This window comes from Mustelus asterias, chromosome 13 (assembly GCF_964213995.1).
Source record: "Mustelus asterias chromosome 13, sMusAst1.hap1.1, whole genome shotgun sequence".
Lineage (NCBI taxonomy): Eukaryota > Metazoa > Chordata > Chondrichthyes > Carcharhiniformes > Triakidae > Mustelus > Mustelus asterias.
This window is the reverse complement of record NC_135813.1, coordinates 29,403,305-29,547,483: the sequence shown is the minus strand read 5'-3', so window position 1 is coordinate 29,547,483 and position 144,179 is coordinate 29,403,305. Positions and strand designations below refer to the sequence as shown.

The 144,179-nt window shown below is 42.7% G+C and overlaps 1 protein-coding gene across 3 annotated transcripts; it reads right to left on the bottom strand.

The window, feature by feature from the left end:
• Nucleotides 1-72,299: 72,299 nt before the first annotated feature.
• arrdc1b (arrestin domain containing 1b) lies at nucleotides 72,300-131,653 on the bottom strand. 3 transcript variants are annotated; one of them, XM_078226624.1, is made up of 8 exons: nucleotides 131,524-131,653; nucleotides 113,946-114,056; nucleotides 89,194-89,244; nucleotides 85,927-86,081; nucleotides 83,081-83,263; nucleotides 80,273-80,449; nucleotides 78,021-78,426; nucleotides 72,300-77,759 (listed from the first exon to the last, which is right to left on the bottom strand). In XM_078226624.1, the coding sequence occupies exons 1-8, from the start codon at nucleotides 131,639-131,641 to the stop codon at nucleotides 77,695-77,697; spliced, it is 1,266 nt and encodes a 421-aa protein (XP_078082750.1). In that variant the 5' UTR covers nucleotides 131,642-131,653; the 3' UTR covers nucleotides 72,300-77,694. The 3 variants fall into 3 exon arrangements, with proteins under 3 accessions (XP_078082750.1, XP_078082751.1, XP_078082752.1); XM_078226625.1 differs by lacking the exon at nucleotides 131,524-131,653 and adding an exon at nucleotides 128,904-129,029; XM_078226626.1 differs by lacking the exon at nucleotides 131,524-131,653 and adding an exon at nucleotides 123,726-123,814.
• Nucleotides 131,654-144,179: the final 12,526 nt, after the last annotated feature.

The following is a 144,179-nucleotide window of genomic DNA, read 5'->3' as shown; positions in this document are numbered from 1 at the left end:
CTAACCAACACAGTCTTTCGGACTGTGGAAGTAAACAGGAGCACCAGGACACGGGGAGAACGTGCAGACTTCGCACAGACAGTGACCCAAGCCGGGAATCGAACCTGGGTCCCTGGCGCCGTGAGGCAGCAGTGCTAACCACTGTGCCACCGTGCAACCCATCGATGTCTTTAGGTTCACTCTTCATTTCTTCAGTAACTGGAGGGAATCATTCCCAATGGTGAGAATTACTTTGAAGTCTGCTGCTCTGCAAATCAAATTGAAAATCCAGGAAATGGTCAGCAGATCTGACAGCACCTGTGGAGAGAGAAACAGAGTTGAAGGTTCAGGTTGATGAACTTTCGTCGGAACTCAGAGACAGGGGAGTTAATGTTTCAGGCCAATGCTCAGAACTGCCAGACCAGAGTAGTTTCATCATTTTCTGTTTTGATCTCACATTTCCAAAGACAATATTTTGCTTTGAAAATCAAAACTTGGTTCCACTAGGTTAACCGGATCTACTCAGTCCTCCTGACTATAAATATCGTTTCTAATCATAGAATCACAGAATCCCTACAGTGCAGGAGGAGGCCATTTGGTCGATCGAGCCTGCACCGACAACAATCCTACCCAGGCCCTATCCCTGTAACCCCACATATTTACCCTGCTAATCCCCCTGACACTAGGGTCAATTTAGCATGGACAATCAACCTAACCCGCACATTTTAGGGTGGTGGGAGGAAACCGGAGCATCTGGAAGGAAACCCCGGCAGATACAAGGACAATGTGCAAACTCCGCACAAACAGTCATCCAAGCTGGGAATTGAACCCAGGTCCCTGGCGCTGTGAGGCAGCAGTGCTAATCACTGTGCCACCGTGCCCCTTAATATTCCCTTGATTTTGACAGCCTTGCCACAATCCACGTAAGGGCCAAAAAACAACTTTTCTGCTAATGGATTGGGTCACCTGACATTACAAAATACCCGAGAGACTGGGAAAACTGATAACCAGGATTGCAATTACATATCTTAAAAAAAAAACAAGTTACTGGACATTTGGGAATGATCATAGCTGGTGAATGGGAGCATTAATCATAACAAAAGCATCGGTACAGTGTATGAACTTGTCAAGTTCATTCATGAAGAAATATCACATGCAAAAGATTAAATGTTGTAAGATCTTCTCAAAGCTCTGAAGACTTTAAGGTAAAGTTTTAGTTGATGATTTTATCAGAACTTCATAGAATAGAATCATAGAATCCCTCCAGTACAGAAGGAGAACATTCTGCGCATCAAGCCTGCATCGACAACAATCTCACCCAGGCCCTATGCCCGTAACCCCATGTATTTACCCAGCTAGTCCCTCTGACACCAAGTGTCAACTTAGCACGGCCAATCCACCTAACCCACACATCTTTGGAGTACGGGATGAAACCGGAGCACCCGGGGGAAACCCACGCAGACACCGCGGTGGACGCTGGGACAGTGAGTAAATTTAAGGAGGAGTTAGACAAATTTTTAATGGTAATGCATTGAAGGGTTATGGGGAGAAGGCAGGAAAATGGGGATGAGGCACATATCAGCCATGATTGAATGGCAGAGCAGACTCGATGGGCCAAATGGCCTAATTCTACTCCTATATCTTATGAACTTATGACACGGCGAGAACGTGCAAACACCACACAGACAGGGGCCTGAGGCTGGAACTGAATCCAGCTCCCTGGGGCTGAGGGGCAATAATGTGCCACCAACTTGCAATATGACATTTTATTCTCTTGACTAGTCGGTAAAATTATTTTATTTCTGGGGATATGTAAAATGAGCTCTCACAGGATAAAGGACTGCCGGTAAATATCATTTTTAAACTGTTGGCTTCCTTCTCTGCCAGCCTTTAATAGACTAACAAATACTCATGGATTATGCAGCTGTTGCCTGTGCATATGCACAATGTATTCTACCTGATTCAGAAATAGAATCACATTCAGCTGCCATGGAGATAGGGAAGCTTGAAATATAACATGTTCCTGCTGAACCCATAGTCTGATCAACCTTCCTGAAGAACCTGTTTACTCCGACACCAGTTTGGAGCAACTTGCACGAATAACATTCCTTCTTTTTTAATTTTAAAAAATGCGATTGGAAAATTAAAGTTTAAAGTTTATTTATTAGTGTCACAAGTAGGCTTACATTTACACTGCAATGAAGTTACTGTGAAAATCCCCTAGTCACCACACGCTGGCACCTGTTCGGGTACACCGAGGGGCAATTTAGCATGGTCAATGCACCTGACCAGCATATTTTTGGACTGTGGGAGGAAACCGGAACATCCGGAGGAAACACACACAGACACAGGGAGAATGCGCAAACTCTGCACAGACAGTGACCCATGCTGGGAATCGAACCTGGTCCCTGGCGCTGTGAGGAAGCAGTGCTAACCACTGTGCCACAAATAGCTGATTACAACGTATTGCCACAAACTGTGTTCAAGGACAAAACCTGCTCCTGAGATAGAGGTACTTCCTTAGAACTATAAACTCTACAGTACAGGAGGCTGCCATTTGGCCCATTGAACCTGCACTGACAATAATCCTATCCAAGCCCTATCCCCATGTATTTACCCAGCTAATCCCCTTGACATTAAGGGTCAATTTAGCATGGCCAATTCACCTAACTGCATAACTTTGGACTGTGGGAGGAAACTAGAGCACCTAGCGGAGACACACACACATACTGGGAGAATGTGCAAACTCCACACAGACAGTCACTTGAGGCCGGAATTGTACCTGGGTCCCTGGTGCTGTGCAAGCAATCTTGGCAGTGCTAACCACTGTGCTACCATGCCGCCCATCAAAACTGATGTCTGATCTCACCAGGACAAAAGTTGATGTTTATTATTGTCACAAGTAGGCTTACATCAACAATTCAATGTAGTTACTGTGAAAATCCCCTGGTTGCCACACTCCAGTGCCTGTTCAGGTACACCGAGGGAGAATTTAGCATGGCCAATGCACCGAACCCAACACGTAATTCGGACTGTGGGAGGAAACCGGAGCACCCGGAGGAAACCCACGCAGACATCAACTGTAGTCAAATGCCAGCAATAAATTCCTTGGAGTCTACCAATACTAATTTTAACCAGCTACATGATGGTGAGAAGGTGCCCAAGTTCTCAGATGTACACCCTCTCTCCCTCCTAAAGCTTTTAAAGTTTATTTATTAGTCACAAGTAAGGCTTACATTAACACTGCAGTGAAGTTACTGTGAAATTCCCCTAGTCACCACATTCCGGCGCCTGTTCGGGTCAATGCACCTAACCAGCATGTCTTTGAAACTGTGGAAGGAAACCGGAGCACCCGGAGGAAATCCACGCAGACACGGGGAGAATGTGCAAACTCCACACAGACAGTGACCCAAGCCGGGAATCGAACCCGGGTCCCTGGCGCCGTGAGGCAGCAGTGCTAACCTCTGTGCCGCCTGTGACATATACACATTCTGAGATTGTGTGCGCAGAGAATTGGAGCATCAATGCTATATCCTTCAGTTACAGTGTGTTCATCCCTTCATGATCTTGCCCCTCCCAAACAGTGTAACTTCCTGCAGCCCAACAATCCTTAAGAACTCTGCATTCACATTCTATGATGTAAGCCGTTATAAGGAGGTAGGGTAATAATGTATTGAATGTGTTCAACCCTGTGCAAATAACAATATTCCTGAGCTGCTTCCAACACATTTACCACAAATTGCAAATTATGCAAAATTAAACCAGGTTTTTACAGTCTGTAACTGCCCATTTAAACGTTAACTTGAAATTCCAAACCTAAAGTGGTTCCTTTATGAATAACATGCAGTTCTCACTCCCCATTCACCATTTATGTGTTCCCCTGACTCAACAGCAGCTTGGACTGTCACACAGCTGGATGAAGTAAAGACAGATTTACTGCCACCTCATGGGCTGATCACATACACAGATACCGACTGCGCAGTCATGAAGCCATTTCAACATAAAAGTCTTCCTTTACAAGCTAAGCCTCATACCTACATTTTTAAAAGCCTGATTGCTTACCATGTTGTCAATATTTTAATCCATTTCCTCCAGGAAGAAACGCTCTGATTATCTCGGAACTCAAAGGTATCATTATTCAGAGAAAGGGGTCATCATAATTAAGTGCTCGCCTGTCGATGGCTGGAGCTGCGAGGCCCAGTTAGCTGGGTGTTGTTCAATCAAAGGCCAAATAAAAATGGATGGCATTTCCTTGTGCAATTTCAATGCTTCTATCTTGCTCTCAGTCAGATTGTTTTTTGATGGAGAGGATGAGGAGCTGGGGGAGAGGGTGACTAAGTTCAGATTCAATGAATTGAGAGCTGCAGGTTACTCTCGTTTATTGCTTTATATACAACTAAACATTTAATTCCACACATTCTATCAGCTGCAACGTGCTTTACTCTGAAATTCAGTCCTCCACGTATATAGTGTTCCAGAAATATTGCACAACACTTGTCAAGGCTGAACCTGCAACAAATCATTAAAAACTCACAGTCATGTGAAAAGGCTTGACTGAGTCATGGAAGGACTTGGCTTTTCAGTCTTCCTATGAATGTCTGCAAATCACCCCTGATAGGATTTGCACTATTTCAGTGGCATGGATGAAATTTGGTGAAAAGAATTCTGATTTCACATCGACTTGCTATGTCGGAATTGTTACATTTTGGGCCAAGCTAGTTTACAAAGTTAAACCACAAAGTTAAGTCATGCTGCTCTCTCATTTGTGCATTGATCGCATTAAAGGTTACATACCCACTGAATACACTCAGATCATCTGTCTGATGGATTCAGTTACTGGCAAAATTGAGATAACTGGAAGGCAAGAATGTGAGAAGAACTGTCATTTTCTTATCCTAATCTTTCTCTGGTGGCATAATTACAAAATCACAAATGCAGGAGTCATACACGTTTAAAAGTAGCATCACGACTCTGTTAGATTAGATGTACTCATTCTCAAAATGTCAGTTCAACAATGCAAATTCACAGATTAACTGTCTTTGTCCAAATGAAAATTAAACTGATTAATATGGCAGTATATATACCTTTGGGAAGTTTGAAATGACAATACTGATAATGATAAGCTGACCAAGTTACCAAAGAGAAGACCATAAGACATAGGAGCGGAAGTAAGGCCATTCGGCCCATCGAGTCCACTCCACCATTCAATCATGGTTGATTTCAACTCCATTTACCCGCTCTCTCCCCATAGCCCTTAATTCCTCGAGAAATCAAGAATTTATCAATTTCTGTCTTGAAGACGCTCAACGTCTCGGCCTCCACAGCCCTCTGTGGCAATGAATTCCACAGACCCACCACTCTCTGGCTGAAGAAATTTCTCCTCATCTCTGTTCTAAAGTGACTCCCTTTTATTCTAAGGCTGTGCCCCCGCGTCCTAGTCTCCCCTGTTAATGGAAACAACTTCCCTACGTCCATCCTATCTAAGCCGTTCATTATCTTGTAAGTTTCTATCAGATCTCCCCTCAACCTCCTAAACTCCAATGAATATAATCCCACGATCCTCAGACGTTCATCGTATGTCAGGCCTACCATTCCTGGGATCATCCGTGTGAATCTCCGCTGGACCCGCTCCAGTGCCAGTATGTCCTTCCTGAGGTGTGGGGTCCAAAATTGCTCACAGTACTCCAAATGGGGCCTAACCAGTGCTTTATAAAGCCTCAGAAGTACATCCCTGCTTTTGTATTCCAAGCCTCTTGATATAAATGACAACATTACATTTGCCGGATGCCGGATTTGTAAAGGCGGTTACGTCACATCCATTTAGTCACATATAAAACGTGTAGTAAGGGGGAAAACTTTTGCGTCCCACCCGCCACGGGAATTGTAGCGTGGACCATGCGAAGGTCCATTGACCTCGAGTGGGATTTTTCCAGTTTTGGGGTGAGTGCGGCTGGAAATTCCCACCCTCATGTTTGAATCTTTTACTTTGTTAGTCCAGAAAATACAAATGATATTGAGTATCCCATTAAAACTGCTTATCCTGTACGTGGTGCACAGCCACATTGCAGAACGTTATCATAATGAGAGCAGTAACAGAAGAATTGGTGATGGATACACCAAGTATAAGGTCAAGTGAAAACTTCAAAGAAGAAAATTGAAAAATTTTCTTGACGACTACTGACATACTAAATGAAAGAGAATTTGGAGTGTATTATGGGCTGTAACATCCCCTTGAATGGTTAACTATTCATCAATCTTATGGCTTCTGATGTCTGAACCTTTCAATTGGGTTTTAAATTTGTAATGGCATTTTCCCCGTACTCAGACGTAGCACTCTCACCTCTTAAGATTATTCAAGACTTGAACTGAAGCATAAAGGGTCTTGGGAGTCCTGGTTCAGGACTTTCTTAAGGTTAACGTGCAGGTTCAGTTGGCAGTTAGGAAGGCAAATTCAATGTTAGCATTCATTTCCAGAGTGCTAGAATACAAGAGCAGGGATGTACTGCTGAGGCTGTATAAAGCTCTGGTCAGACCCCATTTGGAATATTGTGAGCAGTTTTGGGCCCCATATCTAAGGAAGGATGTGCTGGCCTTGGAGGAGGTCCAGAGGAGGTTCACATGATCGATCCCAGGAATGAAGGGTTTGTCATGAGAGGAGTGGTTGAGGAGTTTGGGTCCGTACACAATGGAGTTTAGAAGGATGAGGGGGGATCCAATTGAAACTTCCAGAATACTGAGAGGCCTAGATAGAGTGGAGAGGATGTTTCCACTCGTGGGAGAGACTAGAACTTGAAGGCATAACATCAGAGTGAAAGGATGCTCCTTTAGAACTGAGATGAGGAGGAATTTCTTCAGCCAGAGGGTGGTGAATCTGTGGAACTCATTGCCACAGAGGGCTGAGAGGCCAGGTCATTGAGTGTCTTTAAGACAGAGATGGATAGGTTCTTGATCAATAAGGGGATCAAGGGTTACAGGAAGAAAGCAGGAGAATGGAGATGAGAATCATATCAGCCATGATTGAATGGCAGGGCAGACTCGATGGGCCAAATAGCCTAATTCTGCTTTGAATCTTATGGTCTTAACTTCTGATTGAAGGGGTACTGTGCTGTTTGGAGTTGCCGAATTTCAGTTAAGACGATAAACTTAGGCCCTTCTACATTCTCTGGCGGGTGTAAACGATCTTAATACATTATTTGAAGAGAAAAGCAAGGGAATTCTCCTGGTGTCCAGGCCAACAATTATCTCTCATTCAACATCAATAAAGAAAAACTGACTCTCTGGTCATTATCGCATTGCTATTTGCATTGTCTTGCTGTGCGTAAATTAGTTGCTGCAAATTACAACAGTGGCACCACTTCATTAGCTGTGAAGCATTTTGGGTTGTCTTGTGTTTGTTATCGGCACCAAATAAAAGCAAGTCTTTCTTTTTTACAAAGAAGAAATCATTAAGCCCATGATTCATTGATCCAAAAACAACGCCTCACCCATCATGTTATCCAACTAAATCCTAAACTGCTTTTAAAAATTTGTTTCGGGGAGATGGGGCATCACTGGCTGGGGCAGCATTTATTGTCCGTCCCTAATTACCCTTGAACTGAGCAGCATTTTTAGAGTAGCCACATTACTGGAGTCACATATAGACCAGACCAACAGTCGGTTTGCTTCCCTAAAGGACATTCATGACCTAAAGTGTTACAACAATCAACAATGGTTTCATGGTCATCATTGGACTTCAGTTTCAGATTTTTAATGAAATCAAATTTCACCATCTGTTGGACCCTGGATCTCTGGATACTAGTCCAGCGACAATACCACGACATCACCATTTCCTCCACCACTCTCCCAGGAAGGCTATTCGAAGTGCTAATTCTGACTTTTTCCCATTAAAACCTCTGTGTGAGCTCCGAACAAAATTGCCCTTTCACCAGTTTTAGTTTCTGCCTTCTTGTCATACAGGCTTGACCTACCTGGAAGCAATGCTGTGGATTCACCTCATTTATCCCATTTAAAATCTTGTAATGAGATTAAATGAGTCAGTTCCTGAAACTAACTTTTGCTAAACAAAACATAATTCTTTTCCAAGTAATCCTTCAATGCATTTGCAAAAGTTTACGAGGGCAAGTTGTCTCCTGGCCAAGGTTGTCCAAATCTAATTGCACCTTTCAAGCTGTTCAAATCAAAAATGGAACAAATTTGACTCGGATATCACCACCCCTCCCAAATAACAAAAACTTCCCTTACCAGTTCCTTTTTGTTTTCCCTAATTTGATTATGCAAACATCCAACTGTTTCATAACAAAATAAACCCTTATACTTTGCCCTGTTATAAATTTGTCTCGGTAAGAAGTCTCACAACACCAGGTTAAAGTCAAAACCTGGTGTTGTGAGACTTCTTACCGTGTTCACCCCAGTCCAACGCCGGCATCTCCACATCATAAATTTGTCTGACAGGATAAAAAGAATATAAAATTAATTTAGGATCCAAGGAACTTGTTTTCAAGTCAACAAGTCTTGTGATTTTATTTTGAAGCCTTTGCACAGTTTAAAACTGCAGAATCCTTTCGCAGATATGTTATAATCTATAAATGATCATAAAGGGCAATATTTACATCTGCTTTCTTCTTACTTTTGACTGCTATGTACAATGTGGACAGTCACCAAATGGAGTTTTTCATAATGAAGTTGAAGCCCTTATGTCATTAAATAGGTAAGTAATACATGGAAGAGCCTTAGTTGTTGCCAGTGGTAACAGTATGCAAATTATGTCAGCTGCATAGTGAGCAAGTTGTTCAGCATGTCTCGAAGTCAACATGTTGCCTTCAAAGACTCAGCAATTGTCCCATTCCTAAGGGCTACGTCTGTCAATTTGCTAACGAGCCAGGAAGAGAATGAATGACACTGCAATGTTGTGGTGAACCATTGTTGGTTCCCACCAGGTAGTGCTGAGCCATGGTCTGGCCAGTACTATGAGTCTGTATATATGTTACTGTTGGGGTTAGGGTTGGGCTGTTCTACCTGTTAATATAGTCCTTATGGTACACCCCAGTTGGCTCCGCCTCCTGGGAGAGGTATAAAGGTCACTGCTCTGCCTGGTGACCCTTTAGTCTGGGATCGTATACTGTATATGGTAGCTCTGTTATTGTTGGCAATAAAAGCCTTTATTTCCCGAGTACATCCAGCCTCTCGTGTGTTATATCGCACATCAAATGTCAACCATACAAACTCTAGAAGGAGTGAAATTCCCCAGGTCTCCCCCACAGCCACCCGTTTTCTGTGAACTACTGACGTGATTGAATTGCACATTGCACCAAATTTTCAACAGTGGCCAAAGCTGACATTGTGTCATTTTATTTCAAGTTTTTGACCTTCCTGAATCCTCTGTGCTTTTTAAGACCATAAGATATAGGAGCAGAATCAGGCCGTTTGGCCAATTGGATCTGCTTCACCTTTTAATCATGGCTGATATGATTCTCATTCCCATTCTCCTGCCTTTTCCCCTTGATCCTCTTTTGATCAAGAACCTGATCTATCTCTGTCTTAAAGATACTCAATGACCTGGCCGCCACAGCCCTCTGTGGCAATGAGTTCCACAGATTCACCACCCTCTGGCTGAAGAAGTTCCTCCTCATCTCAGTTTTAAAGGAGCGTCTCTTTACTCTGAGGTTGTGCCCTCGAGTTCTGGTCTCTCCCACTAGTGGGAACATCCTCTCCATGCCCACTCTATCTAGGCCTCTCAGTATTCTCTAAGTTTCAATTAGATCCCCCCTCATCCTTCTAAATTCCATCGAGTATAGACCCAGACTCCTCAACTGCTCCTCGTATGACAAACCCTTCATTCCCGGGATCATTCTTGTGAACCTCCTCTGGACCCCCTCCAAGGCCAGCACATCCTTCCTTAGGTATGGGGCTCAAAACTGCTCATAATATTGTGTGTGTTTCTCAATAGTCATTGGACTACTTTTGCAAAAAGGTCCAGTCACTTGGGCTAGAAAGATGCATCGGAATACTTTTACATCAAGCCCAAAATGCAACCCCTTTTCCTATAACATTTTCATAACCTTTCAGGAAGCAAAAGTTGCCACACTAATATAGATATAGCTTGGAAGATGCATGGCTACATTTTCCGAGTTCTGATGAAATGTCATTGACCTAAAACATTGGTTGGGATTTTCCAGACCCGCTGCAAGGCGATTGCGGCAGACCAGCCAAAAGTCCATTCACTTTCGGCTGGACCAGCCTTTTCCAGGTGGGGCTGGAAAATCCCAGCCATTAATTCTGTTTCTCTCCCAATAGATACAGGGGAGAGTATTTCTTCAGAGTGTTTCCAGCATGTTCGGGGTTTTATATTTCAGATTTCTAGCATATGCAGTATTTTGCTTTTGTTTAATATTTCATACCAGATAACCGCTTCTAAATTCATTTTTTAAATTCATGTTGTCTTATCTATCATACAATGGCCACTTAATTTTTTAAACAATTAAAATGTTTTAATTGTTTAAATCAATTTTTTGTTTTATTTAAAACAATTTAAAACAAGGGTGCATTTGAGTTTTCTATCCCCAGGTCAATGTAGAGAGGCTTATTATATACATACATTTGGTAGCTTTGTGCAAAATGGAATGACTTGGAAATAAGATTATTATTTGCTCCATGCCAGTACAGTAGGGTAGTCCTGATGCTGGGACCAACTAATAGACAATAGCAGAGAAAACCGAAAGTTCTAATTACCAATTTGTGCAAATCTGCCAACAGGCTGATTTTGGACACAAACTGCAGAGGTCCTTCATGGTAGAGTCACAACTGTTTAGAATCATCATTTGACATGTTAAGCAATTAATATGTTGAGAATGTACGGAGATGTACAAAGTTTCACCAGAAGAAAACTCCTTTGTTCAAAACCTTGGGGATTTAGGAATGAAATATCTTGGACTATGACCCCTGTTAACTCTGAAAAAAATACGGCACTAGCTATAAAGAAATATATGTGTCCCATGAGACCGTAGCTATCATTTACATCAGCTATCACTCAAATCCTTTTACCTAAAACTTTCTGTCTCAGCTGGAAGTGACAAGAATATAATAAATTTAGATACTGCCAGCCTGATCTCCTTGACACCATATGCTATTTACATGCTCACAAAATAAAAGTATTTCATATTATCTAGAATATGGATGCTATCACACATTCAGAAGGGTGCGTGGACACATTCAGTGGAAGCCTAGATGCTGTAACAGTAACAGGCATCTGCATCTAGGAATATTAAAAAGTTAATAGAACCGAGCCATTTTTGGCAGCAATGCAAAATAACTTTGTTAACTGGATTATGCTTCAGCTGCCATTTGAAGGATGTAAGTGACATCAAAGACAAATACGGTAAGTATCTTCCCAGTCAGTGACAAGGCATGACTGGTATTCTTCTGCAACCTCTTCTGACTCAACACACTGATCAGCTGCTATTTACTTATGAAGTTCAAGTTTATCCACAGGCTAGAGGGGCCTGTGTGACACGTGTTCTTGGTTGAAGATGGCCCACAGCATAAAACTGTCCCTAATTACAAATTGGCAAACCCACTCAGAGAGACCACAGAGTGGCTGGATGAAGGAATAGAGAACTGGATATCCAAGTTCGCAGATGACACAAAGTTATACAAGAATAACAGGTTCCACGTACAGAGCCTTTGCCAGCTCCCATCTGAAGTGTTATATCCAGTTTTGGACACCACACCTGAAGAGATTTGTTGGCCTTGACGGAGGTGCAGTGCAGATTTACCAGAATTATACCAACATTTAGAGGTTTAAATGGAGAATAGCTTGCATTAACTTAGTTCGCATTCCCTCGTCTATGTAAGATTAAGTGCATTGTTCTCTAATAGAATCCCTACAGTGCAGGCGGCCATTCGGCCCATTGAGCCTGCACCAACAACAATCCCTCCCAAGCCCTATCCCCGTGACCCCACGTATTTACCTTTCTAATCTCCCTGACACTAAGGGGCAATTTGGCATGGCTAATCCACCTAACCTGCACATGTTTGGACTGTGGGAGCACCCGGAGGAAACCCATGCAGACACGGGGAGAACATGACACACAGTCACCCGAGGCTGGAATTGAACCCAGTCCTGGCACTGTGAGGCAGCAGTGTTAACCATTGTGCCACTGTGCCACCCACTGTCACTGTGCCGCCCACATTGAAGTGCTTAACATGATTAAAGGTTTTGACAGGGCGGTTAGAGAGTATTTTTTCTCCTTGATAGAGAATTCAGAACCTTAAAATTCATGATGGGCCATTTAGGAATAAAATCAGGAATCACCTTCTCATACAGAAAATAACTGGATACTGGATCTGTTGAGATCAATAGATTCTTGTCAAGAGTAGGAAGGGAAATGTGGAAGAAAAGCAAATACTTGAAGTTAAAGAATAGATCAGTCACAAACTCACTGAATAGTAGAATATGTTCAAGCATATTGCTCAAGATGACAAAGGGAAGAATGTCACATTGATGTAATAAAATTGTTCTCCCCATGTTGGTGCTTGGGTGAACACAGTAAGAGTTTTAACAACACCAGGTTAAAGTCCAACAGGTTTATTTGGTAGCAATTCCACTCCATCTGACGAAGGAGCAGCGCTCCGAAAGCTAATGGCATTTGCTACCAAATAAACCTGCTGGACCTTAACCTGGTGTTGTTAAAACTCTTACTGTGTTCACCCCAGTCCAACGCCGGCATCTCCACATCGTGCTTGGGTGGCACAGTGGTTAGCACAGCTGCCTCAGAGGACAAAGGACCCGAGTTCAATTCCGCCCTTGGATGTTTATGTGGAGTTTGCACGTTCTCCCCATGCCTGTGTGGGTTTCCTTTGGGTGTTCTGGTTTCCTCCCACGCAAATTGGCCACGCTAAATTGCCCCTTAATGTGAGAGTGACTATGCTTGATATGATGTGGTGCCCCCCAAGCTATAAGCCCCTGACTAGTGACCTGTTCCAGAAATAATTAGCTACTGAAACAGACGAAATTCTGAAATATGCACCGTCAGGGGGCAGAGAGGTTGAGAGATGTTAGTGATGGGATATATTTTCAGCCAATGTTATTATTGGCATTATTTCACATTTAACCAGTGATAGTCATCAATTTGAATTGAATCACGGCGCAAAAAAAAAGGAATTACTCATAATTTATTTCATTACAGGGTGCCTCGAGCAGAGCCTTTATTGTTTTACTCTCCTATAATAATGTCTCCAGAGTATTACAGGGTGGGAAAATTCCAACACAGAACAAAAGAGACAATTACTTGCAATATAAAATATGCAGTTGCACGCATTCTTGCTAAGAATGATTGGCAAACAAGGATAAGCACTGTGCTCTTCAACTTCAGAGAGAGGAACCCACAACCAATTCCTAATATTCATACCCAGGGATAGAAGCTACACACTTCTGAGTACTGCAGACATACTCCCACTCAAATACTTTTATCAACTTAATCTCAGAAGCAGCAAAACCCATTTATTCTTCTTCAATAAAGTTATAACTTTAGTTAGAATTCTCCTATTTTTGTTTCTTCTATAGAAAGTGCTGACAGCCGTAAATGAAATATTTTGAAAAATCACTTTCTAAACTTATATAAAGTGAACTGTGGTGGCACAGTGCCAGGGACTTGGGTTCGATTCCCAGCTTGGGTCACTGTCTGTGTGGAGTCTGCACGTCCTCCCCGTGCCTGCGTGGGTTTCCTCTGGGTGCTCCGGTTTCCTCCCACAGTCTGAAAGACGTGCTGGTTAGGTGCATTGGCTAAGTTCTCCCTCAGTGTACTCGAGCAGGCGCTGGAGTGTGGTGACTAATGGAGTTTCACAGTAACTTCATTGCGGTGTTTATGTAAGCCTACTTGTGACACTAAAGCAACTTTAAACTTAGCAATCTTTGAACTGCAGCTGGGCTAGATATCTTGTTTCTCTTATTTCCTAGAGTTCATAGAATATCACTAGTCAAGTATCTTAACGCGCAGCAGCAATCACAGAGTTTAAAATGCTCTTTGACAGTAACCAGAGTGTTAAGGATAGTACTCTGGAGGCATTATTATCGGAGAGCAAAACAATTTAGGCTCTGCTCGAGGCAGAGCAGAAAGTGACTGTTCTCCAGTGAGAGAGATGAAATGCTAGCTTGTGTGGTGAACCATCGTTGGTTCACCACTGGGGTTTGTTACCATGTTACTGTTGGGCTAGGGTGTTATTACTGTGGGGGTTGTACTATGTTGTTGGGTTAGGGTGTTTACCTGTTATGAGAGTTATCGTGGCACATTCCAGTGGGGTCCCGCCTCCGGTGGCAGGGTATAAGACCCCCTGCTCCGGCAGGACCCCTTCAGTCTGAACTGGTGTATTCGTGTTAGTAGTTCCCTTGTTACTTTATTAAAGCCTTCAATACCGAAGCCTTGATTCCATGTGCTTATTGACGCGCATCAATTTAATAAAGTAAACAGAAAACTCACAACTGTGCAACAAGAAGAAAAAGAAAAACAGAGTATGGACCAGATCCTAAAACCGGATCGTCTGACACTGGACCCACGTGCGGTCGGTGCAGCTAACACATTCGACCATTGGTGGAAGTGCTTTGAGGACTACCTGGCAGCCTCGGTAGCTATCACTACGGACAGTGATAGACTCCAGGTCCTCCACGCGAGGGTAAGCGACACGATTTACCTAGCCATTCGTGCAGCTCCCACTTACCAGGGTGCCGTCGAGCTCCTAAAGAATAGGTACATTATGCCACCCAACGAGATACATGCTCGTTACCTCCTCGCTACACGACGTCGGCAGTCGGGCGAAACCATAGAGGATTATGCCAATGAGCTCCTGCAGCTTGCCAGGGGTTGCGACTGTAAGGACGTCTCCGCCGAGCAGTATATGTACGACCTCGCCCGAGACGCGTTCGTAGCAGGGGTAGGGTCCTCGTACATCAGGCTTAAATTGCTAGAAAAGGGGAAACTCAACTTGACCCAGGCAATGGGGATGGCCGTGAGGTTGGAGGTGGCGTCGAAGAGCTTGGCGCTGTACCCCGAGGACCACGTGCAGTCAACGTGGTTGGAGCAAGCTCTGCTCCCTCCTCGCCCCGCGAACCCGCGCTCCCAGACCGATTCGACGACGGCGGCAGCTCCAGGTGGCCAGCGATGCTATTTTTGTGGAGGGGCCAAGCATCCACGGCAACAGTGTCCGGCAAGAACGGCAATCTGCAGCCAGTGCGGTAAAAAAGGCCACTACGGCAAAGTCTGCAGGTCCAAACCTAAAAACGGCAGTGCAGCTTGTAACCCTCCAGAACGGAGACCATCTCTTTCGGCGTCGCAGTACCCACGAGGTCCGACCACGTGCGATCTCAGGACGGCGCCATCGTGGCAGACAGAGGAGGAGGAAGACCACCAGGAGTCGCTGCGCTTGGCGCCCTCGCCCACGTGCGATTCATGGGGGCGGCCATCATGGTCCACGACGACTAGGAGCGACCAGCAGGGGTCCTCAGCATCCACATCGGCAGCATGCAGCAGCGACCAGCAGGGGTCCTCAGCATCCACATCGGCAGCATGCAGTGACGCCCAGGGGCCAACGGTGGCGTCGATCTCTCTGGATCAGACCAGGCATTACAGACTGGAACATTCTATGATGGAGGTAAAGGTTAGTGGCAGAACTGTGAATTGTCTGTTTGACAGTGGGAGCACCGAAAGTTTCATACACCCTGAAACTGCTAAAAGGTGTGGACTCCGGGTTCTCCCTGCCAAACAGACAATTTCCATGGCATCACAGTCCCGGTCTGTACCGATCCAAGGACGATGTATGGTAACTCTTGAGGTACAGGGCACAGTTTACGAGCAATACAGGCTCCTTGTGCTACCTCACCTTTGCGCGCCAATTCTCCTCGGACTAAACTTTATGGTCCACATGAAGAGTGTGATCCTACAGTACGGTGGGCCACTCCCTTCACTGGCAGTAGGGAATCAGCCGCAGCCTCCAAATTGCCCAAAGCGCCCCGCGTGCAATTTATCCACCCTGAAGATCACGACACCATCCCTTTTTAAAAATCTGGTACCTGGCTGCAAGCCCATCGCTACTAAAAGTAGGCGTTACAGCGCTGAGGACCGGATCTTTATTAGATCTGAGGTTCAGCGGCTCCTCAAGGAAGGGATCATACAGGCCAGTGCTAGTCCGTGGAGAGCGCAGGTCGTGGTAGTCAAAAGCGGGAACAAACCTCGGATGGTCATCGACTATAGTCAGACCATTAATAGATACACGCAGCTGGATGCGTATCCTCTCCCGCGCATTTCTGATATGGTCAATCAGATTGCGCAGTACCGAGTGTTTTCTACCATAGACCTTAAGTCCGCCTACCATCAACTCCCCATCCGCCCAGAGGACCGACAATATACGGCTTTTGAGGCGGATGGTCGTCTATACCAATTCCTCAGGGTTCCATTTGGTGTCACCAATGGGGTCTCGGTCTTCCAGCGTGCTATGGACCGAATGGTGGACCAGAACGGGTTGCGGGCTACCTTCCCGTACCTGGATAACGTCACCATCTGCGGCCATGACCAGCAGGACCACGACTCGAATCTCCAACACTTTCTGCGCACTGCATCTCGCCTGAATCTGACCTATAACAGGGAGAAGTGCGTATTCCGTACGCGTAGGTTAGCCATCCTCGGATACGTGGTGGAAAACGGGGTCATTGGCCCTGATCCAGACCGTATGCGCCCACTCACTGAACTTCCCTTGCCCGCTAGCACGAAGGCACTGAGGAGATGCCTCGGGTTCTTTTCATATTATGCACAGTGGGTCCCCAACTACGCGGACAAAGCTCGTCCGCTCATTAAGTCCACGACCTTCCCACTTACGCCGGAGGCCCAATTGGCCTTCAAGGTTTTGAAGAGCGACATCTCGAAAGCCACGATGCACGCGGTGGATGAATCCATCCCTTTCCAGGTGGAGAGTGATGCATCTGACTTCGCCCTAGCCGCCACACTAAACCAGGCAGGCAGGCCCGTCGCGTTCTTTTCCCGCACCCTTCAAGGCCCAGAAATTCGGCACTCAGCGGTGGAAAAGGAGGCTCAGGCCATTGTGGAGGCAGTCAGACACTGGCGCCATTACCTGGCAGGTAAGCGGTTCATCCTGATCACGGATCAACGATCCGTGGCGTTTATGTTCAGTAACACGCAGAGGGGCAAGATCAAGAACGATAAGATCTTGCGGTGGAGAATTGAGCTCTCCACCTATAATTACGATATTATGTATCGTCCAGGGAAGCTCAATGAGCCCTCGGATGCCCTCTCGCGCGGAACATGCGCCATCATGCAGGAGGACCGCTTGAAGGCTCTCCACAATGATCTGTGTCATCCTGGAGTCACCAGGCTCTACCACTTCATCAAAGCCCGCAACCTGCCCTACTCGGTGGAGGATGTCAGGTCAGTAACTAGAAGCTGTCGGATTTGCGCAGAATGCAAACCACACTTTTATCGACCAGACCGGGCACAATTGGTCAAGGCCACTCGCCCTTTTGAGAGGCTGAGTGTGGATTTTAAGGGCCCCCTTCCCTCAACGGACCGGAATGTCTATTTTCTCAATATAATAGACGAGTATTCCCGGTTTCCGTTTGTTTTCCCCTGTGCGGACACGTCAACTGCCACCGTCATCAAGGTTTTCAGTGAACTTTTTACCCTGTTCGGGTACCCCTGCTACATTCATAGCGACAGGGGCTCGTCGTTCATGAGCAACGACTTGAGGCAATTCCTGCTCTCATTCGGGATTGCCTCTAGTAGAACCACGAGCTACAACCCTAGGGGTAACGGACAGGTGGAAAGGGAGAATGCTACAGTCTGGAAGGCTGTCCTACTGGCACTGAAATCCAGGGGCCTTCCAGTCTCCCGTTGGCAGGAGGTCCTTCCAAATGCGCTCCATGCTATCCGCTCCCTCCTGTGTACGGCAACCAATGCTACTCCCCACGAGAGGATGTTCTCATTCCCTCGGAAGTCGTCCTCGGGGACCTCATTGCCAGCCTGGTTGACGTACCCAGGACCCGTCCTTCTGCGGCGCCATGTGAGGGCTCGCAAGTCCGATCCCTTGGTCGAACCGGTCCAACTCCTCCACGCCAACCCTCAGTATGCCTATGTGGCATATCCTGACGGGCGAGAGGACACTGTCTCCATTAGAGACCTGGCGCCCGCAGGGGACGTAGCAACCCCTGTCGCTCCTATTCCCCCAGTCACAAATCCACTACTCCTCATTACTTCCCCAGACGTGGCGCGGTCAGCACCGGGACCAGTGCATAACACTTTTACTCCCATGTACAGCTTGCCTGAGACTCGGAGATCGGCGCCACCATCATCACCACCACTACCACCAAACGTTCCAGGATCCCCTGCACCATCGCCTCACCAGGGCCGGCCGGCCCGGGAGTCCTTGAGGGGACAGCCAGACGTTACTTTAAGAGCGCCACCACAAGCACCTGCTCCGTTTTCGCAACCGGTGTTGAAGAGATCGGCACCTGCTCCGGTTTCGCAACCGGTGTTGAGGAGATCGCAGCGTCGGTGCGGTCCTCCAGACCGTCTGGACTTGTGAATCCTGTAACTTTTCTGTTATTGTCTGTTTATATGACCTGTTTTTCGTCCACCCCGCCACCTTTTGTTCTTAAAGGAGGGGTGAATGTGGTGAACCATCGTTGGTTCACCACTGGGGTTTGTTACCATGTTACTGTTGGGCTAGGGTGTTATTACTGTGGGGGTTGTACTATGTTGTTGGGTTAGGGTGTTTACCTGTTATGAGAGTTATCGTGGCACATTCCAGTGGGGTCCCGCCTCCGGTGGCAGGGTATAAGACCCCCTGCTCCGGCAGGACCCCTTCAGTCTGAACTGGTGTATTCGTGTTAGTAGTTCCCTTGTTACTTTATTAAAGCCTTCAATACCGAAGCCTTGATTCCATGTGCTTATTGACGCGTATCAGCTTGATCTTTGGAAAATGTTTAAGTTCAGGCAGCCAGTGTGAAAGTTCCATTTGAGATCTTTGGACTGTCAGTGTGTTAAAACATCCTAGTTTGGTGTTCCTCAAATCAATAACGTACAAAGGACAATGGTTCCCATCTAGAAATCCATCCCCCTTGTGCTTTAAAACGGATTAGCACTGGCCAGCTGGATCAATAATAAGTAGCACGATAATCATCTGATCTGCTTCCAGGAAATTTGCAGAGCTTGTGTAGAAAAACTTGCAATTTAACACGCAAATGTGCCAGCCTTTCATATGTGTAAAACATTGGAAGTAATTCTTTCAGTATAACGTTTTAAAATAATGCAGCAGAAGTTTCCCGAACACAACATAAAATGAATTCACACAGAACTCTTGGTATCACGATACATTTATTGCTCCATCCTGCTCTCCTTTCTTTCTCCCCTTAAGCTGCTCTGTGTATTGTGCGTTGTGCAATGCACTCTGCACTCCCATCTAACTGGCCAACCACACGCTATTGCAGAATTTGCTTTGAGTGTAGGGAGCTAGGGCTTGGCCAATAATTTTTTGCTCAAGGTTTGCATGTAAATGTTATGAAAAGAACGTTTCTAAAGTCATCCATGCAAATTTGTAATATCATACCTGCTAAATCTCATTTATTTACAAGCCACTGATTCGTTTTAAAATATTACCCACTAAAAACTCACTGCAATTCAAAAGGTGGGAGGTGATCTGCAACATAGCATTAATGTTCATAAAGTGATACTGGGGATCATATTCACATTCACCTCGTGCCTAAAAATAAAGATTGTGCCAAGTGATTAAATTGAGTTTACGATCAGGCTCACTCTTTGATCAAAAACCACGATCAAAACTCTCATTGAAATTGGTCATGGTTATGGAACCAGTGCCAACAAATTCTTACAAACCACTCTACACTAACTTTGTGATAATCACCATGATCTCCATGGGGAATCAATAATTGACCTCCCAGTTGGGCTTGTTGAATATGAGCTCCCTGGGGACTGGTAATTAGTCAACCAGGTGGAGCTCACATACCGAGCCCTGTATAAAGCAAGACCCTGAGAGGGTCCATTAACCTTTTTTGTCCTGGTTGGGACCTGTTGTGTTCACCACAGGCTTGTGGTTACGGTTTATTTTCATTTTGTGCAATAAAAGCACAGTTTCTTCACAGCTGACTCCTGGGGTTATTATACATTTTAAGTGGGCGGCACGGTGGCAAGCACTGCTGCCTCACAGCTCCAGGGACCTGAAGTCATTTATATTCACACCCATATTGTAAAATCTCAAGCCAGTCTTTCTCCAGCATTATTAAACATTATTAATCAAAACTTATATGGATTTCTTCCTTTTTTAAAAAAATGCAATCTTTACTGCACACATTTTACAAGTTGCCTGCTGCTTGGCTACTGTTCAAAGGTTTTGTGAGGCAGTGAATTCTTAACAATTCGATAGCCATTCAATTCTCTTAGGGTAAACATTCTCATAAAATTTGCCAATTGAACGATTTGTGGCTTTTTTTTTATTGCTATCTGAGCTCTAATACAATTCATCTTCCCTTTGGAATTTTTGAAACTGCCTCAAAGCTTTCTAAAAGAATAAAGTTAATTCAGAGAATTTTGGCCCTTTTTCAGTTTTTGAATATTTCGATTTTTTAACTTCTATTGATGGCTAGAAGCAATTGAACTTGCGCCACATATCCTTATTGTAAAACTGGCAGATATATGATTCCTACTTAAAGGGGCATTACCAAAACACTAAGGAATACTCTCGAATATTTAACCCTGCCACACTTCAATCCAAAAATTTTCCTTAAACTCCATCATCTTGTTCGATCAGGTAGATTTTTTGGAAATTTTGATTTGATTTATTGTCATGTATTAGTATACAGTGAAAAGTATTGTTTTCTTGCGCGCTATACAGACAAAGCATACCATTCATAGAGAAGGAAAGGAGAGAGTGCAGAATGTAGTGTTACTACAGCTAGGGTGAAGAGAAAGATCAACTTAATGCAAGGTAGGTCCATTCAAAAGTCTGATGGCAGCAGGGAAGAAGCTGTTCTTGAGTCAGTTGGTACGTGACCTCAGACTTTTGTATCTTTTTCCCGACGGAAGAAGGTGGAAAAAAGAATGTCCGGGGTGCATGGGGTCCTTAATTATGCTGGCTGCTTTTCCCGAGGCAGCGGGAAGTGTAGGCAGAGTCAATGGATGGGAGGCTGGTTTGCGTGATGGAGTGGGCTACATTCACAACCTGTTTCACTTTTGAAATTGAGGTTTTTGTGTTTCTAAGACTTTACTTAAATATTCTGTAAGATGCAATCAGTGACAGCATAACACAATTATCCAAGCATCTGTACAATCATACTTTTCTCTTTCGAAATGTGGTCAGGTTTTTAAAAACATTATATTGCCTGACAGAAATGGCCTGTCATTATGGACACCAACCCTATCCATTCTCTTCAATCAAAATGGTTCCATTCAAAGCTCTGCCAATTGAAATTGTGTCAAAAAAATCTTGTATGCTGTTTGATCAAAGTGGACTTGCTCAAACTACTGAATAGTTCAAATTTGCTTTGAGCAAGATTCAATTTCAAATTAGGAGTAACAATACACACATTATTTGGATCCCATTCTCTAAATTCGATTAGTAGTTCATCTTTGTTGCAGAATTACTTAAATTCATATCACATTATGAATATTTCATGGTCATTGAGTACAATACCAGTGATCAAGATTACTGACACACATGCGAAGCTGATGTATTAACACTTGACATTACTAATGTAGCCCTAGGTGATAAATTTACTCATTAACAACTGGCAATTATTGCACCCATGGGTTTTTACCACCCTTCATTCCCCTGAGATGTATATTATTTCCTGAATGATAAATTGCCCCTCACTCCTCTGCCTCTTCCAGTCTATCTTTTCACAAGAGAGTGCTGCAGGGTAGCTTGAGGTGATGCTTAGATTTCCTTGACTCTCTGTGGAAAATGCTCAGGGATCAGGAAGTCAATGGAAGTAATTTTAACTTTTGATGCCAGTGTGTCCCCGGCCAAATGTTGCTGGAAACTTGGCTAAGTAAAGAGAGACACTAAAGGCTGATGGGAAATGTGGCTAAGTTACAGAAGACACTTTCAGGAATCAAGGAATCTTCCACAGGATACCAGACAGCAGGAGGTACCTAGACTTCAAAATGTTAACAGTTTGAAATGCCAGAGGTAGGAAATGAACAAATGGTTGTAAACAATCACCCATCAATGGGAAGCCAGAGTTAGTTATTGTGATGGACGGGAATTCATTAACTGGACACCTGTCGTGATCTGAAGGAACAAAGAAATGCAAGTAGGCACACAGCCCCAAGATGTAAGTGTTGTCACAGACTTAGCTAAATCAGCGATCACCTATAGAAAAACCATCGTGGAAGAAGGTAGTCTCAAGCATTGGGCTTGAAGGAGGAGTTCTATCCCCGTTCCTGTCTGGCCAGTACAATGAGGTGGTGACATCTCATTGCCTTCTGCTGCCAATGACCTAAGCTCTGGAATGCCCTCCCTAATTATTTCCACCTCTCTCTATCCTTCTGAAAGATGTACCCTAAAAATCTAACCCTTTGAACAAGATTCTTACCACTTGCCCTAATATCTCCTTTGAGGCTCAATGTCAAATATTGTTTGGTAGCACAGAGGACCGTTTTGCTATGTTAAAAGTGCAATATAAATACAAGTTATTGTTGTTGTAGCACCATGTCATATGTCCCAGAAATGGCGCAAATCTATGTATCATGAATTTCTTGGGAGCACAGTCATTGTTGTTGAGTTTGATCTCTGATCTGTATCTAGTTAACTCATTTCAGGCGGGGCAACCACATAGACTCTACAATTAATCTCAGCCCTTCCTAACCTAGCAAGACTAAGTAACAGGGGTTTCCATTCTTGATCTCAGTTTAATAGCTCCAGTTGCAACGAGGTGGCCAACTCTAGTTGGATGTATTTGTGGAGGATTCATCATGTGGTCCCTTTGCTTCCAATTACCCCATCCAGTCAAACAGACTTGTGTTGTCGGATCTCGAATATTGAAATAGCTAATAAACTCAAATATACATAGGAAGAGAAAATTTGTTCAATACATAATTTGTTAAATGCCCCAAGGCATTCACTACAGGATTACTCCCCCAGGATTTAGGGCGGCACGGTGGCACAGAGGTTAGCGCGCTAGGGACCCAGGTTCAATTTGAGTCCTGGATGACTGTGTGGAGTTTGCATTTTCTCCCCGTGTCTGTGTGCGTTTCCTCCACATGCTCCAGTTTCCTCCCACAGTCCCAAAGATGTGCGGGTTAGATGGATTAGCTATGGTAAATGTGTGGGGTTATGGGGATAGGGCGGGGGAGAGGGTCTGGGTAAGATGCTCTTTCAGAGAGTCGGTGCAGACTCGATGGGCCAGATGCCTCTTTCTGCACTGTAGGGATTCTATGATCCTACTGTCAGCAATGTCCAGAAGAGTAAGCTTCATTCCCTAAGGCTCTAGGTCAGCCCTGGAGGGTTGGCAATACTAAACTGGAAGCACGGATATGGATATCATGAATGATGAGTTTGGGCTTAGTTGCAATAGTCTGTGTTTGAATAGCCGCCTGACATTTACTACTAAAGATCATTCCCAAATGCGCCAGTGGCCAATTAGCCCATTTGGATCTGTAGCCTACCGAAGAAATAAGAATCTTCAGTGAAACAGAGGAGAGGAAAGAAATTGGCAGAAAAAAACCTGTTTTATCCGATTATTTCCATGAAGTTTGTTATGGAGTAATTTAAGAATTGGAGGCGGCCATTTGGCCCTTCAGGTCTATGCCAGCTCTCCAGTCAGTTTCATTCCCACTTCTTCATGCTTCTGCCAAAATTAATCTCTTCACATTATCTATATTAAGTCCCATCTCACAGTTGTTTAGCCATTATGCAAGCCTATTGACGTCCTATCGCAGTTGATTAACATAGAATTAGTATCATTCTCACTGTGTACCACTCCTCAAAGTTTGGTAACATTGACAAATTTTGAAATTTTACTCTGTTTTCTAACAGCAAATAGCTCTAATAGCATATATAAATATTAAAAACATGGTGCTCACATTGACCAATGGAGAACACCATAATTCTCCATCCTCTAGTCTGGAAAATAATCATACAACATAATTTGCTGTTTTCTACCCTTAAGCCAATTTCAAAAATTTTAGTTAAATACTACCCTCCTATTTCATGAGCCACAATTTTGTTAACCAAAGTTTGTCAAAAGCTTCCTTAAATAAGGAGAGCCTAAATAAAGGCGGCATGGTGGCACAGTGGTTAGCACTGGTGTCTCACAGCACCAGGGATCCGGGTTCAATTCCTAGCTTGGGTCACTGTCTGTGTGGAGTTTGCACATTCTCCCTGTGTCTGCGTGGGTTTCCTCTGGATGCTCCGGTTTCCTCCCACAGTTCAAAGATGTGCGAGTTAGGCAGATTGGCCATGCTAAATTATCTATTAGTGTCAGGGGGATTAGCAGGGTCAATACATGGGGTTACAGGGATAGGACCTAGTGTCGGTGAAGGCTTGATGGGCTGAATGGCCTCCTTCTGCACTGTAGGGAGTCTATGATGAAATTCCGTGTAGACAGCATCCATTGCATTTCCTTCATCAACCTTCTCTGTTACTTCATTAATAAATTCAATTAGATTAGTCAAGCATGAACTGGCTTTTATAAATCCATATTGGCCATCCTTAATTAATTCTTCTTCTTGTATCACTGTGTTCCACACAGTCTCTGCCTTGAGAGTTGAAGACCTTCAGAGCCACATGGCTCTGGTGGTAAAGCACATTCTATGAGTCATTTCATAATTTGTGATGCCTTTCCATGGTCAGCTGACAAACTCCATTTGGCTGTATCCCCACTTCCGCACAATGAGCCACAAGCAGTTATCACGCAGGTGCAGCCCGTAACAAGGAGGGGAAATCAAATGTTGGCCTTTAGTGCCAAGGGAGTGTGTGGGGGGGGGGGTTTGAAGTAGGAAAGTCTTGCTACAGTTGTATAGAGTATTTGTAAGACCATGCCTCAAGTATTTGCATGTTCTTTGGCTTTCCTTATTTAAGGAGGCGTATATTTGCATTCAAAACGGTTCAGAGAAGGTTCATTCTTGTGATGAAGAGGTTGTCTTATGAGGAAAGTTTAAGCAGGTTGGGCCTATCGACATTGGAGTTTAGAAGAATGAGAGTGGATGACTTTTTTAAAATTTTTCATGGAATAGGGATATCACTGGAAAGACCAGAATTCATTGCCCACACTGAAACATAAGATCATGAGGAGGTTTAGCAAGGTAGATACTAAGAGGATATATCCACTTGTGAGGAAATGTGGAACTGAAGATGCAGTTTAAAAATATAGGATCTCCCATTTAAGATGGAGACGAGGAGGAATTTTTTCTCTCAGAGGGTCTTTAGTCTTTGGAATTCACATCGACAGAGCATTGGAGGCTGTGTCATTGAATATGTTCAAGGGTGAGTTAGGAAGGTTTTTGATCTACGAGGGAATCACAGGTTATGGGGGGGGGTTTGGCAGCAAAGTGGAGTTAAAGCCACAATCAAATTAGCTATGACCATATCAAATAGCACAATGGGTTCAATGGACCAAAGGACTTACTCCAGCTTCTGATTCTTATTATCTTATGAGTAAAGGAACAGCGTGAGGTGTAATTTCTTGGTAAGGATCATGTAAGGACCATGGAGAGGCATCACAAATGATGATCATCGGGGTGGCACAGTGGCTAGCACTGCTGCCTCACAGCTCCAGGAACCCGGGTTCGATTCCCGGCTCGGGTCACTGTCTGTGTGGAGTTTGTACGTTCTCCCTGTGTCTGCGTGGGTTTCCTCTGGGTGCTCCGGTTCCCTCCCACAGTCCAAAGACGTGCAGGTTAAGTGCATTGACCGTGCTAAATTCTCCCTTAATGGACCTGAATAGACATCGGAGTGTGGCGACTAGGGGATTTTCACAGTAACTTCATTACAGTGTGAATGTAAGCCTACTTGTGACTAATAAATAAACTTTAACTTTGAATAACATGGCCCTTTAAGGGTGGGGAGGCCCTTCTCAAGGGCCATGTGATCGGTGAGGACCCTATGGATCATCCCAGTGGGAAGCTGAACCTATCACCAGTTGTCAAGGGACTCGCAGTTGGAGCCAGGGAGTGGAACAGAGTAGTCGCATTTGTAATCTACTCAGACCTTGTTATATATTACTTCTGTTGGCAGTAAAGCCTTTTAATTTATTTATTAGTGTCACAAGAAGGCTTATATTAACACTGCAATGAAATTACTGTGAAAATCTCCGAGTCGCCACACTCCGGTGCCCATTCGGGTACACTGAGGGAGAATTTAACATGGCCAATCACCTAACCAGCATGTCTTTCAGACTGTGGGAGGAAACCGGTGCACCCAGAGGAAACCCTCACAGACACAAGGAGAATGTGCAAACTCCACATAGACAGTGACCCAAGCCAGGAATCGAACCTGGGCCCCTGGCGCTGTGAGGCAGCAGCACTAACCACTATGCCACCATGCCGCTCATTGTGAAAGCCAAAATGAATCACCCTCAATGTATTGCCAACCACATCACATCTGCGATGGTCTGGGTGAAGCAAGTGGTGGAGGGTACAGTCCAGTCAGGAGGCTTCATTAAGTGGGAAGGTCTCAGCCAGGGTTCTGTCAAGGCTGCAATCATCCACAACAAATTACTTGACTGCAAAGTATTTGTTCATGAGTGATTGCAATTCTGGAGGGAGATGTGGACGACATGGTGACACAGTGGTTAGCACTGCTGCCTCACAGCGCCAGGGACTGGGGTTCGATTCCCAGCTTGGTCACTGTCTGTGTGGAGTCTGCACATTCTCCCAGTGTCTGCGTGGGTTTTCTCCCACAGTCCAATGATGTGCGGGTTAGATGGATTGGCCATGCTAAATTGCCCCTTAGTGTCACGGGGACTAGTGGTCGGTGCAGACTCGATGGGCCAAATGGCCTCCTCCTGCACTGTAGGATTCTATGATTCTTTATTGCAAAGTATCGCACTGTGTAAATTTGCAATATCTGACTATCACACTACGGTTAGATTATCGGTGCAAACATACTACTGCTGATGCTTTTTCCTGGATAAATCAGTTACTGCATTTTACTGTGTTTTGGTCTTGATTGCTGACTGTTTAAACTTTCAAACTATTTTCAAAAGATTTAGGCTGGAATCTTATCACTGTTCACGTTGGCAGGATTGGCCGCCAAATTCTCCGACCTTGCTGCAACAGGAGTGAAGGGCAGGTGAGATCGTGCCTGAGTTTTTGTTTTATTAATATTCCATATATTTCTATTGTGACAAAAATGGTGTTGCTGTCAGAGCAGTATTTATTCCCCCTTCCTGGTTGCCCTTTACAAACGCATGCTAGAAAGCAGTTGATCATCTACATAGGTATGGAATAGAAGTCATAAACAGGACATGAGTGAAGCAGATGAGTTTTTAGAACAATAATGCATCCACTGGAGAATATAGCCTCAAACTGGGGCTAGAATCTTTGCAAATGAAAATAAAGGGCCTAACTTGTTTGCAGCCCCCACTGCAAGATTAGCGGGTCCTGAGGCAGCTGGCCACACCAATGAAAACCAGGTCTACATTTGGCCACAATCAACACATTCACAACTCTGAAGATGTGGTGCCAAGAGTAGGTGTATTCCTCCAGACCCTACTTTCCAAGAATATGGACAGTCACTGCTTTCCACCTCCCTACTCACACTGCCCTGGCCATATTATTATACATGGTGTGGAGATGCCAGCGTTGGACTGGGGTGAACACAGTAAGAAGTCTCACAACACCAGGTTAAAGTCCAACAGGTTTATTTGGTAACTCCTCCTTCGAAGGAGCAGCGCTCCGAAAGCTTATGGTATTTGCTACCAAATAAACCTGTTGGACTTTAACCTGGTGTTGTGAGACTTCTTACTATATTATTATATTACACAGCTTTGGACAGAGTGTGGACGTTTAGAGGGAAATTTTAAATATCTTTCTAAAAATCTAATATTGGCTGTATTTGTGCTTAACATTTAACTGCAAGTATTGTTTAACCTGTAAGTCTGCTGTTCTAAAAAGTTAAAGTTTATTTATCAGTGTCACAAGGAAGGCTTACATTAACACTGCCATGAAGTTACCGTGAAAATCCCCTAGCCGCACTCTGGCGCCTGTTCGGGTACACTGAGGGAGAATTCAGCATGGCCAATGCACCTAACCAACATATATTTCATACTATGGGAGGAAATCGGAGCACCTGGAGGAAACCCCACACACACAGATGAGAAACTCCGCACAGGCAGTGACCCGAGCTGGGAATCGAACCCAGCTGCCTGGCGCTGTGAGGCAGCAGTGCTAACCACTGTGCCACCATGCCACCCTACAGGGGAGAAGATGAACTGTTGTTGAGTATCTGGTGAATATCAATAAATGATATTTTCTGAAGGTTTAAATTTGTCCTGCAGTTTGTGGCAAGATTAATCAAAATCTAAAAGAAAATAAATAGTTGAATAAAATAATTAAGTAATTAATTAAATACAAGTATAGTAGGACAGATGATATGTCAGCATGTGGGAGTTCTTGGATACCAGTGTTATTCAGGGAAACACATCTGCAGTAAATGCCTGCGGCTTGAGGAGCTTCAGCTCAGAGTCACCGAGCTGGAGGCGGAACTGCAGACACTGTCACACATGAGGGAGGGAGGGAGTTACCTGGATGCTTTGTTTCTAGAGGTGGCATACCCCTTAGGATAAAATCTTCTGGTTTGGTAAATGATCAGGGACAGGAGAGTATGACTGCAGCTGACGCAGGTAAGGGGACCCAGAGGATAGGAGTGACAGGCACTGCAATCGTCCAATAGGTTTGTGGTAGTGTACCATGTAGGTACACTTCCCGCTGCCTCAGCAAAGCAGCCAGCATAATTAAGGACCCCACGTACCCCGGACATTCTCTCTTCCACCTTCTTCCTTCGGGAAAAAGATACAAAAGTCTGAGGTCACGTACCAATCGACTCAAGAACAGCTTCTTCCCTGCTGCTGTCAGACTTTTGAATGGACCTGACTGTAACATTGCATTCTGCACTGTCTCCTTTCCTTCTCTATGAACGGTATGCTTTGTCTGTATAGCGTGCAAGAAACAATACTTTTCACTGTATGCTAATACATGTGACAATAATAAATGAATTCAAATCAAATTCTCTCAGAGTGGGGGTTACAGGATGGATGAGCTGACTGGCCATGGCACAGTGCAATAGGAAGCCATTCAAGTGGGGGGAGCACATAAGAATACGTGGTAGTAGGGGACAGTATGGTGAAGGGGATTGACACTGTTCTCTGTAGCAAGAAGCAAGAGTTCAGACAGTGTGTTGCCTACCCAGCGCTAGGGTTGGGACATTAGCTCCAGGCTGGAGAAGAACTTGCAGTAGGAGGAGGTAGATCCCATTGTCGTGGTCCATGTGGGTACCAACGGCAGAGGTAGAAGGAGGAAAGAGTTTCAGCGTAGAGAGTTAGAAGAGCTGGGCACTAAATTAAACAATGGAACCGCCAAGGTTATAATTTCTGGATTATTACCTGAGCTGCGTGCAAATTGGTAATGCATACATAAAATTAGAGCAATGAATATGAGGCTCGAAGGCTGGTGTGGGAGAAGTGGGTTTCACCTTGTGGGGCACTGGCATCAGTACTGGGGAAAGTGGGGGCTGCACCTTTGGGATGGTCTACATTTGAACAGTGCTGGGACCAGTGTTCTTGCAAACCACATAACTCGGGAAGTGGAGAGGGCTTTAAACTAAATAGAGGGGGATGCTTTTGGAGAGGGGATATGTAGGCTTACAAAGCAAAAGGATATGGCTGCACTACAAGGCAACTATTTAGTTAATGATATCCAGAGCGTGACAAGAAGGGGCAGACTGTACAAACATTAAAAAAAAGGCAACAAAGCAGGTCAAATAGGGAAAAAATAGTAACAAGGCAAAATTAATGCACATAGTATTTGGCACAAAATAAATGATTTAACAGCACAAAGTGAGGTTAATGGGTATGATCTTATAGACGTTACAGAGACATGGATACAAGGAGATTGAAACTAATTATTCAGGCGTATGTGATTTTCATAAGGGTCGGCAGGAAGAAAAAGGTGGTGGGGTAATTTTGTTAGTATGAGATGGAATAAGTACGATAACAAGAAATGATCTTTGATTGGACAACTTAGAATCCATACGAATGGAGGTAAGAAATAACAAAGGGAAGACGACACTGGTGAGAGCAATCTATAGGCCCCCAACAGTAATTATACTGTATAATGGAGGATAAATCAGATGATAATGAGGGCATATAAAAAAGGCAGTACTTTAATCTTCATGTAGCTTGGGAAAATCAAATTGGCAGAGGTAGCCATGAGAGAGAATTCATGGAGTGTATTCGGGACTGTTTCCTCGAACAATATGTTGTGGATCTAACCAGAGATCAGTTTATTTTGGATCTGGTAATGTGTAATGAGGCAGGTTTAATAAATAATCTCAGAGTAAAAGATCCCTTCGGAAACAGTGACCATAACATCGTAGAATTTAGCATTCAGTTTGAAAGTGAGAAACTTGGGTGAGGAACAACTATGCTCCACTTAAATAAGGGTAATTATAAAGGAATGAGGGTAGAGTTGGCTGGAGTGGACTGGGAGATGAGTTTAGCAGGAAAGACGGTTGATCAGCAGGCATTCATGACTCACAACAAAGATATATCCCAGTGAGGAGGCAGGATTCTAGGAAGGGGATAAATCAACCAGGGTTAACCACAGAAGTTAAAGATAATATTAAACTGAAAGAAAATGACAAATCATCTGGCAAAAATTAGTGGTAAACCAGAGGACCAGGAAAGTTTTAAAAACCAACTAAAGATGTCAAAAACCATCAAGTGGGAGAAGATAAACTATGAGGGTAGACTAGCAAATAATACAAAAACAGACAGCAAGAGCTTCTTTAAATATATAAAGAGGAAAAGAGAGGGCAAAGTGAACATAGGCCCTTAGAGAATGAGACTGAGGAAACAATAATGGGGAACCAGGAAATGGCAGAAGAGTTAAACAAATACTTTGCATCAGTCTTCACAGTGGAAGACACTAATAACATTCCAAAAATACTAAATAATCAAGGGGCGGAGTGTGGAGGAGTGGGGGATGGGTTGCGAGGAAATAAATACAATAACAATCACTAGAGACAAAGTGCTAGGGAAACTAATGGGGCTAAAGACCGATAAGTCCCCTGGACCTGATGGGTTGAATCCCAGGACATTAAAGGAAATAACTACAGAGATAGTGGATGCACTGGTAGCAATCTTCCAAGAATCCTTAAATTCTGGAAAAGTCCCAGAGGATTGGAAAAATGCAAATGCAACACCTTTATTCAAAAAGGAAGGGAGACAAAAAAACAACAACTATAGGCCAGTTAACTTAACATCTGTCATTAGAATCCACTATAAAGGATATAATAGCTGAGCATTTAGAAATGCATAATACAATCAAGCAGAGTTAACATGTTTCATGAAGGGAACCCATGCCTGACAAATGAATTAGAATTCTTTGAGGTGGTAATGAGCAGGATAGACAAAGGGGAACCAGTAGATGTAATATACTTGGAAGACTGAAATTTTGGTTCCCTTATCTAAGGAAAGATATACTGGCATCGGAGGTAGCCCAAAGAATATTCACTAGGTTAATCCTGGGTACGGAGGGATTTTCTTATGAGGAGAGGTTGATTAGTTTAGAAGAATGAGAGATGACCTTATTGAGACGTATAGGATTCTCAGGGGCCTTGACAGAGTAGATGCAGGCTAGAGGTTGTTTTCCCTTGTGGGAGAGTCTAGGACCAGAGGGCATAATCTGGGAAAGGGGTTGTCCATTTAAGATAGAGATGAGGAGGAATTTCTTCTCTCAGAGGTTAGTGAATCTGTGGAATTCTTTATCGCAGAGGGCTGTAGAGGCTGGAGAAGTATGTCCAAGGCTGAGGTGGACAGTAAGGGAACCAAGGGTTATGGGGATAAGACAGGAAAGTGGAATTGAGGGTTATCACAGAGGATCGTACATGATCTCAAAGTGGCGGAGCAGACTCAATGGGCCGAATGGTCTATTTCTGTTCCTCTGTCTTGTGCCCTTATGATTTATATTATAGTAAAATTATTGTTGTAAAATTTTGTATTGAATTATAGTGTAAAAAAAATTTTCATTTTCAATTTAAATCTTCAAGCAAACGAAACAGGATTAATTATAGAAAATTTACTGTGTAAGCGAATAAAATCTCACCCAATCGCTGAGAAGAGGGCAAAACCTCCACAAGGTGGTGCTGTTGTAACAGATAAACAGTCTATCTGTTGACCATTTGTGGCCCGAGTATTGCTGTCAAAATAATAGTGAGGCGAATGACATGGGCAGTTACTGAAGTGCAAATGCTGTGGTAAAACTTAGATGAGAGTAGATGCCCAGTTAAATGTGTAAACCATGAAGTGGCTGTTGGAGATGGGCTGTTCTGCTTTTGGTTTTGCAAAAACAGCATCTTAATTCTAGCTCAGACAAAAACAGCAAATGCTGGAAAATCTCAGCAGGTCTGACAGTATCTGTGGAGAGAGAATAGAGCCAACGTTTCGAGTCTGGATGACCCTTCGTCAGAGCTGAGTTGAATCTGAATGACCCTTTGTCTAGCTCCTGCACTGAGGGAGTGAGGTTCCTGTACTTTCACGATAATATAAAATGAACTCTCTACAACATGTATTTCGGTCGGATTAACTACTCTATCATCGATGTGACAAGTGTCAATCATTGCCAGTCAACCTCTCTGATACTGATCACTATTGTAAGTGTGGGGTTTCATTCCTTCAAGTTTTAATTGTTGTTTGAGATTTTAAGACTTTTTAAAAAGAAACATTTCCTTGTTTCCTGATGCCAGGGGTCCATTGGGGCGGGTATTGGGTGAAGCACTCCTATTCCTTCTGACTCACAAGCAGTGCTGTGAAGATACTTTCTCCCTGAAACTCACCTCACCTCCCATTCAGCCACTGGGTTTGTTGAGGCCTGAGAAATCTGGCTTCCTCGGCGAAAACCTACAATTATCAGAGGCCTCTCGGGGGTGGATTGGCTGTTCACTCATTGGTGAGCCTCTGTAAAACTTGGAAAGGGTGGTTTTGGGTTAGGTTTCAGATTTTAAAATTTTAACATCTGACCTGAAACCAGCACACCTGGTTTTGAGTGCTTATATTCAGCCCACAGAGTCTGCAGCACAGAAAAAGGCCATGTTCCCCAGCCAAGAAAAACAAACCCTTCAGAATCTTGTGCTTTTTCAAACTAATTTATGGGATTGGAATGTGGGTGTAGCTGGCAAAGCTAGTATCTACTGCCTATCCCTAATTGCCCTCAAACTGAGCAGTTGGCTCAGCTATTTCAGAGGGCAATTAAGAGTCAATCGCATTGGGCCTGGAGTCACATGTAGGCCAGACCAGCAGATCTCCTTCCCTCAAGGGCATGAGCAAACTAGATGGGTTTTAGCAACAATTGACAACGGTTTCATGGCCATCATTAGGCTTTTCATTTCATATTTTTATCAAATTCAAATTCCACCATCTGCCATGGTGCGATTTGAACCCATGTCGCCGGAGCACTCCCCTGGCCTCTGGACTATTGGTCCACTATGCCACTGCTTCACCAATGTATGTTCCAACGAGACCACCTCTCGTTCACCCCCAGGATTACTCCCCCAGGATTGAGGGCGGCGCGGTGGCACAATGGTTAGCACTGTTGCCTCTCAGCACCAGGGACCCGTATTCAATTCCGGCCTCGGGTGACTATCTGTGTGGAGTTTGCACATTCTCCCTGGGTCTGCGTGGGTTTCCTCTGGTTTCCTCCCACAGTCCAAAGATGTGCAGGTTAGGTGGATTGATTATTCTAAATTGCCCCTTAGTGTCAGGGGGACTAGCAGGGTAGATACGTGGGGTTACGGGAATAGGCCTGGGTGGGAATGTTGCCGGTGCAAGCTCGATGGGCCGAAAGGCCTTCTTCTGCACTATAGGGGTTCTATGATTCTTCAAAACTCCAGAGGACTAATATACTAAGCCCCTCTACATAGGACAACCATCTCATCTCAGAGACCATCTCATCTCAAAGACCAATCTAGTGAACTTTCACTGTACTAATGCAGCTATAAATATGGAGACCAAAACTGCGCACAGTATTTCAGGTGTGAATAAATTAAATTCATCTTCCTTTACTTCAAGTTCTTTTTAGGCTATAGTGATACAAACAAAAACAGAATTGTTCAATCCTTATTCCTTGAAGGTGGCATTTGGGATTCACTATGTAAATACTCTAACTTGGACCAGATGGGAAATCGACAGTAGCACTGGGAATCTACATTTGTACTGGAGGGAAATATGATCCAAGTATTGGTTCAGTTCATATCATTGCAGAATGATATTAATGCTTTTATTTGTTAACCTTCCCTTGGGTCATTTAAATGGCAGTGGGAGATAATGATGATAATTAATTTCTGGAACTCTAGGACGCATCAGATTTGTCTCAATATTTTTGCTGCTCTCCACTTCCTGACAATCTCTGATTAGCCCCAAGATAGAAGATGCAGCCTCAGCCAGATTGGCAAGAAAACAACAAAACTGCCACTGACCTTAAGTGCTGCCACATTCTGGTCAATTTTATCTAACAGCAGAATGCCCGGCTTAACTCTCTTCACCTCTCGTACCCTCCTTAAAATCTGCCTCTTTGCCAAGTTAGACATATTAAGACAGGTGACCTATGTGGCTCAATATCAAATCTTGTTGGTGTGAAGCTCCTCTGAGACTTTACTAAGTTCAAGGTGCAACATAAATGCAAGTTGTGACTGTTGTAGTTAATTGTGCCACATCAAGAAAAGGGAATAGGTATCAGCTGTGTCTTGCACTGTTTTCACCAAGTATAAATTTGAGTGAAACTAATCGATCAAGCGGTGTTGGTGCACTTAGTTGGAAGCATTCTTGGCTGTGGATCAGAAAACAGCATGTCCTTGTCCCACTTTAGTCGTTGGGTACATATCAATGCTGATAGTCCCATGCAGGTGCAAAGGAGTGCTTCATTGCCAGAAATACTATCTATAGATAAAAAAATTGAACGGAGTTTTTGATGGTTTATAAGGGTGTTAATCAGCCCGTGGACTATTGGAACAGCTGTAATTAGCTGAACTAACATTTTCCTTCAACTATTTTTGATAGTTATTTTTATACTGGTATTGAAGGGCTGCAGAGGAGATTCACTAGGTTAATTCCAGAGTTGAGAGGGTTGGCTTATGAGGAGAGACTGAGTAGACGGGGACTATATTCGTTGGAATTCAGAAGAATGAGGGGAGACCTTGTAGAAACATATAAGATTATGAAGAGAATAGATAAGATAGAAGCAGGGAAGTTCTTTCCACTGGCGGGTGAAACTAGAACTAGGGGGGCATGACCTCAGATTTAGGAATGAGTTGAGAAGGAGCTTCTTCACCCAAAGGGTTGTGAATCTGTGGAATTCCCTGCCCAGTGAAGCAGTTGCGGCTACCTTGTTGAATGTTTTTAAGGCAAGGATAGATACATTTTTGAACAGTAAAGGAATTAAGGGTTATGGTGAGCGGGCAGGTAAGTGGAGCTGAATCCACAAAAAGATCAGCCATGATCTTATTGAATGGTGGAACAGGCTTGAGGGGCCAGATGGCCTACTCCTGCTCCTATTTCTTAAGTTCTTGATAGAGTTTTATGATAAACATTTTCTTACAGTCTTTGATTGCTACTGGTGTGTACAAGGTGCAGCTAAGAAGAATGGGAATCCTTTCAAACATACAAATTGCTGGCAAGACCAGACAGATTCTTGAATTTTTCAGTGTACCAGGGAACAGACTCACCTTTCCTCGTGAAAAGAATCAAACAAGGAAATTTGGCATGTCCGCTATGGCTCTCATCAACATTTACAGATGCACCACAGAAAGCATTCTTCCTGGTTGTATCACAGCTTGGTATGGCTCCTGCTGTGCCCAAGACCGCAAGAAACTACAAAGGGTCGTGAATGTAGCCCAATCCATCACTCAAACCAATCCTATCCATTGACACTGTCTGCACTTCCCACTGCCTTGGGATAATTAAGGACCCCACACACCCTGGACATTCTCTCTTCCACTTTCTTCCTTCGGGAAAAAGATACGAAAGTCTGAGGTCATGTACCGAACGACTCAAGAGCAACTTCTATCCTGCTGCTGTCAGATTTTTGAATGGACTTACCTTGCACTAAGCTGATCTTTCTCTACACCCTAGCTATGACTGTAACACTACATTCTGCACTCTCTCCTTTTCTTCTCTACGAACGGTATGCTTTGTCTGTATAGCGCGCACGAAACAATACTTTTCACCATATACCAATACACGTGACAATAATAAATCAAATCAAAATCAACAAGAGTGGAGACACTTTGAAAAGTAATTGATTGGCTGTCATTAGCTTTTGGACATCCTGGTGACCTCGTCTTTCTGCAGAGCACTGACTTTTTATCAGGGTTTCCAAGAGTGCAGTAAGGCATGGATGGTCAAGGCTTCTCCACAAACTAATCCAAACATCAGCACGAACAGAAAGGGTTCCACGGCATCGGATAGGTGACTGGCGGCCAAACGTCAATTGCCACGTCAGTGACAATTTCCCTGGGAGATCTCAAGATGCTTTCATTCCACAGGGGTTATACGAGAGGCTCCACATTCGGAATGTCAGCTTTTAGCAGACCAGATTTGCCTGTTTGCAACCTGGGCTGATACCACTACTCAGACACCATGTACCCAGCAGCCATGACGGTGTTATAATGGGGAGGCGATGGCCTAGTTGTATTATCACTGGACTATTAATCCAGAAACTCAGCTAACGTCCTGGGGACCCGGGTTCAAATCTCGTCACGACAGATGGAGGCATTTGAATTCAACAAAAAATATCTGGAATTAAGAATCTACTGATAACCATGAAACCATTGTGGATTGTCGGAAAAACCCATTTGGTTCACTAATGTCTATTAGGGGAAGGAAATCTGCCTTCTTTACCCGGTCTGGTCTACGTGACTCCAGAGCCACAGCAATGTGGTTGACTCTCAACTGCCCTCTGAACGAGGGCAACCAGGGATGAGCAATAAATGCTGGCCAGCCAGAGACGTCCGTGTCCCACAAATGAATTTTTAAAAACACAATCAGCGGGGAGCTGATTACGTCAAACAACTTTGTCCCGGAGATGCGTGGAGGCAGTTGAGAGTCAACCATAGTGCCCAGCGGGAAGTCTGCGAAACAGCCGCTGCTTATGTTTCCCAGCCCACTGCGCTACTCAAGCAGCACAGCATGCTGGGAGAATCGCAGGGAGAATGTGTGTGTCGACCGGCAAAGGCCAGTGAAATACGATGATCAATAACAATTCCCAGAAAGAGAAGCCTCCTGACATCGTCCAGCTGTGGTTATGCCATTAAAACAAACAAACAATCTGTAGTCTCCATGAACATGACAAACATTCACTTAAATCGGCTCTGTCCACTAATTCTGTCCTGTATCAGCATTGCCAAACTTTCTATAACTCCTCTCTAATAAACTGCATCCAGGCACACAACAAATAAAATGTCCTATCCGGTGATATTTATTAAAACACTTCACACATTCTTCCATGATAACCTTAAACGCTGCACTTAAAATTCTAAACTTAAAACTGTGGCCAAACGTTTTTCTTACCGAGGTAATAGGCTGCTGTGGATGTTCATAGCCTTCAACTTGTAGATGCTGATGCTCAGAGATGTTGAGATCCTTTGCCTCTCAATCTCAGGTTGGGTGTCATACCTCCTTCACTCTGGACCTTGGTGTCCATCACTTCCACCTTTAGGAGGAGCGTGTGGCTGAGGAGAAGCTAGCTGGCTATTGTTACCTCTGCAGCTCAGGAGCAGTTGGCAATTTTGTGGCTTTTGGTCTTGACTCTCATCAGAGGTGGAAGGCGCAGCTATATGGTAGACAGAGAAAAACAACTGCAAAAATGATTTTAATTACAATAATGACAATATTGTTTTAAAGGGCTACTCTGATAGAGTTAAGCATGCTGGGATTTTTGATCAACATATAATTAAAACTAGATGCAGGGGATAGAGCCTGAGTGGGATTGTGGTCGGCGCAGGCTCGATGGGCTAAATGGCCTCTTTCTGTACTGTAGGGATTCTATGATACACCAATTTGCTCAGGTAACAATCCAGAGATTATTCCTTTGATGCTCTGCCTTTAAATTTAGCCCCTAGCTCCTCATACTATCTAAGCAGAACTTCTTTCCTAGTCATACCCATGACATTATTTTATTTATTTTTATTAGTGTCACAAGTAGGCTTACATTAACACTGCAGATGAAGTTACTGTGAAAATCCCTTAGTCGCCACACTCTGGCGCCTGTTCAGGTACACTGAGGGAGAATGTAGCATGGCCAGTGCACCGAACAGCACATCTTTCAGACTGAGGGGGGAAACTGGAGCACCTGGAGGAAACCCACACAGACACGGGGAGAATGTGCAGACTCCATGCAGACAGTGACCCAAGCCGGGAATTGAACCTGGGTCTCTGGCGCTGAGAGGCTGCAGTGCTAACCACTGTGCCGCCACCCCCATTGGTACCAACTTAGATAATGACAACTGAATCCTCCCCCTCCCACAGCAAATGTCTTCACCAGTCCAAAGAAGACCTACCTGGCCACCAGGTAGGTAACACAGCCTTCTTGTCTCTTGCTCTCAGAAACAGAGAACTGTCTATTCCCCAACTATAATGTCCCCTACTGCCATTACATTCCTATTTACTCCCTTAGCTTGAATGACATCCTGTAGCATGGTGCCATGGTCAGTTCACTCACCATGCAGTCCCCCCCCCCCCCCCCACTTTCATCCGTACTGGTATCAAGCACATCAAACCTGTCGGACAGCTGCAAAGGCCGAGGCCCCTCCACTTCCACATTCTGTGTCGCCATACCTGCCTCACTCTCAGTCACACCCCTCCAGTCCTTGAACAAATCAGAAGACCCTATTCTGAAGGGGTGTGACTGCCTCCTTGTACAAAGTGTCCAGGTAACTTTGCCTCTCCCTGACATGTTGCAGTGTCTGCAGTTCGGCCTCCAGCTCAATGTCTCTGAGCTGAAGCCCAAGCTGCAGATACTTTCTACTGGTGTTTGTCCTGGATCATGCCAGCATCTAGGAACTCCCATATCCTGCAGTCACAACACATCATCTGCCCTGGCATCTTTATTATCTTCAATTAATTAGTTTAATAATTAGATTAATTTTCTTAATTTACAATTAATAAATTCTGCAACTACCAACAACTTTTGCTATTGCTGGCAAACCTTATAACCAATAAAGTCTTACAATTACTAATAAATTATGCATTTTGCAGAGAAATGAGCAACATATTGTCATTTTCATAAATGACCTGGATGAGGAAGCGGAGGGATGGGTTGATAAGTTTCTTGACGACACGAAGGTTGGTGGGGTTGTGGATAGTCTGGAGGGATGTCAGAAGTTACAGAGGGACATAGATAGGATGCAAGACTGGGCAGACAAGTGGCAGATGGACTTCCACCCAGATAAATGCGCCGTGGCCCATTTTGGTAGGTCAAATGGGATGAAGGAGTACAATATAAAGGGAAAGACTCTTCGTACTGTAGAGGATCAGAAGGATCTTGGGGTCCGGGTCCATAGGACTCTAAAATCGGCCCCGCAGGTGGAGGAGGTGGGTAAGAAGGCGTATGGTGTGCTGGCCTTCGAGGGATTGGGTTTAGGAGTCCGGGGATAATGATGCAGCTATATAAGACCCTCGTCAGACCCCACTTGGAGTACTGTGCTCAGTTCTGGTCGCCTCACTATAGGAAGGATGTGGAAAAGATTGAAAGGGTGCAGAGGAGACTTACAAGGATGTTGCCTGGATTGAGTGGCATGCCTTATGAGGATAGGCTGAGGGAGCTCGGTCTTTTCTCCTTGGAGAGACGAAGGATGAGAGGAGACCTAATAGAGGTGTATAAGATGTTGAGAGGCGTAGATCGGGTGGACTCTCAGAGGCTTTTTCCCAGGGTGGAAATGTCTGCTACGAGAGGACACAGGTTTAAGGTGCTGGGGGGTAGGTACAGGGGAGATGTTAGGGGTAAGTTTTTCACACAGAGGATGGTGGGCGAGTGAAATCGGCTGCCGTCAGTGGTGGTGGAGGCGAACTCAATAGGGTCTTTTAAGAGACTCCTGGATGAGTACATGGAGCTTAATAGGATGGAGGGTTATAGGTAGGTCAAGAAGGTAGGGATGTGTTCGGCACAACTTGTGGGCCGAAGGGTCTGTTTGTGCTGTAGCTTTTCTATGTGTTTCTATATTCACCACCCAATCACTTCTCTATTTTCCTGTGATGCTGCACTTTGCTTTCTCCAAAACCATGGCTGCTCTACTCTGGAGCTACAGACTGGACGGTATTGGATAGATGCTGGAGACTGCCTCCAAGTCCACCTTTCACCACTTCTCCCAATATTTCACAGAAAAAGGACAGTTGCTATTTGAGATGTAGAAAAACACAGCGGCATGGTGGCACAGTGGTTGGCACTGCTGCCTCACAGCGCCAGGGATCCGGGTTCGATTCCCGGATTGGGTCACTGTCTGTGTGGAGTTTGCACATTCTCCCTGTGTCTGTATGGGTTTCCTTCCACAGTCTGAAAGATGGGTTGTTTAGGTGCATTGGCCATGCTAAATTCTCCCTCGGTGTACCCAAACAGGCGCCGGAGTGTGGTGACTAGGGGATTTTCACAGTAACTTCATTGCAATGTTAATGTAAGCCTACTTGTGACACTGATAAATACACTTAAAAGTTAAACAAAGGATCTCCTGCTGTGGAACAGCAGAGTAGTCTGATTTGTGTTCACAACCAAGTCACATAGTTGTGAGAGGCTGGTTTCTGTTCAAAAGAGAAAGAATAGATGGGGATCTTGAAGGTTTAAGCAACAAAGAATGCCAAGGTGCGCCTTCGGATGCAGAAAACCTGGAACAGGGAGAGAAACGGTTGAGGAGCACTGGGTGTTTTGACCTGGTGTGGTGCGGAGAAGTGACTTTGCTGCAGAGCTGGGAGTGACTGTGGAACTTTTCATGCAATACAACATCTCTGCCAGAAGCGAGGCATCACAGCTGGCTCGATTGAAGGTTACAAGTTTGCAAGGAACGAGCTGAAAAAGGGGCTTAGGAGAGCTAGGAGGGGACACGAGAAGTCCTTGGTGGGTCGGATCAAGGAAAACCCCAAGGCTTTTCACTCTTATGTGAGGAATAAAAGAATGACCAGGGTGAGGTTAGGGCCGGTCAAGGACAGTAGTGGGAACTTGTGTATGGAGTCAGTAGAGATAGGCGAGGTGATGAATGAATACTTTTCTTCAGTGTTCACCAAGGAGAGGGGCCATGTTTTTGAGGAAGAGAAGGTGTTACAGGCTAATAGGCTGGAGGAAATAGATGTTCGGAGGGAGGATGTCCTGGCAGTTTTGAATAAACTGAAGGTCGATAAGTCCCCTGGGCCTGATGAAATATATCCTAGGATTCTTTGGGAGGCAAGGGATGAGATTGCAGAGCCTTTGGCTTTGATCTTTGGGTCCTCACTGTCCATGGGGATGGTGCCAGAGGACTGGAGAGTGGCGAATGTTGTTCCTCTGTTTAAGAAAGGGAATAGAAATGACCCTGGTAATTATAGACCGGTTATAGTCTTACTTCGGTGGTTGGTAAGTTGATGGAAAAGGTCCTTAGGGATGGGATTTACGACCATTTAGAAAGATGCGGATTAATCCGGGATCGTCAGCACGGATTCGTGAAGGGCAAGTCGTGCCTCACAAATTTGATAGAATTTTTTGAGGAGGTAACTAAGTGTGTTGATGAAGGTAGGGCAGTTGATGTCATATACATGGATTTTTGTAAGGCGTTTGATAAGGTCCCCCATGGTCGGCTTATGATGAAAGTGAGGAGGTGTGGGATAGAGGGAAAGTTGGCCAATTGGATAGGTAACTGGCTGTCTGATCGAAGACAGAGGGTGGTGGTGGATGGAAAATTTTCGGATTGGAGGCAGGTTGCTAGCAGAGTGCCGCAGGGGTCAGTGCTTGGTCCTCTGCTCTTTGTGATTTTTATTAATGACTTAGAGGAGGGGGCTGAAGGGTGGATCAGTAAATTTGCTGATGACACCAAGATTGGTGGAGTAGTGGATGAGGTGGAGGGCTGTTGTAGGCTGCAAAGAGACATAGATAGGATGCAAAGCTGGGCTGAAAAATGGCAAATGGAGTTTAACCCTGATAAATGTGAGGTGATTCATTTTGGTAGGACTAATTTAAATGTGGATTACAGGGTCAAAGGTAGGGTTCTGAAGACTGTGGAGGAACAGAGAGATCTTGGGGTCCATATCCACAGATCTCTGAAGGTTGCCACTCAAGTGGATAGAGCTGTGAAGAAGGCCTATAGTGTGTTAGCTTTTATTAACAGGGGGTTGGAGTTTAAGAGCCATGGGGTTATGCTGCAATTGTACAGGACCTTGGTGAGACCACATTTGGAATATTGTGTGCAGTTCTGGTCACCTCACTATAAGAAGGATGTGGAAACGCTGGAAAGAGTGCAGAGGAGATTTACCAGGATGCTGCCTGGTTTGGAGGGTAGGTCTTATGAGGAAAGGTTGAGGGAGCCAGGGCTGTTCTCTCTGGAGCGGAGGAGGCTGAGGGGAGACTTAATAGAGGTTTATAAAATGATGAAGGGGATAGATAGAGTGAACGTTCAAAGACTATTTCCTCGGGTGGATGGAGCTATTACAAGGGGGCATAACTATAGGGTTCGTGGTGGGAGATACAGGAAGGATATCAGAGGTAGGTTCTTTACGCAGAGAGTGGTTGGGGTGTGGAATGGACTGCCTGCAGTGATAGTGGAGTCAGACACTTGAGGAACATTTAAGCAGTTATTGGATAGGCACATGGAGCACACCAGGATGATAGGGAGTGGGATAGCTTGATCTTGGTTTCAGATAAAGCTCGGCACAACATCGTGGGCCGAAGGGCCTGTTCTGTGTAGTACTGTTCTATATTCTATGTTCTATGTATCATGTACGACATATTTCGTTGTGTTAATTAATTAATGCAAACCTTACCTATTCTCTAACTCAATGCATTCCCTGTTAATTCATGTTTGGTGTATTTTGATTTTTGTTTGTTACAGTAAAAGTCTTAATGTGAAATTTTGTCCTTTGATTCTGTTGGTCACTGGGAAGTGACCACAGTTTCTCGGTGCTAAAATTAGATTTTATTGATGCTTGGGAATGTAACATTTTCTCCTGTAAACACCTGGAATAAATGCTCTGTTGCTCTGGTCACTTTTTTCCCCTCTCCTCCTACTTCCTGTGGGAGTTCTGGTGTAGATACTCTTAGAATTTTCTTCATGTGTGAACCCTGACCGTGATATCATCAGCCATTGAATCTCTACAGTGCAGGAGGTGGCCATTCAGCCCATCGAGTCTGCACCAACAACAACCCCACCAAGGCCCTATTCCCGTAACCCCACATATTTCCTCCACTAATCCTTCTAACCTACGCATCCTGGGACACTAAGGGGCAATTTAGCATAGCCAATGCACCTAACCCGCACAGCTTTGGACTGTGGTGGAGAGGGGGACAAGATGATGGCGGATCTGTGATCCTGTTCTTACCTGACACCTTTGTTGTGTCAGCAGGATTGATGCTAGGAGGCCATGGAGCTAAGGAACTTTATTGAGGAGATGTGTTCAGCAGAGGCTGCAATCCTACTCTACCCATTTACCCGCATGAACGATTGGTCACGTCATTTCTGATAATGTTTATGCATGCATTATTTTAAAGTGCTCAGTTCAGCTTCAATGCAGTGAAAACAAAATCACTATAATGCACAACATTTCCTCCCCCCCCACTTTAAGTCTGGGTGGAATTGTGGTTGGTGCAGACTCAATGGGCCGAATGGCCTCCTTCTGCACTATAGCATTCTATGATTTCTATAAATCAAACATCCCTAACGCCTTTATAAAGCGTAACATGAACAATTAACACCAACAATCAATAAGTCAGACAATTCGGAGGCCGTCATTTTCTGAATGGTTGCCGGCAAACTTCAGACATCTGCTTCTTGGCACAAGTTGCCACTTCTGGCGTTTTTGATTTTGTATGAACATCACTGGTGCTTTTTTTGAGCAGTGTCTATGCTGTAACTGCAGGTTGACTCTGTGCTTGATCTGCAATTGAGGTGTTGTTTTCCCCGACTGGTTGTGTCAGGTTTTTGGGAAGGTTCAGGTCGGAACTCGCCACAGTTGTGTTCGGATTCACTGCACATTCTGCTTCTGTCTAATCGCTTCTCCCGTCAGACTCCAGACGACATCATCCCGGATCTGGGCGGTATACGAGACAGGTCCAGTCTGTGTGATAATTGTGTCAGAAACCCATTTCTCTCCTGTAGAGACGTTCCGAGCCAGAACATCTTGTTCTTGGCGGAAGACATGTTTCGCTTTGTTTTCCAGCCATTGGGTCTGACCTTGTTATTTCTTTTGGATGATTCCATTAGTCTTTGGTGGTTTTAATAAGTTGAATGTTGAATGTAATTGTTGCTTCACCAGCAGTAATGCTGCCGAAGCTTGTCGTTGAGTGAGCAGTATTCCTGTACACGAGTAGGAATTCATTTAGACATTGAGTCATGAGCCTCGTTTCCCAGTTGCCTTTAACATGTGTTTCATTGTTTGCACAAAACATTTTGCTAGTCCGTTCATAATAGTTGGTGATGTGCAGGTCTAACGTGTTGTAGTATGTATGCATGTAGATCTAACATGTTGTAGTTGGTGCAAGTCTAACATGTTGCATTCTGTTCACCTTCAAGAAGCTTTCAAATTCTTGAAACATGAGCTGTGGTCCAGTCACCAATTGCTCAGGGAAACCAAATCTGCTAAAGATTTCTCTCAATCGCCTTCTCTGATGACGTTGACTTCATGATGGCGACTTCTGGTCTCTTTGAATGAGCATTGACTACGATTCGGAACATGTGTCCTACATAGTCGCTGTGTATCTGTTGCCAAGCCTCTTCTGGTCATTTCCAAGGACACAACAGTGCAACAGCAGATTTTGCACCTTCGTACAAGAGGTATAGAATTCTTACAGTGAAAACAAAAGGCCATTTGGCCCATTGAGTCTGCATTGACTCTCCAAAATAAGATCTTACCCAGGTCCAACCCCATCGCCTCCTGTCACCCTATTCCCATAACCCTGCACATTTACCATGGCTACCCCCCCCAACCTACACATCGGGAGTCTAAGGGGCAATTTGGCATTGGCAATGCTTATAACCTGCACATCTTTGGACTGTGGGAGGAAACCAGAGCGCCCAACCACTTCCAGTTTGTATTTTGACACTGCAGGTTATGCAATGGTTTTAAAATGGTCACCAAATTTAGAACAAGTCTTCCGTAGCAGTTCAATAATCCTAGGAAAGATCGCAGTTGGTTAACATTCTGAGGTACGAGTGCCTCTGTAATATCTTTGACCTTTGAAGGAGACTTGCAAAGGCCTGTGGCATCTATACTTATTCCAAATACTCGACTGAAGATTGGAAAAACTTGAATTTGTCCTTGTAGACTCCCAATCCATTGCCCTCCAATCTTTGAAGAGTGGCATGCAGATTCTGAAAGTGTTCTTCATCATCTTTACCGGTTACCAGAATTTCATTGATGTAACACTGGATTTCGCTTATCCCCTCAAGATTTGATCCATTGGTCTTTAGAATAATGCTGGAGTAGACTTGATGCTAAATAGTAACCTTCAGTACCGGAACAAGCTTTATGCATCACAATCATCAGAAGCTCTTGCGACTTCTGATCCATGTTCATTTGAAGGATAACCTGGCTTAGGTCAAGCTTGCTAACATGTTGACCTCCTGCCACCCCTGCGAGCAGGTCATCAAAATGGAGTACAGGGTATTGTTCCACACACAATACTGGATTGAGTGGCTTTGAAGTCTCCACAAATCTGTACGGGTCTACCCTTAATAATAATTGGTATAGCCCATTCACTAATGTTGGCAGGTTCCAAGGCTTCCGCCTTCATCAGTTGTTTCCAAATCCACCTCTACTTTTGGTTTGATAGCATAGGGTGCCAACCTCACCTTTAGGCATTTCGCTGGACTCCCTTCTTGGATCACCAACTTTACTGATATGTCTTTCATACACCCCAGTTCACCATCAAAAACAGCAATGTGTTTCTTTAGGATTTTGATGAGGCCCAATTCTGCAACAATCAGATCAACTTTGGCCCAATTTAGTCAAATCTTTTCTAACTATTCCGGATAATTGCCTTTTATTACGTGTAAAGACAAATCTGCTGTTTGTCCATTTAGTTGTACAGCTACATCAATGTGGCCCTTCAATGGAACCATTTCACCAATATATGTCTTCAACACTCTTTTTGAAGGTTTCAGGGAATATGTCCGAGTTTTTCTTTCTTGACAATCACTGGCACCAACGAGACTGCTGCCCCAATGTTCACTTCCATCTTTAGTGGTTGTCCATCCAGCAGTAGAGTAATCCAGTATCGATTCATAGCATCAGCATTGCTAGTATATTGTGACAGTTTTCAGTAACTACCTTGCCTTTCCCTTTTAGAACACGGCACAACCCAAGCTCCACTCTGTTTTTTCTTGAAACACCCCCAACTCTATATTGACTTTGGCAGAGAAATTGTTACGTCCACCCAGCCCGTTCTGTCAGGAGAGCTTTCGTTTTTCCCCAAAAATCCTTTTCCTTGACCTTCCAACGATTTTGTTTCCCCCCCTCGTGGCTAGCAAGCACTGCTTGACATTCTTGTCACCGGTTTTGGTGTTGTGTCTGCAGATTGAGGCTAGGAGGCCACGGAGGTTCAACAAACAGGAGTTTTATTAAGGAGGTGTGTTCAGTACAGGCTGCAAATCTACTCATGACAATTAGGGGCGGCACAGTGACACAGTGGTTAGCACTGCTGCCTCACAGCACCAGGTTCCCGGGTTCGATTCCAGGCTTGGGTCTGTGTGAGTTTGCATGTTCTCCCCATGTCTGCGTGGGTTTCCTCGGGTGCTCCGGTTTCCTTCCACAGTCCAAAGATGTGCGGGTTAGGTTGATTGGCTGTGCTAAATTGCCCCATAGTGTCAGGGGGACTAGTAGGGTAAATATGTGGGGCCAAGGCGATAGGGCCTGGTTGAGAGTGTGGTCGGTGCAGACTCGTTAGGCAGAATGACCTCCTTCTGCACTTGTAGGGATTCTATACAAAAAGAAATTACCCACACAAACGCTCAGTGACAACACTTCAGGTGACATCAGGCATGCATTATCTTAAAGGGCTCTGTTCACCTTCAATGCTGTTGATAAGAAACCACTAAACCTCGAAGTGCACATCCTCACACTTCCAGCAGGGGTCATTAAAGAGCAGTTAGTTGCTGGAACCCCGGTCATATTTCCTATTTTAACTCCCGGCTCCGAGAACAATTGCAGCATTCCTCTTTCACCCTGGCAACAGCTCATAACAGATTGGGGATCAAACCAGGGACTTCTCTTGGCTCAGTGCTAGTTTGTTGACTTTCCCCGTCATGACCGAGATCACGAAGGAGGTGCAACAATCTTCAAGGAAACTTCCCAACCCCAATAGCAGCTGAGTAGGGAAATAAATCCTAGATTAAAATCCATAGAGTTGAACAGCAACGAGCTGCATTTCATAGCTGGCAATGCCACAATTCCCACAGGACTCAAAACAATGCTTGGGCTTATTACTCAATCATTTGTGTCTGTATTTCCGATAACCTCAAATCCCTTTTTGCCAGAATGCCTTTTAAAAGGTTTTATCATCACAGCATTAATTGTGTTCTGAATGCAAGATACCTTTCACCTCTGCAAAGATCACATTGTTCCCACCTTTACCTTTGCTTTGGGCTCACTGATCTTGTATTTATGCCCATGAATACAGTGATTAGAGATTCGGTTACGCCTGGCAACATGTCCACTCTTCTCAAAGTTTGAAACTGAGTCAGGTTCTCTTTCATTTGTCACCCAATATGAGCAAGCTGAATTCTAACCAACTCTCAAAGCTGTTTCCAGAGAGGCGAAACCTTTCAGCCTCGCATTGCCTCCCTCAACTCAATTCCACTTTAAAATTAAGGTCAAACGAAGCAAAAGGTTAAAAATAAATTAAAAAGTGCATACCCGTGACATGAATCTAGCCTTGTATTTCGGGTTCATAAACATTTAAAGACTTTGTGTTAACCAAATTCAAAACGTGTCAGTGTCTTTAGCAGTTCATTCATAAGAAAATGATTGTTTGTCTGATTGAGGGTCTAATATGGTGTTGAGTGTATTTGTCCCCACCTTGCAATCAAGTCCAGACTTTTTGTAAAGGCAACAAAGAAACCATTGTATAAAATGTTCAGATGGATACCTGGAAAGCACAGCTTTCAGTTTATCATGACCTCCATTATTACCCTCAACACTTCAGAAATATCTCAGTGCAGTTTCAAAAGGGTGAATCAAAAATTTGATTTGATTTATTATTGTCACATGTATTAGCATACAGTGAAAAGCATTGTTTCTTGCACGCTGTACAGACAAAGCATACCGTTCATGGAGAAGGAAAGGAGAGGGTGCAGAATGTAGTGTTACAGTCATAGCTAGGGTGTAGAGAAAGATCAGCTTAATGCAAGGTAGGTCCATTCAAAAGTCCGATGGCAGCAGGGAAGAAGCTGTTCTCGAGTCAGATGGTACATGATCTCAGACTTTTGTATCTTTTTCCCGACGGAAGAAGGTGGAAGAATGAATGTCCGGGTTGCGTGAGGTCCTTAATTATGCTGGCTGCTTTGCTGAGGCTGGACCTGAAGAAAACTGTGGAACTTGCCGGCTCACTGGAGGTAGCGTTCCGCGGGAGGGACTGCCTTCGACCGGGTGTGATCCGGGGGTGCTGCCATTTTGAACGCCAACAGCCGCGTGCGACCCACGGAGGCCGCCATTTTGGACGCCATCAGCCACGCGCGACCCACGGGAGCTGCCATCTTGGGTGACATCAGCCGAGTCACGGGGGCCGCCATTTTGGGAACCGTCCACCGCATCGCCTAACCCGATAGTGGCCTCGGTCGCGTTGGACCAGTCCAGGCCTCACCAGCTCGCCTGGTCGATGATGGACATCAAGGTAAACGGCCACACTACTAACTGCTTATTTGACAGTGGAAGTACGGAGAGTTTCATCCACCCTAACACGGTGAGGCGCTATGCACTGCCAGTACTGCCAATGCAGCAATCAATCTCTATGGCTTCGATGTCCCGGTCAGTGAATGTCCTCGGGTACTGTGTAGCAAATCTGACTGTACGGGGCACGGTGTACAACAAGTGCAGGCTCCTCGTGCTGCCACAGCTCTGCGCTGCCGTACTACTGAGGCTAGATTTCATGTGCCACCTTGGGAGCGTCACTATGGTGTATAATGGGCCTTTTCCCCCAATCTCCGTCCAAAATCCACAGCTAACAGACCAGCCACCGCGTACCACCTGTGGTCTCTCGACCCTCAAAGTCGCCCCTCCCTTGCTCTTTGAACACCTCACCACTGACTGCAAGCCCATTGCCACCAAAAGCAGACGGTACAGCGCTGGAGATAGAGCGTTCATCAAGTCCGAGGTGCGACGCCTCCTGGGGGAGGGGATCATTGAGGCCAGTACCAGCCCCTGGAGAGCCCAAGTGGTGGTTGTCAAGACTGGGGAGAAACTTTGCATGGTCATTGACTACAGTCAGACCATCAACCGATACACGCAGCTGGACGCGTATCTGACATGGTCAATCAGATTGCACAATATCGGGTGTTCTCCACCATTGTTTTGAAGTCTGCATACCACCAGCTCCCTATCCGCCCGGAAGACCGCCAATACACTGCCTTCGAGGTGGATGGCCGTCTCTACCCTTTCCTTCGGGTCCCCTTCGGTGTCACCAACGGGGTCTCGGTTTTCCAGCGTGAGATGGACCAAATGGTGGACCAGAACGGGTTGCGGGCCACCTTCCTGTACCTGGATAACATCACCATCTGCGGCCTCGATCAGCAGGACCACGACGCAAACCTCCAAAAATTCCTCCACACTGCGGCACTCCTCAACCGGACCTACAATAAGGAGAAGGGTGTATTCCGCACGCGCCGCCACGCCATCCTTGGTTGTGTTGTGGAGAACGGGGTCATCGGCCCCGACCCCGACCGCATGCGTCCCCTCCTAGAACTTCCCCTCCCCACCACCCTCAAAGCGCTGAGGAGATGCCTAGGCTTCTTCTCATACTACGCCCAGTGGGTCCCCAATTATGCGGACAAAGCCCGTCTGCTCATCAAATCCACATGTTTTCCCCTAGCGGCGGAGGCTCGGCTGGCCTTTGACCGCATCAAAGCGGATATCGCGAAGGCCACGATGCACGCCGTAGATGAATCCACCCCATTCCAGGTGGAGAGCGATGCGTCTGATTTTGCCCTAGCCGCCACTCTTAACCAGGCGGGCAGACTCGTGGCCTTCTTCTCGCGCACCCTCCAGGGCCCTGAAATTCGACACTCTGTCGAAAAAGAGGCACAAGCCATCGTGGAGGCTGTGCGACACTGGCGCCACTACTTAGCTGGCAAATGGTTCACCCTGCTCACGGACCAATGGTCCGTTGCCTTTGTGTTCAGTAACGCGCAGCAGGGCAAAATCAAGAACGATAAGATTTTGAGGTGGAGGATCGAGCTCTCCACCTACAATAACGACATTTTATACTGGCCTGGGAAGCTCAATGAGCCCCCAGACACCCTGTCCCAGGGGACCTATGCCAGCGCGAACCTAGACCTGTTACAGACCCTCCACGATGACCTCTGCCACCCGGGGGTTACCAGGTTCTTCCATTTCATCAAGGCCCGGAACCTGCCATATTCCATTGAGGAAGTCAGGTCTGTAACCAGGCACTGCCAAGTCTGCGCGGAGTGCAAGCTGCACTTCTATCGGCCAGACAGAGTGCACCTCATCAAAGCCACTCGCCCTTTCGAACGCCTGAGCATTGACTTCAAAGGTCCCCTCCCCTCCTCTGACCACAACGTATACTTCCTCAACATCATTGATGAGTATTCGCGGTTCCCCTTCGCTATTCCCTGCCCGGATATGACCTCGGCCACGGTCGTCAGGGCCCTGCACAGCCTCTTCACCCTGTTTGGTTTCCCCAGCTATATTCATAGTGATTGGGGTTCCTCTTTTATGAGTGACTAGCTGCGCCAGTACCTACTCTCCAAAGGTATAGCCTCGAGTAGGACCACCAGCTACAACCCCAGGGGGAACGGACAGGTGGAGAGGGAGAATGCGACAGTCTGGAAGGCCGTTTTATTAGCTCTCCGGTCTAAGGGTCTTCCAGTCTCCCGCTGGCAAGAGTTCCTCCCTGATGCGCTACACTCAATTAGGTCACTACTGTGCACGGCTACCAACGCCACCCCTCATGAACGAATGTTTGTTTTCACCAGGAAGTCCTCCTCGGGGACCTCACTACCGTCGTGGCTGACGTCCCCTGGCCCTGTCCTGCTCCGGAAGCACGTGCGGACCCATAAGTCGGACCCCCTGGTCGAAACGGTCTGGCTCCGCCACGCCAACCCCAATACGCCTACGTGGCATATCATGACGGGCGGGAGGACACGGTCTCCATTCGCGATCTGGCCCCCGCAGGTACTACGTCCCACGGCCCCTCACCCCCAGCTCCCAACGTCGTCCATGATGCACCAGTACTCAGATTGTATCAGTACTCAGAAGATTTCACAAAGCTTCTGATGCTCTGAGTACAATGTTATCATACATTTTTCAACACACCCTCTGTATCTAAACTGCTTCCTGGCTCACAGCACACTGACTACTAACCGAATCAATTGCAAAGAACACCCTGTTCCCCATTCTTTCTTTTCTCATAGTCGCTGCCCAGACATGGTTTACAAAATACACGGCAATTTGATTTTACTTGCGTAAACAAAAATCAATTTTAATAGCACCCTCTGACACGTATAACACATATTAACTAGAAAGCAATGATGGTGGAAGTGGAGAGGTCATTGAGATAGGCAGGTCCAGAGATTGTGTCTGTTGATGGGAGCGTTTATATGGAGGGAGGCTTCAGGAGGACAGTGAATTCAGAGAAGAGAGCAAGTTGTGTCATGGTACAGACTGAACTCACCAAAGATGAGGAGTTGCTCAGTGCAGAGGCTGATGGGGATATATTCTGAGGACAAACTTGGGAGCAGTAAGCTCTGAAGATTTAAAGGAAGTGAGAAGGATAGAAAAGGGAATGTTTTTGGAAGAGGAATGTGTATGAGCGCCCACAGAGTGCCTTGGTGACAAAGGCCACACCGCAGTGCCCTGGGTGAAGATGATGGTGGAAAGTACAGCAAGACAGGGAATAATTGTTTTAAAACTGTTATAGTCTACTCAATACCTTAATGTTAGAAGAACAGTACAATATTTACTGCATCAATTGTATGGATAGCCAGCCTGGCACATCCTATTAAGTAAAAAATATACAAGCTCATCAAACAGTATGAAATCGAGTTTGTAATGTCGCACTGAAAATATAGAATCATACAAGGAGGCCATTCAGCCCATCGAGCCTGCACCAACAACAATCCCACCCAGGGTCCTATCCCCGTAACCCCATGTATTTACCCTGCTAATCCCCCTGACACTAAGGGGTAATTTAACATGGCCAATCAACCTAACCCGCACATCTTTGGACTGTGGGAGGAAACCGGAGCACCCGGAGGAAACCCACGCAGACACGGGGAGAACGTGCAAACTCCACACAGACAGTGACCCGAGGCCGGAATCGAACCCAGGTCCCTGGCGCTGTGAGGCAGCAGTGCTAACCACTGTGCCGCCACACATGTACTGTAGCTCCCAATTTATAGGATCGGGCACAGTTTTAGCATGAGGACAGCTGTTTGCAAATGAAGCAATATATCTTTGAGAATCAGCAAACTTTCAAAAGTGATCTTGATACAGATTGAGCCAGTGCAAAGAGAGGCCTATTTCAGGTTCATCTGTGTACCGCTTTACTAATTGGCTCAGCGAGGTACACCTCAGCGATCATGCACTCTCACCTTCAACATACCTACTTTACCATCTTGAAAATAAATGTAAGCAGCTCACATTGGAATTGCTCTCTCAGGCGCAGTGGATGAGGAGGGAGGGGAAAGAAATTGGATTTATAAATCACACTTAAAACATGTTTGACAAAGAACATAGGAGACGGATGAGAAGGTGAAAGATCGTTCATCGTTGTGAGTGCGCCGGGATCTGAAGCATGCTTAATAGCAGGTGGAAGAGGTCGTGGAAGAGAAATTGGTATTATTTGAATGAGGGAAGTCATTAATGGCGAGGGGGTGGGGGTTTGTCCTCTGTTCTTGGATCTCTGTCATAATCTACATGAAATGGATAGAGGGATCAAAAGCAAAGTAATTAAGACTTTTAAGGAGCATCTAGATGAATACATGAGTAGAATGGGAACGGAAGGATACGGGCTCCCTACGTGCATACGGTTTTAGTTTAGGTAGGCATCATGATTGGCGCAGGCTTGGAGGGCCGAAGGCTTTGTTCCTGTGCTGTACTTTTCTTTGTTTTTTTAATTGAAATCCTGTGCTTGGAAACAACAATTTTTGAAATCATGTTCAGAATAAGTATTTAGAGAACACTATTTCGACACAATTTGTGACAATGACTAGGAAGAGTGCATAAGGCAGTTAAAGTGTTTAATGATACATATTGTTGCAAGGGAATACGCAATGAACAGTAGGATGTGAGGAAGTACAGACCAGGGTGGCCTTAGGGTGCATGTCTGTAGATTCCTGAAGGCAGCAGGACAGGTAGATAAGGTGGTTAAGAAGGCATGTGGGATACTTGCCTTTATTAGCTAAGGCAGAGAGTATAAGAACAGGGAGGTTATGATGGAGTTGTATAAAATGTTCGTTCGGCCATAGCTAGAGAATTGTGTGTAGTTCTGGTCGCCACACTATAGGAAGGATGTGATTGCACTTTAGTGAGTAAATTTGAGGAGTCAGACAGATTTTTAATTGGTAATGTGTTGAAGGGTTATGGGGCTAAGGCAGGAAAATGGGGATGAGGAGCATATCAGCCATTATCTAATGGTGGAGTAGACTCGATGGGCCGAATAGCCTAATTCTGCTCCTATATCTTATTATCACTAGAAAGGATGCAGATGAGATTCACCAGGATGTTGCCTGTATTGGAGAGTTACAGCAAAGAGGAGAAATTGGTTACGCTGGGTTGTTTTCCTTACAGCAGAGAAGGCTGATCGAGGTGTACAAAGTTATGAGGAACATTGATAGACTAGATAGGAAGGAACTGTTTTTATTACGATGCAAAGTGATTACTTCCAGTTAACGTATCAAACAGACAACTACTGCAATGTACACAAAGTTCTTTCAAAAATGATTGACTTGTCTTTCTTGCAGACAAGCAGAGAGTTGATAACAGATAGAATGTTTGTGACAACAGTCACAGGTAAGGGCTGCACTTCGAGGAAAAAAATACAAGCTCTCAGTACAAATTTCCAAGTGCGAACACATCTGAAAAGACAGCCTTGAACACTATTATTCCTACAAAACACATCTCCAAACTCCGTGGCCTGGGCCTCAGCACCTCCCTCTGAGACTGGATCCTGAACTTCCTAACTCACAGACCGCAATCAGTAAGGACAGGCAACACCACCTCCATGATTATCCTCAACACCAGTGCCCCGCAAGGCTGTGTTCTCAGCCCCCTACTATACTCCTATGACTGTGCTGCCAAATTCCTCTCCAATTCAATTTTCAAGTTTGCTGATGACGCCACCGTAGTGGGTCAGAGAGACCTCAAACAATGACGAGACCGGGTACAGGAATGAGATAGAGAATCTGGGAGCTGGTGCGGCAACAATAATCTCTCCCCCAATGTCAACAAAACGAAGGAGATTGTCATCGACTTCAGGAAGCGTAAAGGAGAACATGCCCCTATCTACATCAATGGGGACGAAGTAGAAAGTGTCGAGAGCTTCATGTTTTTGGTGTCCAGATCACCAACAACCTGTCCTGGTCCCCCCATGCCAACACTATAGTTAAGAAAGCCCACCAATGCCTCTACTTTCTCAGAAGACGAAGGAAATTTGGCATGTCAGCGATGACTCTCACCAACTTTTACAGATGCATTCTTTCTGGTTGTATCACAGCTTGGTATGGCTCCTGCTCTGCCCAAGACCGCAAGGAACTACAAAAGGTCGTGAATGTAGCCCAATCCATCACGCAAACCAGCCTCCCATCCATTGACTGTCTTCACTTCCCGCTGCCTCGGCAAAGCAGCCAGCATAATTAAGGACCCCATGCACCCTGGACATTCTCTCTTCCACCTTCTACCTACGGGAAAAAGATACAAAAGTCTGAGGTCACGTACCAACCGACTCAAGAACAGCTTCTTCCCTGCTGCTGTCAGACTTTTGAATGGACCTACCTTGCATTAAGTTGATCTTTCTCTACACCCTAGCTATGACTGTACACTACATTCTACACTCTCTCATTTTCTTCTCTATGAACGGTATGCTTTGTATAGCATGCAAGAAACAATACTTTTCACTGTATGTTAATACACGTGACAATAATAAATCAAATCAAAATGGCCGAAAACAAAACTCTTGCACTGAACGATTCAAATGGAACAGTGATTAATCCTCATTGCACATTACCAGATCTAGAAAAGCCTGCTCCCTACTTGGCTCTAGAACGATCTGCTCCAAAAAATTGTCCTGGATATACTCTATACACTTCTTTTCCAGGTTACCTTTGCCTATCAGATTCATCAAATCTACATTTAGAGAAAGATATCCAAGATTATTGTGGTGCCCATCTTCCATACCCCATTTATTTCTTCCTATGCACACTCTGTTCAACAGGATGGTTACTGATAGGGGCCAAAAGAGTATGAGAGAAAGATGGTTTGTAATTTGGAAACCGATATAAGAATTTCTACAAATACCTAAAGAGGAAAAGAGTGACAAAGCTAGTGGTGGTCTTCCGAGGAGTGAGTCATGGAAATTGATAATGAAAAACATGGAAATGGCAGAGGTGTGGGGCTTAGAAAACCTTGGTTGTGGTAGGTGGCAATCAGCAGGAAGTTTCCTTACCCATGAGGACTGACCTGATGCTGAGATTGCATGGGCTGTGGAATCAATGTCGAAGATTCCCAAACGCAACTCCCATTGGACTTTATACCACTGTGCCACCACCTCTGCTGGGTCTGTCCTGCCGTGTGTAGTAATGGCTGTGCCTGGGACAGTCATACTCACCCAAATCATCCCTTACAATGTCAGGCTGTTGCTTGACCAGCCTGTAGGACAGCACAAGCCTCCAGGTGTTAGTGAGGATGATTTTGTAGAGTCCACAGGGCTGGATGTGCCATTGCCCTTTCTGATACCAAGGTTGATGTCAGGTGGCTCATTCAGTTTCATTACTTTTTGACTTTGTAGTGGTTAGATGCATCTAAGATGCAAAGTTAAAGTTTATTTATTAGTCACAAATAAGGCTTACATTAACAGGGCAATGAAGTTAGTGTGAAATTCCCCTAGTCGCCACACTCCGGCCCGCATTCGGATCAACGCACCTAACGAGTACGTCTTTCAGAATGTGGAAGGAAACCGGAGCACCCAAAAGAAACCCACGCAGACACGGGGAGAACATGCAAATACTACACAGACAGTGACCCAAGCCAAGAATCGAACCCAGGTCCCTGGCGCTGTTGTGGGTCAGGAGGCAGATGTTCCAGCATAGTAAAGGATGGCAGATTTCCTTCCTGAAACGGGCACTAGTGAACCAGCTGGGTTTTGACAGTTGGAGATTAGTTTTTAATTCCAGATTTTTAAAATTCCACCAGCTGCCATGATGGGATTTGAACCCATGTCACCTGAGTATTAACCTGGTCCTCTGTATTACTAGGCCAGTGACATTACCACCGCACCATCACCTCCCCCAGTATGCAGTAGATCTCTGGGGTATAAACTACACAAAGCAGCTAAGTAAAGGTTGGCATTGTTGGTGAAATTCTGTACACCAGATATTGAATGTTAGGATAAACAAATACAGAAATGAGATCATAATTAGCAATTTGGATGCTTTAAAAATTTTATGTTCCAACATGTATAGCCACTTTTGTTCCATATTTACACAAAGGTATGAATCAGGATCTGTTTGCAAAGAAATCAAAATATCTAGAGTGGAGATGAAATCAGCAGTTCAGCAACACTTGGAATGCAATGATTTCTAAACACTGTTGAAATTTTTTTTTAATGAGATTAATTTCAGTAAACACTGCCCATTAGGAAGATATTATTTGGGGGTTAATGAGCCCAGTTAGTTCTAATGAGTGTAATTACTGCAAGACTATTATTTACTTAAATACTTAATTGTGTCCATTCTCCACGTGGTGCTGAAAATTGTAATTTTAATCTGTTATGATTGTGTATGCTTTAAAAATGTTATGTAGCAGGAGTTCAAAATGCGCCCTGTTAGTTAGAACTTGTTTAGAGTCACCCGAGTCAAGCTATTTAATTAGTTACATACATTCCAATCTACAAACTCCCCAAAAATTGAAATAAAGGAAATTTGCAATTCAGTGCTGAATTTTTGCCCCAAGACCCAGACACCCTCCTGAAGGCTTTCACGCACAAATCCCTACCCGGTCAACATCCTACAACCACATCCTGTCCTGCACACCCATTTCACCCTGCCCTTTTTTTAAAGTTTAAAGTTTATTTATTCGTGTTACAAGTAGGCTTACATTAACACTGCAATGACGTTACTGTGAAAATCCCCTAGTCGCCACACTCTGGCACCTGTTCGGTTCAATGCACCTAACCAACACGTCTTTCACGTCTTGCCAACTCCCTGATCCATAACTATTAAACTTAATAGCCTGATTTCTCCAATCGCTCCAGGACCCAGCCTTAATCTTTCCAACATCCACTAGACACAATAAGAATCTATTGCAAGCCCTATCAATGGATAAACAGGGTTAAAAATTGGTAAACATAATAGGGTTGGGCAACCCTCTGGAGTCACCACAAATTAAAGATTAATCTCCAGGACACCGCTGTGAGCAACTCTGGGAGGAGAAATAATGAGTATTGAAACAAAGTGGATTGTTTTGGCAAAAAATTATTTGAGCATTTATTAGTTCCAAAAATATTGAAGGTGGGAATATAACTCTGCAATAGTCAAGCATCACTCAGTTGAGTTCTGAAGAATCTGTTTGCTTTCCAATTGGTTCGGGAAGGATGTGCTGCGTTTGCAGGACATTTAGGATGACCAGTGGCAGGAATATGAGGAAGGGCAGTGGATCACACAGTACAAAAATCAGAAGTATATCTAATCCGGATTTGCAAACCCAAGACATCCCCTACCTGGTCAGAGGAAGAAAGGGGCAACACCCCATTCATGGAGAGCACCATAATAACACTTGAAAGAGATAATGACTATTTTGTACAGTGAAGCTATGTATGGACGGCACAGTGGTTAGCACTGCTGCCTAACAGCGCCAGGGACCCGGGTTTAATTCCGGCCTTGGGTCACTGTCTGTGTGAAGTTTTCACCTTCTCCCCGTGTCTGCGTGGGTTTCCTCCGGGTGCTCCGGTTCCCTCCTGCAGTCCAAAGATGTGTGGGTTAGGTTGATTTGCTGTGCTAAATTGACCTTTAGCGTCAGAGGGATTAGCAAGGTAGATACATGGGGTTACGGGGATAAGGCCTGGGAGGGGTTGTTGTCGGTGCAGGCCCGAATGGTCTCTTTCTGCACTGTCGGGATTCTATGATTTGTAACCAAACAAAAATCACGATGAAAGCAGTGGGGAAAAACAAAAATAAGATGTGGAACCACAACTGTGAGGATACAACAGAAAGACAGACACCGGAGTTCTCATCAACTAAGATTTAAGTCTAGTTTTTAAAATACGCAACAAAGTTTAAGTCAAAATTATTTTATGACCTGCAGCAGCCCAAAAGGTTCAACAAGGGAAGCTGCAATTTGTTTGGATATAAAAAAAAGCAATGAATCTAATACAACTGCAACCATAACATGCGGGTGACTCGAATCTAAACCAGTCAGGCAGAAACTGGCGCACCTAGTTTTTAAAAATATTGACGTGTCAAAATGAACTGTACTCCTCAATTCACTCGTTCTGAGATATGTTATCACCTGAGTTGCCCATGAGCAGGAATACCAAAATGCAGCTGTGGTTAAGTTTCAATTACTGCAAATACCGTTTGTGAACAGGATTCTAAATAACACAGCCAGCCAAATCAGGGAAGTGATTAAGGTGACTACAATACAACACAGCTTTAAGAATGTGAGAACCAGCACAGTAATTGAAAGAATTGTTAAAGTCATTAAAATACTTGAAAGCGATGCAACCGCGTAGATGTCATTTCTCCAGCATGACAAAAACAAGACATTTCCCCACAAAATCATTGTTGAAATACACAAACCTCAACCCAATTGCTATGCGTCTAGCCTAGCAGTGGGCAACCTGTGGACCATCAGGGTTCTGAGTGTGGCCCACGAGAACTTTGTTGACGGTTGCCCACACACACAGTTGCCACGTTCCGCTGATTTCTGCCCGTGTGCTTCTTTTCCCTCCTGGTACGACTAAGTGATATGCACGTAAGGGGCAAGTGAGGCATGTGCTGATTGCACATTGACTGAGCCATGTGCCTCCTCTGCATCCAACGTATAGATACTTATTTTGTTTTTACCATTTGAAATTGATAGTTTTATTAATATATAAATGATAAAGTACTTTCTATAACTCGTCATGAAATATTCAGCATGTATTAAAATGTATTTAATCTTATTCATGGGGTCGCGGCTAGTGAACAAGGCCGATTTCAATCTTACGGCTCTCTCACCAGCCTAGGTTGCCCATCACTGGACGAGCCTATTCCATTGCCTGATTTAAAATATTTCTCTTTTCATATTTTATATCAATTCTGTTTTTCTCTCCCTCTCTTGTTTTGCTTTCTGTTCTTAATTTTACATTGAATTAAATATTCTCATTTGCACTTCCTGGTTTAGATTCTGCCCATCTCGGTCAGGAGATTCTTCAATCTGACTGGATAAAACTCACACCACTGTTACTTGCTCTATTCCCACAGGCCCCGGCACCCCTGTGAAGGGCTGAAATAGCTGTCTAGTTACTGCACATTATTCACCCAATAGCCAACTAAAAGCCTATGGACCACAAATTTGTTATAGTGTAAAAGGAGGCCATTTGACCCATTGTGTCTGCATTGGCTCACTGAATGAGCTCACTAATGCCATTCTTTCATTTTATATTCCCCATATCCTTGCATATTTCTGTTCAAATAATCATCTAATGCCCCCTTGATGCCTGGATTGAACCTGCATCCACCACACTTCCAGGCAGAGCATTCCAGACTTGAACCACTCATTGTGTGAACATATTTTGCAAATCACTTTCAATCGGTGCCACTCTCATTCTTGATGCTTTTACATATGAAAACAGTTTCTCCCCAACTCTCAGTCCAGCCCCTCAGGATTTTGAGCAGCTCTATCAAATCTCCTCTGGGACAACAGTCCCAGCTTCTCCAATCTATCCTCATAACTGAAGTTAGAATATACAGCATGGCAACAAACCCTTCGGCCCAACTTGTCTATGCTGATCAGATTTCTTAAACTGAACTAGCCCCATTTGCCTTCATTTGGTCCATATCCCTCTAAACCTTTCCCATCCATGTACCTGTCTCCAAAATGTCTTTTAAATGTAAAATGTAAAAATAGACAGGAAATATACAGTAAATGGCAGAACCCTTAAGAGTATCGACAGGCAAAGGGATCTGGGTGTACAGGTACACAGATCATTGAAAGTGGCAATGCAGGTGGAGAAGGTAGTCAAGAAGGCATACGGCATGCTTGCCTTCATTGGCCGGGGTATTGAGTTTAAAAATTGGCAAGTCATGTTGCAGCTTTATAGAACCTTAGTTAGGCCGCACTTGGAATATAGTGTTCAACTCTGGTCGCCACACTACCAGAAGGATGTGGAGGCTTTGGAGAGGGTACAGAAAAGATTTACCAGGATGCTGCCTGGTATGGAGGGCATTAGCCATGAGAGGTTGGACAAACTTGGTTTGTTCTCACTGGAGCGACGGAGGTTGAGGGGAGAACTGATAGAAGTCTACAAGATTATGATAGGTATGGACAGAGTGGATAGTCAGAAGCTTTTTCCCAGGGTGGAAGAGTCAATTACTAGGGGGCATAGGTTTAAGGTGGGAGGGGCAAGGTTTAAAAGAGATGTACGAGGCTGATTTTTTACACAGAGAGTAGTGGGTGCCTGGCACTCGTTGCCGGGGGAGGTAGTGGAAGTGGATATGGTAGTGACTTTTAAGGGGCGTCTTGACAAGTACATGAATGAGATGGGAATAGAGGGATATGGTCCCTGGAAGGGTAGGGGGTTTTAGTTAAGTCGGGCAGCATGGTCGGTGCAGGCTTGGAGGGCCGAAGGGCCAGTTCCTGTGCTGTAATTTTCTTTGTTCTTTGTAATTGTACCCGTCTCTACCACCTCCTCTGGCAGCTTATTCTATACACGCACCACCCTGTGTGTGAAAATATTGCCCCTCAGGTCCCTTTTAAATCTTTCCTCTCTCACCTTAAACCTATGCCCTCTAGTTTTGGACTCTGCTACCCTGGAGAAAAGACCTTAGCTATTTACCTTATCTATGCCCCTTGTGGTTTTATAAACCTCTGAGGTAACCCCTTATCTTCCTATGCTCCAAGGAAAAAAATCCCAGCCTATCCAGCCTCTCCTTATTATCCAAATCTTCCAGTCCTGGTAACATTCTTGTAAATCTTTTTTTTTTACACCTTTTCCGGTTTAGTAAGTTGTAATGATTAAACCCGGAGGAACTCACAGATCGTCACCTTATCAAATGATCGTTTAAAAGTTTTCATCCTTGGGACCATTCTCCAATCTGTTCAATCTTCCTAAAGTGTGGCGCACAGAACTGTGCACAATACTCCAACTGAGGTCTCAAAGTGTCCTATACATATTCTTCTTGTTCTTGTATTCTATCCCCCTATTAACAAAGCCAAGGGTAGTGTATGGTTTAACTGTTCTTTCCATCTGCCCTGTCACCATCAATGACTTACCCAGGTCCCTCTGCTCCTGCATACCCTTTAGAGCTGTACCCTTTATTTTATGCTATGTTCTTCCTACCAAAATGAATTAGCCTGCACTTCTCTGCATTGAACTTCATCTGCCACCTATCAACCCACTCCGTCAACTTGTCTATGACCTTCTGAAGTTCTACATTGTCTGATTTGATTTATTATTGCCACATGTATTAGTATACAGTGAAAAGTATTGTTTCTTGCACGCTATACAGACAAAGCATATCGTTCATAGAGAGGGGAAGGTGAGAGTGCAGAATGTAGTGTTGCAGTCATAGCTAGGGTGTCAACTTAGTGCGAGGTAGGTCCATTCAAAAGTCTGATGGCAGCAGGGAAGAAGCTGTTCTTGAGTTGGTTGGTACGTGACCTCAGACTTTTGTATATCTTTCTCGATGGAAGAGGTCAGCGAGAGCATGCCCTCCACCCTGGAAGCCCTTACAGTTTCTAAGTTTTGTATCATCGGCAAACTAGAAATTGTCCCCTGCACCCCAAGATCTAGATCATTAATCATTCGCTTACATTAGGACCCAGGTGACTAAATGCCTCATATTTTAATGATTTGTCCTTTATTACAGCAATAGTCTGGGAGCCTCACTTGAATGATCTGAGTGGGACTGCAAGTCTGCGAGTCAGTCAGCAGAGAGGTAGTGACGCCAGAAGAGCAGCTACAAGTTTTGGTTGCTATAAACCACATCACATGGCTTATCGTTACAGCAACACCTAAGTGTCCCTTATTTTGTCAGAGTTGGTCACCTGCTGTAGGCAGATTCAAGCATAGTCAACAGTGAATACTATTTGCCCACTGCTGTTGGCAAACAGCAAAAAACCAGGCCTGGTTTCTTTACAAGTACCCTCTTGTGGTCCTTGCTTCGTAACCTTTTAAAGTTAAAGTATTAGTGTCACAAGTAGGCTTACATTAACACTGCAATGAAGTTACTATGAAAATCCCTTGGTCGCCACACTCCGGTGCCTGTTCGGGCACACCGAGGGAGAATTTAGCATGGCCAATGCACCTAACCAGCACGTCTTTCGGACTGTGGGAGGAAACCCGAGCACCCAGAGGAAACCCACGCAGACACGGGGAGAAGGTGCAAACTCCACACAGTCACCCAAGGCCGGAATCGAACCCGGGTCCCTGGCACTGTGAGGCAGCAGAGCTAACCACTGCCTATTTTGCCCAAAGTACTGAGTCCGCATTAGTCAAAAATCACTAGTGGCATCCCGTGTGACCATGGCACTTCACTCCCTAATCTCACCACTGCCTTCAACGTCATTGACCATTCCATCTTGCTCTGATGTACCCTCTGTGCAATCCTCGCTCCTAGTTCCTCTCATTGCACAAGCATTACATGGCTGTTAGTGGTTTTCTCTCCTCTACCCACATGGTCACCTCATCATTCTGTAGAGGTTTTACCCATGGCCATCTCCTTTATCACTTACAAGCCATCCTTTGTGATACAATTTTAAACCATGAGGCCATCTTCCACATATACGCTAATTTTGCCTTTTTCCAATCTACAGGAAGTCACCACATCCTCATTAAAACTTGGATGAGCACAACTTTCCTGCAGCTTACTGTTGATAAAACCCATTGGCCTTGACCATATCAATCTCCCTGGTTGGCCAATGAATTAAGGTTCAGCATTTCCCACCACCAGTTTACTTTCCCACTTCTGCTCTGTTGCCATGGCTGCTTTTGTCCACTCTGCAAAAGTTGCCCACCTCGGCCCCTGAAACTTTACAGCATGACTTCATTACTTCAAAGCTCAACTTCTCTGCAGTTTTCCTAGTTAGCTTCCTTATTTCAACCCTCCAAGTTACTAAGAATGCTGTAGCCAGCATTATCACCCCCAAAGAATTCTGCCCAAATATCTCCACCCTCTCCAAGCTCCACTGACAATCGAAATTCTTGTACTCAACTTAAAAACTTCCATGGCTTCAAACCAACCTACTTAAGTAATTGCCTCCCAGACTTATATCCCTATAAAGGAACATAGGAATTAGGAGCAGAAGTAGGCAATTCAGCCCTTCGAACTTGCTCTGCCATTCAATCAGATCATGGCTGATATCTTCCTGGTCTCGGATCCACCTCCCGACCTGTTCTCCATAACCCTTTAACTCATTTTTAAAATCAGAAATATACCTATCTCCTTCTTGAAACCAATGACTCAGACTCTACCCTGCTATGGTAGAGCTCCACAAATTCACCCCCTCTGAGAAGTAGTTCCTCCTCATCTCAGCTTTAAATCTACCACCTCTCAACCTATACCCCTGACCTCTTGTTCTAGATTTCCCCACAAGGGGAAACATTTGGCCTATGTTTATTTTATCAATCTCTTAGTATTTTATGTATCTCGATCAGATCCCCTCTCACCCTTTTAAACTCCAGCGAGTATGAACCCAAACTGTTTAATCTCTCCAGTCAATCGCCCCAGTTTAATCTCTTCAGTCAAAGTGTAAGATGTTGGAACAAGCACAAGGGACTGAATGGCCTACTCCTATAAATCCTCTGCTCCCATATCTGACAGCTTCCTTGCTTCTTGTTTCCTCCACTCATTCACTGCTCCTGTCCTCTGCAACCCCCAGTAGTTTCCTTTGCTTTCACACCTCCCTTCCTGCTTTAAAAATCCTTCTTCAACCATACTACTGACCAATCTCTCGATCTTTTTTCTCCCTTACTGCCATGCAGTGCATTTCTTTCCTTCAAGCGAACCATTTGAAAATGCTTCCCTGGGAAACAAAGATTAAGACAGAAATGTAAGGAGCAGTTATAGAAATTAAGTGACATTACATTTACGAATGACACATCCAAACTAGCAGGACATGGATGTGATTAGGGGAAAGACACAAAGCTTGATTTTCAACATCCAAGCAAAATGTTCAAAAGGATGCTTGGAAATTTTCCACACACAGCTTCTTAGTATCTCCCATGTCAAGAATGGAAGGCAGCCGGATACTTTCACCGTATCCAATGCACTTTACCTCCAAAGGTAAAGAAATCTATTTGAAAGTTCCACTTACGTTCAGAGAATTAGGCTATTACTATAAAAACTATATTTCAAGCAGTAGCATCACAAACTTTTCAGTGCACTCCTTCAAGTTGCTTTATTGCAACCAAGGAGCAAAACAGTGTAAAATTTTAACAAAATTAGACATCAAAACATAAAATACCCAAGCTCTGGATTCTGGATGTTCTAAGAAAGAAATTGAAGCCTATATGATTAAGAAATTATCATTGCTAAAATAGATTTGAAAATAGCATTCACAAATTAAGTTAAATGATTTAATTTCCAAAAACACAAAATAGAATTTAAGTGACGTGTTTCTCTTTGGTAGGGCATAAAGGAAAAATATGCCAGCATTAATGAAATGCATATTAAAAAAAAAAAACTGGTGCTGGCATTGGAAGGGATAAAAAAACAAAATGCAAGACTTCATACCTAGATTTGCCAGATCATATATAATTACATGCAATTAGCACGGTGGCACAGTGGTGAGCACTAGTGACTCACAGCACCAGGGACCTCGGTTTGATTCCCGGCTTGGGTTACTGTCTGTGCGGAGTCTGCATGTTGCCCCCTGTGTCTGCATAGGTTTCCTCCGGGTGCCCCGGTTTCCGCCCACAGCCCAAAAATGTGCAGGTTAAGTGCATTGACCATGCTAAATTCTCCTTCAGTGTACCCGAACAGATGCCGGAGTGTGGCGACTAGGGGATTTTCACAGTAACTTCATTGCAGTATTAATGTAAGCCTACTTGTGACTAATAAACTTTAACCTACAAGAAATGAATTACATACCTATAATTCCTCTGCTGCTGGAATTAACATCCAGTCTCTTTTTTGCTGCCAATGAGTGGACAGTTCCAACCTAATTCCCAGAGAATCTGGCTGCACTCATTGAGTGTCTATTCCAAAAATTGAGAGATGAACTGAAAATTAATGCAATGTTCAGACATAAGAGCATCTGTTTGGGCCATTGTTTCTGTGGCCTTGGAAATCAGTTGCACTTGTATAGAGGGAAAGTCTAATTCCAATACGTGTATTATGAGGCTGTAACACAAACTCAGGCTTCAAATGACTCCTTTGCATTTACAAAGAAATCTGAATCCTGAGCTCGTGTTACAGGACTGTTTATAGTTTCATTGCTCTTCAAAGCCAGCCATTATTCAATCTAGTTTTGAATGGTGGCACTGATTTTTATCTTATGTTGTCAATGGGAATCAAAACGTGGGCGCATATAGATCGTAGCAAATAGAACTAAATAAAACACTTCAGAAGCTCTTCTGCACAGTTTTGCTTCTAGTGTCAGACTTTTAAGGACAGGATTCTAGAACAAGCTTTTGCAACAACATTGTTGGTTTTTTGTACTGCTGAAACATGTACCATTTTTCCATAAAACCGAGTCTCACACTCTCAAAAAAGTAGCCAGAGGCTGGCCTGATTAGCCAAAACTTACTTCTGTGCATTTCAGCACTGCATTGGCAGAGCAAGCTCCAATGGCCAGCTCCTTCTCCCTTAAAGAACCCGTACAGTGCAGGAGGCCATTTGGCCCATTTTGTCTGCACTGACTCTCGGACAGAGTACCACATCCAGGTCCTATTCCCGTAACTCCACATATTTACCCCGCTAATTCCCCTAACCTACACATCTTGGGACACTAAGGCACAATTTAGCATAGCTAATCCACCTAACGTGCACAGCTTGACTGTAGGAGGAGACTGGAGCACCCAGAGGAAACCCGCTCAGACATGGGGAGAACGTGCAAACTCTGTACATTCACCCAAGGCTGGAATTGTATCAGGGTTTCTGCCACTGAGAGGTAGCAGTGCTAACCACTGTGCCACCGTGCTACCTATATGCAATGAACCATCACAAACACGATCTTCCAACAAGAAAACAAACTGAAAACAACATGGATACACCCGATTCAAAAAACTGGCATATGATAGACTACATTATTGTACCTCGGAGGTCTCAAGGGTGTGTGCTCTATTCGCTCCCTTAGAGGTGCAGAATGTTGGTCTGACCTAGGGCTTATCAGGAGCATTGTCTCTCTAAAGGTAAAACCTGAGATATTTCAGCACAGAGTCAAGCCACAAAGGAAGCTTGATGCAACTATTCTTAAAGACAAGAACTGGGACACAAACTAGCCGCAGGAATTGTTGATATGCTGGAGGACAATATTGCCATTGAAAATTTTTGGAAAAGGCTAAAGTATATAACTTACAGCACAACACCCGAGGTTCTGGGATTTGTTACAACCAAGACTAGTTGGACAATGACCAAGACATAGGTAAGCTATGACGCTCACAGATCTTACATATCCGACAAGAAATCACTGGCAAGGAATGCCAGATACCATCGCACAAAACACATGCTGCAGGCCAAACTAAAAAAAAACACAGATGGTGGAAAAGCAAAGTTGATAAGCTTCAAACAGTTGCCAATAAAAATGGCCTGAAGGCTCTACATGAAGGTTTGTGATCTGTGGCCCCCAAAACCAACGGTGTGACACCCATCCTCTCAGCAGAAGGCAAACAGCACCTAACAAACAGACATGAGATCCCCTCTCAATAGGCAGAGCACATTAATTACCTAAGCCAACAATCCAGTATGCAATGATACTATGGAATCACTGCCACAACACCAAACTCAGATTGTTCTCGAGCCTTCTCAGGCAGAAGTCACAAAGGCCATAAAGTAGTTTTTAAACGTGCAAGTCACCAAGAAAGAATAGCATCCCACCTGATGCATTCAAGTGTGGAGGGACTCATGCCTAGGAAAGTCACTAGTCTTTTCAGCCTTACCTGGAACTAGGGCACATTGCCCCATGCCTACAAGGTTGCCATCATAATTCATATCTACAAGCTGAAAAAGAGCAAGTCCGTCTGTGATGAGCATTGCAGAATATAATTCTTTCAACAGCAGGAAAATTTCTGACAAGGTTATTCTTAATTGGATGTTCACTCATCCCATTTACTCTGCATGCCCAGGATCAAAGTGTGACTTCTGCGCAGGACAGAGAAGAGTAGACAGGATCAAGTTCAAGAAAGGTCCCGCAAACAGAATGAGGACTTCTACATGGTGCTTATTGATTGGACCAAAACTTTTGGCACAGTAAACTGAGAAGGCTCTATACAAATATGGCTGTCTTGAAAAGAAGATCAATGCCATTCACTCATTTCACATGGCGAGATGGTCAGTGTGGTGCAAAGTGGTAAGTCATCAGATACCATTCCTGTCACCAATGGCACAAAGCAGGACTGTGTATAGGTTCAAACACTGTTTGCCATATACTTCTTGGTCATGCTTCAGTATGGTCATGCTCAAAGACCTTGACACAGGAGCACACATTCAATTCAGGACAGCAATCTCTTCAATTTGCAAAGGCACACAAAGGTTACTGAACAGTTACTGAGTGAACTTGCAGACAACTGCACTCTCACAGCAGATACTCGTGAAATCATTTAGCTGCTTTAGGCTGCCCAACAGCCAGCGGGAGACAGAGGAACAGATATGTAGGCAGATTTTGGCAAAGTGTAAAAATAACAGGGTTGTTGTGGTGGAAGATTTTAACTTCCCCTATATTGACTGGGACTCACTTAGTGCTAGGGGTGTGGATGGGGCAGAGTTTGTAAGGTGCATCCAGGAGGGCTTCTTGAGCTGTATGTAGATAATCCAACTGGGGAAGGGGCCATACTGGACCTGGTATTGGGGAATGAGCCCGGCCAGGTGGTCAACGTTTCAGAAGGGGAACAGTTCAGGAACAGTGATCACAACTCAGTAAGCTTTAAGGTGCTGATGAATAAAATGCAGTCCTCAAGTGAAGGTGCTAAATTGGGGGAAGGCTAATTACAACAATATTAGGCAGGAACTGAAGAATGTAGATTGGGACAGATGTTTGAGGGCAAATCCACATCTGGCATGTGGGAGGCTTTCAAGTGTAAGTTGATAGGGATTCAGGACTGGCACATTCCTGTAAGGTTGAAGGATAAGTATGGCAAGTTTTGGGAACCTTGGATAGTGAGAGATATTGTGAGCCTAGTCAAAAAGAAAAAAGAAGCATTTGTCAAAGCTAGGAGGCTGGGAACACACGAAACAAGTATGGAATACAAGGAAAGTAGAAAGAAACTTAAGTAAGGAGTAAGAAGGGCTAAAAGGGGTCATGAAAAGTAATTGGCCAGCAGGATTAAGGAAAATCCCAAGGCTTTTTATACATATATAAAGAGCAAGAGGGTAGCCAGGGAGAGGGTTGGCCCACTTAAGGACAGGGGAGGAAATCTATGCATGGAGCCAGAGGAAATGGGCAAAGTATTAAATGAGTCCTTTGCATCCGTATTCACCAAAGAGAAGAACTTGGTGGCTGATGAGTCTGAGAAAGGGTGTGTAGTTTGAGTCATGTTGAGATCAAAAAGGTGGTGGTATTGGGGTTCTTGAGAAACATTAAGGTAGACAGGTCCTCACGGCCTGATGGGATATACTGAAAGTAGTAAGGGAGGAAATTGCTGGGGCCTTGAGAGAAATCTTTGTATCTTCACTGGCTACAGGGGAGGTCCCAGAGGATTGGAGAATAGCCAATGTTGTTCCTTTGTTTAAGCAAGAATAATCCAGGTAATTACAGGCTGGTGAGTCTGACGTCAGTGGTAGGGAAATTATTGGAGAGGATTCTTCGAGGCAGGATTTATTCCCACTTGGAAATAAGTGGACGTATTAGTGAGAGGCAACATGGTTTTGTGAAGGGGAGGTCGTGTTTCATGAACTTGATCGAGCTTTTTGAGGAAGTGACGAAGGTGATTGATGAGGGTAGGGCAGTGGATGTTGTCTACATGGACTTCAGTAAGGCCTTTGACAAGGTCCCTCATGGCAGACTGGTGCAGAAGGTGAAGTTGAATGGGATCAGAGGTGAGCTGGCAAGGTGGATACAGGACTGGCTCAGTCATAGAAGACAGAGGGTAGTAGTGGAAGGGTGCGTTTCTGAATGGAGGGCTGTGATAAGTAGCATTCCTCAGTGCTGGGACCTTTGCTGTTTGTAATATATATATATAAAAATGATTTGGAGGAAAATAACTGGTTTGATTAGCAAGTTTGTGGACGACGCAAAGGTTGGTGGATTTGCGGATAGCGATGAGGGCCAGAGGATACAGCAGGACATGGATCTGTTGGAAACTTGGGCGGAGAGATGGCAGATGGAGTTTAATCCGGACAAATGTGAGGTAATGAATTTTGGAAGGAAATATACAGTAAATGGCAGAACCTTTAAGAGTATTGATAGGCAGAGGGATCTGGGTGTACAAGTACACAGGCCACTGAAAGTGACAACGCAGGTGGAGAAGGTAGTCAAGACGACAGACTGCATGCTTGCCTTCATCGGCCGGGGCATTGAGTTTAAAAATTGGCAAGTCATGTTGCAGCTTTGTAGAACCTTAGTTAGGCCGCACTTGGAATATAGTGTTCAATTCTGGATGCCACACTACCAGAAGGATGTGGAGGCTTTGGAGAGGGTACAGAAAACATTTATCAGGATGTTGCCTGGTATGGAGGGCATTAGCTATGAGAGGTTGGAGAAACTTGGTTTGTTCTCACTGGAACGATGGGAGGTTGAGGGGTGGCCTGATAGAATTCTACAAGATTATGAGGGGCATGGACAGAGTGGATAGTCAGAAGCTTTTCCTCCCCCCAAGGTGAAAGAGCCAATTACTAGGGGGCATAGGTTTAAGGCGCAAGGGGTAAGGTTTAAAGGAGATGAACGAGGCAAGTTCTTTTTTTACACTGAGGGTGGTGGGTGCCTGGAACTCGCTGCTGGGGAGGTTCTGGAAGCAGATACGATAGTGATATTTAAGGGGTATCTTGACAAATACATGAATAGGATGGGAATAGAGAGATATGGTCCCCGTAAGGGTAGGGGTTTTAGTTCAGTCGGGCAGCATGGTCGGTGCAGGCTTGGAGGGCCAAAGGGCCTGTTCCTGTGCAGTAATTTTCTTTGTTCTTTGCTTGTTGATCACCTTGCCCAGAACACCAGCCTGACAGCAAGTCTGAAGATGACATATCTTGCATCAACCCACCCTGAGCCACAGACTGAAAGACCCTACAGTCACAAACAACTCATCTCTCCATTCTGTACAGAAGTTTTGTAATCTTGGAAGTATCCTCTTGTTGAATGATGAAATCAACCATCGCCTCGCAAAGGTAAGCTCAGCGTTTGGTAAATTCATCTCTCACGCTTTGGAAAGAGCACGTGTTTGCTGCTGAACAAAGATCAAAGTCTACCAGGTTGGTTCTTGCATCACTTTTTACGTGCAAGATGCCTACTGGCATCAGGCAAAGCAACTAGAAGCATTCATCTACGCTGTCTGTGATTTATTTCTTACATCAGATGGCAAGACAAAATCCCCAACACAGGAGTTTTTGCATAGTGCTGCATACCTGGCATTGCCAGTATGCTCATCAGGGCTCAGTTTCACTGGGTTGGTCATGTGATTCACACGGCATATTCCTGCATACCAAAGGCAGTACTTTCCAGCCAGCTAAGCACAGGAACTCATACCGCAGAACACGCTAAACTTAGATATGAAGACAATCTGAATGCCAACTTCAGAGATCGCAAGCTGGATCCCAATACGTGGGGGAAAAAAACCTTGGAGAGACTCAAATGGAAAATTCTCCATCATCAGGAAATATTGTCGTCAACAGTCAAGTGCCTTCAGGACAATCAAGTGTGCTGCAAAGCCAATGCTTCACCCATCCCTCCAACACTGACTTCATAGGCAGTGTTTGCAATTGGTTACACAGATTAAGGCTTGGCCTAACCTGATACCAGATAGCAAAACCGAGACTGCAAATCATTTTTTTTTTGCATTTAGAGAACTTTTGAAGCGATGGGAGAATCCATCATCGCCTTCCAATGTTGGTTTTCACCCCAGCACCAATACTATTACTGCTCTGCAAAATTTCTAAAACACGCACAGCAATATTTCTTTGAAAGAACATTTTATTAATACGGTGCTTGTCTACTCGATTTACATTTTCAAATAATTACATTGAATTCTAAATCACTAAGGTGCATCAATAAATCAACAATTTATTATAAAAACATTTGGGGAAAAACTGATTGCATTCGATGAAAAATTCAAAAGAGTGATTTCTGCATGAAAACACTCATAAGGCTACAAACAAAGTGTGCATCTGTATTGTTTAAAACCATTTTCCTTCTAAATACAGCATACGTCACTGTTATACAGGTCATAATACAACTAAATTCTTAAAATTTACACAGTCAGAAAGATTTGTTTTCAATATTTGTCAAAAAGAAATAGTGCTAAGCACTTGAGTACTGAGGGAATTAATCACCAGATTTTCAAAGCAACTTAAGCCTCTGCAGTTGCTGCCCCACCCCTTGATAAACAAAAAAAAGTATTCATGGATTGTTAAAAAATGAACCTCTTGGTCGCTATGGGGTGAGGAAGGAAGAGGGGAAAAAATCCAATTAAATAATTAATTATGACACTAATGCACAAGACTTGGTACTGTTGTGAACTGATGATTGTATTTCAGGTCTGGGTACCTTCCAAAAACTGTTTGTGCCAAGTATAGGAGGACAGTATTTTTACTTCGGAATAACTTGATGATATAAAAGCTCTTGTGTCAGGAGTAATGATATCTGTTGCTATAAAATTTGGTATTAGAAATTCAAAGTCCTCAGCACTCAGGATGCTCTTCAGTAAAAGAACAAATAACAAAATACAGCTGAACTTAGGAAATGCAATTATATACAAACCACAGCATGTTGAACAGTTGTAAAAATGTGGTAATTTTTGGTATTTTATTGAATCACACCAACACAGAGAAGTAATTTTCTGTTTCAGACAATCCCTTAGGAGGGCAGCCTCTAGTCGACTACTGATGCTGTTGAAGGACGACTGTGAACATTTTTTGGCATAATATTTACTTTCTTCTATTCCCAAGAAAATGCTACTTTCAAAGTGAGCATACATTGCAAAACAATCTAGTACAAACCTTCAATTCAGAAAGGCAAATAGCTGTTAATTTATGTCAGGAACATATTGTAGGATTGGTTAATAATCACATTGATCTTAGGAAGAATAATGAAGTAAAACAACGGTATGATTTAAGTAGTTAGTCCAGTAAATAGAATCATACTACAGTATGTTGGTAAGGCAATAATTTGCTCCAGTGCATTTGACGAAAATTGATAAGACTTAATTAGGCATGTTTAAAATTCATGACCGAGGGCCCCCAAAGTTAATGTCATGACAGAAGTGAAGATACTGGGAAGAGCAGAAACTCTTCAGCTAGTTGTAACAATGTCAAACATAGACAATTAAATATGTATTTGACAAAAATACAATTATTAGAACCCTCACTGGATTTGTAGCTCTTAATGAGGCAGCGTGAGTACAAGGGGAGTGCTCCTGTTAAGATGATTTATTAACTTTTAGCATCCAAAGTTGTACAAAAAGGCACAGAATACTGATAATAAGTTAAAATTTGAAACAATTGTCCCTCTGATAAATATTGGAGTGCAATAAAGGTTTGGAGTTACAGGATACAATTTTCTCCCTTTTAAATGACTGGTGCAAATATCAACTATTCTTTAGCACCACAAACTTCCTTGTGCAAGCAAAGACCCTCTGACTTTCTGACTGTGAAATTCGTCATCCTCAGGGCTATTTCACCTCTGCCCTTCTCCATGCAGGATCAATTTTGAGTTTAGACCATCAAAGGAGCCAGAAAGCTGAAGAAAATGGGATGAATACACACACCACTTTCCAGTTGAAAATTGACCCAAAAGGGAAACAGAATTTACATCATTAAGGATAGATTTTGCTCTTCAGTTCCAGAATATAATAACTTAGCAGGATGGAACACCCAATTGCAAAATTGGACGCAAATTGCCCACCATTTTATTTTAATGGTGTAAAAAAGTGTGATAAACCGATATTCAATTTTGTGATAAGGCCTCTATCCTGCCAAGTTCTTGCGTCTGATGCTGAAGTCTAATCTTTCACACTGCAGATTTTTTACAACGTCTCACCCTCTTTGCTGCATTCTTTATTGCCCAATGTATCTGGGTAATACTTTAAAATCCAGTTGAGCAGTTAATTAATTTGAAGACATTTCAGAAGATAGGATTCTGCGGGTTAGTTCACATTTTCTCTCAAGGCTCAAGACGGAATAGAGATTAGAGTGATGTTACAGTTATAAAAAGTCTAAGCACTTTGACATAATTTAATCTCGAAAGACCAAAGGTGTCTAAATAAGTGTTACAATTTAGAATGAAAAAGCCTCCATTCCAGGTCAACCACATTTACTGCATGTGACCCTTTAATTTCTGGAACCTTCGAACCATGTCCTCACACATAGGCCTGGGAACAACTTACTCATCACAGCAAATGCATAACAACTTAGCTCTTTAAACTGGTCAAGAGCAGGGCAACTGGAATTCTGCATATTTCACTTTCTACAGTTTAAGATCTACAAGTCCTGAGTTTTTCTAATAAAATTTGCATTAAAAAATTAGACTTACTGTTTTGCAGTTATATTAGATCAGCTGAGCAGAATGTAACCTCTAGGCGATTATTTATCCATTGCAAAAGATAATTTAAAAAAGCACAAAACAACTGCCTCTGTTAAATGGCCAGTGACACTAGTTCATTAGGTTAGTATCAATGCAGAGGCAATATATTCCCTTCTTTATCTAATCTTGGGTCTCTCATGGCACACACCACCCCTGGTCAAGTACAGAAAGTTAACCTGCATTCGAGCATTAACCAATACCTGTTTGATAACTGGATGGTAGAAAGTGCACAAGACTTCGCTCCATACCCCACAGCCAATTTGCTTTCCTCCCCCGTGGGGTAGACCAGCTAGCTATTGTTCTAAACAACTTGTACGGTCCAATGCAGAAATATAAATTTACATCCAGTTGCTCCATGATAGACTGCACTGGGCCACCCATGTGCTCACTTCCATAATGCCCAAAGTATGTCTATTCTAATAGGGCTGCAGTGCCCACATTAGTGCAATATACAAGATGTGTGAGATAATTCACAAAGCAGCAGTCAGATGCATTTCCTGAAATACTGCCCAAGCTGTAAAGCATTATTGAAAAAGGCCAACTGTTAAAGCATTGGATCATTTCACTAAATGTAAAAGTTTTGCTTGTTCCTACACTAAAGATTTCATTAAGTAAATATTGGGTAACAGCTTCGGGGATGTGGCGCCTTGTTCCACAGATCTCAATAATCTCCATGGAATTCATCTAAATGCTCTGCAAATTTCCAACTGACCTATGTACTGAACAAGCATGTGTTTAGTCAAATTGCACTTAGTTAGTTAAAAAAATTATAAATTTGTACCTACACGCAGATAGGATAATATGTACATACCAAGAAGCAAAATGTCTAAAAGAACAAAGAGGGAGCGTTCGAACTTATGGGCTAAACAGTAAAAAAAACGCAAATAAAAAAGTCTTATCATACAATTCCCTTCATCCTTTTTTCCCCCCGCAAATCAATTTAAAATTACATCTCATAATGTTTAAGCTCAAAATACGTTTTGTTCCAGCCTCATTCATTACCCCCTTCAAATGAAAATACACTTCAGTGAACAAACCTGTCCTAATAAAACTGTTTACAGAATAAAATTCAAATGACACATGAATAGCAGCAGTATGAGAGCAAGCTTGACCACTAGAATTACTGGTTGTTTAGACATGAACACAAATTGCAAACTTGATGTACTTTGCTTCTTTATTTAAAAAAGAGCTTAACGATGGTGTTAACCTTGAATTCAGCTCACTAAGAGGGCAACGTGACGCTCAGCAAATAAACATAGTTTTTGGATTCAGCTCATCACCTACTTCCACCCACCATTCCTTCAAAATATTACATGCGCCAGTAATTTCTACTTGGCCCGTCAGTCAAGCTTCCTCCCCTGCCCATCCCACATTCATTCCCTTCATAAACCGAAATGCTTTTGTAAACAAGTCCTCCGGAGTACAGATGGAAGCTTCTGCCTCCGGTAGGAAAAGCAGCTGACAGCAAGTACTCCTGGCAGCATTGCAGCACACGGGCTCATCAAGAGCTTGGATAGAAATTGCCTCCATTCAGGAGATAATATGCAGAATGAGACTCAATATATTGACAAAGTATTAGTTTGATTTGTTACTGGGATTCTCATTTATGTGCACTGTCCCATTCTTCAGCATTTAAAACCATGGACAGTTAATTCCAGAGAAACCATTTACCTGTAACTTTTCACTTGCTGCAGACGCCTTCAGTTTGCTATCCAAGTACCCTTACATATTAAAGTTGTGCTTATTATGGAGGATAGACAATATTTTTCAGCACCTCTTTAAACTTTGCACCTAAGTTTTTAATCCTGAATGTTATCAAATACAGTAGTAGAAAATTGCATTATGTTAAGTAATCATTCTAGTGAGTGTCTTGGCTTTGATCTGACTTCAATAAGGCTCAAGTTGTAAATATGAAATAAACATGCAGGATTTCAAACTGGTCATTTTTCTGTGCTAGTTTAAAGAGTGTGCCACAACTTTACCAAAACATACTAAAATTTATAAATACTGTATATATATATATATAGACATCTCTTTCTCTCTTGTGAAACAACATATTATAGAAAGGTGTGCAACATAACACTTCAAAGTGATAGGATCCTTAATCCATTTTGATTAGTATCTGCTCTTTAGAAAGATCAGCATACTGAAACTTGGCCATATCATCTACAATCCATGTACACACTACACATGTCAAGTACAAATAGTCCGAAAAAGAGGACTCGAGCTCGATTAGAATTGGGGTTGATCATCTTTTGCACAAACCCCGTCTGCAACAGGACCTTTTCACCTTAACAACCAGTAAGAAGCACTATCACTGCACCTTGATTCTTAAGGCTCAGGTTTGTCTAAGCAAAGCTTCCTCCACAGAACGAGACAGATTATGGAAACAGCCTCCCCATTCACAATTGTGAGGTGGAGCTGTTGAACAAGGGTAAAACTGCATTTATTATTTATATACACAAAGCTGGAGGCATTTAACATTTACATCTATGCCCATCAGTGTTTGTTATCCCAAAACTAAGGATCAACAAGGAAAATGAACACAATTGTTACAGCCCAACATGGGAGCAGTAAATAGGTAGTCTGTGCAGACCATTCCAAGCTGCAGAAGTAGCTGGGTCCTTGATAATGCATTTCCATAACATTTCAGCTTCTTCACTCTCAGAACACATTTGCAGTGCTGCATGTGTAACGTTTGGCTGTGTTTCCCAGTAAAAAAAAGTAATTAAAAGGCATTTCTGTACATTAACAGCACTACCTCTTGAAAAGTTTGTAGCAGTTTACTGTCCTGCACTCATGCTGGAGTTGGCACTGCTGCAACTCTCTTCGTACGTTGGGGGAGGATCTGTTAAAAGACAAAACATTAAATTATCCATCAAATCTGCAAACAGATGGTTCAGTTTTTGTTTAATGAGAAAACGTATTTATTGGCTTTCTCAATTGTTAGAAACTTTTAAAATAGAACGTCAGCTCTGAAGTAGGAAATCTGTAACCAGAGTTGCATTTGCTAGTAACATATTGTTACTAGTTCAGTTAAATATAATCAAAGTAAAAGATAATTAAACTCTACATTTCTCAGAATTATTAAAAATGACAGAGAACCTACCATATGGATAAGCCCACGAGCTATATTCAGGAGGTAAAATCAGAGGATTTTCACTAAGATCTGCAACAACAGGTCCATCTGCATAGTAAGGGACGGTAGCACCAGTTGAAATACAAAGCATCGGGCCAGGAAGTTGCTCACTGGTGTTGTTTTCAAAGCCAGATGCGTAGCTAAAAGTATGAGGCGATAGGGTCTGTTGCTGAGAGTGGCTTTTGGTTGGAAGAATGACGCTGTCCATGGGCTGATATCCAGTAGCCCCAATATCTTCAGCTGGTGGAGCTGTGGGCATCACTGCGGTGTGAGTAGGTTGGGGTTGCCTGGATGGAGTCAGTGGGGGACTGTTCACCGCAATATTTCCAATATAGATTGGTAAGCTGACTAAAATCTCTGGTGATCGGACAGAAACCTGCCAAGACAAAAAAACGGACTTGCCAATTTTTCCACAATCTTTGGAAAAAGTTGAAACAATCTTACTGTACAAAATAAAATTCTAAAGCTAGAAAGAAAGAAAACAAGTTCAAGTTTATCTAATGACCCAGTGAGCAAAGTACTGCTTCCTGATGCAAAATTAAGTGACAAGACAGTAAAATGCTACATTTATCCCCCAATTTGTGTCGAGCAAGGCAGGGTTAGTGAGGATAAGATGCAAAACAGAAAGAGCAGCTAGCATTTACGTTCTTGATCACTAGTCAATGACCTGTGCTGGAAAGGCTAAATGTGCAGACATCTATCTGCTGGTAGCAGGATCACGTTTAGGTGGGCATACCAACAGTCATTAAGATAAAAGCAAAATACTGGGGATGCTGGAATCGGAAACAAAAACAGAAAATGCTGGAAAATCTCAGCAGGTCTGACAGCATCTGTGGAGAGAGAATAGAGCCAACGTTTCGAGTCTGGATGACTCTTCGTCAGAGCTGACGAATGGTCATCCAGGCTCAAAACGTTGGCTCTATTCTCTCTCCACAGATGCTGTCAGATATGCAGAGATTTTCCAGCATTCTCTGTTTTGCACCAACAATGTTTTGTGATATACATGAAAAATGGTCTCTTTAACACAATAAAAAACATTTGTCAATGTCTGCAGAACTATCTGAGCATATAGAAACATAGAAAATAGTAATTCAGCTCTTTGAGCATTCAAATGATCATGGTTGATCCTCTAACTCAATGCCATACTCCCACACTCACCCCATATCCCTTAACGGCTTCAGCGCCTAAAAATCTACTTTTAAAAATATATTCAGTGACTTGGCCTCCACGGCCTTTTGTGATAGAGAATTCCACAGGATCGTCACCCTCTGAGTGAAGAGGTTTTTCCTCACCTCAGTCACCCAAGACTGTGACCCTTTGCTCTAGATCCTGCAGCCTGAGGAAACATCATCCCTGCATCCACTGTGTTCAGCCCTGCTGTTTGTATCAATTTAGGAAACGAAAGTGTACTAGTTCAGGGGGATCGGCAAGTGACTAGTTTTGAAGGAGTGGTAATTAGTTTGAGTTGAGTAAAAGAGGATAAGGAAGGCACAGTGAATAGCTGGGGAAATGCAATGGGGGAAGAGTATTAATACTGTCAGTGTTTGGGGGAGGACTGGCGAATACACAGGATGAGTAAATTCTATATGACAATCAGGCATGGTGATTAGGGTAGGGAAGATGAATAACTGAAGAGAAAGCAATATTTTGAGGAAAGGACCTCTCAGTCCACCAAAGCCATAATTTTAGAACTCTCATCCTTGTGTTCAAATCCCTCCAAGGCCTTGTCCCGAGCTATCGCTGCCATCTCCCCCAATCCTACAAAACCTCAGTGCTCTTTCAGCTCTGGTTTCTTTTGCAGCCCTCCCCCCGTTCATCCTGTTTTGGTGGCCTTGCCTTCTGCCGTCTAGACTCAAGCTCCAATTTCCTTCCTAGACCTCATAGCCTCTTTACCTTTCTCTTCTTCAAGAGAACCTTTCCCCTCAAGTCTCTCTCTTTGACCAAGTACCTGTCCAATTATCTCTTCCTCTAGCTCGGTATCAATTTAAGTTCCAGTGAAGCCCCGAGGGTCATTTAACTATGTTAAAGGTGCCGTATAAACGTCAGCTCTTGTTGGCTGTCAAAGCTCTATGCCTTACATCTTACAATATCATGCATTTCAGCAGCTACGCCAAGGCCAGCAACTCTCAGATGTTTGGGGACAAAGAGGAAAAGGGGTTGAACAAATTGTTCTATTCTATTAACCTAACTTTGAGTTAAAGATACTTAATTATCATCCTCACCTGAATGAAATAATCTATTTGTATTAAATTGCAACCATGTAGAGATGACTGAGGTAAGGCTGGCACGATGATCTGCTCCTTCCATTCGGCTTGTTTCCAAGATTTTACTCCTGATCCTTCAACCTCCGCAATTGTCCGCAAGTCATAGATTAATCGCTTTGATTTATACGTAACTTTCTGTAACAAAATGTCAGAAGAATGTTACTAACCCTTTGGAGGCCTATAACTATAAAACAAAGTTTCAACTTCCAGCTGATAGCGTAAAGGAATGACAGAACAAAATTTCACCTTTTACTATGAAGCCTTTTGCTAAAACAACCTGACTAAAAGCACTATTGACTAAACACTATTGTTGTAGACAACTTAGACTTTAAACTACAGAACCGAACTGTCCCCTTTCACTTTAAATGCAACCAAAAAATCTGCTTCACAGGTATACTTTACACTGCCCTGAAGAAATCATTTGATTTTTCAAGACCCAGTCCGAAGTGATTCTTAGCTCCCAAGGGTTTACTTCCATTTCTTTATCTTGCCAGCCTAGTAACATTTAACCTCAGAACTATTTTATAGTGAGTTTTTTTCCTCTGGCACAAGCTAGGCAAATCTTTCGACATTGTTTCAAATCCCCAAATTTGGTCTTTTCAATCAAAGCGCAGGTTCCCACCCATTTCCACGAACCATAGAAGCTCAGACTCTAGTTGTTTCCTCTCTCCTGGATCCTGGCAGGCTACCTGTGCTAGAATGTTTCAGGGTTATTTTAGAAACCTTTCCCCCCTCAAAGCCATTCTCCAAGGCAACATGAATCAATTGGACCTTGTACCCAGGTAGAAATGCATATTTGTTATTTTTTAGACCCCAATTTTATTCTATTTGGGGGATTAACTGGATATTTTAAAGCACAACTTTACAATCTGACATTCTTAACACCTTCTTGGGATTTCCGAGACAAGCAATCTAACCACTGTAAACAGAGGCTGCTGCCATTGTCTCCCAATTTAAACACGTCGCACCTTCTTCCCACCAACACAATCTGGCCTTGTTTTAGTCTTTAAGAGGCCCCTCACCTAGGCCTACGATCAGGCAGACTTCAGAACAGGACCAACAGAAAATTATTATTATTGGGAGCAAAGGGTAGGAAGGAATGTGTATTTTGATCAAGTGAGCAGCATTGCATATTCAGTTTAAAGGAGTTGATAATAAATTTCTTCATGTATACTTTATAACATTACGTGTCTTTCTTTTTCATTAAAATTGTTATATTGATCATATTATTGATTATACTGATTATACCATTCATGGCTGGGTATAAAGGAGATAAAGCCTGCACTAGACAGGCAGCACGGGGGCATAGTGGTTAGCACTGCTGCCTCACAGCGTCAGGGACCCAGGTTCTATTCCCTGCTTGGGTCACTGCCTGTGTGGAGTTGGCACATTCTCCCAGTATCTGCATTGGTTTCCTCCAGGTATCTGGTTTACTCCCACAGTCCAATAGACGTGTTGGTTAGGTGCATTGGCCATGCTAAATTCTCCCTTAGTGTACCCGAACAGACACCAGAGTGTGGTGACTAGGGGATTTTCACAGTTACTTCATTGCAGTGTTAATGTAAGCCTTGTGACTAATAAATAAACTTTAAACTAGACAGATTATAATCCAGTTTCACATAAAATAATCCTAAAGCTGGTTTGTAAGGAAATGAAGATAAAGAAGGCTTGGGAAAAACTGAGTTACATCAGAGACAGCAATAACCAAAAGAATATCTAGCAGGGCTAGATTAGTGTCAGGGGGAATACCAGGGTAAATATGTGGGGTTACAAGAATAGGTCCTGGGTGGGATCGTTGTCAGTGCAGGCTCAATGGGTCAAATGGCCTCCTTCTGCACTGTAGAGATCTTATGATTCAATGCAGGCATGAGTGTTTCTGAATATATAGGGGTCTCACAATTGGACGCAACTCAAATGCAAACTTGCTCAGATTAAGGCATGCAACCAGAAAAACTATTTTTAACCAGCGCTACCTGGATCCCAGCTTTAGTGAATCCAGGAAGTATACCTTCAGGTTTGGGGAGTCAGCTCCATTTGCACAAACCTCAAAACACTGAAGCAGAAAAACTTACACATTGCTTTATTTCAGATTTGGTCTACCAAGGTAAGTGCGGGTAGTCTCTAAATTCCTCCCCAAATGTCATGTAAAATTGAACACAAACAACGAAACAATTACTGCTGAAGCAGAACTGGAAATGAGCCATTTTGCAGGAGTATCTTCCCTTTGATGGCCTATGACTTATTCCAAATCTGATACTACTTACTGACGTGAACATTTGAACAGTAATTACAGCAGTTTTTTTCCATCGTGCTTTAAAATGAATTTAAATCATTCCCTCACAAAGGAGTTAGGACAAAAGGTATTTTCCAGCCATTTTAACTAATTGAACTTTGGCACATGTTTACGTTTTTACTTCAAGCTTTCGATGAATCAGAAATAACTAAAACTTGAACTATTATTTGAACAAAATTCCTGTTCTCTAAGTAAAATGATTGATTTTTATTGTTGACGATTACTGCTGCTATTTTTTCAGAACTTAACAGGATGTCTGTTGCACAAAACAAAATTATGGTCATGGGTCATATTCAATGCATTTCAGCAACATTAAAGTTTAGATGTGAATAATACTCTGATGTTTTTTGTACAGACAGCTGGTTTGCACAAATAATTTAAACAACCATAAAGGGTAGCTAGTTAAACACTATCACTTAAGCACAATGACTAAAAACTCAGCTTGCAGAAGCTTGTAAAGATGTATAGATTACCTGGATGAGGCTGGCAACAACAGTGCCCATATCTTTCCCAGACTTGTTTTGGATGGCTGTAGTAAGCTGTATGATCTGTCCTGATGTGTATCCTTTGAGATCGGTGCTCACTGTTAAAGCCACAACTCCACTTTTGACAATCAGGTAGCTAAATTTCTTGGACATTGATATTACATTTGGTTGCTGTGAAGAAAACAAAGGCTGAAAGGTAGTATTTTGGAAAAAATATATCTTAAAAATCAACTAGAAAGCATTCTATTGCTGAGGGCTCACTTGACCTCCTTTTGTGAACTTTGTGTTTGCATCCCATTTGTTCAATCAAGCAACAGTGCAAACTTTATTGGATAATAGATTTGATTTATTATTGTCACATGTATTAGTATACAATGAAAAGTATTGTTTCTTGCGCGCTATACAGACAAAGCATACCATTTATAGGGAAGGAAAGGACAGGGTGCAGAATGTAATGTTATAGTCATAGCTAGAGTGTAGAGAGAGTTCAACTTAATATAAGGTAGGTCCATTCAATAGTCTGATGGCAGCAAGAAAGAAGCTGTTCTTGAGTCCGTTGCACCTGACCGCAAACTTTTGTATCTTTTTCCTGACTGAAGATAGAAGAGAGTATGTCCGGGGTGCATGGGGTACTTGAATATGCTGGCTGCTTTTCCGAGGCAGCGAGAAGTGTAGACAAAGTCAATGGATGGGAGGCTGGTTTGCGTGATGGACTGGGCTTTGTTCATGACTCTTTGTAGTTTCTTGCGGTCTTGGTCAGAGCAGGAGCCATACCAAGCTGCGATACATCCAGAAAGGATGCTTTCTAGGGTGCATCTGTAAAGGTTGGAGAGAGCTGTAGCGGACATGCCAAATTTACTGAGCCTCCTGAGAAAGTAGAGGCATTGATGGGCTTTCTTAACTATAGCATCGGTGTGGAGGGACTAGGACAGATTGTTTGTGATCTGGACAACTGAAAACCTGAAGCTCGCCACCATTTCCACTTAATCCCGTTGATGTGGACAGGGGCATGCCCTCCACTACGCTTCCTGAAGCCGACGATTATCTGCTTCATTTTACTGACACTGAGGGAGAGATCATTCATGTCACACCAGTTCATCAGATTCTCTATCTCTTTCCTCTCCTCAGTCTCATTGTTTGAAATCCGACTCACTGTGGTGGTGTCATCAGCAAACTTGAAAACTGAGTTGGAGGGGAATTTGGCCACACAGTCATAGGTGAATAAGGGGTATAGTAAGGGGCTGAAGACACAGCCTTGCGGGGCACTGGTGTTGAGGATAATCATGGAGGTGGTGTTGCCTATCCTTACTGATTGCGGTCTGTGGGTTAGGAAGTTCAGGATCCAGTCACAGAGGGAGGAGCCGAGCCCTAGGCCACAGAGTTTGGAGATGAGTTTTGTCGGAATAATGGTGTTGAAGGCTAATCTGTAGTCAATAAATAGAAGTTTGACATAAGTATCTCTGTTATCCAGAGTAGAGAACTTTGTGGTACAGTGGGTTATTTCACAATCCTTCTCGAGATCTGTTCTGAAGACTCATTTAATCTGTTCTCCAACTGTTTCCAGATGAAAGGATCCAGAGCAAAACTAGCTCCAACATAAGCATGCTATGTAACTATAGTTAAAGTAGTATTACCAGAATAAAAAACAGAAAATATTGGTAATACTCAGTTGGTCTGATAACAGCCATGGAGACAGAAACAGAGTTAATGCTTCGGATCACTGAGTTTTTCTTAAAATCAGAACTGAGCCTCAGTGTGGTTACTAAATATGGAGCTAAGTTCATCATTTTGCTCATTTACTCCAACAGTTAATTTTAATTTACATTTGTACAGGCTTTGCTCTAATCAAAAACTCATTGATTATTTTATACAGTTAAAGGGTTAATAATTACATGATTAAAAATTGCAAGCTGCTAAACTCAGTCACAGGGAAACTGAGAAAACCACAGGTCTTGATTAAAGCAGACTCGAGTAACAGTCAAGGCCCATTAAATTCCAGTTACAAGACCTCTGTCACACAACATACACAAGGCCTCCACTGAATTATACACAGCTGAAGCTTTTTTAGTATCTGTTCCAACAAGGGACAATGAACATGGGAGCACATGAGGAGTTGACAGACCACTGGTTAGAAATATAGCTATCATAATAATGAACTGGAAGGCAATAAATAGAAAAAAAATGTGTGCTTGGTGATATTATGAACATTAGGTAGATGTGCATAAGTTGTAATTGGACAACTATACCCTTATGTAATACATTAAGTAATCTCAATTTAGTTAATTATGCAAATATAGATAACTTCTGTGACACATTTGACTGGTAGATGCTAATTGCTTGTAGTTGGGCCACAGGGTGTAATTGCCATTATATTTCCTTGCCCGGGGAGTCTGTGAGCCCACAGTAGCCGGCAGATGTCCTTGCTATAGCTCGAATGAAGATCTTGAACTCTGAATTTTGTCCGGTCAATTACGAAGAGTAAGATACACTATAGTCGAATAGCTATGGAACTCCCGCAAAACAACCAGTTATAAAAGTAAATCCACTTTCCAATCACTTACAGAATCATAGAGTGGTTACAGCATTGGAGGGCAACATTTGATCTGTCAAGTTGCCCTTTCCCCGTAGCCCTACAACATTTCTCTCTTCAGGTCCTTATTCAATTCCCTTATGAAGGTCCCAATTGAATCTGCCTCCACCACATTCAAACGATTCACTCTAGATCCTAACCGCTCACTACCTAAAAATGTTTTTTCTCATGTCAGCATATATAAAATTATATGCAGTAAGTGGTGTTGATAATGTTGCAATCTATGTCAAGTCAGTCAATTTACCTCAATATCACTGATCTCATTCAGGTTCAGCAGGTTAAGAATGTAAAACACCTTCTCAGCTCTATAGTCTTTTGAGAATCGTGCAGTTTCCACTGTAGCTTTGATGCGGTAGCTTATCTTCCCAAAGAGACCTTCAAATGAAGTAGGAGCAGTTGCTTTGAAAGAGAAAAATATTATGCAAGTTAAGTGATCATACATATTTCATTCCTTTTCAAGTAATTCCAATACAAAAATCCAGAAGTGCTTTTAAACACTAGTTTGCTCACTGACACTCTCAACAGCAAAATTCATGTCCTTCACAGGAATTTCCTAAATTTCCCAATTTCTATTTTAAAATCAGGTATTTCTGGGAACCGTGCTCGCCCGAAGGAAAGGAGCAAACTTTGCCATACCTTGTAATGAATAATTCTGGAGGAAACCTGCTAAGAGTCACGAACAGATGGTAGACCGGAGCTCTTGGATACAGAACCGAGCACGGCACATAGGAATAGGAGAAGGCTGTTAGCCCTTCAATACTATTCTACCAATCAAAGAAATCAGCTGATTGTAATGTGATTATGCAGTGCTGTTAATATACTCTGTTTGAGGGGTACTGCTTTAAGATGCAGTTTTTTGTTACAAGCAGTCAGTTTGTCTGGAGAAATACAGTAGATGCTGGAAAGCAGGATAATTGCTCATTTTAACCATGTAGTGTTTATTTAGCAGAGGCTTAATGAGCTTTTCTTACCAAAGAAAAATATTCTTGGCGTGTTTTCTTGATTAAAGTAACAGAAGGTGAATTAAGTACATAGGGTCATATAGTCATGTGATACTAGAAATGGGAGGAGCTACAGTTGTAGTTGAGAAAAACAGCTGAGTTCAATTGCTGGAGAGGGCTGTTTAAAGATAAAGCCTACAAGTGGCTGTCTCTCTACACAATCTCTCTAGAAGCTTCAAAGCTGTTAACCCAAGTCAAAGCAAGTGGGGTTTAAGTCTATGAGAGAAATATTGCTTAATTGGAACTGAATGGTGATCAGTTAGAAGTTGTTTCTTTTCATGTTTAAAGATTATTCAACAGTTAATAGTTAAAACTTTCATTTTTTTAGAGTTATACTTAAACTGCATTATGAATAATTTTTGTTTTGAGAAAAAGACCCCTAATTTGTCAGTGGAATTACTCCTGAGGCAAAGCATCCTTTCCTCACATTTTTGCTAAAACAGAAAAATTGTTGGGGGTCTAGTCTGGCTTCATACCTTGGGGTTTCTGATCTGACACCCTAACTCCATATACCTGCCTTTGACTCATATTCTTTCCTATCTTTGGTGTAGAAATGTTGAACAGCATGATGATCAGAATATTTGCATAACAAGGCATATTTTCCTCCCAGCTCTTTTTACTCATCACCTAAAGATTAAAGGGTTTCAAACTAGTATTTGCGAGATCATCGTATTTGTTTCTGAGGTTGGGTATTATTTCAAGTCGCAAGTCGAATTTCAACAATTCTGTATTGCAGCATTCCTTAAAATGGCAACTGCTTTCTTTTGGGTAGCAAACACCAAGCTCAGACTAAAGGCGGGTGGAATTCATAAAGATGTTTCTCAGAATGAAAAATTTGATAATCACTGTTCTAGATTGGTAACACAAACTATAGCTTTTAACTTCTCAAGAGAAATTGTGGAAGTTACAGAATGGAAGGAAATTCAATAGAAATACACTGGAACAAAATTAATCACATGCTGGTGGTTGGTTTTGCAGCACCATTTGAAGAAGCCCAAAGACAAATGATCAACCTACCATCGTTCAGCCACCAATGGCTTGCTGAACTAAGAACTTCAATAATTTACACACACACCATTTACTGCAAGGCAATTTTTCCCCCCAAGCTTCGCTATAGTACTGTGGAATTGTTACAATAAACACTTGCCTTCTGATCAGCCTTGAAGCAACTGTACCAACAAGTCAAAAACAATTTTTAAGATTTGTTTATGTTGCATCCATCTACATAGATGGATTTGCTTAAAATATGTTTCCATTATTTGGCAAAACGCTAATAAAGCTGCAAAGGACACTCCCTGCGGAAACTATCAACACTTTCTTCTTGTGAATGGGGGCACTGTTGACTGCCAATCTTTCCAAGTGTCAGTTTAGGATGGAGTGGAAATTGTGAGGGCTTACAGGGTAGATTTAAACATGTAATTATAACCTTTTTTAAAAAATCAGCTTGAAGGAGTTTTTCCACAAAGGATTATTCAAGAACTCCAATGTCTATTGAGTTTAGTGCATGTATGTGCAATATTTAATTTAAAAGGACTGAAGAATGATAATTTAAAAGGTGTCAACAAAAATAATAAATTAACCCGATAAGGTGCCAACTAAGCCATGTTCAGAGATGTTACTGCGGCTGGGCAAAAAAATTTGCTGTAGCTTTGCCAGCAATGCACACATCTCAACAAATTCAAAACACTGGATTAATGCATAACAAGGTTTGGGTGAACAAGGAATGAGAATGAGATTCATAGAATCCCTGCAGTGCAGAAGGTGGCCATTCAGCCCATCGAGTCTGCACCGACAACAATCCCACCCAGGCCCTATCCCCAAAACCTCATGTATTTAACCCTGCTAATCCCCCTGACACCAGGGTCAATTTAGCATGGCCAATCAACCTAACCCGCACATCTTTGGAGTGTGGAAGGAAACCGGAGGAAACCCACACAGACACGGGGAGAATGTGCAAACCCCACACAGACACAGTGACCTGAGGCTGGAATTGAACCTGGGTCCCTGACGCTGTGAGGTTGTCTACTGATGTAGTCTGAAATTGTCACATGCCAAAACAAATTTTAGAAAGCCAATGGAAGTTAGCAAATGAACTCTTCCCAAGGTAGCCCTACTTCCAAACAGGAATCCTGTATGTAAATAGACATATGCACAACTTTAAAAAAAAATCCAGACAGTAAGCACTCAACAACCATGGTCAAATATTTTGAAAATAGATGGAAGTTAAAATATTACCTGTTTTATTCAAATAAATCCTTATTTAACAAGCACATAAAAAACATAACCATAAAAAGGAATGGAAGACAAACAGAAACTTTAAAGAAACCATGAAAAGAATAAGGGAATGGAATTTGGATAACAACTCCAGAGTCTAATACAGGACATGCATAGGCATGAGTGGGTCAAATGGCTTCTGCTACTGGCAACTTTAATGATGAAAGGATTTACACCATATAGCAATTTAATTGTAAACAGATTAAAACCTCTTGGAACATACAAAATATTCTTACCAGGAAGAAGAAATTGAAAGGGATAAGTATATTCTCCAGCTATCAAGGATCCTGTGGAGACAGGGAAAAAGTTTCAAAACTATTTTATTAATCAAAGGCATCAAGTTATTAAAATCACTTCTCTTATGGCTATCTTGTTTACAGTAATAACTTTAATCATAACTTCATCAGGAATAATAAAACATAAACAAATCTTTTTTGTGAGCAATTGGTCAAAGGTTAAATATTATAACGTGCTACACAAGTTGCAATATAATGCCTTTAAAAATTCATCACAGCATCAGTCAAAATTTAACACATTGCTACTGAGAGAGATATTGGGAGAGATGATCAAAAACTTGGTAGGTCTTCAAAAGGAGAGGAGGAAGGCGGCAGAGTGGTTTCTGGAGAGAATCCAGAGTTTAGGGCCTAGGCAACTGAATACATTGCTACCAACAGTGGGATGATGTTAATCGGGGATGAACAAGAGGCCAGAATTGCAGGAGGCTTCAATATCTGGAAGGGGTTACAGAGGAGGCAAGGAATAAATGGAGGAGATAAACATGGCTTGAGAAATTTAAAATCGAGGTATTGCTGAACTGGGAGCCAATGTTGTTTAGTGCATTGCAAGGGTGACGGGCCTGTTGCTTATTTGGAACTGAAATAGTTAAGTTAGAAATTAGAGTTACTTCCTCCTTTTTTAAGACTATTGTTCAATTGTTAAAAGCTAAACTGCTCCATTTTGTTAGAGTTAGAGTTATAAATAAAGCTCGCTTGATCCCCAATTTGTTAGTAGAATTACTCCTGGAGCAAACCATCCTATCCTCATATATATGCCAAAATAGAAATATTGTTGGGGTCTAGTCTGGCTACATTATGTACCTTGGGGTTCAGGTCCAGGACCTTAACACTCTGATAATTTAACATTTACAGTGGGTGAAGGTGGGAGGACACTATAATAGTTGAGTCTGAAGGTATCAAAAGCATGAGTGAAGGTTTCAGCAGCAGATGGGCTAAGGCAGGATGAAGACCAGTGATTTTTTAAAAAATTCATTTGTTGGACACGGGCATCGCTGGCTGGCCAGCGTTTATTGCCCATCAGTCATTGGCTCCCAGTTGCTCTTGAAACAGTTCGGAGGGCAGTTGAGAGTCAACCACATTGCTGTGGCTCTGGAGTCACATGTAGCCAGACCTGCTAAGGACAACAGATTTCCTTCCCTAAAAGGACAGTAGTGAACCAGAAAGGTTTTTCCAACAATAGACAATGGTCATCAGTAGATTCTTAATTCCAGATTTTAAAAAAAAATAAAATTCAAATTCCACCATCTGCCGTGGTGGGATTCGAACATTAGCTGAGATTCTGAATTAATAATCTAGCGATAATACCACTTGGCTATTGCCTCCCCCAAATATTACCAAAGCTGAATATAGATGGTCTTTATGATGGAGTGGATGTGGGTTTGAAATGTCAGTTCAGGGTGCAGAGATTGCCAATCATCTGGTCCTAATTTAGGCAGTGGTCAGGGAACAGCATGGATAGGGAAGGTAATTAATAGCAGGGACAAAAAAACAATAACTTATTTAATTGGAGGACATTATTTCTCATCCCATATGGGATGTCAAAGCAACATGTCAATTTGGAGGCCTTGGAGGGATTGAGAGAGGTAGTGGTGAATTAAAGCCGAGTGCTGTTAGCATAAAAATGGAACCTGACTGTGTTTTCAGGTGATGTCACCAAGGGGCAGCACATAGATGAGAAATGGGACAGAGGCAGTAAAAGATTTTGGGTGCGTGAGGGGGGCTAGTGAGTGTAAACAGTGCAAGAGCAAAAGGCGAAGCCACTGCAGGAGATTCTCTGGTAATGACTGCACAGATGAGAATGGAATCAGGTAAGGGCAGCCCTGCCCAGCTGGACCACAGAGGAGAGGCAGTGCAAGAGGTTGATATGATAAATCACGTTAGAAAACGCAGCCAGCTTTGAGATGGAAGAGGAGGAATAATGCGCCATCATTCATCTATCACTGAATATTATCATTCATCAGTAACTTCACAAAGAATGCTTCACTTTGTGAAACTCCTTGGGCTTCAAGGTTTTGGTTGTTGCATTTGTGGTAACCAGATCAGTTCCTGTTTAATTAGCAGAAATACAGTCACTTGCACTCTATTACTTAAGCCAGTATCCAGAATGAGAGGCGTCGCTTTGCAAGTTAAAATATAGAGAAATGACAATATTTAACAAGTCTATTAGGCCAAGTAATCTTTTATAATATTATGCGACCCAACCTCTACTGGAAAATAAAGTCTTGAGGCACAGTTTTGGTAAATTGTCATTTCTGTAATATTTACTCAAAAATCTGCTGTTCCAATTGCTGAAGCAGCATGTATTTCCCCTCAACACCTGCACATAGTAAATTCTTAGAATATCAGCACTCCTTCCCTCATGTTTAACATTAATGAGCTGACATGTTTATTTTCATGCAACGTGTGGGAATTATCATTTAGCATTACTACAGGATGTCCGATTATACATCTGACTTCTAACCACAGCTGCGTAGGTTCCTGTAAGACTATACACAAATAGTTCTACCATTTCCTGTAATTAAATATTAGGAAGAATAAAGCCACTGCCTTCAGCTCCTGCTGCAAACTCCATTTTCCAACCACCGATTTGATCTACCTCCACAGCCTCAGGCTGGACTGACTATGCAATCGTGGCATCTGACCTGACTCAGTGCTGAGCTTCTAGACCCATATACTCTCCATTACCAAGAATGCCCACTTTTGCCTCCATAATATCAGTCTCCAGCCCTGCCTCAATTCAGCTACTAAAACTAATGTTTTTGTTACTTGGCTAAATTAGCAGCTTTTGTCAGCTATGGCTAAATTAGCAGCACTCTAGGTTCCACATTGATTTTGCTGTTCAAATCCTGGTCCAAAGTTGACAGTGATTACTGTGGTAGTGCTGCAACACTATCAGAGATTCTGTCTTTCGGATGAGATCTTAAACTTAGGCCCTGTCTGCCTTCTCTGGTGGATTCCATTGCATTATTTCAGAGAAGAGCAAGGGAATTCTCTCCTGGCCAATATTTATCGCAATCAAAATCACAAAACAAAGTTTTTAGTCATTTCACATTGCTGCTGGGTTCTGTGCAAGTTGGTTGCTGCGTCTCCCACATTATAACATTGGAGGACACTACCAAAGTATTTCATTATCTGCAATGTGCTTCAAAGTGTCCAGTAGTTGTGGAAAGCTCTATATAAATGCAAGTTTGTCTTTATTTTTTCTACATTGTAATTCCAATGCTCCCCTGGCCAGCCTCCTATCTTCCACCCTCCAAACTTCAACTCATCCAAAACATACACCAAGTCCCATTCACTTATCTCATCACACTCATCACCGATCTACACTGACTCCCAGGCTAGTATGTCTCAAATTGAAAATTCTCCTCCCTGCGTTCAAAGACGCGATGTCTTGCCCATCTTGGTTCCCTCTTCCAGGCCAATAATATTTCATTCAATTGAATTTGGCTTCTTCAGCACCCTTATTTTTCGGAAGCTGCCGGCTTCCCTCGATCCTGAACTCTGGAATTCCCTCAAGTTTCTCTAGTTCTCCCTCCTTCTAAGATACTAATTAAAACAGTCAATCTGTTCCAAATTTATCATATATCAACAGCCTAAAATAAACTGATACAAGTTACTTAAATGAGACAATATGCAAAGTATATAAATGCAGTGGTTAGCACTGCAAAATCACAGCCCATGGGACCGGTGTTCAAATCCGGTCTTGGGTGGCTGTGTGGAGTTTGCATGTTCTCCCCTGCATGGGTTTCCTCAAGGTATTCTGGTTTTCTCCCACTGTCCAAAGATGTGTAGGTTAGGTGGACCGACCATGTTAAATTGCCCCTTAGTATCCCAAAATGTGCAGGTTAGGTGTCTGGGTAAGATGCTCTTTCGGAGAATCAGTGCAGACTCGATGAGCCAAGTGGCCTCCTTCTGCACTGTACTAATTCTATGATTCTATTTAACACTTTGGATAAATACTTTAAATACTTTGTATTAAGCATCAACCTTGAAATCAATTGGTAAAAGCTCTAAAATGTTAACAGGTGAATTAACATGGCAAAGGATATAATTAAGAGTTTAATTTCAATATTAACTACTTATTTAGAATCAGAGTTTTACAGCACAGAAAGAGGCCCTTCAGCCCATCCTGTCTCTGCTAGCCATTTAACAACACCAGGTTAAAGTCCAACAGGTTTATTTGGTAGCAAAAGCCACACAAGCTTTCGAAGGCTTTTGCTACCAAATAAACCTGTTGGACTTTAACCTGGTGTTGTTAAACTTCTTACTGTGTTTACCCCAGTCCAACGCCGGCATCTCCACATCTCTGCTAGCCATCACACACCTATCTATTCTAATCCTATTTTCCAGCACTTGCCCATATCCTTGTATGCTATGGCATTTCAAGTGCTCATCTAAAACGGAAATTTCTTTGTGCCTAGTTAATAGCAGCTGGATACTGACTGTGTAATGGACTAGGTGAGGCGTGGTTCTAACCCTCTAATGGCATGCATTAACTATAGGTTGGGATACAAAGAAAGGTCAAATAGTGTTAAGCTGCACAGTGCTTGCCTTTGTAAGACCACTCAATGGCCTGCCTGAGCCACAAGCCTAAAATTAGGTTGCTTAGTCTCTTGGCCTGAAATAAGTTAAAAGGACAGGCAAGTTATTTTGTTAGTGCACACAGACTGATGTGACAGATTTATATTCAGGTTGTGACAAATGGTGAGTCTTCAATTGGTAACATTGCAGCTGACAAAGTTAATAACTCATCTGGCAGACCTTGTGCAATACTGAGTGAGTGTTGCATCGTCAGAGGTACCTCATGCCAGATGATTAATCAGACCTACCAGATGATGGCAAACTGAGGCCCCGCCTAAGGTGGACGTAAAAGATCCCATGTTGCTATGGCAAATAGGAACAAGGAAATTCTCCCCATTGTGCTGGGCAATTGTTATCCTCCAACCCAAATCACCAAAACAGGTCATCATGATCACACTGCTATCTGCGGAATCTTGACCTCATCCTCACCAATCTACATGCTGCAGATGCATCTGTCCATGCCAGTGTTGGCAGGAGTGAGCACTGCAGTCTTAATGGAGATGAAGTACACAGCCTTCTTGCTGCGGATACCTTTCATTGTGTGTTGTGATACTAACACCATGTTAAAGATTTTGAACAGATTTAGCAACTGAAAACTGGGTATCCGTGAGGCACTGTGGACATCAGCAGCAGCAGAATTGCATAGAGCCACAATCCATAACTTCATTGTCTGGCACGTCAGCTATTCTACCGTTATCAGGGGGCGGGTCAACCCTGGTTCAATTAAGAGTGGAGTATGGCATAGCAGGAACAGCACTAGACATATCTAAACACAAGGTGTCAACCTGGCGAAGCTACAGCACAGGACTACCTGCATGCCAAACAGTGGAGGCAACATGTGATGAACAGAGCTAAGCAATCCCACAATCAATGGATCAGATCTTAGCTGCGCAGTTTTACCACGCGGAACTGAATCAGAAAATTGTTACAGTGCAGGAGGCCATCACGTCTGCACCGGCTCTCCAAATTATTTTGTTTAGTGCTATTCTCTCACCTACTCCTGACAAATCGGAGTCTGCAAAACAAAAAAAAAATGGAAGGAGGATTGAGCGGAAGCATCTGAACACAATCCGAGGAAAATGTGAAGAGGCATTTTTTGTTGTTGGGTGGGGCAACTAACAGCACAAAGTAAAGCAGGAATAATAGTGTTATGGGAAAGAAAATTCATGCAACCCGACGAAGCCAATCAGGAAATGTAATGGCTTTAAGCTTCTTATAATCCATTCTTGGTTAAATTAGGCTTGTACGTATTTTTCCACTGTGCTCCAATGTGACTAATTAACCATTCTCATGGCAACACAGCAAACGGAGGAGATAGCTGCCAGCATCATCACACCAAAAATTATATTACTTTCTGGGAACAACTACCTTGAAAATACACGCTGGGATGTTGACAAATGAATTGTCAATATAAAAACAAGAAACAGGAGTAGGCCATTCGATCTGCTGGAGCCTGCTCTGCCAGGTAAAAATGGCTGATCTGATAGTAATCTCAAATCTGCATCCTGCTTAACCACAATAACTTTTCACCTCATCAAGAATCTATCCACCTCTGCCTTAAAAATAGTCAAAGACTCCACTTCCACCCTCTTTTCAAGAACAGACTCAAAACCCGAGTGAAAAAAATTCACCACATCTGTTTTAAATGAATGAGCCCTTATTTTTAAAACAGTGACCTCTACTTCTAGATTCTCCCACGAGAGGAAACATCCTAGAATCCCTACAGAACTCAGAATCCCTACAGTGCAGAAGGAGGCCATTTGGAAAATTAAGTCTGCACTGACTCTCTAACAGAGCATCTTAAACAGGCACTATCCTGCAACCCCATGTATTTGCCCGACTAATCCCCTAACCTACACATCTTGGGACACTAAGGGGCAATTTACTATGGTCAATCCACCTAACCTGCGCATCTTTGGACTGTGGAAGGAAACCCACGCAGATACAGGGAGAATGTGCAAACTCCACACAGAGTCACCAAAGGCTGGAATCGAATCCGGGTTCCTGGCGCTGTGAGGCAGCAGTGCTAACCACTGTGCCACCCACATCCACCCTGTCAAGACCCCTCAGGATCTTATATGTTTCAATCAAGTCACCTCTTACTCTTTTAAACTCCAGCAGGTACAAGCCTAGTCTGGTCAACCTTTCCTCCCAAGATAATCTACCTATTCCAGATAGTGGTTTAGTAAACCTTCTCTGGACTTTTTCCAATGCATCCTTTCTTAAATAAGGTGACCAATATTGTCCACAATATACCACATGTGGTCTCACCAATGTCGTTTAACTGGAGCATAACCTCTCTATTTTTATAATCAATTCCCCTAACAATAAATGATTATATTCTATTAGCTTTCCTCATTACTTGCATACTAGCCTTTTGCGATTCACGCATATGTGCATCTGAAGTGCCTTCCATTGTTGCTTTAAAAATGGGTCAATGCCTCATGGCAACAAGGCAAAAAGCAGCAAAAATTCAAACTCCTTAATTGCTTGCATAACTAATAACTTATAATCTGAAAGCCAATTAATAAACAATGAGGAGAGTAGAAAAGTGGATGGAGTGATAAGTAAAACAATACATTTTTCAGTAGATACCAGATATTTTGGCTTATTGCATGTTTGCCACCATAAATGTACCGGTAATTTGACTAGTAAAGATCTCTATTTCAATAGATGATACAAGAATTTACAGAATCATTGTTGTGTCACGTGTGCCTAAGCAATAGGTCAAGTTAAGAATAATAAATGTAATGGAAATTTAAAAGAATTTGATTTATTATTGCCACACACAGCGAAAAGGACTGTTTCTTTTGTACTATACAAAGCATACTGTTCCTAGAGGGAAAAGAGAGTGTGCAGAATGTAGTGTTGCAGTCATAGCTAGGGTGTAGAGAAAGATCAACTTAGTGCGAGGTAGGTCCATTCAAAAGTCTGATGGCAGCAGGGAAGAACTGTTCTCGAGTCGATTGGCATATGACCTCAGACTTGTATATCTTTTCCCCGACGGAAGAAGGTGGAAGAGAGTATGCCCAGGGTGCCTGGGGTCCTTAATTAAAACCCAACACAAAAAGACAAAGAAGACATGGTTCCCTCCAAACTGAACAAATGTGCAGTTACTTCAAAACAATTCATGCCCCAACAAATTTTAGATAGGAAATAAAAAATAGTGCTGGAATTTTGTACAATAGTCCAAAGATGTGCAGGTCAGATGCATTGGCCATACTAAGTTGCCCCTTAGTGTCCAAGATGTGGAGATGCCGGCGTTGGACTGGGGTGTCGGCACAGTAGGAAGTCCAACAGGTTTATTTGGTAGCATGAGCTTTCGGAGCACTGTCCCTTCATCAGGTGAGTGGCCACTCACCTGATAAAGGGGCAGCGCTCCAAAAGCCCATGCTACCAAATAAACCTGTTGGACTTCAACCTGGTGTTGAGACTTCTTACTTAGAGTCCAAGATTTGCAAGTTAGGTGGATTGACTATGATCAATGCACGGGTTACAGGGTTAGGGCAGGGAGTTGTACCTACGTAGAGTGCTCTTTCGGAGGGTTAGTGCAGACTTGATGGGCCATTTGGCCTCTTCTGCACTGTAGGGATTCTATGAATAATTTTTATGATTCAACCATACCCTTCCATGTACAAGTCATCAGAACAATTTGCTGGGCACAAATTCTATCAAACATACATTCACTTCCCCAAGTTCTTTTAATTCAACAACGTTGCAGATCTTGATCACTTCTAGTTGCAAAGGGTGGTGGACAATTAAACAACTAACTGGAGGAAGAGGTTCTATAAACACCCCCATCCAACCATTTTGTGCCAGAAGTACCAAGTGGATGATCCATCTCAAGTCTCCTACTGAGCATCACAGGTTGGTCTTCAGCCAATTCCATCCACTCCACATGATATCAAGAAATGACTGAAGGCATTGCATTCTGCAAAGACTATGGGCCCTGACAACATTCCTGCAATGGTACTGCAGAATTGGAGACTCTAGAACTAGTCACACACCGAGCCAAGCTGTTCCAGTACAGCTACAACACTGGCATCTACCCAGCAATGTGGAAAATTACCCAAGTATATCCCGTCCATAAGTTACAGGACAAATCCAACCTGGCTATTAGCATCCCACTAGTCTACTCCCAATCATTATCAAAGTGATGGAAAGTGTTATTGACAGTGCCATCACATGGTACTTACTCAGCAATAACTTGCTCACTCGCACTCTGTTTGGGTTCTGCCAAGGCCATTCAAGAGGTGAAGGGAGAGCAACTGCCCTTGACATCAAAGCAGAATTTGACCAAATGTGATACCAAGGAGGCTGGCAAAACTGGAATCAATGGGAATCGGGGGAAAACTCTCCACTGGTTGGTTAACATCACAAAGAAGGATGGCTATGGTTGCTGGAAGTCAATCATCTCAATTCTGGGATTCTGCTGCAGGATTTCCTCAAGTATCCTAGGCCTAACCATCTTCAGCTGTTTCATCAATGACCTTCCCTCAATCATAAGGTCAGGAGTGGAGATGCTTGCAGATGATAGCTCAATGTTCAACGCAATTCACTACTCCTCAGATACGGAAGTAAGTGTCCATACCTCAACATCATTCAGGCTTGGACTGATAAGTGGTGGGCAACATTCACGCCAGGCATTGTGTTACGATCCCAGTTGATGTTATAACCAGACAGGAAGATCCCAGAATGGAACCATGGCTCAAAGACCTTAACTTTTACTTCTTTTTATAAAACATGGAGGAACAGAGTCACAGGACTGTAAATAAGATTTAGCAATGGGAAAAAATATTTATTAAACATGAATAAATTAGACAATAATACTTCTTTATTCCCCCTTTAGCATAATACACAGGTTTTAAGATTAACATGGATTACGAAGTATATCTTAAACTACAATGGTCTTAATTTACACAAAATCCCTTTTAAGCATACAGGATGACTGCGGTCAAATGCATGCACTCAGCTTTGAACCCAAGTTGGTAACCATGGCTTTTTCCTCAGCATTCCTCAGATGATTGAGACATGAGTGTTTCCAAACTCCACTCCCAAAAACACACTTCAAAATCTTCTCTCATAATAATGCTTTCCCTTAGTAGTTTGCATTCCAAAATCCAGACCAGGTTTTCCAAAAGACACTTTGCTCCACTTTTAACAGCAAATCCAGTTCAGATTTTTTACACCCTTTAGGATTCTTTGTTTTGACTACTGTACAAACTGTTCACAATTGTTTTAACTCTTGGTTCTCAGACTGCATTAAAATGACATCAAATGTTTAATTTCCTTCTGAAGTCTGCTGTCCCACTTTAAATCTGGTTATTGCAACTGTCTCGAACTCAAAACCCTTTCTTTACTCTTCCTTGAATTCTTCTGAAAAATATTTTGTCTTAACCTCCAGTCAATTTAGACATTCTTTCTGCCCAATCCCCTGGTTATCTGGATTGCAATTGTCCTTTCGGAAACTTGCATCATTGCAAACCCCTTGTCCTGTCCAGTTTCCCCTAGTAGAGTTGAGAGATGTTCGCTCTTCAGTCTCCAACTGCAATATATCCAGTTAAACTAAAACTTGAAAAGCTTTTTCCCCTTATTTACCTTCAGCTGCTAAGCAAAAACTGCTACTTCTATTTACTCTTCACACCTTCCCCTCCTCCAAGCACAACAGAAACATAATTGGATCTGAACAACTTTCTCACATACAAGTACCTTTGTCCAGCACAAATCTAGCTATAGATTTTACCCTTGCAGGGCACAGAAACATTAAATTAAGTTCCCTAAAATTATACTGGGAGAACGTGTAAACTCCACACAGACAGTGACTGGAGACCGGGATTGAACCCGGGTTAGCAGCAATGCTAACCATTGCTCCACCATTACGCCCTCAAAAGAATTTGAATCTATTTCCCATGGCTAACGTACTTAATCTACACATCTTTTGGTCGGTGGGAGGAAACCGGAGCACCCGGAGGCAACTCCGCAGACACGGGGAGAACGTGCAAACTCCACACAGACAGCCACCCAAGGCTGGAATCAAACTGGGGCTGCAAAGCAGTAGCGCTAACCATTGTGCCACCCACTAAAAAAAAGACATCCTTTTTGTTTATTTCTTTGTGCCAGGTTTATCAGCTTAGGCCTGACTTGAGGTAAGCTGAAGAGTTATTTCAATTTCAACCAAAACAATTTTTAACCCAAAACAACTTGATAGACCATGAAAAAATTGCTGCAACCATTATCGTGAACTCCAAAAGATTTTATCTTGAAACTACTACCCTACAGTATATGCCTGAAAATATTATTTTATATAAGCAGTAGATTTTTTTTTTAAAAAAGGATTAAGTTTCTTTTTCCTTATTTGTCAGAATAACAAGGACCCACTTGAAGCCCTAATTAAACTTCGTTCCTCAAAGGCAGTAGTTACTAAATCACTGCTAGGCCCGAGACAACCGGTGCAACTTGTTTTTCCTGATCCCTTGTCATCTATCACGCCTGGCTTCTTTGAGCCGAAATGAAGATAATTTATCTGCGTCAAAGGAAATGTAGTCTGACAAGAGCAAGAAGCTTCAGCTGCTACACCCAATGCGATAAGCAGATCTTGTCTGAGCTTTTTCAAACACCACAAGGTAACTTCAAATTAGTCAAAAACAATTTCTTCCCGAGGAGGAACATATACAAGGCCTTAGCTTGGAACTTCAGAGATCAACAAAATACTCTACAGTGCATTAGGTATACAACAAGCTGTGTTGCACTGGTCTTCCACTGGGAGTACTGCAATGACTAACTGGAACAGCTTGCCTGTTCATATTTATATAAGCCAATGTATAGTGTTGGTTGCTGTAAAGCCTACTCATTGCTACAGTCACTTTTTACACATTCACCAAAAATAACAAGAGGGGCTATTTTTCTTATCATTATTTGTAAGATCCACTCATAATTGAAGTTTTCTATTTCAGTGTACAGGCATTCTAACTCCTACAACCACCCCCCACCCCCCCCCATCCCAAGTAATGGGCATTGTCATTCTCCAGGGATTTTCCACAATCTCACATGAAAGTTGTCACAAGAATGTCTGCCAAAGGCTGTAAGAAATAAAGATTCCTCAGTGGCTATGAGAACTCTGCATAACCTTACTCGTTCAAAATGACTGAATAATTTGTTGCAGATTTTCCAACATGACATCCACAATGAACTACAGGGATGGTGACAACTGCACTCCTATGAATATCTCTCCTTTCAGGTTGACAATCAAGTCAGAGATGCTCAGGTTCCCTGGGATACTATGCCCTAACAAAAGTTTTTAAGTGTAGGCGACATGGTGGCACAGTGGTTAGCATTGCTGCCTCAATGCCAGGGACCCGGGTTCAATTCCTGGCTTGGGTCTGTGCGGAGTTTGCACGTTCTCCCCGTGTCTGCGTGGGTTTCCTCAGGGTGCTTCGGTTTCCTCCCACAGTCTGAAAGACACGCAGGTTAGGTGCATTAGCTATGCTAAATTCTCCCTTCGGAACAGGCAGAGTTTGGCGACTAGGGGATTTTCACAGTAACTTCATTGCAATGTTAATGCAAGCCTACTTGTGACACTAATAAATAAACTTTAAAAAAAAACTTTAAAACTGAGGGGATATACAGTGGACAAAATAGGATATCTATCCTGTGAACTTGCAAAAATCCCCCTAATTTCTGGGGTGTCAGTCAGTACCACGAGCCAAAGCTAATACAAAGCTGAAACTGTCCACATTAAGGCGTTAAGATGTAGTCTTGCAATTTAGCAGCAGGTTATTGGGGCCATTAGTACAATGCCTGCCATATAGTATGAAAATCTCAAGATAATATATTACATGATAATAAAAAAAACTTTCAGGGATGTTTCAGAATAGGTTTCTTGATTGAGCATTCAATTTTCTTTTGCATTATCAGCTATACTATGCGTGGAGAGCATAAAGACTTTTGTGTGGGAGCTGGCTGCATTGGTAGCACTTATGAGATGGAACTATAGCAATAAGACCAGTGATTTGTTAGTTCAAGGCTGATGCTTTTATCATCCCATTTCTTCAGTTGAAAGGTGTCTGTGGAGAAGCTGTAGAATTCAAGACTGGGCCAACTGCTGAAAAGGAAAAAAAAGGCTTGCATTTATATACCACCTTATGTAGCCTCAAAGCACACTTACAACCTATGAACTACTTCTGAAGTAAAGTCACTATTGAAGAAAATGTGGCAGCCAATTTACACACAGCAAGCTCCCACAAACAGCAATGTGATAACATTCAGATAATCTGTTTTTGCCAAGTCAATTGAGGAATAAATATGACCAGGATCCAACATATTGGTCCACAGAAATTACAAAAAATAAACTAGCTGCAAAAGTGGCATCAGCAACTTTCAAAGCAATTGCAAATTTTTGAGGAACTTTCATGGGATCATGGACTTCGTAAAAATACACAATTTATAGTGTAGAGACATTTTCCTCCTGGAAAAGGGATAATTAGTATGAGAACAAAGGTTGGGACCTTGAAAAGAATGATTAATGCTGAATCAAAGCAGTTTACAGGATCAGATGAGATCACCAACTTAGTTAAACCTCTCCCTAGCTCCAACTATCCACTTAATCACCTTCCATTACAGGTTCAACCTTTTTTCAAATATCTATCTACTTCTCTACAAAAAGTTTCCACCATTAGAGGGCAGGTTGCTTGACTAAAATTGTGTATATAGCTAATTTTTAGATGACCCCAGGTAACATTCCCAGTCATGGATGACAGCATAGCCACCTGTGCACCTATATTGTACTATTAGAGTTTATACACAAGAAAACATAATACCATTGATTCAATTTTGAATTGGCATTGGGAGCAATATGCTAATTACCACATGCCTACTACACAGAAACAATGCAGCAACACTGTATTTGACCAAATTCCCACTCAAAGAATCGTAAGTGGTGCTTTTGTTTCTTTTCCAAAGTGACAGAAGGCTAGCATGAACTCTATACAGTGAGAGATTTATAAGGACATTTGGACTCCCACGCTCTGCTTACAGGCAGCCATTTATGGACCAACTGGTGGTATGATTATTCTCAATGTGGCTCTTTGTTTTGTGGCTGACATTGCACAAATGGTACATGCTTATTAACCTGACACTCTGCAAAGAACACATTCTTACGATAGCAACAGTTACACTAGTCAGCATTCAAATCTTGAAGATATAGGTAAAGGAACTGCTTTTAGAAAGCAATCAGCAACTTGATGAAATTGGAACCTGAACTCATGAAAATGGAAACTTCTTCGTTATGACAGTCTCAATATTTAAAGTTTCATTCCAAAGTTTTGTCAAGGCAGAAGCAAGTAACCCAACTCTTAACCTATTGCACTGGAGTTCAACAAGCAAAAGTAGGCCAAATCTTCCAAAAAGAGTGTCAAAGCTGGATTGCCAGTTCTCATATTTTTGTTAGCTTGAACCCGAGCTCCACATTTCTGAACCGGGCTTCTTCAGAAATGCAGAGGGTAGTTGTTCTGGGAACCCTCCTTCGTAGTACAGGATTTAAGCTAAGTCACACCCTTTTGACAGCACAAGATACCGTATTCTAGTAAATGTGTCAAAGAAACTTTTAGGGGCTACAGAAAGAAGCTAAGTGTACAAGGTAAGTGGGTGGCAGGTGGGTGGGTAGATGGAAAGTTAGTCGTGTCGGGGTGGTTGTCATGGGCAGTCGGGGTGGTTGTCATGGGCAGTCGGGGCTCAATGTGGTTGACTCTTAACTGCTCTCTAAAATGGACTGGCGAGGCAGTTGTATCAAATTGCTTTGAAGGTCAAAAGGAATGAAACCAAATGGACAATGTAGCGTTGACCGAGGCACCAGCACACAAGTCCTGTTGACCCCACAAAGTCCTCCTTACTAATATCTGGGGACATGCCAAAATTGGGGCAGACTAAACAAGCAATGGCCTGACATAGTCATGCTCATGGATTGCAGTGGCTCAAGGCAACAGCTCACCATCACTTTCTCTTGGACAATTCAGGGTGAACAATAAATGTTGGCCTTTTCAATAATGTTCGTATCAATAAATGAGTTTAAAAAACTGGCACAATAACAGAAATCAGTGCTAAATGTTAAAATAATCATTTAGGGTAAGGATTCAGGTCTGCTCTGCACACTGTTTCCATTACTGCATTTACAGTGCTTATAAGATTTTGAACATTTCGAAGTTGTTTTCAATTAAATGCAAATAACAAGTACAAGGAAGGTGGCTACATTCAAGAGGATCTGCGCTAATTAAAAAAACAGACTGAAGAAAGGCAAATTCTTTTACAAGTACACAAAGTTTTGCTGCAGGATGTGTGCACACAATGAGAATGCTGCTCATTGCTAATGGTAGAAAACTTAACGTGGGTGCGGTTACTGACCATTCACTGGAAGTATCAGACATTGAGAAACTGCTGTTAAGATTAATCAAGACCTGCACGGGCATTTGATTATAAATCAAAACAACTTAATCAAACTTCTCAAAACTATATTTATGACTAATCTTTCCTAGCTTCAAAATTAGGCTGACACACTAGGAATAAGCAAGGGAAGAATGACATGAGATCTAGCGCATTAAACTTTGAGAGTCTCAGAATGAGTTTAATTTTTTCTCTGTAAAATGGAGATTGAAAGCAGACACAATACAATTGCTCTAAATAAAGATGCATAAATTATATAAACTTAAACCAGCTCCTTGGGCTATAAATCTAGGATTTTTTCTACAGCAATAGAGATTGAAAGCAGACAATACAGTTGCTCTAAATATTAAAGATGCATAAACTATATAAACTTAAACCAGCTACTTAGGCTATAAATCTAGAATTAAAAGGCTCATGTATAACTGAAACAAGATCATAGATTTGAACAATTTGTTGCTCACAAATAGTTACAATAACCAAATCCCTTCAAAAGTTAGAAAGGGTTAGCTTGATCAACTCCTTTAGTAAATGCTGGGTCAACATAATTCACGATATGGGAATAAATACAGATAGTGGTGGCGAACACAATATACTGCTCACACCATCAAAATTAAATCTATGGAAAGCACCTAATTAGGTTTTAATTTGGAAAAATGAAGGATTGATAAATGATTTGTACTTCTATTTGGGGATCAGGTAGTCATTTTCCAGCATTGACACTCAGAAGATTTAAAACAATTAAATAATATCACAATAAAGAGGATTATATTTCCAATTTCTCCATTTAGAGTGGATGGTCTTTCTGGGATGATGAAAGGCAATGGCTAGCATTTAAAGAATTAATACATGGTCTACAACAACTGTAGATCCCTTTGTAGCACAAAAGCTCAACAGGAAAAGCGATCCAACCATGGCTAACAAGTCATACATTGTATTAAATCAAAGGAAGAAGCTTATAAAGTTGCCAAAAAAGTAGCAAGCCTGAGAATTGGAAGCATTTTAGAATTCAAAGGAGGGCAGGAAACTGATAACAAAGGGAAAAAAAAATATGAAAGCAAACTAGCAAAAAACATAAAAACAGACTGTAAAAGCTTCTCTGGGTATTGTATGCAAAAAGGAAAACATTTGCAAAGACCCAATAAAGGAAGAAACAGGAGAACTGATGATGGGCGATAAGGAAATGGCAGAGAAACTAAACAACCACTTTGTATCTATCTTCACTAAAAAAAGCGAGTAAAAATAAACAGATCATTCTCGAGTTGGCAGGTTCAACGAGTGGAATACCACTGCTTGGACCCCCCAGCTGCTCACAGGCAGGTGCAGCAAGCAATTAGGAAGGCAAATGGTATGTCGGCCTTCATTGCAAGAGGATTCAAGTACACGGGTAAAGGTGTTTGCTACATTTGTATAGAGTCTTGATGAGACCAGACTTGGGAGAACTGTGTACAGCTTTGGTCTCCTTACCCAAGAAAGGATCTCCCTGTCACAGAAGCAGTATGCAACCAAGGTTCACCAGACTGATTTCTGGGATGGCGGTATTGTCCTGTGAAGAGAGATTGAAGAGGCCGGGTCCATATTCTCCAGAAATAAAAAAGAATGAGATGACCTAATTGAAACATACATAATTCTTAGTCTCATCGGTGTATATGCAGAAAGGATGTCTCTCCTGGCTGGAGGGTGGAGGGGGGGCAGATTTAGAACTGGGGACATGGTCTCAGAATAAAGGGAAGGCCAGTTCACTTATGACGGAGATGAGGAGGATAATTTTTTTTTCACTGAAGGGGGTGGTGAACCTTTGGAATTATTACTCAGGAGGGCTGTGACAAGTACGTTTAAGATTGAAATAGACAGATTTCTAGACATTAAAAACAAGAGATATGGGATAGCATGAGAAAATGGTGCCGAGGCAGAAGGTCGGCCATGATTTATTTGAATGGTGGAGAATACACAAGGGGACAAGTGGTCTGGTTATGCACCTATTTCTTATGTTCTCATACAGATAATCTCATTGGCACGTGTTGCACCTTAAAATAACTAACCACTGAGGTTAAGAAACTCCACAGCAAGTGTTCATTTACTTTCACAGCATATATTAAATGGGAGTTCACGATCAGGGTGAGCTTCAAGTGCCAGCTTAAATTGCAAAACAATTGCGCCTTCACTTTATATTTTCATTAGTGCTATAAACCTGATATCCAATAAGGCCCCCAAAAGTGAATTTCACAAAAAAGGTAAAGGATAAAAATGATATTAAATAAACTGTTCTGCTGGAGAGCAGTCAAGAGTACAAAACAATGCACAGAACATTCAAGTGTAACATAAACTGTGACAGAGGATTTAACTCCCGTTTCAGGATAAACAGATTAACTAATTTATTAAAACAGAAATTTCTTTGTTTACAGAACATTCCAGATAATTATCCCCTTGAGGGCTGATACTGAAGATAAACAATTACCATTGTGAATCTAACCCAATTGTTTGATACCAAAAGAGTTTTGGGCAAGGCTCCATATTTCTCTAAACTTATTTGACAATCCGAATTACGAAAAAAAACTGGTCACAATATGAAAATCCTGCCTGTTATTAAGCATCATTGCAATTAAAATCTCAGTCCAGACAACATGCTTGGCACATTTCCATTCAGTGTTTGTGTAATCCAAATTTTGGGAAAGCAATATTCATTCACCAGCACCTCGTGTTAACATTCAGAAAATCATTCTCTTACCCATGCATGGCATATCATTAAAATCAACCATTCTACCCCTGGGGTAAAGGGGTCAGTTTAATCACTAAAAGCATAGAAAATCATTCTTTTGTAATCCAAACTTGAATTTAATCTGACCAGAAGCTAAAATAATTGATTGACAACATCCAGTTTGTGATACGAATAAGACTAGAGCAAGAGAAACATAAAATACCTAACCTGACTATCAAATATTATTGTTATCTCTTTTAAGCAGAGGTCAAGCAGAGTTTTTAAAAAATTCTCCATCAGTTTTTTTTCACTCCTTGTCTGAAGGAAATGACTGAAGGAAATGAAGCATATTCCTCAAAAGATGCAAGATGAAACTTGAAACATGAGCCTGACTCCTTCATATTTTCAGATGTCAACAAGATCTGCTGCCTATTTCCAGCATTCCTTGTTTTAGCTTGTTGTGCAGTGTACATTCCATAATCTGCAGCAGTGAACAGATAGAGAGGTTTTGAACCTGAAGATCCAGCACAAGCCAAAACTCTGCATTCCCCCCCCCCCCCCCCCCCGGCCGAGTGGAAGATTCTGTACCTCTAAAGCAAAGGGTTTTTTGGTTTAGGTACTCACTCCTCTCAACTCTTATTCTATAGCACAGTTTCTTCTGTTTCCTTCTTACAGTCTCCTAGCAAGCTTGAATGCAATGGAGAGAGTTCCAAATTCAAAAGGGCATAGTGACTCGAGCTGGTCTATTTCCACAAGAGAACAAATCCTAACAGAAAATCAGGAACCAGGCCACCATCAACACAGGGACATTTTTAAAGAGTCATCTGCCTCATCTCTCTGGTTCACTATCAAAATTCTACTATTATACCTTTTTAATATTACTACCTTGACTAGATCATTACCAACAATTATTACCATTTGAGAAGAAATTTCTTCCAAAACTTACTTTACAGTAATGTAAACACGAACCTCCAAAGCAAATAAGATTTTTTTTAAAAATACATGCTACTACATTAGAACCATCTATCTGATCAACCTCAGCAACAGTAATGATTCTTAAAGTAATTTAAAGGACGAAAATCAGCATTCCCAAGGTATGCAAACATATAACAATCTTAACAAGTGAAGCAAAAATGGCATCTGCTAAAACACATCTGTGTATGAGAAATAAATCCTTAGGGAGAGGATGCCAGATTGGTGGAGAATAGGGAAGTTGCTCATTAAATGTGTCTGCTAACCCAATTAAACTGCACCATCTGATTTTCGGTAGAAAAGCTGATACCAGAATGGTTCATATTATGGTCCCAACTTCAGAGACCAGGTTTAAAAATTCTCCGATCAATGCCAAATTTATCCAAAGTTCAAACTGAACTCCTTTTTATTTACCATCAAGCTTAAACCATTTTAAGTCAAATATTAAACAGATATCAGCTTCATGATGGACACAGAGCTGCCCAATTTCAAAATATAATTAACAGGTGTTAGAGGCAATCATTAAAGTGGTTATAGCTGGGCACTTAGGAAAACTCCAGGCTGTTTTGTTAGCCTTATATTGCATGGGTGGTGTATTGACAGTCGGGAAGTAATGTGGTTTCCTGGACTTCCTATTTCAAGAAGGGACAGCTTTTTGTACCACCCATGCTGGTACAGACCATAGCAGTGACACATTATTTACTCCAATTTCCTCCGTACATGGTTCACTGTTAAACATCAAACAGCGGTCTGGCAAAAGACTGTAAAACGATCTAGCTTTATCTGCAGTAAAAACATCAGTTGCTACGCACTCATTCAAGAAGTGGGCGAGACCATTTTGGAGCCAATCAACCATTAACGTTGTCATTACCGCACCACCCACATCGCTTATCATTTGGCCATGCCTTATCTTGAATCAGTCCAGCCACCATCACTGGAAGTGCACTCCATGTGGCCCAATTTGTTTGCCAGCTTGACACCCCTCGTCTGCAGGATTGGTAGAAAGATGGGAACATTCTCTGCTTGGGCTGCCTTGCACCACATTGGCAGAGCTTCTTCAGTGTCAGGATAGACAGCTGTATTTCTTTCGACACAGGATAGACAGCTGTACTGGTCCTCATTCTTATTCAAGTGAATGCTTATTAGTTGGACTGTTCCAAGATGTTCGCCTTGAATTTTATAATGATGGACAAATATGATAAAATCTCCCACTCCTTTGCGACATCCCCTTTCAGTTTCATGACAGTTTTCCAATTGCTGTACCAACATCACCCCTCTCTGATTGACACTTTCAATTTTCTCTCATGTTTAGCCATACTTGCAGGCTTTGTACGTCCTTTCACAAGATCATCTTGATCAAATGATGGCTTTCTCAGCGCTCCATGATTTTGCACTCTTGTATGGTCTAACTCCATTCTTATTGGTCAGTGTGGTCATTTTAAAAACTTGGATACATTTACCTAATCTGGAGTACTAGTGCAAAATCTTGGCTTATTGTGAACATTGTGCTATGGGATTTGCTATTCTGTCAGCAGGAATAACAATCAGAATTGTGTGTCAATCAAGTTTGAGTTATCGCAATTTCACTTGTTCAGTTTCATGTGGGTATGTGGAACATTACTGCTATTGATTAAAGAACAAAGAACAGTACAGCACAGGAAACAGGCCCTTCGGCCCTCCAAGCCTGTGCCGCTCCTTGGTCCAACTAGACCAATCATTTGTATCCCTCCATTCCCAGGCTGCTCATGTGACTATCCAGGTAAGTCTTAAACGATGTCAGCGTGCCTGCCTCCACCATCCTACTTGGCAGCGCATTCCAGGCCCCCACCACCCTCTGTGTAAAAAATGTCCCTCTGATATCTGAGTTATACTTCCCCCCTCTCACCTTGAGCCCGTGACCTCTCGTGATCGTCACCTCCGACCTGGGAAAAAGCTTCCCACTGTTCACCCTATCTATACCCTTCATAATCTTGTACACCTCTATTAGATCTCCCCTCATTCTCCGTCTTTCCAAGGAGAACAACCCCAGTCAACCCAATCTCTCCTCATAGCTAAGACCCTCCATACCAGGCAACATCCTGGTAAACCTTCTCTGCACTCTCTCCAATGCCTCCACGTCCTTCTGCTAGTGCGGTGACCAGAACTGGACGCAGTACTCCAAATGTGGCCTAACCAGCGTTCTATACAGCTGCATCATCAGACTCCAGCTTTTATACTCTATACCCCGTCCTATAAAGGCAAGCATATCATATGCATACCCCGTCCTATAAAGATTACTCTACTGCAGTGACACAGTGAAATTATTTGCAATATTTGCCAAATTTCCCCATATTGTTCTCTATATTTATAGAAGAGATAACTGGATAGCAATCTATTTAGAGACGGTAATATTTTGTAGACACAAAGGTGAAGAATTGTATGTATTCAGCAGCCGTAGTGGTGCCTTAATGCGACATATGCTTGTCTGACTGGGTGCAGTTCCCACACCATCCAGGACAATGCAGCCCACTTGATTGGCACCACTTCCACAAACATCCACTCCCTCTATCACCAGCGCTCAGTAGCAGCAGTGTGTACTATCTACAAGATGCACTGCAGAAATTCAAAGCTCCTTAGACAGCACCTTCCAAACCCTCAACCACTTCCATCTGGAAGGACAAAGGCAGCAGATACATGGGAACACCACCACCTGCAAGTTCCCCTCCAAGCCACTCACCATCCTGACTTGGAAATATATCTCCGTTTCTTCGCAGTCACTGGGTCAAAATCCTGGAATTCCCTCCCTAATGGTTTTGTGGGTCAACCCACAGCAGGTGGACTGCAGTGTTTCAAAAAGGCAGCTCACCACCACTTTCTCAAGGGCAACTAGGGATGGGCAATAAATGCTGGCCAGCCAGCAACACCCATGTCCCACGAATGAATGAAAAAAAAAATCAACCAACACAAAACAATCCCAAGGTAAGAGTAGAAACCCATTATACAATTGCATTCTGGGTTTCAAACTGCTCAATATTGATTTTTTTCTATTCTTGATACACAATATGATGTAGAATGTAATGTCAGTAGTATTTTAAAATAATCACAATATCCATTCGTGCATTCATGATGGAGTCTCTACATCTTGAACTTTCAATTTCAACTGTCCTAAAAGGAATAACAGAGTCAAGGAGTTGTAACTATGAACTGTGTACAGGAACAATGCAATACTCAAAAAGACTAGTGACCTAATATTCATACACTAGCTAGAGAAAAACTGCAATGGGTGAATGATCAAGTTGCTTGCCTTTGCTCTTTGTGAGGATGGCAAGCGTCATAGGTGGCCCAGATATGATTGTAAAGAATTGCTCTGTGATTGCATTACATTAAAGTTAGAGCAGCAACCAGAATGAAAAGATCTGCATTTTGAATTGTTCAAACATGGCAAAGTAAAGTGCTTTATATACAATGAATCACTATGAAGTGTAGTGAGAAATATTTGAGTGCAGGCAGCCATTTTTACGCACAGCAGGGTCTCACGAACAGCAACGTGAACAATGTCTGCAAGGCTTTTTTGCTAACTTGATTGGTTGATGAAAGAACAAATAACAGGAGAACTCCCTGCACATCTTTAAGCAGTCCATGTAACAAATAAAGCATCATGTATAGCTTAGTAAGAAATTCTGCTGCCAGCAGTTTTTTTGGATAGCAGACCAGGAAAGAATGAAATAACAATCTACTTTTACACTGACACGTATTTAGATGACATTTCAATATAATGGCATACGTGACCCCTGCATTTACACTGCTAGAAACAGTCACTCTGACTCAGCAGTAAAGCTCTTGGTTCAGTTTTGCTGAGGGTCTCAGTCCATTGGTGGGATAAGGAAGTCAGAATTGGGGTTGTAAAATCAAGGAACATCACCCAGAATGCAAACAAAACAATTATAAAACCTGCTTTCCATGTGCCTCATGCACTAGCCAAGATTGTTTCCTAGTAAGGATAATACATGGCATCTGAGCACTACGTACCCTTCTCCAAGGGATATGCAGAATGGTTTTGGTTGCTTACAATTCTAGTTTTCACAATAAAGGGAAATCTAAACTGGTTATCAATCGCAAACGTCTCAGTCTGCAATGAAATAGTTAATTTCTCAAGTCATGCACAATCCCGGTAACTTGACAAAGAGCTGATGAGTCACCAATCTGAGGTATTTTACCGGACGCAGGAATTCCAAACAGGAACTGAAAAAAGGGACTCTTAGGATTTGGTGAGTGCTCTTTCGGTTGGTGCAGTGCCAATAATGATGCGCTTTGTAGCATTACAGGGTTCTTTCCAGGCTCAAATGATCGTTGTGACATAAGCAAATGCAAGTCATCAGACAGTTATTCAAAACAAACTAAGGAAGAGATCATAAACAGAAAATGCTGGAAATACTCATCAGGCCAAGCAGCATCTGTAGAGGGAAAGTGTTAGTGTTTCAGGTCAATAATCTCCCAACAAAATAATAACCTGAAAAAACTGACTCTTGCCCATTTTTAAAAAGAAAATTCAATTCCAGAAGATTCCAAACAGGATTATAGTTCACACTTCAAAATTTATGGATAGGATATGTGTTTACAGGGCATGATTAAAAGAACTTGGGATCAGAAGTGTATAACAAGAATGCATCTGTCATTTGCATTTTAAATTGTGTATGTAAACTTACAACCTTGAAAACAAATTTATAGTTTTCAAACTCACTTGCCCCAAATCTTTGCCTATCACCATTCAAGTTTATATCTTATAGCATCATTTAACCTTTCCTTCCCTGTCGCGGGGGTACAGAAATGCCTGCTTTCTGAGGCTATTAAAACAAAGCAGACTAGTTTAAAATAGGGGTCACAGTGTACCTTTTATATATATCAACGGTATCACAATGTACCTCACAATGCTATATGAAGGTATTGCCTGTATAAGCACATATATAATCATTTTTGAACAAGCATTATAGATTTAAGCTGTATTTTTGTCTTTTCTTGTGATTTTGGTAGTTCACCCTTGACATAATGGGAAATAGGTTTAATTAGACAGACCGCATTCCTCTGGAACAAAATATAAAGCATATACCCTATTATCAGGGGCAGGCTGGGCTGCTACAAGTTACGAAGGTTTTTGAAATGAATAGAAAGATTCAGCTTCTAGCTGCAATGAACTCAGCATCCACTGATATAAGGGACAGAAAACAGATAAGGAAGATGACTCCTTTCTTGTTCCCAGGACTGCAGGTGTTAGGAGCGACCCTTAAACCTACCGGAGTTGCGTAGGTGAGGTTACTAGGCAACGAAGGGAAGAATCTATGGGTTTGGTTGATCAATGAATTCCTAATTCTGCTCCAAGGTAGAACGCTACTGGCGGAAGTAAATAAAGTTAATGTAATTAGATCATCTCATTTGAATGACAGGTGGAGCGGGAAGGTCAAATCTTCAGAAGTGTATATCTGTTGTGCTCATGTGATGTAACATCAAAGAGTGTTTGGAATCCTCTGGCCATCTCTCTCCCAATACATGTTGGTCAAATAAAGAACATCTGTAACTGCACATTGCCTTTCACAAAGTCTGTGTGTTTGTTGGGTTCAGTCGTTGGACACCTCGCGAAAATCCCCTCACATTCCCCTACTCCCTCCCATGAAGATAGACATTAGACTAGATACCCACCGCAAAGTAAGATACACAGCACAGCATTAAGTAACTCAAAGATACATTCATTGTAATAGTCAGTATAACTCATTTAACCAGATTAAACAATTTGGTATACTTAAAACTAAGATGGTTCAATTACACCAAGTTTCAATTTTCCATTAAAAACTTTCAAAATCGGACATCGCAATGATATCCTCCAGTATCAGAATAATCTCAGATATCAGAACAATATTAAGTACCATCATGCCTGGAGCTAAATCTTACGCCAGCAATACCATGAACATGTTTGCAAGCTACACCAAATATTAAATGCGCAGTCTCACTTTAGCAAGACTCAGGGAGCAACTCTTACCTTTCTCTGCAACAACAAGTGTGCTACTGAAGTACTGCTCCTCCATTTGCCATACTGTGTCATTTGCTTTGTTGGTAACACCACATGATCCAATGCAGTTCACTTTTAAAGCTAGCAGAGAGAAAAAATTGGAACATGTAAATAAAAGCTAGAAGTACGAGACCCCCAAACCCAGGAGACAAAAATAAAATTGAAGAAACAAACATTATTCAATCCACAATAATAAAACCTGGCTGTGTTGGAGCTACTATGAAGTCAGACAATTGCTTCTGTCAGCTGTTGGTCCAAAAGTGTTAAAGCATGTTTACTTCTAACTCCAGGAGAGCAGGCTTTATCACCAGAAAGTGCCAATTTCTCCTTTATAACTATAACCGCGTACTGTCAATTTCCTTTTGACAATAAAAACAGAGCTCCTGACTCCATTACCCTTCAATTCCTTGTACCCCAAACTTGTACTCAGCAGTTCGCTCCTGGACTGCAAAGATACGGAATCACCTCCATATTACAGTACTAGTGAGACATCAGCAGCAGGGCTAGCTTTCACTCATCACTGGCACTACAAAGCTGCTTTTAGCGGTAACTGAGTGTGGAAATCATTCCAGTTTCAAAAACCAGTCCTGCCAAATACAGGAGAGCTTGAAATCATTCATTCTCACCCCAAAAACGTTCTTTTTCCTGAGAAGCACTTCCGCAGTTTTACTTACAATTCATAATGGCACAGAAGGTAACTATTCAGCCCATCAATACCATGCCTGCTCCCTAGAGCAATCCAATCAGTTTCATTTCCCTGCTCTACCCATGGACCTGCAGGTTTATTTCCCTCAAGTGTCCATCCAGTTCCTTTTTGAAATTCTTGATCAACTCCTACCACCGTTATTGGCAGACAGTTCCATCTGATGTGTTCAGGAGATACACAGTGGATTTCCTTGTTTACACAGATGCCCCGAGAAAGATATTGCCTAGTTTCCATCTCGTATTTCCAGAAACCTGCAGGGAAAATCATCATGGTTTCTGGGTTCATATCATTGCTTATTATGTGAGTAGATAACTTTGCAAGGATCTAAGAATTGCAACAAATGTATTTTTTAAATTAATTTATGAGATGTGGGTGTCACTGGCTAGGCCAGCATTTATTCCCCAGCAGGTGGTGGTGAGCTGCCTTCTTGAACGGCTGCAGTCCATGTGGTGTAGGTACACCCCTGGAGCTGTTAGAGGAGGAGTTCCAGGATTTTGACCCAGCCAGCCTGAAGGAACGACAGTATATTTTTGAATCAGGATGGCTTGGAGAGGAACTTCCAGGTGGTGCTGTTCCCATGTATCTGCTGCCCTAGTCCTTCTAGATTGTAGCAGTCATGGGTTTGGAAGATGAGTTTCTTTGGTGCATCTTGTGGAACAAACTGCTGCCACTGTTCAGTGGTGGAGGGATTGAATACTTTTGGAAAGGGTACCAATAAAGCAGGCTGCTTTACCCTGGATGGTGTCGAGCTTCTTCACTATTGTTGGAGCTGCACTCATCCAGGCAAGTGGAGCGTATTCCATCTCACTTCTGACTCATGCCTTCCAGGAGTCACAAGGTGAAAGTGTTAAATAATCACCCAAGTTTAAAAATCACACAAGCTGCAAACTGCTAAACTCAAACAAACAGGGAAAGCTATCTGAAAGCCACAAGTCTTGATCAAAGCAAACCCAGATAAGCATCAAAGACCATAAAACTACACATAAGACCTCCATTGAATTATGCATAGCTTCAGCTTTTAATGTCTGTTCTAACAAGAGACAATGGGAAAGGGGAGTTGATGAACCACTGATTAGAAAGATAACTTCAAATTGCGTAGAAAGAAAAACATGCTCGGTGATATTATAATTAGTTAGATGTCGACAAGTTGTAATTGGATAACTATACCCTTATATTATGCATGATGTAAACCTAATCAATAGTTGAAAGTGGATATAGATATAACTTCTGTGCAAATGTACAGCTTTGATTGGCATATGCCAATTTCTTGTAACTGGATCTTAACTAAAAATGTCTGTTAATTTCTGGATCGAGACTCTCCCATATTGAGCCACTAATTGGAGCACTGGGGTCAGCCCGCCCTATAATTCATAATAAAGACATTGTTTGAACAAGTCCAAGCATCTTCGTCTGGTTTTCTTGAGTGAGTGAAATATGCTATAGCCAAATAGCTATAATTTCCTCGCATCAGTTGGTGAGTTACCACAAGATTCCTGGCTTCTAACCTGCTCTTGTAGCCACAGTATTTATATGGCTAGTCCAGTTCAGTTTCTGGTCAATGGTAATCCCCAGGATTTTGATAGTGGAGGATTCAGTAATGCCTTGGATGACATGAGCGATGGTCAGATTCTCTCTTGCCTGGCACGTGTGGCATGACTGTTACTTGCCACTTGACAGTTCAAACCTGGATTCCGTCCAGGATTTACTGCATTTGGACATGAACTGCTTCAGTATCTGAATCGTCATAAATGATGCTGAACATTGTGCAGTCATCAGCAAATATCCCCACTTCTGATCTTATGATGGAAGGAAGATCATTGATGAGGCAGCTGAATATGGTTGGACCCAGGATACAATGCTGAGGAACTCCTGCAGTGATGTCCCGGAACCGAGATGATTGACCTTCAACCACCACAACCATCTTCCTTTGTGTTAGGTATAAATCCAACCAGTGGAAAGCTTTGCCCAGATTCCCACTGACTCCAGTTTTGCTAGAGCCCCTTGATGCCATACTTGGTCAAATGTTATGTTGATGTCAAGGGTAGTCATTCTCATCTTGCCTCTGGAATTCAGCTATTTTGTTCATGTTTGAACCAAGGTTGTAATGAGGTCAGGAGCCGAGTGGCCCTGGCAGAATCCAAACTGAGCACTAATGAGGAGGTTATTGCTGAGCTAGTACCGCTTGATGGCTGTTGATGACTCCATCACTTTATTGATGATCAAGAGCAAACTGATGGGATAGTAATTGGCCAGCTTGGATTTGTCCTGTTTTTTGTGTACAGGATATAGTGGGGCAATTTTCAATATTACAGTGCTGGAACAGCTTGGCTAGGGGTGCAGCAAGTTCTGAAGCACAAGTCTTCAGTACTATTGCTGGAATATTGTTAGGGCCCATTGCTTTTGCAGTATCCACTGCTTGCAGCCATTTCTTGATAGCATGTGGAGTGAATCCAACTGACTGAAGACTGACATCAGTAATGCTGGAGACCTCGAACTGAAAGAACTTGTTTGCTCAGAGTGCCCTTTAATTTTGAATGTGCATTCATTTTCACATTTACCGGCGATGGCGATGATCAGTAAACACTTGTCCCTTTACAAAAACTGCTCTGAACCACTGATAGAACTTTGAATGTTTTTCACAAAACCCTTCCTGGAATTTCATGAAGTGAAACCTATGCCATGCAATGAGGAGGTTATATGCTATGGTATGGATGAGCTGCTCAAAAAGCAGTTACCATTTCTGGTAATCTGCGATGTAAATCAAATCAAAGTGAATTCTGTAGCATCTCATAGAATCCCCACAGTGCAGAAGGAGGCCATTCAGCCCATTGAGCCTGCACTGACAACAATCCCACCCAAGCCCCAATTCCGTAACCCCATGTATTTATCCTGCTAATCACTCTGACACCAAGGGACAATTTAGCATGGTCAGTCAACCTAACCTGCACATCTTTGGACTGTTGTGTTGTAAACAACCCTTCCTTCCATTTGGAAATATACATTTCCATTAACATCTAAACCCTCAGCAGGTCAGTGGATTAAGTTGTAACCCTTGAAGCAGAATGAGCTCGCTGTTATTTCAGCAATGTTCTGCTTTGCTCTTTCATATTCACATCAAAAATGAACCTGATGACAATTTGTCCAAAAGTTATATACAATCAAATTCAAATCCGAGTTAAAGTTCATGTCACTGATGATCCAAATCTTAGCAAAAATGTGGGACCAGCAGTTACGAAATGGCAGTCCTCAAAAAGGAGATTCCTGTGAATTTAGGGTTACTCTGAACACTACAGCAAATGCCAAACAATATTCCTATCATATGAAAGTTTCATGACAAAGTTTCTTGACAATTAATTTTTTGCTCCTATTGCAGGCAAGATGACTTGCAAAGCTCAGGAAAAAAATTCGATGACTTCAAATCCTCCCACAGTCAGCTATTTTGAGGTGGCAGTGATAGAATTTCCCAGTACTTTCCTACATGACATCCGTCACAACCACAAGGGTAGGGATAACTGGTTCCCTTAATTTACACTCAAGGTCTCGTTGCAACTGGGTTTTGTTGCGAATGTAGCAAGGATGTGCTTTGTCAAAACTGCAGGAGTCTTACTATATATGCTTTCAGATTATAAAGAATATATCAGGCAGCTTTTCTCAGTCTAAATTCAAGAATGTTTAAATCCTGACCCAAACAGAGCTCGGTAAATTGTAACCCTCATTCGCACATCCCACATTCTGAGGGAGGGACGGAGGGACGGATTTGTAATTTGGAAGTGTTCTGCTTTCTGCAATCTATATTAGAGGGTAAGGATATAACCAATCAGCCAAGTACAGTGCCAAGAGATTCTGTTCCACCCTGAGCTCACTACATCAAATGTTGGCTGGGGAAAGGTACACACTGATTTGTAGGGAGTTAAGCTGGCTTATGGGAATAACATTTACTGCTGAACATGAGAGAAAGGGGAGTTAAACTACAAAGTGGTACAACATGGCAACTGATTAGTATCAAATTCGCAGTACACATTGTGTGTTACAGCATGGAATCCCACCACAATGGCTCCACCAAAGGAATAGGGCATTTACTGAAATAAAAAGTAAATATCTTTGTCTTGCTTTTATGCAGTTCTGAACAGCAGGTCACAGAGCACCACCAGCAGACTCCTGATAAGATGCCTGCTTTGTCCAACTAAAATTGATATGGTATGAGCAAAAATTTTTTTTAAAAGTAACAAGCTATTTAGATCGGAGATAAATGCAATTTTACAGTATATATAATGCTGCTATTATTTTGTGAAAAATTAATGTAACCAAATCCTGAAAAAGTGACTTCATCATAACTGCTTTCTGTTGAAATACCAGAGCACACTGGATCAAACTGGTCAAGATACAGATCTAGTTTTAACCAGTTGATAATCAAGTTGCCTAAGCTCAAATAATAAATCACCCATGATCGAATATGAAAAAGCAAGCAATACTATGTCGGCTGACAGCATAGAAGCAACCATTTATCCTATCACAGCTGTGCCAGCTCTTTGCGCCAGCTCTTTGTAAGGGCCTTTCAAAAGTCATGCCAATGCACTGTATTCTCCATAGCCTATTTCTGATTTAAATTTCATCCTTTACTCCTTTATAGTGATGCATAAACAAAGCAAACAACGATGGACAGGGCCATTTTATTTTTCAATCAATACAAATCAACAAACTTATAATGAATAGGGATGGCAAATACACATTTGTTTTGTCATCAAGACGATGTCAATGATAATCTCAGATGCACAGAACAGTAGCATGTTCATACCAGCTGACTCAACAAGACTATTTTGTCTCTTTACTGTGTTTCCTATTATTTTCCTCTTAAATTACTTTTGCCTCTATCCTTTCCTCACACTTGTACACATTTTCAATTGAGTGGGTGAAGAGCTAAACCAACAACCAAGCCTTACTTTTGCGCCCATCAGAAGGTACAGAGGTCACTGCCTGTGGCACACTTGCACCTACTGTTCGCAAGGAGAGCGAGCTACAAATCCACATTACTAAATTTCCGTGATGACACAGCGAAGGTCAGAAGTTCTTGATCGAACCTTTGTACCAAGCCAATATTTATCAGATTAGAAATTAAGCTGCCAAAGAAGATGGTGTTGATTGGGGAAGGTTGGGGGGGGGGGGGGGGCGGGGGGGTGTTGTGCTGCTTGTATTATACTAGTCAGCTGATTATATATGGAAGATATTTTTGATAATCAGCAGCACAATGAGCATGCTAGAGCGTAGTCTGCCCTTGGAATCAACGTTCCAATTTTACTTCCTCACATATCCACCAAAGACAAGAATCGAGATACACTTGGATAATATTATAGCTGGGGCCTAAATGTATTGAATGCAGTCCTCAACAATGCAGCTCATTCACTATCATTCCTTTCTTCAACTGGTGAACTGGATTACTAAGTAAGCAACCAAGTGACGAGAACCAAGTCATTATTACCTCGGCACTGACCAATTCTGCCGACAGATCATTGTCAAGAATTACAAGAACCAATCCAGACACAAGCCATGCACCATTGTTTGAATGGTGCGCAGATTTGTTAAAATTGACACATTTCAGCAGCAGGTGTCATACCGTTAAAAGAATAAGTGGATATCCATAATGTCACAGAGTTGCCAATTTCCACCATACTGTTGTGAGTCACTGTGCAAAGGACACAAACCCAAGAGAAAATCATCCCAGGCAACCTTTCCACAATATTTCATAGCTATAGGCTTACAACAATACTGCAGAATTCTGGAACAAGTCAATAGTTACAGACATCCTTTCGGCTCTAAAATCTGGATACAAACCCACCTCGGACTGCTGTGACAGGAAGCATCGTCCCTTCCCCAGTCGTGCAAGTGAAATTAATTTGGACAGCTCTGACCCAGTTTTTAGTAGGTTTTGTACATAATTTATCAGTAAAATTGTAGCCACGCATTGAAAGGCCACCAGGATAACTGGTGTGGAAAACAGAAATGTCACAAACTCAATTGTTTGTTGTTGAATAGGCCTCACCCGGATTACATACGAAAATTGGCACAAGGCAGGTATCTGATTTTATAAAAGAGGAAGTGCTATGATTAATTTCATTTTCTTCCCCTTTTCTTAAGAGGTACAGCAGTTCCTCATCCCCTCCAAGTACAAAGACTAAATTCAGCCTAACACACAGTCACATGTTAAGCATGTTGTGAAAATATTGCCTTTAGATTTTGTACCCTCTTTCGACTAGAACAGCAGCTTAGCTTTGGAACTTGGGCGATGGGGTTTCTTGAACTAAATGCTACAAACCAAAATGAGTCAATATTGGATCTCAAACAATCTTCATGGAGAACCCAAAGTCCAATGACAAGAGGAGAATCAGAAATCAAACAAAAACAACAGAGTAATGGAAGATTTATAGCACCATTTAACTCCGAGCAAACGTGCTAGTTTTCTGGGGCACTGGGGAGAAATCTTTGTTTGCATTGCTAAAGAAATTTAAACTGATCTTTTTTTAAGAAATCAGGGAAAATTGACTAAGTACTGTAATATCTAGAGTTTAACCAAATGTTTGAATTCAATTAGAGACTTATCAAACTACCCAAGAGGTTTGCAAACATTGAATTTTAAATATAATGCATAACATAAGATAACAGATAACAGTTCAAGTCTAGCACGAAAATACAGATGAATAAAGACATTTGTAACATGAAAGAAAACCACCAATTCTTACATGACTGGGTTTTCACTCAAAGTTAAAGTGTATTTATTAGTCACAAGTAGGCTTACATTAACACTGCAATGAAGTTACTGAGAAAATCCCTTAGGCGCCACACTCCAGCGCCTGTTCAGGTACACTGAGGGAGAAATTAGCATGGCCAATGCACCTAACCAGCACATCTTTCAGACTGTGGGAGGAACCCAGAGCACCCGGAGGAAACCCACAGACTCCGCACAGACAGTGACCCAAGTTGGGTCATGTCCAGGCACCTACACTGGAGCCAAAAAAGGACACCTGCAAAATGATTTGTTATATTTTTACAGCTGAGGAGGGGGGGGGTAGGAAAGGCCCCCGCTAGACAGGGGCAGCAGTAGAGTGAATGGTTTGAGATGAATGAAAATTCAATTCTCCTGAGTTTGTACTTTCAGCATAAACATCAGCTTTAGGCAGCTGTGGGGCTCGATATTTTCCTTGAAATAGATTGTTGACGCGGTGACGAGCAACAATTGAACTAAAAAAATGTTTCACTGTTTAGCGAAGGTGATAATTTGGTAGCTGTCGTGAGAGACCACACAAGATTTAAGCTCCCCCCATCAGGCAAGTTACCACTGGAGGAAGGTGATATGAGTGCTTTGTTTAGCATCCGAAAGGGACTAGAAATGCAAGCCGTGACGGGATATTTCACCTTGGCCAAAACAGTGGAACAAGGGGACACTGCCTGCACTTAAAGGGGAGGTGAAGGTGAATTTAAAACAATCTGCTGCAGATATAATATTTGAATGAGCAGGTGGGTCAATCAATGGACTGGCTCATTCGGGAGATTGTGGAATCAGCTGGCAATTATTTATTTACATGCAAATAAGATACATTTCTTTTAGAAAACATTTTGCTATTCAATGCATGAGTAATCTGAGCCAAGAAAGATGAGCAAGATAAGAAACATGATGATTTTGATTCCCAAATCTCTCCATCATTATGGTTCTCCTTGCATCATCTCTGGGTATATTGTAGACTAATCGATTGCTGTGATTAGTCAACATCATCATATTATCCAACTACCAGGATAGAAGGCGGCAAACTCTAGGGACTATGGTCTTTTATGGTCCAATTCCTATATCTCATACAGAAAAATCCTGCTGTCACCAACATCAAAACACTGAAGGTGCTGAAATCACAGGTCTCTCACGTCCCGCAGTACTGAATGTAAATTTGTTCAGTTGCACAAAATAAATGGATATTTCTGGTTGTAGGCCTGAACATTACCCTTAATTGAATCAGGCCACAGCTGGCTGTGCAAGAGCCAGAAGTTGGTGCCAACAGGCTTATCTGAATTATTCGTAATTTCCATTTGTTAGCACATTTTTGCACACTAGGCAGTGGAGAAACAGAACACCATTTTACTATAGTTTCTTGATAATCCTGAACATCCGAAGTTAACTGACAGGATAGACGCAGGTTTTTTTTCCCGATGGTTAGGGAATCAAGAACACTGGGACATAGCCTGAGGATGAAAGGTCAACCAATTGGTATTGAAATGGGGAGAAATTTCAAAAGGTTCTGAATCTTTTGAATTTTTTACCTCACAGGGTTGTGGAAGCTCCATCATTTAATATATTTAAGGCTGAAATAGACACTCAGGGAACAAAGGCTCATGGAGAGCAGATGGAAAGTGAAGTTGTGGCCAAAGATCAGCCATGATTCTGTCTGTATGGAGTTTGCACATTCTCCCCTGTCTGTTTGGGTTTCCTCCGGATGCTCCGGTTTCCTCCCACAATCCAAAGATGTGTAGGTTAGGTTGATTGACCACGCTAAATTGCCCTTTGTATCAGAGGGACTAACAGGATAAATATGTGGGGATACAGGGATAGGGCCTGGGTGGGATTGTTGTCGGTACAGACTCGATGGGATGAATGGTCTCCTTCTGCACTGTAGGGAATTCTATGATGATTATATTGAATGGCATTCAGGCTTGAGGGACAGTGTAGTCTACTCCTGTTCTTATACCATAACTCTGAAATCAGAATCAAGGAAATTTTCAGGACCTCTGTGCTTGGGAAAGCTTTTAGTTCACCATGTAGTTATATATCACATATTCCCTGACTGTGTTAAGAGATTGAAACTTGGACAAATAGTTGGAGACCCAGTGCCTGGGGATCTTATGCTGGTTGTACATGAGCACAATAAATATTCACATTTCTGGAAGGAGACACACTGGTTTGCTTGTGCACAGTGACCAAATAAACAAAAGACCATCTTGGTTGACAAATGTTTCTGGTTTGGTGGTAGGGCAGGGAGAGGGTATCATTATGCCACCTCACCTACCTTATCGTCAGGCAGAGGTTGGGAACTTCAAGTCCTCCACTCATTGTCTGTACCTTTAAGACTTGATTAGCTGTAAAGACTCGCATTCCATTCATTATTCTGTAAATTGAGTTTGTGTCTTTATGTGCCCTGTTTGTGAACAGATCTCACACTCATCTGACGAAGGAGCAGCGCTCCGAAAGCTAGTGGTGTTTGCTACCAAATAAACCTGTTGGACTTTAACCTGGTGTTGTGAGACTTCTTACTGTGTTTACCCCAGTCCAATGCCGGCATCTCCACATCATGACTTCAAGTCCTAACAGGCCCCTGGAGTTTTTGTGCATGCCTGGGCTGCGTACGCATAGCCCAATGTTTCTCAGGGCACCTTTGTGAAAAATAGAAAAAAAGTACAGAAAACAGATCATGTGACCCCAGCAGCAAAGCATCATCATTGAGAAGAGCCCCAGAGAGCCAACAGGGCGAGGCTCCAAAGGGACTCCCAAAGAAAGGACAAAGATAAGTTGATGAATCATAGAATAGAGGTGAATCCTAGAATAAAGAAAGAGGAGCAAAGAAAGAGGCTCCAAACAGAAAAAGGGCTTTAGTTGGTAGACTTTAAGTAACTGGACTTGGAGAAGCTATGAAGATCTAAGATGGCAGCAGATGGTTGGAGACTTCTTGCTGTGGGCCCTTAGGGGCGAAGGTATCCCTTTGCAGCAGTAGCATTCTGCCCAGCATGGCCAAAAAGATGAATCTGTGCATACTCAGAAATCCAGGGGAACAGAATCTCAGGAGACAAGTTTGAAACCGTGCGGGCTGGGCCATCATTGAAGCCATCTGAGTTGGAGTGATCTTTGGAGAGAATTTCAAGGCAAGATGTTCAGAGGTAATAAATTACAGATAATCTGACTGTAACCTCAACTCCACACTCCTGTCTACCTCCAATAATCTATCACCACCATGCCAATCAATAATCTACCTAGCTCTGCCATAAATATATTTAAAGACTCTGCTTCCACTGCCTTTTGAAGGAGAGTTCTAAAGACTCACGACCCTCAGAAAAAAATTAAATGAGTGACCCCTTATTTTAAAAGGCTGACACTACCACCTTCCCCCACCCACCGCCAGTTCTAGATTCTCCCACAGAGGAAACTCTCCACATCCATCCAAAATCCCCCCTTTTTGAAAGGTTTCAGTCAGTCAAATTGCCTTTAACTCCTGTGAATACAAGTCCAACATGTTTAGCCTTTCTTCATAAAACAACCCGCCCATTACAGGTGTTAGTAGTTCACATGTACCTCATACTAGATATTGTTATCTTTCTGACCTTGTGTAGTAGTTTATTTCTGTTTGTTTAAAACCCATGGAGCCTAATGGCTTTATCCTCTGTGTAGGTGTCTTGAATTTCAAACTTTGTCTACTTTAAAAAAAACGTTTTTGGTTCCTAACCAGATCATACCAAAACCTTCCTCATCTGATCCAGGATCATAACAGTATAAATTAATGACCTTGCTTCCTTAACTTTCGTCCTGTACCACATTCCAAATTATTATAAACTCTCCCTGTAAGCCCAGCTTCTGTTTTCTTCCTTATAGTAACTCGTAATCACAACTCTTGAACTTGAAATGTCCAGACTCCAAAAAGCAAAACTCAAATACACCATCAGGTGCTATGTATTTACTATATTTACTCAATGACAACTTTTGCCTTGTCTGATATTTCCCAAGCTGATGTGGAGATGCCGGCGTTGGACTGGGGTGAACATAGTACGAAGTCTCACAACACCAGGTTAAAGTCCAACAGGTTTATTTGGTAGCAAATACCATAAGCTTTCGGAGCACTGCTCCTTCGTCAGATGGAGTGGAAATGTGCTCTCAAACAGTGCAAACAGACACAAAATCAAGTTGCAGAATACTGATTAGAATGCAAATCCTACAGCCAGCCAGGTCTTAAAGGTACAGACAATGTGGGTGGAGGGAACATTAAACACAGGTTAAAAAGATGTGTATTGTCTCCAGACAGAACAGCTAGTGAGATTCTGCAAGCCCAGGAGGCAAGCTGTGGGGGTTACTGATAATGTGACATAAATCCAACATCCCGGTTTAGGCCGTCCTCATGTGTGCGGAACTTGGCTATCAGTTTCTGCTCAGCGACACTGCGCTGTCGTGTGTCGTGAAGGCCGCCTTGGAGAACGCTTACCTGAAGATCCAAGGCTGAATGCCCGTGACTGCTGAAGTGCTCCTTCCTCCAAATGGAACTTCCTCACAGTTGTAGGGGGAGCACTTCAGCAGTCACGGTCATTCAGCCTTGGATCTTCAGGTAAGTGTTCTCCAAGGCGGCCTTCACGACACACGACAGCGCAGAGTCGCTGAGCAGAAACTGATAGCCAAGTTCCGCACACGAGGACGGCCTAAACCGGGATGTTGGATTTATGTCACATTATCAGTAACCCCCACAGCTTGCCGCCTGGGCTTGCAGAATCTCACTAGCTGTTCTGTCTGGAGACAATACACATCTCTTTAACCTGTGTTTAATGTTCCCTCCACCCATATTGTCTGTACTTTAAGACCTGGCTGGCTGTAGGATTCGCATTCTAATCAGTATTCTGCAACTTGATTTTGTGTCTGTTTGCACTGTTTGAGAGCACATTTCCACTCCATCTGACGAAGGAGCAGTGCTCCGAAAGCTTATGGTATTTGCTACCAAATAAACCTGTTGGGACTTTAACCTGGTGTTGTGAGACTTCTTACTGTGATTTCCCAAGCTCCCAGACATCTATTAATGAATCATGTCACATGAATGCAGCATTTGGTTCAAGGTAGCCAAAGCAAACAATTAAGTCTCTGTTTGGGAAAGCACCTGGCCTCCAAATGGAACTTCCTCAAATCTTTATATCGAAAAACCATTCTGCTACATGGGAGTGGGATGGAATATAAAATGTGCTCATTTTCGTCATTGCAATGCAATGGTTCCAAACATCAGTAATTTTATCTGCACTATACCTATTCAAAGTGGCTTGCCATAAGTCTACTGTACAGTAGTCAGCACCACACTTCAGCGATGCAAGGTTATGTAGCAAATTTAACAGTGGTGTGTGTGTGAGAAGGGGGGTGGGGGGGGGGGGGGGGGGTGGTTGGGGCACCCCTTTCTCTGGACTAGGAGTTCCGGTTCAAATCCAGAGCCAGGACTTATTGACCACGGGAAGAGCATTCAGAACATGGTTCAATGGGTTGATAATTAGCTCAGGGATACGCCCACCACTTCCCCACTATTCCCCAAAAGGAAAAAGAAACGTGAAGGTACATTAAAAGAAAAGTGGCACTTCAGAATGAGAAATGGAGTAATCGTTGAGCCTTTGACTACTTGCCTAACTATCCCTCTCAGATGGGCTTTGAGAAAGTTTTAAAGGCAGGGAGTGTTAGATTGGCTGTGGGCTTTATTAGCAAAGTGGTTTGAAACCGTAAAGCTGAGGTGGCTGAAAGTTCTTAAAAATTTGCATTTACTCACAGAATCACGGAACATTTACAGCACAGGAGGAAACCATTTGGCTCACCATGTCCAGGTCAGCTCTTGGCTGGAGCAATTCACTTGTGTACAAGCAAATAGATATCATCTTAACGACCAACATATAAAACGGATTATGTTGTTTACCACATTTTTGTTTGCAGAACCTTGTGTGTCAGTTGACTGCCATGTTTCCTACACTACAAGAGTGACTTGATTGGAAGTTATGGGCAAAAATTCATCCCCTATTTTGTCCATAACTGCCAATCAAGTCATGTGACAGTTGGACAGGGAGGGAGGATGGGCATTAGGCAAGACTTGCAGGCAAATTTGAAGGTACTGAATGTAACTTTCAGTGGAAGAGAGTTTGTACGGTTGTAACTTATCTACATGCCCATTCTTCAGTTGTGTACAACATAATTCTACTGCTTTAAATTTAACCAAATACACAAAATTCATGAGTTTCGTAGTATAGCAGTAAAGCAATACCCCTCCTGTAAAGCTGCTGGTATCCTTAACGCAGAATCACACATCCATTACTGTTTGTTTGAGGACCATGACTTGGCTGACTAACAAGTATTCAATGTACACTTTGTGGTTTTCAGTTTGAGCAAACTTATGTCATTACGTGTTGGCTACTTCAACTCAAAATAAAGGAATTGAAAACCAAGTCAACAACTTCCTATGAAAGACGCGCAATGAACCTCCATAGTCTGCCTATTTGAAAACTGTTGTCATGTTCCACTGTACTTCCCTTAAAGCCAAATAGGAGTTTATCTGAAATACTGTTAATGCTGAGTAGGCGGAGGCTCAATTCATTCCATTAAGTTTGAATGCACAAGCAATAGGTCAGAGGAAGAAATTGCTCCATTAACTAGTTTCAAATTTATTTTCCTTGGTGAAGAAAGCAGTGACTATAGATATTATTCATCCTTATAAACTATGGTTCCATTTCCAATCTCACTAAAACTACATCAACCTGCTCACACATTTGTCCAGCACCATTATCTCCCGAGTCTCATTCACATGTTGCTGCATAGTAATGTCAAACATGGGGTCAAATGTTGGCAACACCTAACTCTCTGCTGTCTCTCTAACCTCCACCACTTCTGTATTGATATAGTGCTCATCTGACATCTAGCCTTCCATTAGCTAAATTCTATTGGCTGCACCCTATCCTTACGGGCGGCACAGTGGTTAGCACTGCTGCTTCACAGCGCCATGGACCAGAGTTCGACTCCTGACCTCGGTCACTGTCTAATGTGGAGTTTGCACATTCTTCTCGTGTCTGCGTGAGTTTTCTCCGGGTGCTCCAGTTTCCTCCCACAGTCCAAAGATGTGCAGGTTAGGTTGATTGGCCATGCTAAATTGACTAGTATCAGGGGGATTAGCAGGGTAAATAAATGGGGTAACTGGGATAGGGTGGATTTGCTGTCGGTGCAGGCTCGATGGGCCGAATGGCCTCCTCCTGTACTGTGGAGATTCTATGATTCTATTCTATGATCAACCATATTGAGGGAGTGGGCTTGACTGTGGCAGATGAAGATGGGAAAGCATCTAATAAAAGATAAGTATTTTCTAAATGGCTGGAGGCTAGAAACTATAAAGAGCAGAGAGGTTTAGTGTTCTAAAACAGCAGTCACTCAAAGCTTAGACAGGTACAAAATATAAACTAAATATGAATGGAATGCTGACCTTTATTTCAAGAGGACTGGAAGTTATGTCACAGCTGTACAGAACTCTGGTTAAACCCCATCTGGAAAACTGCATTCAATTCTGTCATGACAGGTTGAAGAGTATACTGGCCTCCAGAATATTACTGGGATAAAAAGATTGAGGACAGGTTACATGGATCATACTCCCTTGAATTTAGAAGAACAGCAATTTAACAGAGGTGCTTCATAAGATTTGATCAGGTAGAGAAAGAAAGAAATTATTTCCTGAGGTCAGAGAACACAAGGAGGCCTAACCTTAAATCAAAGGTAATATAAGAATACACTTCTTTACACAAAGGACAGTGGAAATCTGGAAGTTTCCTCCCTTCCACCCTTAAAATGCTATTGAGACTAGCTTAACTGAAAATTTCAAAACCAAGACTGACATACTTTGTTGGGTAAAAATTTTAAGGGTTCAGGAAACAAAAATTAATTAAAATACAGATTCACTATGAACGAACTGGATGGCAGAACAAGCTCGACAGGTTGAATATTAATTTTGGAACAATGAGTAAGACAGAGATAAGGTTATTTGCTCCAAGTGCAAACGCTGGAAAGATTGAGCTCAGTAATAAAGTAAGCATGCACCCTTACCCTACAAAATGTTTAAACGAACATTTGTACAAACCAAACTACAGCAATTTGTTGATTTTCCAGTTTCAGTAACGGCTTGTCATAGTGACGATGCAGAAAAACACAATACCTGGTCTCTAATCAGCTTAAATATTAGAATACTTCACTCTATCTACAATTTCCTCCAACTCTTTCTCCAATCAATGCTAGATCTTCTCAACAGGCTTTTCAGAACCCAAGCTTCACCTCGGTGAAGGCAAAATTCAAGCCTTTCATTTTAAACCTCTTGCCTCTACTTCCAAAAACCGTGACAAGAATAATTTCACTGACCAAGCTTTAGGTGATATTTCCTAACCTCTTCCCTTAGGTCTCCATTTTTCTTGCACAATTGCTCAGTCAAATGTTTCTGACATTCAAGTCAAGTCAACTTATTCTGTGCATATGGCAAAAATTACTTCCCCACGTCATTCCAACACAGCACTAGAAATAATCGTTATTGCATTCATCAGCCCAAAACTACACTAGTCAGATAGTCCTAACCTGAATTAATATAAACTTTAGTGATCCTTTCATGCCCACACTCAATAATCAGTTACAGGTTTCAACAATAACAAAATATTTGGAAGTCTATTAAACAATTTCATCTTGAGGTGGTCATGTGACAACTCCCTTGAATTTTTCCCTTGCTGGTTATCTGTGCAAAGCCCCGCACTTATTTGCTCATAGCCCATGATCAATAATTTGTTAAACTCTATATAAGCTATGTCACATGTTATCTCCAATAAGTCAGCCATTGTTTTCCAATAACCAAGTAATTAATACTATCTGCAATTTGTACCTTGGTTACAAATATTGCTCTGCATTAAAATGGTTACAAAATATTGCTCTGCATTAAAATGGTTACAAAATATTGCTCTGCATTAAAATGGTTACAAATATTGCTCTGCATTAAAAACTCAAAAAAACAAAATCCACATTAGATCTCAAATACATTAAACTAAATGTATTAGATTAGATAAATTAGATTTTAAGTATTAAACCTACAGCTTCAGCATGTCAATTAGAACTCAGAAGTTATAAAATATTCAAACATTACAGTTTAATACACAAATGACTGTGATTACTCAATAACATCCATTATCTTTTATTTGAAACAATGTAAAAGGTTGTTCTGAAAAGTGCATAATTGCATTAGTAATCCCCCTTTAATTCCTCCAAAATCTTTCTGCCACTGCGAATGTGGGCATCAAAAAGAAATCTGACAGATCATCTCCAAACTTTCCTTCCCCTGAACAGCCCCTTCTCTCCAAGCCAGCCCCCCCCCCCCCCCCAAAACAAATAAAAAACAACTTTCCACTCTCCCTTGTCAGGACTCTAATTTAATATTTCTACATTTCCTCTTTCACTTCTCACTTGAATTCTTTTGGGGTTTTTTGTGTTGCTGATGCCTCTCGACTCAGCTGATTTGGACACTTCACTGGCTGCCTCTGATTGATTGATTTGATTTATTACTGACATGTATTGGGATATTTTTGATTTGATTTATTGTCACATGTGTTAGTATACAGTGAAAAGTATTGCTTCATGCACATTATACAGACAAAACATACCATCCATAGAGCACATAGGGGAGAAGGAATGGAGAGGGTGCAGAATGTAGTGTTACAGTCATAGCTAGGGTGTGGAGAAAGATCAATCAATTCAGTATATGATAGGTCCACTTGAATAGTGAAAAGTAGTGTTTCTTGCTTCTGCTCACTTCCTTGTGCACTTGTCTCACTTGTCCACCTGTAAAGCTCTCATTTCCACAGGTTTCTGTCCTTGAGGCGCTCCCCATCCCCCAAACAAAACAACCAGAAGCCCCTCGACCTGTGTCACCAAGCAGCAGCCCCAGTGCCTGGGATCAGTCGCCGTCTCCAGGGACAACTTGAGCCCTCAGGGGTTGCTCGAGCCGGGAGTGAAGAGGGGGAGGGAGTGAAGAGGGGGAGGGAGTGGTGGTGGTGGGAGGGGGAGTCAAGCAGACTGACCTTTGAAGTTGAGTTGCGCGGACAGCTTGATCCTGACTTCGCCGCTGATGAACTCGCCGGGGCTGTAAACGACTTTGTTGTTCTTCAACGCGACGCTCAACTCCTGAACTTTCCCCATGGTGGCCGCCACTGGACTGAACCGGAACCCGGCGCGCGCAGCCGCACAAACGGCCTGACGTCAGCGCCGCGCGGCGCCAGTCCCGCCCACCCCCCCCGAGCCCGCGCCGACCCCGCCCACCCACCCCCGAGCCCATGCCGGCCCCGCCCACCCACCCCCGAGCCCATGCCGGCCCCGCCCACCCACCCCCGAGCCCATGCCGGCCCCGCCCACCCACCCCCGAGCCCATGCCGGCCCCGCCCACCCACCCCCGAGCCCATGCCGGCCCCGCCCACCCACCCCCGAGCCCATGCCGGCCCCGCCCACCCACCCCCGAGCCCATGCCGGCCCCGCCCACCCACCCCCGAGCCCATGCCGGCCCTCGGAGCCCGCGCCGGCCCCGCCCATCCCCCCGAGCCCGCGCCGGCCCCGCCCACCCTCCCCGGAGCACGCGCCGGCCCCGCCCACCCCCCGAGCCCGCGCCGGCCCCGCCCACCCCGGAGCCCGCGCCGGCCACGCCCACTCCCACAGCGCCAGTCCCTCCCACGGACCGCACCTGCCCACTCACCCCAGCCCTCCCCACCCCTTCTCCCTTTCCAGCGCAGACTGCACGCGCCGGTGGATGCCCGCCTTTTCCCCCACGTGCAACCCACCCGCTTCCCCCCCCCAATGATCTAAGCGCTGGGGAAGCCACTCCACCAGCAGGAATTCTTCACCTGGGGACAGCACGGTGGCATAGTGGTTAGCACTGCTGCCTCACAGCACCAGGGACCCGGGTTCGATTCCCTGTTCGGGTCACTGTCTGTGCAGAGTTTGCACATTCTCCCCGTGTCTGTGTGGGTTTCCTCCGGGCGCTCCGGTTTCCTTCCTACAGCCTGAAAGACGTGCTTGTTAGGTGAATTGAACGGAAAAGGTGCTGGAGTGTGGTGACTAGGGGATTTTCACAGTAACTTCACTACAGTGTGAATGTAAGCTGACATGTGACATGAATAAATAATTAAATTAATGGATTCCTAAAGAAACAAAGTCACTCCAGTAGAATCAAAGCAAAATATTGGAGATCTGAAATAAAAACAGAAAGTGCCAAGAAAACTCAACAGCTCTGATAGTGTGTGGAGAGAGAAGCCCAGTTCTTGTTTTGAGTGCAATAATAGAATCCCTACAGTGCAGAAGGAGGCCATTTTGCCCATCGAGTCTGCACCGACTCTTACCCATATTGGAAGAAGGGGCATATTATTCCAAAGAAGTCATATTGGGCTTGAAATGCTAATTAAGTCATTGATTTTGATTTTATTGTCACATGTTCTGGGATATAGTGAAAAGTATTGTTTCTTGCGCGCTACACAGACAAAGCATATCATTCATAGAGTACATAGGGGAGAAGGAAAGGAGAGGGTGCAGAACATAGTGTCCGTTACAAGTAAGGCGAAGAGTAAGATCAGCTTAATATACGATAGGTCCATTGAAAAGTCTGATGGCAGCAAGGGAGAAGCTGTTCTTGAGTCAGAGTTCTTGTCCTTCTGCAGAAGGAGGCCATCTGGCTCATTGTGTCTGCACCGACTCTTGGGAGAAGTGTCATATTATTCCAAAGGAGAGCCATATTGTGCTCAAAATGTTAATGAAGTAATTGAGGTCACAGGATGGGTGCAATACTTGAAACTGCCTTCACTCCTTTGTCGACATGTGAAGTTGGAGCAATTGAGTTTGCTTCAGCATTTGCAATACAGCATGTTGCCATTTGCGTTGGACGCCATTCTACAGTGGTTAAGCTCTGCAACTGTTCATCAGCAAGTATAGTGTATCGCTGTAATTAATTTACCAGTTAAATACTGTGACTGTGCCCCATGCAAACCTGGTTCTGAAAGGAAAACATTCCCACCCCCAATGAACTGAATCTTGACCTCGAGCAACAAGTATTCTGAGATAACATGTCCTGGGTAAACAATGGAAGTGATTTATTGTTTCTGGAGATGTATGTACAATTCCTGCTAAGCATTACGTATGAGAAAGATTAATAATACCAGCCAGACACTTTTGTAACAGGTTTATTCATGGACAGCATCTAAATTGTCTATTGTTGGATACAGCTGAACTTTGGGCCGTGAAAAGGTTCAGCAGACAAGCCAGTTGGTTCAGTTCTTTTTGTGTAACTTTGTAGAACTTTCAGTAAAAGCACACCACCCAATGAGTAAATGGTAACCTGATCCTTACTGGATGCAGTGTGTGTACTAATACGGTGATTCTGGCCAAGAAAGGAATTCTGAGAGATGTTTTAAGCAAATGAATTCTGTATTAACCAAAGAAGCATTTTACCACACGTTAGAAAACTAAGCTAAAACTCTTGGTGACTAACTATCAAATTGCTACTGGTGCGAGTGAACCCAATGATACAATGCCAACTCGCATTTATATAAGATCTTTACTGTAGTAACATTTAAGAACCATTTGGAAACAGCAATGGGTGGAGGTGAGTGCCGTATCATTTTCTGGGTGAATGTGAGATCGTTTGCCTCATCTATGACTTGTTCATGGTAAAAGATCTGGTCCAGTTTGTGCACATCTTAGCAATAAAGACAAAGGTTAGTGATCTGTTCCTCAGCAGATTAAACCTCAGTATCTGAGGTGAAAGTATGTTCCGAACATGTGGATGTATTCTACTAGTTACATAGCTATCTTTGACTGGTAAATTTGTTTGGTGGTTTATAACTACACTCCAGAGTAGTGCATATCCTACTATCTTTTAAAGTCAAGAAACATTGTTTGCTGACATGTTTTATAACCAGTAACTGTAATGTGGTGACAATGGTGTTTAGTCAATACCTGGGATCACTATATAGTCCCAAGATATTGGAAGTACATTCTTAACCCTCAGGGATTTTGTGTGCAATTCTGAAATGAAGAAGGTAACAATCATGCCTTATTAAAAATTAGCAGTTTCAAGAAACAGAGATAGTTTGAAGTAATCTATTTTTGTATTGTTGGATATTAAAAATAAGATATAGATTTAGATGAGTTTAATTTACTGTTTCTGTGTAAGAAATGATTAAAATTTAGACAGAGCTAAAAAGCATCGACCTGGTGTAGTTGGCTAGCAAGAAATCAGATATCTGGAGCAATCCCAAGGTTGGTAACCTCAGTACAGCCTGTGATGCAGTAGTGTTCTATTGGTATGGCTGAGTACATGAGAGATTGTGTGGAAGCTTGAATGCATGTAGTAATTCAAGGCAGAGGAATACTGAAAGAATTGGAAATCCTGGAAGTGGACCTTTGCTTAAAACAGCTGAGACAAAGTATTGTTTAAAGAGGATTCTACAGCATGCATTTTCAAGAATGGAGCTTGGAATCACTCATGTGGAAGCTGGAGTCCAGTGGCTGACAGTGTGATAATCTTCTGGGGGGATTTGAGGAGAAATCCACATCTGTTTGATTGGGTGGCAACTGCCGCTTGGTTTCAGAGTGGGGTGTGTTTGACCAATGTTTGCCTGTTAGTTTACAGGAACTGTGTATTTACCAAGACTATTATAGCACAAGATATATTTTGCCATTGGTGTTATCCTTAAACTCTGCATACATTTATAAAGATAAGTGGAAGTGAAAGAATATTGTATTATAGTCAAACTTCTCATGTTTAATAATTTTTTTTTGATGTTGAAGGCTAATTGGCAGTCCTATAACACTGTTCATCTACATTTTCAAACAAAAAAGTAAAAGTTAACAACAGTTTAACTGGATTCTTACTGATATATGCAGATGGATGGAGTTTAAAGAACGCAAATCAATTTCTTAGCATTCATTTGCTGAATAAATTTTGAAGGTGATAGATTATTTTAAGGAATATTTCTTTAAGTTATATGATGTAATACAAGTGAAGATCGAGAAATTATGGACAAAAAAACCCATGATTGCCAAATGTATCAAAGACAAAAGAACAAAGAACAGTACAGCACAGGAAACAGGCCCTTCGGCCCTCCAAGCCTGTGCCGCTCCTTGGTCCAACTAGACCAATCGTTTATATCCCTCCATTCCCAGGCTGCTCATGTGACTATCCAGGTAAGTCTTAAACGATGTCAGCGTGCCTGCCTCCACCACCCTACTTGGCAGCGCATTCCAGGTCCCCACCACCCTCTGTGTAAAAAACATCCCTCTGATGTCTGAGTTATACTTCGCCCCTCTCAGCTTGAGCCCGTGACCCCTCGTGATCGTCACCTCCGACCTGGGAAAAAGCTTCCCACTGTTCACCCTATCTATACCCTTCATAATCTTGTATACCTCTATTAGATCTCCCCTCATTCTCCGTCTTTCCAAGGAGAACAACCCCAGTCTACCCAATCTCTCCTCATAGCTAAGACCCTCCATACCAGGCAACATCCTGGTAAACCTTCTCTGCACTCTCTCCAATGCCTCCACGTCCTTCTGGTAGTGCGGCGACCAGAACTGGACGCAGTACTCCAAATGTGGCCTAACCAGCGTTCTATACAGCTGCATCATCAGACTCCAGCTTTTATACTCTATCCCCCGTCCTATAAAGGCAAGTATACCATATGCCTCCTTCACCACCTTCTCCACCTGTGTTGCCACCTTCAAGGATTTGTGGACTTGCACACCTAGGTCCCTCTGTGTTTCTATACTCCTGATGACTCTGCCATTTATTGTATAACTCCTCCCCACATTACTTCTTCCAAAATGCATCACTTCGCATTTATCCGGATTAAATTCCATCTGCCACCTCTCCGCCCAATTTTCCAGCCTATCTATATCCTGCTGTATTGCCCGACAATGCTCTTCGCTATCCACAATTCCAGCCATCTTCGTGTCATCCGCAAACTTGCTGATTACACCAGTTACACCTTCTTCCAAATCATTTATATATATCACAAATAGCAGAGGTCCCAGTACAGAGCCCTGCGGAACACCACTGGTCACAGACCTCCAGCCGGAAAAAGACCCTTCGACCACTACCCTCTGTCTCCTATGGCCAAGCCAGTTCTCCACCCATCTAGCCACTTCTCCTTGTATCCCATGAGCCTTAACCTTCTTAACCAACCTGCCATGTGGGACTTTGTCAAATATCAGGAAGGGATTGCAATTCATCTGAATATAAAAAAACCTCAAAATCATTCGAATGCAACAATGACTATTGGTCAAAACACAGGACCAGATTTTCATTCTGAATCAATTGCAAAAACAACGGAATAAGAATAGTTGTGTGAGAGATGGAACCTAAAGTAAAAGCTACAAAGTAGATGAACTTGGGGTGTGGATTGGTACTTGGGACTATGATGTTGTGGCCATTATGGAGACATGGATAGAACAAGGAAAGTAATGGTTGTTGGACGTTCCAGGGTATAGATGTTTCAGTAAGTGTAGGGAAGCTGGTAAAAGAGGTGGAGGAGTAGCATTGTTAATCAAGGATAGTTTAACAGCTGCAGAAAGGCACTTTGAGGGGGATCTGCATACTGAGGTAATATGGGCTGAAGTTAGAAATAGGAAAGGAGCGGTCACATTGTTAGGAGTTTACTATAGGCCCCCAAATAGTAATAGAGATGTGGAGGAAGAAATTGCTAAGCAGATTATTGATAGGTGTGGGGGTCACAGGGTAGTTGTCATGGGGGACTTTAACTTTCCAAATATTGATTGGAACCTTTGTAGGTCAAATAGTTCGGATGGGGCAGTTTTTGTGCAGTGTGTGCAGGAGGATTTCCTGACACAATATGTGGATAGGCCGACAAGAGGTGGGGCCACATTGGATTTGGTACTGGGAAATGAACCGGGCCAAGTGTTAGATTTGGTTGTGGGAGAGCACTTTGGAGATAGTGACCACAATTCGGTGTCTTTTGTTATTGCAATGGAGAGGGATAGGGCCGTACGGCAGGGCAAGGTTTATAATTGGGGGAGAGGTAAGTATGATGCGATTAGGCAAGAATTAGGGGGCATAAGATGAGAACAGAAACTGTCAGGGAAAGGCACAAATGAGAAGTGGAACTTTTTCAAGGAACAAATACTGTGTGTCCTTGATAGGTATGTCCCTGTCAGGTAGGGAGGAAATGGCCGAGTGAGGGAACCATGGTTCACGAAAGAGGTGGAATGTCTTGCAAAAGGAAGAGGGAAGCTTATGTAGAGATGAGGAAACAAGGTTCAGATGGCTCGATTGAGGGTTACAAGTTAGCAAGGAATGAGCTGAAAAAGGGACTTAGGAGAGCTAGGAGGGGGCATGAGAAGTCCTTAGTGGGTCGGATCAAGGAAAACCCCAAGGCTTTTTACTCTTACGTGAGGAATAAAAGAATGACCAGGGTGAGGTTAGGGCCATTCAGGGACAGTAGTGGGAACTTGTGAATGGAGTCAGTAGAGATAGGAGAGGTGATGAATGAATACTTTTCTTCAGTGTTCACGAAGGAGAGGGGCCATGTTTTTGAGGAAGAGAAGGCTAATAGGCTGGAGGAAGTAGATGTTCGGAGGGAGGATGTACTAGCAGTTTTGAATAAACTGAAGGTCGATAAGTCCCCTGGGCCTGATGAAATATATCCTAGGATTCTTTGGGAGGCAAGGGATGAGATTGCAGAGCCTTTGGCTTTGATCTTTGGGTCCTCACTGTCCATGGGGATGGTGCCAGAGGACTGGAGAGTGGCGAATGTTGTTCCTCTGTTTAAGAAAGGGAATAGAAATGACCCTGGTAATTATAGGCCGGTTAGTCTTACTTCGGTGGTTGGTAAGTTGATGGAAAAGGTCCTTAGGGATGGGATTTACGACCATTTAGAAAGATGCGGATTAATCCGGGATAGTCAGCACGGATTCGTGAAGGGCAAGTCGTGCCTCACAAATTTGATAGAATCTTTTGAGGAGATAACTAAGTGTGTTGATGAAGGTAGGGCAGTTGATGTCATATACATGGATTTTAGTAAGGCATTTGATAAGGTCCCCCATGGTCGGCTTATGATGAAAGTGAGGAGCTGTGGGATAGAGGGAAAGTTGGCCAATTGGATAGGTAACTGGCTATCTGATCGAAGACAGAGGGTGGTGGTGGATGGAAAATTTTCGGACTGGAGGCAGGTTGCTAGCGGAGTGCCACAGGGATCAGTGCTTGGTCCTCTGCTCTTTGTGATTTTTATTAATGACCTAGAGGAGGGGGCTGAAGGGTGGATCAGTAAATTTGCTGATGACACCAAGATTGGTGGAGTAGTGAATGAGGTGGAGGGCTGTTGTAGACTGCAAAGAGACATAGATAGGATGCAAAGCTGGGCTGAAAAATGGCAGAGGGAGTTTAACCCTGATAAATGTGAGGTGTTTCATTTTGGTAGGACAAATTTAAATGTGGATTACAGGGTCAAAGGTAGGGTTCTGAAGACTGTGGAGGAACAGAGAGATCTTGGGGTCCATATCCACAGATCTCTGAAGGTTGCCACTCAAGTGGATAGAGCTGTGAAGAAGGCCTAAAGTGTGTTAGCTTTTATTAACAGGGGGTTGGAGTTTAAGAGCCGTGAGGTTATGCTGCAACTGTACAGGACCTTGGTGAGACCACATTTGGACTATTGTGTGCAGTTCTGGTCACCTCACTATAAGAAGGATGTGGAAGCGCTGGAAAGAGTGCAGAGGAGATTTACCAGGATGCTGCCTGGTTTGGAGGGTAGGTCTTATGAGGAAAGGTTGAGGGAACTAGGGCTGTTCTCTCTGGAGCGGAGGAGGCTGAGGGGAGACTTAATAGAGGTTTATAAAATGATGGAAGGGGATAGATAGAGTGAACGTTCAAAGACTATTCCCTCGGGTGGATGGAGCTATTACAAGGGGGCATAACTTTAGGGTTCATGGTGGGAGATATAGGAAGGATATCAGAGGTAGGTTCTTTACTCAGAGAGTGGTTGGGGTGTGGAATGGACTGCCTGCAGTGATAGTGGAGTCAGAAACTTTACGAACATTTAAGCGGTTATTGGATAGGCACATGGAGCACACCAGGATGATAGGGAGTGGGATAGCTTGATCTTGGTTTCAGATAAAGCTTGGCACAACATCGTGGGCCGAAGGGCCTGTTCTGTGCTGAACTGTTCTATGTTCTATGTTCAAAGTATTATAGACGTTTGGTTAAAAAATCATTCACTGTATTCATTGCTGGCATGAGAGTGATTTAATTATATTATTGCTATCATAGTACATGGGTTTGTGCTCTTCTGTAGATGTCCTATTTGCTTAACTTCAGTCAGTGAGTATAGTTAATTAATTTGGAATCTTGAACTCAATTTAACTTTGACGGCCGATACTACTGTTTGCTGGAATAATTCAATGAGAAACAATATGTAGAAAGCATTCATAGGTGAGGTTTGTTAGAGTCCAAAGGATACAGGTCTCATCAGGAGCAGAATATTACGGTGAGAGGCCTGCTTATTCCAGGTATGGGAAACTGCTGAAGGAGAGAATTGTTCACTAAAGTACTCTAAAGTAAGTGAGATTCGATTTCCACCCAGTTATAGAACTACAGGCCTGAAGTTATTCCATAGTGAAAAATACTTACATGTCAATCTTACGCTTCACCCCCTGCAATTTTATTAAAGGCATGAGTGAGCGTGGCTTAAAATGAATTGGTCAATATCTATTCAAAACAGCAGAGCAAGGAATTTGAAATCAACATTGAATATATTTTCCGCTTGTATTATTTCAGTGCTTGATTTTGCTTGCTTATAAAATGCCAGTGATTTTTTGTGTAGCGTTTGAGATGCTTCAACATCAAAAGGCACTGTAAAAATGTAAGTCCTCTTCAATAGGATCAGATCTCCCTTGGTGCTGGTAAATTGGAGAATCCCATGATAAATTGGAGAGAATACTGCTTTATAAAGACTGGAGTGTTGCACTGAGTAATGTCGAATTTGGCGATTAATCTTCCATGGTAGTGTTCACGGAGGAAAGCAAATTGCTCTTCCTGGACCTGTCTAATTCCTTCGCACTGCTTAATTCATTCTGTGTGATTGACGGTATCATTATACTGGCTTCTATACTTGTTGCTTGCTCATACTCTTCTCTGTGTGATCTCTATCTCTCTTTTGCTTCTGATTCTTTTTTTTCGCATTCTTTCACTCATTTGATTTAAATCTCTTTCACTTTTTCTCCAATCTCTTCCATATATCCTGATCAGGGAGGTATTCTGCACTGACAATACTGCACCAGCATTCCATACCGATAAACATCTGCAATGACAAATGGATAGCCTCTCTCATACCTGTAAAGAGCTTGGTCTGGCCATCAGCATCAGGAAGACAAATGTCATGGTCGAGTGTGTCAACAAACTGCTATCGATTAGCATTGATAATGTAACACTGGAGGCTGTTGTTGCTTAAAGTATCTGGACTCCAAAATCACCAGCAATCTGGGTTCCATCCTCATGAGTCCTCCACTTGTGGCTAACCCAAAAGCAGCCCTTTTTGTCTGTCTGGCACACCAGCAGCTATTGTGGATCTTCTCCCCCCCAAACTCCCAGTTTGACTGCATCTGCGAGTCTGTGAGTCTGCTGTCTCTCTTGTGATCAGATGTTAAAACTGGCACCTTACTTTCAATAAGTTTCAACCTGGGCCTTGTGTACCCCATGGCAGCCAGGTCACATGGGCTCATCTCCATGTAGACTTTGTATCAGGTCACATGCTCCTGTCTACTACTTTACTTTACCTTGAATTAAAAGAAACAGTTTAAAACTTAACCCTCTCACATAATCTTGCATTCGTATAATTCGATATTAAACATTACACCCACATATAAAAGTTGATCTTGTTTCTTAAATTTGAGTTGTCTAAATACTGTATATATATTTTTTGAGGTTGAGAAAGGAAATAATCAAATAGCCCTGCTCTCCAGAACTCATCTTTGACCTTTGTCCCTGATATGCATATTTTGTGGATCTGTAAATCTACGAAGAAGCCTAGCATGAAAGGGAACTAATTCTGAACTACATTTTGTGTGAATTTGACTGACTGCCTCATTCTGGGCTTTTCAATCTATCTACTCTTATTTATTATTGTTTCTCTTCACAACAAGTGCTCACTTAAGGTTGTAGTGTTGCGTTCCTGAAAATCGTGAGTTTAACTGATACGATTTTAAACAAATCATGTTTTCCCCTTAAAACCAATGTGGAAGTTGTAGTTGGGTTCTATAGAACCGTTCTTTTCAGAAAAAAAATTATACTGTGTAAGTTGAAACACTTTATGTTAATAAATTCCTATATTATAAGGCAGCATCGTGGCACAGTGGTTAGCACTGCTGCCTCACAGCGTCAGGGACCCAGGTTTGATTCCCAGCTTGGGTGACTGTCTGTGCAGAGTCTGCACGTTCTCCCCGTGTCTGCGTGGGTCTCCTCCGGGTGCTCCGGTTTCCTCCCGGTTAGGTGTATTGGCCTTGCTAAATTCTCCCTCAGTGTACCTGAACAGGCGCCGGAGTGTGGCGACTAGGGGATTTTCACAGAACTTTATTGCAGTGTTAATGTAAGCCTATGTTGTGGGAAAATTACCACCGGAGTCAGACTGGAGGTTCAACAATACAGCTTTATTTCGGACACGAAGCTTCGAGGGAGAAAGCACTGGTACTCCGCAGTACTTTGGCAGCTACCTTCTCAATAATACAATAGAAGTGGTTCATTTTTATACTTTTCAGACAATGGATAGTCCGGACATTAGCCATTTAACACATCGTTATAGTTGAGTAGGATCGATAGTTTAACACTTCGTTACAGCCAGACATATACAGACATTGGCATTTAACATCGCATTGTTTCATAGAATGGGTACATTTCCTCTTTCAGTGACTATCAATGACTTAGTTTCGGTCTATACATACAGTAATTGGTTTTACTGCATTTATGTATTCCTGTTCCCATTTATGGCTAACCTCTTTATCAGACCTTATTGTCCTAGGTCTGTCCTTATCTTTAAAGTGCCTCAAGCTCTTACCGGCTTCCTGCAGTATCTGATTCCTGCATGTTAACTTTAAGTAGCTGTCTGTCCTGCGTGTTTGAACTTTAAGTAGCTGTCTGTGCTAAAAGTCAGTGCCTGTTTAATGTCTCTTTCCAGGTAACCATTTTATGTGCCAGGCCACCATTTTATGTGTCCGATACCAACTTTACGATTTTCCCCACTTCACCTACTTGTGACCCTAATTAATAAAACTTGAAAAAAATTAAAATATAATAACTTTCTACTTACAGTACTCCCAGTCTCAGCCAATCCTGCTTCCTGAACCTCCTGCTTGCTACATGACCCATTCTCTGATCCTCCTGGTCATTGTGGACCCTTCCTCTTACTTTTGCTTCTCAGCCTCTCCTGCTTGCTAACCCACTCTCTTGCTGCCGACCCTCTGTCTTGCAGCCTCTGTTGCTCCCTAACCCACTCTCTTGCTGCCGAACTTCTGAGTTGTGACCTCTCCTGCTCCAGGACTCACCTTCTCGCTGATGCTTGCTTTTCAACTCTCCTGCTCACCGCTTTCCTCTCATGAACGCTCATGGTGAGCTTTGAATGCTGAAGCTGCTCCTCCTTCTTCTGGCCACCCATCTCCAGAGCCTGCTTTCAAAGTGAGGGTTCAGGGGTGAATTTCAAGATGGCGCTGGAGCGAGGTGACTTATTGCGAGCTGTCCCCAGCATACCCTCTAATTCTATCTTTTTCTCTTGTTCTATGCTTATAAAACTGAACTCTAACTATTTTAAACTCTCTAATCTGATCTTTCTCTACACCCTAGCTATGACTGTAGCATTATATTCTGCACCCTCTCCTCTCCTTCTCCCCTATGTACTCTATGAATGGTATGTTTTATCTGTATAGTGTACAAGAAACAACACTTTTCACTGTATTCCAATGCATGTGACAATAATAAATCAAATTTAAAAATAATGGGAAGGGGTGAAGGGAATCATTAAAAAAAAACTTGATTATAACAGCCCCAGCTCAGCACTTCAGCATCATCAGGACCTGCATTTTCACAATCCTGGAGTCCATCTGGATCAGGAGAGGGAAGAAGCAAGTGGGAGAGTTGGGATGTAGGAGGTTTGGTGCAAGCAAGAATTGGCAAGTGGGTGAGTCAGGTAATGGCAGAAGCCCCAAGTTCGATGGTCAGAAGCAAGGGGGTGGGTTAGGGGGCGGGAGAGGCTACTCCAAAATGGCGATAATTGGATCACAAAGCTCTACACCAGACCAGCGAGAAACAATTTTAAAACACAACTCACAATGCTAACTGAGAATTCAAGCCGCCCCATTGTCTGACTGCCGTTAAAGTGAAACAAGTTAAAGGGGCAACATTAAATGGGGACTTACTGTAGTTCCCTATGGACGTTCCCAACTCATGCATGTTCTAGATGTTCACATGCCTTCTTACCCTTTCATCTTAAAGCTTACTTGAAACATTGTTCCAGAAACTCACTCTACTATTGTTACATTAATTTTATTTGCATATCTAATATATGTCTAAGCAGATAACATCACTTATCTTCTGACCGCTGTTAATGTTCTCTGTGTTATCTGAGTAACCTACGTCATTTACACATGAACAAAACTGAAACAAATTAACTGCGATCAAATCATGTAAAATCCAGAATTCTTC

Bases quoted from the DNA above. Each gene is read 5' to 3' on its own strand.
- arrdc1b (XM_078226624.1), bottom strand. From the start codon at position 131,641: ATGGGGAAAGTTCAGGAGTTGAGCGTCGCGTTGAAGAACAACAAAGTC. The intron at 80,450-83,080 runs GTAATCTATACA...ATTTTGTTACAG, and splicing joins TTGTTGCCAGCCTCATCCAG to AAAGTTACGTATAAATCAAA. The intron at 78,427-80,272 runs GTGAGGATGATA...TTGTCTTGGCAG, and splicing joins AAATAGATTATTTCATTCAG to GTTTCTGTCCGATCACCAGA.